Source organism: Schistocerca cancellata, chromosome 2, assembly GCF_023864275.1.
Source record: "Schistocerca cancellata isolate TAMUIC-IGC-003103 chromosome 2, iqSchCanc2.1, whole genome shotgun sequence".
Classification (NCBI taxonomy): Eukaryota; Metazoa; Arthropoda; class Insecta; order Orthoptera; family Acrididae; genus Schistocerca; species Schistocerca cancellata.
The window spans coordinates 1,038,331,100-1,038,475,278 of record NC_064627.1 but is presented as its reverse complement, the minus strand read 5'-3'; the positions used below and the strand labels follow the sequence as shown (position 1 = coordinate 1,038,475,278).

Genomic DNA, 144,179 nt, shown 5'->3' with positions numbered 1-144,179 from the left:
TCACTGCTCCATTTCACCAGCCACTGCCTACCTGACAAGTCTCAGGTTCAGGCTCATCGCCCTGCGGCCGGACGCGCCCAGGGCCATACTGTGCCGACTGTTCCGCTCGCCCTGGGAAGCAGTAAACAAGCAACTGGGACGTCACCGGCTTTTCCAGCGGTGACGCCCCCCCCCCCCCCCCCCTGCAACCGAACCTGCTGCGGCCACCGAACCTCAGCCACCGCCACTGGCAACGAACTTTCCGCAGGAAATGCAACCGCACTACACATACTGTTACTTCCACACACAGTTTGGTGAGGCAGCACAGAACTGCAGACCACCCTGCTACTTCCCAAACGCCAATCGCAGGTAGGTTCAGGTGCCACCTCCTGCGCACAACATGACAGGCACCCCCCAGTGTTCCATTCTGTCCGGGAACGACCAGATAATTGTAGACGACTTTACATTAAAGACATTTCGTCGGGACACCTTTTCCTAGTGGCCCTCATGATACTTCACTGCAAGCTGTGAATTCCACTAAACTACAATGCTCGAGTTCAACCTCACGTCGTCTCACTCTCCCCAAACTGCAAACTCGAGTGGACTTTTTTAGTGTGCGAAATTGACGAACCTATACTAGGCATTGACTTCTTGCGACACCACAAACTTTCACCGGACCTAGTGCAAAACACTGTGTTTCACCATCTGTCCAAGACTCACTTACCCTGTGCTCTGTTGGGCAACCCACCCCGTGACACATTGGTCCAGGCTGATCTCATCCATACATGCTTGTCTCTGTCGACTGTGTTACAAGAAACCACACACAGTGCCTTGTCGAGCTTGAACACATCGCCCGCCTACGCAAGGAAAACTTCGATCTCTCCCTCTGGCTCCATGAAACACAGCTCCAGCTCTCCGATGCAGCAAAGGGATTACAGACACTACAGCAAGGACAAAGCAAGGCCAGTAAGTGCGCTGAATCTGCTTGCAATCCCAGTAATCGAGACTCCGTGTGTTTACCTCCCGATACCCCTCGCAACTGTGCTGTCAAGACTGCCATAAAGTGTACTGACAGTTCCGCAGGGCCACACCCTCCTAACACGGCAGCGTTTGACACTCAGCCGGACACAAGTGTGCATGCGTGATGAGTGTCACGTGTTCCCAAACTGACAGCTCCTACCCTGCCCGTCATGGACAGCACCTCAAACAATTCAACTTCGCTCCTGTGCGCCACCATGTGACTGCCACTGACAACAGAAACAGTGCACTCGCACCAAGTGTTTCGCCCGCGACTGTGTTGCCACAGGCCGCGCCCTCAGACAATGGACTCACTAACACTTCACAAGCTCTACCGAGCTCACCCGACCACAGTGCCACTGCTTCGGGCCGGCGGCCCATCTTGTCACGTTGACTCCTGGGACCCTTCGCCACCTCGGTTCCTGTCGGATCCGCCGAGTGGCTCCAAACACCATGACCACGCCTCGCCTGCCCCGCCTGCCACACATTATAAACAAACCGCCTCCCATGCCGCCGGCAACATTTCTGTAGTCACCACTGGCACGATTTACAAGCTTTGCCTCACGCCAGGCCCCACAATCTCCAGTAAACCACGTCGACTTTGTCCCGAACGCCTCTCTGACCTTTTAAGCTCCGGCGTCACCGTACCCTCTACCAGCAGCTGGTCTACGCACATTCATATGACACCTAAGAAAGACGGGTCCTAGTGCATGTGTGGAGACTACCGTTAACTAAATGCACGACCAAATATGGACACCTACCCCATACCCAATATTGCCGTCTTTACCAGTTCCCTTGCAGGTGTGACCACGTTCTCTGTCATTGATTTCAAATGGGCCTACCACCAGATCCCCATGGTTCGTGAAGACATCGAGAAGACAGCAATCACCACCCTAACTGGGTTATTTCAGTTTCGATTCATGCCCTTCGGTCTGAAAAACGCAATCCAGACCTGGCAACGCTTCATCAACGAAGTGCTATTCGAACTAAAGTTCTGCTTTGCATAACTTGATGACATTCTTGTGTTCAGCTCCTCCATCGAGGACAACATTCGACATGTGCAAACTGTTATGAACACTCTCGTGGCAGCAGGCATCAAGACCAACCAGGACAAATTGCAGCTACATCAACCCGCTGTCACTTTTCTTGGTTTTTGGGTCTCTGTCGACGGCATTTCAATGCCCCCTGAGAGAGAACAAACAATATTAAACCTACTCAGACCTTCACTATTCAAAGAGCTCTGGCGCTTTCTGGTGACGGTTAATTATTATCGCCAACATCTACCTTGGGCTGTGTCCACTGATGGACGCCTTGGCAGGCACCAAGACTTCTGGATCTCAGCCCATTCCATGGACTGCTGCATCTTTCTGCAATGACTGCATCTTTCACTGCCCTCAAAAATCTTCTTGCTGAGGCCTGCACCATTGTGCATCCTCATCCCAATGCACAGCTTTTCATCACCACAGATGCGAGCAATACTGCCATCGGCGCTGTCCTTAGCCAGACAGTCGACGGACAAACTTCGCCTCTGCAATACTTCTCGCGAGCTCACCAATGCACAACGGAAATATTCCGCATCTGACAGAGAGTTGCTCGCAGTCTATGAAGCAATCAACCATTTTAAGACTGACGTTCAGGGATGCCCTTTCAATGTTTTAACGGACCACAAACCCCTGGCTGCGGCCATTACAAACCCACCAGCTGACCTGCCTCCTCGCTGCTTCAGATACATGGACTTCATAACTCAGTCCACCACCGGTGTCAGACACATAAAGGGTGCTGACAATATAGTTGCTGATTTCCTTTCACAAGTCGACGCCGTCCATTCGCTATTAGACCTCTCAGAACTGCCTAACCTCCAACCCGCCGATGAGGAAACACAAAACCTGATTTCAGACTCCACCTCTTCACTACACTTCGTCCGCACCACCTTCCCTGGCATTTCTGGTGAGATCTGGTGCGACGTCAGTACGGGCACGTTATGCCCCATCATCCCAACCACGCTCCATCGAGCTGTCTTCAAAGCATTGCATAATTTAGCCCACCCCGCTGTTTGTGCATCCGCCCGCCTCCTAGCGGAGCGCTTTGTGTGGAGAAATGTCAACAAGGACTGCCAGCAATGGGCACGCTCCTGCGTCACGTGCCAACGCTGCAAAGTACACATTCACACTTCACCCCCCCCCCCCCCCCCGGCACCTTTTCGATCCCTCCTGGGCGTTTCCAGTATATTCATGTTGACATTGTCGTCCCTCTTCCCCCCTCTAACGGTTTTCGTTATGTTCTCTCGTCTATCGACCAAACAACTCGTTAGGTCGAGGCTGTCCCCCTCCCCAATATTACGGCAGAAACTGTTGCTCGAGCTTTCGTCGAGACATGGGTATCGTGTTTCGGATGTCCAGCTATCATCACGACTGACCAGGGCAGACAATTTGAGTTGGCCCTGTTCAACGAGATTTGCGGCATCCAGCGTATCCATACCACAGCATATCACCCGCACACTAACAGGCCACTTGAGCACTGGCACCGCACTTTCAAGGCGGCTCTTCGATGCCACGACTCTCTATGGACGGAGGCCCTTCCCCTTGTGCTTCTTGGCATTCGTGCGATCTATAAGGAAGACCTCAAAGGCACAATAGCCGAGTTCGTATACAGCCAGAACATTGTTCTCCCTGGCGAACTCGTGAGCCCTTCTGCTTCTCCCCCTCAGTCTGACTTACCTTCCTTCGTGGACCACGTCAGACGCCACTTCATTAACCTCCACATCCCTCCGCCCGCCAGCCATTCCTGCCGTTAGGTTCATGTCCCGAAATCTCTGGACAATTGCGAGTACGTCATGCTCCGAGATGACACTGTCCGTGCTCCCCTCCAACCTCCATATACCGGACCGTACCGAGTTCTCCGGCGCTCAGCCAACACCTATGACATCCAGATGAAAGATTCAGCTGTCACAGTCTCTATCAACAGACTTAAGCCTGCTCATGTCGAGCAGTGACAGTTTTTTAAGTGACCAAAGCAAAAGTCTGAATAGTCTACATGCAGAGCATCTTTTCGGTACATAGCTGAAAGAATCATAAATCAGAAAATATAAAAGGAGCCTTTCATAGATTAAAAATCGTTATTAAAAGAACCAAAGGCACTTTCTGTTTCTCACTTACAATAAATAATTTATTGTTGTCCATATTGTGTCTATTGTACATAGTTATTGTCATACTTAATATAAAACAAGTTTCCACAGCTTGTTGGGACTAATTTTCGGGAAAGCAAGAACAATTACTTTTTCAAAAATGAAGACAGTAGTCCAACTAGCATAAATACAAACGAAATTTTACATATTTTGATGTTTAATTCAGTAAGAAAATTGACAAGTGTAACCACTGAAGACAAGCTCTAAACAAAGTCCACAACGAAATTGCGTAAGAAACTAAAATCTTTTTATAATTACTTTACCAGCCAGGCAAATCTAGACTCACGTTACATAATATAGGCTTATGATTTACGATGTATGTTTAAATGCTTACCGCAGCATTGCAGTACTGACACAGGTATCCCAAAACATCGTCTTCATCCTCGATGTTTGATAAAGACGAATCCCAATCGTAAAGATTAATTATGAAAGGCTCCATCACCGAGTCTCTGTCGATTTCCTTTTTAAAATCTTCTTCCTGGAGTGTTTCCGAATGTCTGACGCAGTTTGCCCATGCAGATACGCTTACGTTGTCCACTGCTTCATGTGTGGGTCTTTCCACGTCAGCAATTCGGAAGGTGCTGTTTCTTTCTGAGATATGGGCCTTAAATTGCGCCCATACCCGCTCAATAGGATTGTAATGGCAGTGATATGGTTGTAATCTGATTACTTGGTGACCATGCTGTCTTGCCAGTTCATTTATCTCGTAAGTGCTGTATTTAGGCTTGTATGCATTTACGAGCATGAGTAACTCTGGCCTGGTCTGTGACGCTGTGTGAGGAATTCCATTAGACGAGAACCATGAAATAATTTCATCCTTCCTGGTGTTTGAAGTAGAAGCCTTATTCACTTGTACAGAGTGGATGCTTCTATTATCCACGACTATAACAGAATTCTCTGCATGTACGGAAGTAGCTGTTGCACAAACCACCGCTTGAAGACAGCATAGGTCATTTCATAGTGATGGTCATCTGATTCCTTCGTCTTCGATGCTTTAAATATTAATTTACTCTCTGGTATGAAGCCTGTCTCTGCAGAACCTACGTGAAGCACAATAAGGCGCCTCTCTTTTCCCACAGGAAACTTCAGGCACCCAACATTGTCACTTGTCTTCCAGCACATTGGTCTTGAATTGTTCTGGTGAATGTATGTTTCATCGAGATAATAAATACGTGATTTTCCGGCTTGTTTATCTCGTGCATTTCACTAAAGAACACAGTTCTTGCTGCTACAATGTCACTTCTCTCTTTTTCAGTGCAAATTAATGAAAAGGAATGAAACAGCACCACATTATATTTCAAACCGATAAATAATTTTACAAATAAGGTCTGCTGGGACGCAAGTGCCCCACTAAATTTATTTCGAATATAAAATAATTCAGTCGCTGAGAAGTACATTCGACAGTGTAATTAGTACTAAAAATAATTATTACGTTAATAATAAGAAGAATTACTAACTTCAGACATCTCTGGAAAGTGAGAAATGATGAAAACTGTCGTATCCACAAATCAGTGGCGTTACAGCGGCCATATGTACGCGCCAATTAGGGGTGGGCAAGAAATCGCGTATCTGTTATAAATCAGAGTAATTGAGAAGGCACAGTTATCACAATAACAACTTTACAGAATCTAGATGCAATTTCGGTCACAACTACAGTCGCTTGTAGCCTTTAACATTCAACACCATGTGTCATCTGTTGTCTTAATTTCGTACTTCTTACTCTGAACCTTTTTTTTTCTTTTTTTTTTTACTGAATTTCTATTCCTTCCAAGAGACGAGGAGGGGCGGGGGGGGGGGGGGGGGGGCTGGCAGCAGCTTAATATGAGTAGAGTAGAGAATACACAATAAAAACTGGCGATAAAACGGTGGCTGGCTAAAACTGCAACAGGGCGAAAAGTTGTGGAAGTCAAAATTTGAAATAAAGGGTTGGTGATGCTGATTAAAACACACATTAATTGAACAGGCACAATTTAAAAAAAAAAACATGGAGTCAGTCTGGTTTCTGTTCGCAAGAGTTAAAAAACACACCTAGTGACAGGATGGGGTCTGTTCACAACACGTAAAAAAAAACGGGACGCACAACACTGAACATCACTGTAACACTGCACTATAAAGGAGACACGAAGGCTTATGGGGGGGGGGGGGGGGGGAGGACCCAGACAGGAGATGGGGGAAGAAGGTGGAGGAAGGGAAAAGCAAAAGGGGGGGGGGAGCCGACGGACGGATCTGAACCTCCAGTCCACCTGCGATTTCAGTGACAAATTGCAATTAGAAGTCGCAAGTAGCAACTAAAAAGCATAGTTAACATTCACTGCCACATGCCATCTGTTGGCCGAATTTCGTACTTCTTCCTCTGAAACTCTTTGTCTACCTGTGGTTTCAGTGACAAGTCGTCTCAGTGACAAGACGCAGCTAGAAGTAGCAAGTACCAGCTAAAAAGCGCAGCTAACATTGGATGCTGTATGCGATCTGTTGTCCTATGTCCGTACTTCGTTCTGAGAACCTTGCGTCTCACGATAGGGACATATTACATGCTTATGGTTGAAGAAATGAACCAAGAAGCTAATTTGCTCTGAGAAAAATTTGTGGTGCAGCCGAGTAATGTTAAGGCCAAATAGAGACTGTGCTAATAGCCAGACAATTAGCATAGCCTGGAACTTTCATTACACATTTAAACTCACTCTTCATCATAAAAACTAAAACTGCACGGTAATTTGAAAAACAGATAATGGATAAGTCTCCAACGAGTATTCTGACGGGTATTACAAACATAAACGAGTATTCTGACGGGTATTACAAACATACATCGTACATCTTTCCCATGAACCATAGACCTTGCCGTTGGTGGGGAGGCTTGCGTGCCTCAGCGATACAGATAGTCGTACCGTAGGTACAACCACAACGGAGGGGTATCTGTTGAGAGGCCAGACAAACGTGTGGTTCCTGAAGAGGGGCAGCAGCCTTTTCATAGTTGCAAGGGCAACAGTCTGGATGATTGACTGATCTGGCCTTGTAACAATAACCAAAACGGCCTTGCTGTGCTGGTACTGCGAACGGCTGAAAGCAAGGGGAAACTAAGGCCGTAATTTTTCCCGAGGGCATGCAGCTTTACTGTATGATTAAATGATGATGGCGTCCTCTTGGGTAAAATATTCCGGAGGTAAAATAGTCCCCCATTCGGATCTCCGGGCGGGGACTACTCAAGAGGATGTCGTTATCAGGAGAAAGAAAACTGGCGTTCTACGGATCGGAGCGTGGAATGTCAGATCCCTTAATCGGGCAAGTAGGTTAGAAAATTTAAAAAGGGAAATGGATAGGTTAAAGTTAGATATAGTGGGAATTAGTGAAGTTCGGTGGCAGGAGGAACAAGACTTCTGGTCAGGTGACTACAGGGTTATAAACACAAAGTCAAATAGGGGTAATGCAGGAGTAGGTTTCATAATGAATAGGAAAATAGGAATGCGGGTAAGCTACTACAAACAGCATAGTGAACGCATTATTGTGGCCAAGATAGATACGAAGCCCACACCTACTACAGTAGTACAAGTTTATATGCCAACTAGCTCTGCAGATGACGAAGAAATTGAAGAAATGTATGATGAAATAAAAGAAATTATTCAGATAGTGAAGGGAGACGAAAATTTAATAGTCATGGGTGACTGGAATTCGAGTGTAGGAAAAGGGAGAGAAGGACACGTAGTAGGTGAATATGGATTGGGGCTAAGAAATGAAAGAGGAAGCCGCCTGGTAGAATTTTGCACAGAGCACAACTTAATCATAGTTAACACTTGGTTTAAGAATCATGATAGAAGGCTGTATACATGGAAGAACCCTGGAGATACTAAAAGGTATCAGATAGATTATATAATGGTAAGACAGAGATTTAGGAACCAGGTTTTAAATTGTAAGACATTTCCAGGGGCAGATGTGGACTCTGACCACAATCTATTGGTCATGACCTGTAGATTAAAACTGAAGAAACTGCAAAAAGGTGGGAATTTAAGGAGATGGGACCTGGATAAACTGAAAGAACCAGAGGTTGTACAGAGTTTCAGGGAGAGCATAAGGGAACAATTGACAGGAATGGGGGAAAGAAATACAGTAGAAGAAGAATGGGTAGCTTTGAGGGATGAAGTAGTGAAGGCAGCAGAGGATCAAGTAGGTAAAAAGACGAGGGCTAGTAGAAATCCTTGGGTAACAGAAGAAATATTGAATTTAATTGATGAAAGGAGAAAATATAAAAATGCAGTAAATGAAGCAGGCAAACAGGAATACAAACGTCTCAAAAATGAGATCGACAGGAAGTGCAAAATGGCTAAGCAGGGATGGCTAGAGGACAAATGTAAGGATGTAGAGGCTTATCTCACTAGGGGTAAGATAGATACTGCCTACAGGAAAATTAAAGAGACCTTTGGAGATAAGAGAACCACTTGTATGAATATCAAGAGCTCAGATGGAAACCCAGTTCTAAGCAAAGAAGGGAAAGCAGAAAGGTGGAAGGAGTATATAGAGGGTCTATACAAGGGCGATGTACTTGAGCACAATATTATGGACATGGGAGAGGATGTAGATGAAGATGAAATGGGAGATACGATACTGCGTGAAGAGTTTGACAGAGCACTGAAAGACCTGAGCCGAAACAAGGCCCCCGGAGTAGACAACATTCCATTGGAACTACTGACGGCCTTGGGAGAGCCAGTCCTGACAAAACTCTACCATCTGGTGAGCAAGATGTATGAAACAGGCGAAATACCCTCAGACTACAAGAAGAATATAATAATTCCAATCCCAAAGAAAGCAGGTGTTGACAGATGTGAAAATTACCGAAATATCAGTTTAATAAGCCACAGCTGCAAAATACTAACACGTATTCTTTACAGACGAATGGAAAAACTAGTAGAAACCGACCTCGGGGAAGATCAGTTTGGATTCCGTAGAAATACTGGAACACGTGAGGCAATACTGACCTTACGACTTATCTTAGAAGAAAGATTAAGGAAAGGCAAACCTACGTTTCTAGCATTTGTAGACTTAGAGAAAGCTTTTGACAATGTTGACTGGAATACTCTCTTTCAAATTCTAAAGGTGGCAGGGGTAAAATACAGGGAGCGAAAGGCTATTTACAATTTGTACAGAAACCAGAAGGCAGTTATAAGAGTCGAGGGACATGAAAGGGAAGCAGTTGTTGGGAAGGGAGTAAGACAGGGTTGTAGCCTCTCCCCGATGTTATTCAATCTGTATATTGAGCAAGCAGTAAAGGAAACAAAAGAAAAATTCGGAGTAGGTATTAAAATCCATGGAGAAGAAATAAAAACTTTGAGATTCGCCGATGACATTGTAATTCTGTCAGAGACAGCAAAGGACTTGGAAGAGCAGTTGAATGGAATGGATAGTGTCTTGAAAGGAGGATATAAGATGAACATCAACAAAAGCAAAACGAGGATAATGGAATGTAGTCGAATTAAGTCGGGTGATGCTGAGGGAATTAGATTAGGAAATGAGACACTTAAAGTAGTAAAGGAGTTTTGCTATTTGGGGAGCAAAGTAACTGATGATGGTCGAAGTAGAGAGGATATAAAATGTAGACTGGCAATGGCAAGGAAAGCGTTTCTGAAGAAGAGAAATTTGTTAACATCGAGTATAGATTTAAGTGTCAGGAAGTCATTTCTGAAAGTATTTGTATGGAGTGTAGCCATGTATGGAAGTGAAACATGGACGGTAAACAGTTTGGACAAGAAGAGAATAGAAGCTTTTGAAATGTGGTGCTACAGAAGAATGCTGAAGATTAGATGGGTAGATCACATAACGAATGAGGAAGTATTGAGTAGGATTGGGGAGAGGAGAAGTTTGTGGCACAACTTGACCAGAAGAAAGGATCGGCTGATAGGACATGTTCTGAGGCATCAAGGGATCACCAATTTAGTATTGGAGGGCAGCGTGGAGGGTAAAAATCGTAGGGGGAGGCCAAGAGATGAATACACTAAGCAGATTCAGAAGGATGTAAGTTGCAGTAGGTACTGGGAGATGAAGAAGCTTGCACAGGATAGAGTAGCATGGAGAGCTGCATCAAACCAGTCTCAGGACTGAAGACCATAACAACAACAACAACATCGTACATAAACTACAAAAAATGCAGTCTGGTGTCTACTGTGTAACTTTTACCAAATGTTTAACAGCTGTATTTACAAATGGATTTTTTCCGACATTACAATACACAGTTAAACTTTTGTCTGTATTTTAAAGTCATGCATTAGAACTATTCCCAATTTCGACTCGTAGCTGTAAGATCAATGATTTCCACTGTTTCGACTTGCACATCATCAATCTTAAAACACCCAACCTTCCAACCTAACCTAGACCTTGGTTTACGCTACAGAGCAGTCTGTCATCACAACCAACATGCAAGGCGGGAGGGATACCTGTATCAGTATCACACTCTAGGAAGTCTTTATCATTAAATACATGGCAGAAAATTTTGGAGTATGGGATGAAAGGGGGATAATGGAATTTTCGATATTAACTCACAGTATAGTATACATTTATTTAACATCCCTTTCAAACCACACAATGACTTCAATGACACACTGTACCAATACTCACTTTGCACACATATGGCATCAATTATGGCTCTTTTACGCTGCGAATTCTTCAGTTTTGAATTTTCACGATTATCTCTTCTAGATGTGGATGGGTACGTACAGCAGCCAGTAATCGAAATGGGAACTGCGTCTGCAAAATCACGAGGATTATGTAATTTTATCATATTATTATTATTATTATTTTCTTTTCCTTCCTCCCTTGTTATTTTCTTTTTATTCGTATAAGATATATACATATTTCTTTTCCTTCCTCCCTTGTTATTTTCTTTTTATTCGTATAAGATATATACATATATTAAATAAGAATAATTTTGTACCACAGATAACATTGGCTTAGAAACAAAACAAGTAGAGATATGCTCTTCAAATTTTTAATTTCTTTATATTTATGTTTGTCTCCACAAGTGATAATGGGCGGACGTATTACGAGTTCCGCCGAGTTAATATTGTTAAAAAATCTTTTTTCTCTATAAGTGGTAGCGGGCGGTCGTATGAAGAGTTCCGCCGAGTTAATATTGTAAAAAAATCTTTTTTCTCCATAAGTGGTAGCGGGTGGACGTGTGAAGAGTTCCGCCACATTAACATTGTTCAAAAGTGTGTATTCTAACCGAACATTAAAGACGTGTTATTGAAGTTATTTGGGAGACGAAGTTTATTAAAAAAACCGTCTGTTCATCATTCCGCGACACGCCGAGAATCCTGCATCAAGGGGATCGAATCATACAAGAGGAATTTGCTTGAGCAGAGGAGGGGCGATCGTCATAACCAGCTGTGATAACGAGAAATACGAAAATGTAAATGGTGAATGTTGATCTTAAATGTATTGAATATTGAAGATCTGTTGATATTAGTGCCAGTTAAAGTTCACTCAGGATATGTGTACCTTCCATTTTTTTTCAATTATTCTTTCAAATGTTCCCTTTTAAATTATTTAAGCAGCAATTTTTAATCAGTTTCCGTTCCCCCCCCCCCCCCCCCCCCCCCCCGACACTATTCAATGGCGACCGTTCAAAGGACGGCGCCGAGCGAAATATGAACAGACCTTCCAATTGTTAAGATAAAAAAAATTTTGAGATAAAGATCCATTTAACGTTACAAGAAACTAATGAGGCCTTTGTTGCATTTGTTACATGTCCGTGAGACTGGAACTATTAACAACTTGAAGGAGCAAATTAGAAATAAATACTGCCCTCAAAGGAGACGCGCCGCGAATGCGGATTGGAGCGGTTAAGGTAGGAAGCTGCTAGGCTGTATGATTATATGGCCATGCTTGGCACCGTCTCCGTCGCAGTAAATAATCTCTTTCCCTTCCAATTAATATCCTTACGGAATGTATATTTCTATAGGAAAGACGAAAATTTGTGTGAAGTCAACATTAAAGTGCAAAATAATTCATTCAAATTCTGGAAGACTGTATCAGAGAACAATCAGGTTCTTAAATGAATACGCATATAAATCTGTTGTAATTGAAAAGTACCAATACAAACAATATTTCATGTTTAATTTTTTTCTTTTCATAATTTTGTTAAACACTGTTCGCAATGGAGCCAAAGGAAATGAGACTTGTCGAAAATTCCCTGCAAAATGCAGTCTGGCAAGATGTCGGGTATCCGAGCTTGGCAGTTGAAAGTAACGCGCCAACTCGTGAACTGGAAGATGCCTACCAAAACAACCAGGTTGGCATCCCACAATTAAAAAATGATGACACTGGTAGTATAACTAATCATGATGTCACTTTTACGACGCTCGATGAGACAATTTCTCACGTGTCACCGGGAAACTTTTTTTTTTTTTTTTTCAAATGGCGAAACTGCAACCGGGAACAACCAAAACAAGAAAAATTACCGACATGTCCCGCTATGTAAATACATTAATGGGGAAAGTAACATCCGTAGGCTATAAAAAGGAACAATTTGCAGGTGAGTTACAAAATCTTAGTGAAGCATTTTCTCAAATTTAGGAGACGCAATCCCAAGTGGATGCGTCGGTAAAAAATGTCACGAACGCAGACAGCGAGCTGCAAGACGTATGCAAAGATCTACATACAGAAATACACATGTTGAGTCGAAGAGTAGATCAGTCAAATTTAGAGTTAGAATTTGCCAAAAAACAGAGAGATCGCTACCCCACAATCGAACACAACCAGCCTGTCACTGATAGCGCGGCGTGTTTGTCAATATTACTTGCAGATGAGGGATTACTTAGCCATCGACAATTTCCGATATTTACTTCTGAAGGGAAAAGAACACACCCTGTGGCCTTTATCAGAGCATTTCGAAATATTTTACCTCGTACCTGGACTGAAGCCCAGAAAATTAGATTTGTTGTTGGATGTTCTGCTATGGGCTACAGATATGCCGGACCTCTGCCACTATTATGAACAGTTTGAGAGAGCATTTCTGTATAAGTATTGGTCTGAGGTCATACAAGAGAGGCTCAGACGTGAAGTATTCAACCCAGCTCCGTTCAGTAGCAAGTATGGAAGCTGAAGGGGCTATTTTGAAAAATATTTGAATAAGACCAGTTACTGGATGGACCAGTTATCTCAAGTAGACTTGCTGAAAATTTTAAAGAGCCGTCGTGCTGCCCACATTAGGGAAAGATTCATTACCAACCCGGAACACGACACCGAATACTTTCTATCTGTATTGGACTCAATAGATTTAATATACGAAGAGGGACCAGTACAACCTAAGTCTGTTACGACGCCGAAAGCGACGCAGAGATTTACGGACCAACAAGTAAACAACGGATTCGTAGTACAACACTGATGGCAAACTTACCCCACACAGACCTATGGTAATAGTAACGGTAATCACAACTACAATGGAGAAAGCCGTGCCGGCCGGAGTGGCCGAGTGGTTATAGGCGCTACAGTCTGGAGCCGCGCGACCACTACGGTCGCAGGTTCGAATCCTGCCTCGGGCATGGATGTGTGTGATGTCCTTAGGTTAGTTAGGTTTAAGTATTTCTAAGTTCTAGGGGACTGATGACCTCAGCAGTTAAGTCCCATAGTGCTCAGAGCCATTTGAACCATTTGGAGAAAGCCGTAAATACAAAGGTGGATATAAAAGAAACGGGCAAAAATTTAGCAAAAACAGTTACAATGGGCGAGTAGCGTATGGCCAGCCTGTACAATATGTGCATATACAAGCAACCGGCAATAATCAGTCGATCGCTTGGCAAAAGAAAAGCAATAGGAGACAACCAAATAACCCACAGACAGCGGAATTCGGCCAGCAAAGTAACACACACATATGCCGAATAACAAGCAGAGGCAAAGAGAATTTCAGTCGAGAGCCTCTCAGGACACTAATTGGCGTCACCACACAACAAATGGTCAACATAGTGGAAGTTAGCCTAACCTAGAGATCGAAGCCGCCGCGACGCCAGAACGTTATACACTTATCTATGAAGATTTAGTTTTAAGTTAGTATTAAGTGTTTTCTTCCAGGGAACGATGCACTGACACGTCCTAAAGTGAAGAAAGATAAATACTTGTCGAGTGTTAGGTACCATAAACATAATAAAGGGCAGCATCGCAAGTAAATATAATTGTATGTTTATGATAGGTATGAATGTGATAGTGTGAAAATATGTGTAGAAGAATACGGTTGCAGTACGTCGCATATCACGATGCTTAACTAAGGTGGAGCACTACGAAACAATCAAGGGGGCGAAACCTAACTACTGCGAGCGTCGCCTACTCATGAAAACGTCGAACACCTGATTTACATTGAACTATTTTTGCACGTTTCTTACTTATGCAAACATTATTTTACGCTCATTGTACGTGACATACAGTACTGATGATGCAACTCTGTGTACCTCGGCATATGAAATGGTTATCTTTTATACAATGAACATAACAAGTAAATATTGAGCTGCACTTTATAAACACTAAATAAGTATTCGATACGATTGGTATCATCAGGTTTGCGTTACGTTTATAAACAATAAACTATTTTGTTCTGGGGATCACAATTAAGTCTCGAAACAAGACGTAACTGAGCACATAAATGCCTTTCCGTGAAATTTCCTCAACCCTGTAATGTTTAGATCCTTCCTGAAGAATGCTAGAGAGGCGAGGCCATGCGTAGTTATTTAAGGGGTTCCGGAAAGGCTCAAAATCATGAAAAGTTCAATTTTTACTTTTTTGCGTTTTCTGAATCTGCAGACTATTACCTTTTAATAGATATATAATTTATTCAATTCCGAAGACTACAACTATTTTTAAATTTTTTTTGAAACGTGTTCTACATGGGCGTGACCCACTATGGCGCTGTGCGATATGTTAATTACTTTGGTGACGGTGATTCTAAAAGTTTCAAACATGTTGAAGGACTGAAGCCCTATGGTGATGATGTTGTAGTGCAGATATTTGAGTGTATTGAACACGTACAGAAGCGAATGGGAACAAGACTTCGGCGACTGAAAGCTTCGTACAAAAAACAAAAACTCAGTGATGGTAAAGGGTTGGATGGGAAGGGAAGGTTAACTGACAGTGTAATTGACAAAATACAGAACTATTATGGAATGGCTATTAGGCAAAATACACAAAGTGTCGACGAAATGAAGAAGGCTGTTTGGGCTTTTTTTTTCATACTTCTTCAAGCGATGAAAATCCCCAACATAGCTTGTGTCCCAAAGAAGAAGACAGTTGGTGTAAATATAACAAAGGATTGCTAACTGGTGAAGTGTACACTCATAAGCATAGTCTGCCTCATGCAATAATGGAGGTGATAAAACCTATTTTCAGAGACTTAGCAGCACCTGAACTGTTGAAAAAGTGTATTCACGGAAAAACTCAAAACCCCAATGAAAGTGTAAATAGTGTTATATGGTCGAGAATCCCCAAGACTGTATTTGTTGGAATAGAAACACTTCACTTTGGTGTGTATGATGCTGTTGTGACTTTCAATGATGGCAACATTGTAAGGTGCAAGGTATTTAGAAATATGGGAATGATGATAGGTTCTAACATGGTACGAGCGATGCTTGCTTTAGACAAGGAACGCCTTCGGGCTGCAGACAGGGCTGTAAAGAGTCTAGAAATACAAGCAAGAGTAAACAGGAGGAGGAACAAGAGGAAGCTGGAGGAGGAGTTTGCAGAGGATGAAGATAATCCATCCTATGGACCTGGAATGCACTAAAAAGTTAATCCAATCTTTGTCGCTCGATTCCCAAAACTTTTATTTTCTCATACTAATTACATGTTTTCTAAGGATCTTCCACACATATTTGTTTCAAACTTTCAGTAAATGTTACACAGTATCTTCTGCATAATTTAACACAACCTTTTTCCAAAAAACTGTATATTTTTGAATATATAAATAAAAAAATTGCAAAAACATGTGAATTTTCATTACAATTGAAAAAAAATCATCTTTAATAACTGAACTAAAATTTTGTAAAATCCCTGTGTTAAGTTGTAGCCCATATTCCAATAAATAATCTGTAAAAAGTTCAACTTCCTACCTCAAATACTTTGTGAGGAAAGATGTAATTTATAAGCGTTATTATAACATGGCAAGTATAGGGCGTTCCGGAGCCCCTTAAGCAGCGCGTAGAATCTGTTGTAGCGGCTATTATTTACTGCTTTAATTCTTTGAACTTGATAAATATGCTCCGACAAGAAGTCACAGTAAATTGAAATGAAATGTATGTCAGTTCATGCCATAAAGGAAAAAAGAATCTATTATTGTATGAATGTTATGTAAAGAATGTAAAACCAAACGGCCGTAAAAAATGTACTATGATATTTGCAATTGAACAATGCCACGAAATTATAATTTAACAATATGTACTAAACAAAATGCCAATCAGACTGTAATATATATAAGCCACGATAATGCCATGTCAGCAAATAAATAGGATCAGTTTATTTTTGTAGTTGTATTTTTATTTTTTTGTCCTCTGTATGGTATGTGGAAAGGACACTACAGAAATTTTGTGTAATGCAACGGTATGAAAAATTCTCAAAAACAATGCGCAAAAACATACGAAACCTGCCTGCAAAGTGTTAAGTGTGCGTGTGAAATATGAGGGTGTGCGCGTGATAAACTAAGAATGACAATGCTGCGTGTGACATGAATTTTCTGTGCTCGACAATGTCGTAAAAACATGAATTTTCTGTTCTCGACATCTTAGAAGCGGCAAGAAACTTACCTTGTCGGTCGATGTCGGATGTACAGCTGGTATCCCTACTGAATAAGTGCGAGGGACAGGGTGAAATACATTCCTCAGGTCGCTGATATGGAAACCAGTTGTCACCGCATCGAAGATTTCACAAAGTATCATGCCACTGAACACGAGCTTCACGAATTTGTGCAGCGAAGACTATGTGAACGCACGACACGGGCACTCTGACATTGTACACTCCTGGAAATTGAAATAAGAACACCGTGAATTCATTGTCCCAGGAAGGGGAAACTTTATTGACACATTCCTGGGGTCAGATAGATCACATGATCACACTGACAGAACCACAGGCACATAGACACAGGCAACAGAGCATGCACAATGTCGGCACTAGTACAGTGTATATCCACCTTTCGCAGCAATGCAGGCTGCTATTCTGCCATGGAGACGATCGTAGAGATGCTGGATGTAGTCCTGTGGAACGGCTTGCCATGCCATTTCCACCTGGCGCCAGCGTTCGTGCTGTACGTGCAGACCGCGTGAGACGACGCTTCATCCAGTCCCAAACATGCTCAATGGGGGACAGATCCGGAGATCTTGCTGGCCAGGGTAGTTGACTTACACCTTCTAGAGCACGTTGGGTGGCACGGGATACATGCGGAAGTGCATTGTCCTGTTGGAACAGCAAGTTCCCTTGCCGGTCTAGGAATGGTAGAACGATGGGTTCGATGACGGTTTGGATGTACCGTGCACTATTCAGTGTCCCCTCGACGATCACCAGTGGTGTACGGCCAGTGTAGGAGATCGCTCCCCACACCATGATGCCGGGTGTTGGCCCTGTGTGCCTCGGTTGTATGCAGTCCTGATTGTGGCGCTCACCTGCACGGCGCCAAACACGCATACGACCATCATTGGCACCAAAGCAGAAGCGACTCTCATCGCTGAAGACGACACGTCTCCATTCGTCCCTCCATTCACGCCTGTCGCGACACCACTGGAGGCGGGCTGCACGATGTTGGGGCGTGAGCGGAAGACGGCCTAACGGTGTGCGGGACCGTAGCCCAGCTTCATGGAGACGGTTGCGAATGGTCCTCGCCGATACCCCAGGAGCAACAGTGTCCCTAATTTGCTGGGAAGTGGCGGTGCGGTCCCCTACGGCACTGCGTAGGATCCTACGGTCTTGGCGTGCATCCGTGCGTCGCTGCGGTCCGGTCCCAGGTGGACGGGCACGTGCACCTTCCGCCGACCACTGGCGACAACATCGATGTACTGTGGAGACCTCACGCCCCACGTGTTGAGCAATTCGGCGGTACGTCCACCCGGCCTCCCGCATGCCCACTATACGCCCTCGCTCAAAGTCCGTCAACTGCACATACGGTTCACGTCCACGCTGTCGCGGCATGCTACCAGTGTTAAAGACTGCGATGGAGCTCCGTATGCCACGGCAAACTGGCTGACACTGACGGCGGCGGTGCACAAATGCTGCGCAGCTAGCGCCATTCGACGGCCAACACCGCGGTTCCTGGTGTGTCCGCTGTGCCGTGCGTGTGATCATTGCTTGTACAGCCCTCTCGCAGTGTCCGGAGCAAGTATGGTGGGTCTGACACACCGGTGTCAATGTGTTCTTTTTTCCATTTCCAGGAGTGTATTAACGCGTGAAGAGAGCAGGGACGGTTAACGGACGTCAAGCCGCGCGCACACGCTTTGCAAACTAAACTCTGGGCAGACACTGACTGACAATAATGGGACTATGCGCTTACAGCAAGCACTTTGTTATGAAGGAAAACTATATATTTGGTTAAGGGAGCTTACGTGCCTGTATAAATTGATAACCATACAGGATAACTCATATGGCCGAAATATAAAGGCTATGCCCATACCGGCCAGAGTTATCAACCTATAAAAAGAAAAAAAAAGCTCAGACTCTGTGCACCTTCGTATGACGTCAGTGCACAGCTGGGGGCAATTGTAGTGTATCATATTACACTACTGGCCATTAAAATTGCTACACCACGAAGATGACGTACTACAGACGCGAATTTTAACCGACAGGAAGAAGATACTGTGATATCCAAACGGTTAGCTTTTCAGAGCATTCACACAAGGTTGGCGCCGGTTGCGATACCTAAAACGTGCTGACATGAGGAAAGTTTCCAACCGATTTATCATACGCAAACAGAAGTTGACCGGCGTTGCCTGGTGAAACGTTGTTATGATGCCTCGTGTAAGAAGGAGAAATGCGCACCATCACGTTTCCGACTTTGATAAAGGTCGGATTGTAGCCCATCGCGATTGCGATTTATCGTATCGCGACATTGCTGTTCGCGTTGGTCGAGATCCAATGACTGTTAGCAGATTATGGAATCGGTGGGTTCAGGAGGGTAATATGGCACGTAGTGCTGGATCCCAACGGCCTCGTATCACTAGCAGTCGAGATGACAGGCATCTTATCCGCATGGCTGTAACGGATCGTGCAGCCACGTCTGGATCCCGGAGTCAACAGATGGGGACGTTTGCAAGACAACAACCATCTGCACGAACAGTTTGACGACGTTTGGAGCAGCATCGACTATCGGCTCGGAGACCATGGCTGCGGTTACCCTTGACGTTGCATCAAAGACAGGAGCGCCTGTGATTGTGTACTCAACAACGAACCTGGGTGCACGAATGGCAAAACGTAATTTTTCGGATGAATCCAAGTTCTGTTTACAGCATCATGATGATGGCATCCGTGTTTGGCGACATCGCGGTGAACGCACATTGGAAGCGTGTATTCGTCATCCCCATACTAGCGGATCACCCGGCGTGATGGTATGGGGTGCCATTGGTTACACGTTTCGGTCACCTCTTGTTCGCATTGACGGCACTTTGAACAGTGGACATTACATTTCAGATGTGTTACGACCTGTGGCTCTATCCTTCATTCGAATCCTGCGAAATCCTACATTTCAGCAGGATAATGCACGACCGCATGTTGCAGGTCCTGTACGGGCCATCCTGGATACAGAAAATGTTCGACTGCTGCCCTGGCCAGCGCATTCTCCAGATCTCTCACCAATTGAAAACGTCTGGTCAATGGTGGCCGAGCAACTGGCTCGTCACAATACGCCTATCACTACTCTTGATGAACTGTGGTATCGTGTTGAAGCTGCGTGGGCAGTTGTACCTGTACACGCCATCCAAGCTCTGTTTGACTCAATGCCCAGGCGTATCAAGGCCGTTGTTACGGCCAGGGCCAGAGGTGGTTGTTCTGGGTACTGAATTCTCAGGATATATGCACCCAAATTGCGTGAAAATGTAATCAGATGTCAGCTCTAGTATAATATATTTGTCCAATGAATACCCGTTTACCATCTGCATTTCTTCTTGGTGTAGCAATTTTAATGGCCAGTAGTGTATTATTATTATTATTATTATTATTATTATTATTCTTTTCTTTTCTGTCTTGTTCTTTATATATGCTCTTCAGTTTTTTAATTTCTTTATATTCATCTGTTCGTTTCCATAAGTGATAGCCGGCGGACGTATTACGAGTTCCGCCGAGTTAATATTTTCAAAAAATCGTTTTTCTCTATAAGTGGCAGCGGGCGGACGTATGAAGAGTTCCGCTACAGTAATATTGTTCAAAAATGTGTATTCTGACTGGAGATTAAAGACGTGTTATAAAAGTTATTTGGGGGACGAAGTTTATTAAAAAAACCATCTGTTGATTATTCCGCGACACGCCGAGAATCCTGCATCAAGGGGATCGAATCAAACAAGAGGAATTTGCTTGAGAAGAGGAGGGGTGTTCGTCACAACCAGCTCTATGCACAATGGCGATAACGAGAAGTACGAAAATGTAAATGGTGAATTTTGATCTTAAATGTATTGAATATTGAAGATCTGTTGATATTAGTGGCAGTTAAAGTTCACTCAGGTTATGTGTACCTTCCAAATTCTTTCAATTATTCTTTAAACATTCCCGTTTTAAATTATTTAAACAGTAATTTTTAATCAGTTTCCAATAGATATTACATTTTATTCCCCCCATCACTATCCAACTAACAAACATTTATATTGCTACTAATTACTAGCAATATAATTCACATCATACAACTGCTTATACTTTTAGAATGAGAGCACTTGAGTGGGGGGAGGTTTCAGACTTTGCGTAAATGATGCCCCTACATTCATTCACAAACTTAGAAACTAACCTAGTCGTGTCCTGACATCGGTGGGAGAGGGAAAAAGGGGTTGCTGGTCAGTCTGCGCTCCCGAGCGGTACAGAGCAGAAGGCAGAAGGACAATTCACAGTGAAGGCATTTGATTGTTTTCTTCTATCTGAGCCAACACTGGTACAGGCATTTACTATAAATGAAGGTGGTGAGACTCGGTAGGGATCTCGTTGTGGAAACTCTTGGACAAACAGGGTTTTGAAATAGTTGTTTATTCCAGACAAGACTAACTAATACGCTGGACGTTAGTTCTAGGGTTAGAAAGAGCACGAATAACCCTGTTACAACAGAAGCAAGTGCAGAATCCCAGGAGTGGATGCTAACCACTGTAGCAAACACTAGCAGAATCTTAAGGCAACAACTTAGTTGCAAAACAAAACATAATGAATGTGACACTGTTCACTGAGGCACTCCAAGAGAGAGAGACACAGAGAGCAGTCATACGAGAAGGTGGACCGAGGCTGGAGCCGACGGACGCAGATTCGGCGCCCTGATCGTCTGACTGAGAACTCTGCCAAAATGCGGAATCTAGGGGTTTTAAAGAGTCGCGTGGGGGCACTGTTTCTCCCACTTAAAGCCACCCAGCCAATCCTGCAGGTCTCTTGCAGGCGCCTGCCAATCACGGTTTAGTTAGGTCCCCTCTACTGCTCCTAAGGCAGTTGCACTAACTAAGTCCGTATTTGGTATCAACATTATTCAGCTGAAAGCTTAACGTAAGTGCTCTGCCAAATAAGGCTTTCAACATTATTGCTATACGTCATTTCGCCCCGCCCCTTGGGCTCCCCGGAGTAGGGACTGCTAGGTCACCAGTTTTTTTGGCGTTTTCGCTCTCTTTCTAACCCTTGTGAGCCTACTGACGTTGCTGTTCTCAGGGCTGGTATCAGGCTGGATTTATACACTAGTACGTGCCTGTTGGTTACAAAGTTCTACGGTGACAACCTACTACAGCGTCTAGACGACATATGAAGTTACATGTTAATTCCTTGAAGAGTAACTAACGCCCTGGGTCTGCGTCTGGGGGCGTTTGCATTTTCGCAAGGCTCTACCCTTACTGTTTACTTCATGTAACAATATTTCTCCTAGTTTTGTCTGCCCTCAGCATCGTTTCTGCTTCCGCGCCTTGGAACGCCTGTCCTCCTTTCTCACAGCTTCAAGATAATGGTACCGTAGCAAGGAATAATCAATATATTACATCTCCCCTCGTGGGAGAAATTTGTTGACAATCACTTGTCAACATATTTGTAAACTGGCTTCTGTTGTGCTTTAAACATCTTATGGCTAGAAATGATTTTAATTATACTCAATTTTTACAAAACACTTCAGTCTATGAACAGTCCTTTAGTGTCTTGTCACAACGTAAAACACTTTCACTGCACACATAGATCATCACTATAAAATGGTTCTCTTTTACATGAAAACATCGTTTTCACATTTTTTTTGTTACAGAATATTCACTTTACAAGTACCTCACACATACATATACATCCAAAATTTAATACATTTACTTACTTAATTGCTATTCTTGGTTAATTGTTTTTATTTACTCCAGAACATTTTTTCATCACAGTTACACACCAATACAGAAGATGTATGTTGCATTTAATATAAGCAATATCAAAATAGTATACATGTTTACATTATTCAGTTTATGTAGCACTCCGTCATCAGGCCACAAGTGGCCCATCGGGACCATCCGACCGCCGTGTCATCCTCAGCTGAGAATGCGGATAGGAGGGACGTGTGGTCAGCACACCGCTCTTCCGGTCGTTACGATGGTTTTCTTTGACCGGGGCCGCTACTATTCGGTCGAGTAGCTCCTCAATTGGCGTCACGAGGCTGAATGCACCCCGGAAAATGGCAACAGCGCATGGCGGCTGGATGGTCACCCATCTAAGTGCCGGCCACGCCCGACAGCGCTTAATTTGGGTGATCTGACGGGAACCGGTGTATCCACTGCGGCAAGGCCGTTGCCATTCAGTTTATGTAAAGTGACATGAATTAGAAAATTGGTTTCTTATGTACTAAGGAGGGTTTTCTGCAGTGTCTTGTTTTATCTTTGATTCCTAGTCGGAACTGGCGTCGGTAGAGGAATACTTTCTTGACTGCGTGCTGAAGTAGCAGAGTCCTCATTTCGCTCGTCGCTACTTCTCCGCTGTTTCGGAGGGGTCGTGTACTCCGGATGCGTGTCATTTCTGACCCTTCGCACGTATTTACTGTTGTTGTTCGCACACGTGTTCGGCCACAATATTCATCTCCAATGCCTTTCCACACGTATTTGAAACACTCTCGGAAACATTTGCAATAGCGGTACAGACAACATATAAACAAAATAGTCAGTATTACAACTCCTAGGTAAGACCAGAACGAATGATGATACCAAGAGATTTCCGAGAAACTGTGCTGTTCTTGGAACGCTATCCCTTCCTCTGTTTCGGCTAATTTATGTGATGTGTTCACATCGAGGTAATACACTCCTGGAAATGGAAAAAGGAACACATTGACACCGGTGTGTCAGACCCACCATACTTGCTCCGGACACTGCGAGAGGGCTGTACAAGCAATGATCACACGCACGGCACAGCGGACACACCAGGAACCGCGGTGTTGGCCGTCGAATGGCGCTAGCTGCGCAGCATTTGTGCACCGCCGCCGTCAGTGTCAGCCAGTTTGCCGTGGCATACGGAGCTCCATCGCAGTGTTTAACACTGGTAGCATGCCGCGACAGCGTGGACGTGAACCGTATGTGCAGTTGACGGACTTTGAGCGAGGGCGTATAGTGGGCATGCGGGAGGCCGGGTGGACGTACCGCCGAATTGCTCAACACGTGGGGCGTGAGGTCTCCACAGTACATCGATGTTGTCGCCAGTGGTCGGCGGAAGGTGCACGTGCCCGTCGACCTGGGACCGGACCGCAGCGACGCACGGATGCACGCCAAGACCGTAGGATCCTACGCAGTGCCGTAGGGGACCGCACCGCCACTTCCCAGCAAATTAGGGACACTGTTGCTCCTGGGGTATCGGCGAGGACCATTCGCAACCGTCTCCATGAAGCTGGGCTACGGTCCCGCTCACCGTTAGGCCGTCTTCCGCTCACGCCCCAACATCGTGCAGCCCACCTCCAGTGGTGTCGCGACAGGCGTGAATGGAGGGACGAATGGAGACGTGTCGTCTTCAGCGATGAGAGTCGCTTTTGCTTTGGTGCCAATGATGGTCGTATGCGTGTTTGGCGCCGTGCAGGTGAGCGCCACAATCAGGACTCCATACAACCGAGGCACACAGGGCCAACACCCGGCATCATGGTGTGGGGAGCGATCTCCTACACTGGCCGTACACCACTGGTGATCGTCGAGGGAACACTGAATAGTGCACGGTACATCCAAACCGTCATCGAACCCATCGTTCTACCATTCCTAGACCGGCAAGGGAACTTGCTGTTCCAACAGGACAATGCACGTCCGCATGTATCCCGTGCCACCCAACGTGCTCTAGAAGGTGTAAGTCAACTACCCTGGCCAGCAGGATCTCCGGACCTGTCCCCCATTGAGCATGTTTGGGACTGGATGAAGCGTCGTCTCACGCGGTCTGCACGTCCAACACGAACGCTGGTCCAACTGAGGCGCCAGGTGGAAATGGCATGGCAAGCCGTTCCACAGGACTACATCCAGCATCTCTACGATCGTCTCCATGGGAGAATAGCAGCCTGCATTGCTGCGAAAGGTGGATATACACTGTACTAGTGCCGACATTGTGCATGCTCTGTTGCCTGTGTCTATGTGCCTGTGGTTCTGACAGTGTGATCATGTGATGTATCTGACCCCAGGAATGTGTCAATAAAGTTTCCCCTTCCTGGGACAATGAATTCACGGTGTTCTTATTTCAATTTCCAGGAGTGTAGAATCTATCTCCTCTGGTTCAAAGATTATGTAAGCTAACCAGTATCGATTTTGTCTAGCCCTGGCTGGGTATATAGCGAATGTCCGAGGCAAGCAGGGGGGCGGACGGAACTGAGCGACCAGGAGGCGCAACTGTGGTGCGCTGCGGCTGGAGCACAGTGTGCGAGAGAGGCGAGTGACGGCTGACTGCCTTGGTGTTAACACCGGACGTTGATCTGCTCTCCGGCCCTCACGCGTTGGTTATGGGGCTCCGTTGGCATCTGCTGGAGTTTCAGTCCTACCGATAATCTTTCTAGTGAGCATCATTCCAACGACAACTGTGGTTATCGCAAAAATTAAAGAATTGCGCAGGCTCGTTCGTCGTATAAAAACTTTCTCAGTTCAGATTCAGATTATTATACTGGTGCTGCTCATTACTTGTCGGTAATTAATATGCGACTAAGCCGGGACATACTAATTGGCTGCGAAAGAGGCATTTTGGTTTTCGTATGTGTATATCAGTGAATGTTCTTTTCATTAGTTAAAGAGAGATGTGTAATTGTTAAGTTTTTTTTTCTTTACTCGTAATTGAGTTGCGGGGCTGTTTTCTTAATTGTATGGCCACTATTTTATTGTGTTTTATTTGCATGTTAAAGACTGCAACGTATGTATAAGGCCGTGGGTAGAAATGTTTCTAACAGCAGATTTATGTGTGTTCTAGAAAGCTTTCTTGTTCTGGTTTCAATGTTTATGTACCTTGGCCCGGAGGAGTACGCGGGTCGTGTGGGTCTGTTCGGAGAGCAAGAAGGGCATGTGTCCAGAGCAGGATTGTAAAATTCTAAATTGTATTTTCTTCCTGTAATTTAGCACTCTTATTGAGCTATAATTGTCTGAGTAGCTTATGCTTAAATGTGTGGTAATTAAGCTTGCAGAAATTTTGCTTTGTTCAAGGTTTGCTAAGATAATGTTGAACGTTCAATAATTTTATTAATTGGGTAAATATTTTTTCTTTTTTAAATGCAATTATGCTTGTGTCTTTTTAACGTTGAGCTTTTTAGTAAATTTTATTGAAGAGAAAGGTAAACTTTAGCCTGGTTGTGAGGCGAGTTTCCTTCTGAGTTCACTTCGAAAGCCTTTGCTTAAATTTTTGGTGTTACTGAAATGGTTTAAAAAGAATTTGATAGTGATCGTATTTATTTCAAAATTTGTTTGCTAATGGATAAAGAGTGTAATGGTTCAAATCAAATGGTTCAAATGGTCCTGAGCACTATGGGACTTAACATCTATGGTCATCAGCCCCCTAGAACGTAGAACTACTTAAACCTAACTAACTTAAGGACAGCACACAACACAGAATCATCACGAGGCAGAGAAAATCCCTGACCCCGCCGGGAATCGAACCCGGGAACCCGGGCGTGGGAAGCGAGAACGCTACCGCAAAAGTGTAATGAATGTAAATTGTACAGTATATTTTTTTGAGTACCAGGGAATGTGAACATGTGCTGAGAAACTACACTATAATAAAATTTATTATATGTGCAAACTTGGGCCTAGTCCTTCTTTAATCAAAAGTGAGAGTCTGTTCTAAAGATTTTAAGTCATCGCTACCTTATGATCAGCGATCTTGAGGTCATCTAAATGCTGTACTACATGCTTTAACGGCATGTCTAACTTCAGCTCCGATATGTTTCTTTGTTAATTATACAACAATCAAACTGCATCTTTAGAGCGGGCACTATATCCTCACTGGTCACATTAGCTCTTATGATTTGTTCAGACTGTATGAACACTTGTGTTCCGTATCCCTTGAACCTGGCATGAAAGGCCAGTTTTCCTGTACCTTTTACCAGTACATCTGTGGGCTTGTTATCGTTAAAAAAAACTGTCAACCCTTCCTCTTTCGGGGCAACCATTGTTCTTGACTCACACGTCTCATGATCGTACGTGGACATTAAAACAAACTTTTGTTTACAAATTTTTCGAACACGATCTATTTCCTTACACAGTAGTTTTTCGCTACTCAGTTTGACATAATTCCGCTTAGCTTCGTCAATTAACAAATAATCTTTGTCGGGTTGTGTGTACATGAATACATTCTGATTTCCATCAACTTCTGAAGGTAAAGGTTACACTTTGTGTAAATTTAACAACTCATTTTCCACTAATGGAGCATTTTGTACACAACCTAGTAAATTGCCTGACAAGAAAGCATCAACATCAATTATGCGTAGCAGCTGGCACCCACTCTGTTCTGTGAGCGCAACTGGGAACTTCTTATCTTTAATGTCGACCCGAATTAATTGTGAGTATTTAACTATTTGAAATGGATTAATTATATGAGGTTCCAGTATTCCTTTTTGTGCGTTTACGATTGCAGCAATTAACAACTCATATTCCCGTTCTAATTCCATAAATATTGATACCAACTGTATCAGTTGTCATTAATAGTAGTAAGAACAGGTAAGTGCTGTATTTTTTGATCTCTGCTATTAGTATATTCTTCCATGTATCTATGAAGTTACTCCTTATTCTTGACAATAATTTCCTCGTTACGTGCAAGGCTAGATACTGTGTGATTGAAACTTGTCAAATTGGCTTTGACTACGGTAACTTGCTCTTTTGTCAGCTTAAGCAACTGCCTCTGTTCGCTTTCAATTAAATCAATCTTTGATTTGAAAAACGAAGCATCCTATTCGTCTAGGGTCCCAAACAAAATTTTACTGACTTCTCCCACAAAATTCAAGACGCCTCTTTTTCTACGTGTCTCATGCCTTGTTAATTGCCCAATTAAACTTTGTGCAGTTCGTATATATTTCGGACATGCCATTCTAAAGCCTGTTCCACTGCTGTGCATTCCCGAACGGCAATTCCCAGACTGGTAAACTTCTGTTTACAATAACTTATAGTCCGCCCTCGTGGTCTCCCGGTAGAGTTCTCGCTTCCCGAGCACGGGGTCCCGGGTTCGATTCCCGGCGGGGTCAGGGATTTTTCCTGCCTCGAGATGACTGGGTGTTGTTGTGTCGTCATCATCATCATTCATCCCCATTACGGTCGGAGGAAGGCAACGGCAAACCACCTCCATTAGGACCTTGCCTAGTAAGGCGGTGCGGGTCTCCCGCATCGTTCCCCTACGCTCTGTAAAGAAGCATGGGACTTCATTTCCATTTTTTCCAATAACTTATAGATAAATGTGCAAATTTCTCTGTTTCATCAGCTTTAGCTTGGAGTTCTCCTAAATGAATATAACTTACGATTTTCTACGTGACACTGTAGATCTGTACCTTGCCATTGCTGTCATAATACAAGCCTGAGGACGAACGAAATTTTTTCACATTAAGATCTTGGTAGTGTCCGAGGGTGCACACGGCGGCGATACAGCTCACCAGATACAACACTCCCGTCAGTTTCCTTGTCTGTAATTTCAAGAAAATCCGGTTTTAGTGGAATTAATCTGTTGGCATGTACTGTTAAAAATTTGTTTCTTCTTAAACGGATAACTACATTCGGTCCCTTTGTTCTTACTACAGTGAAGGGACCACGCCACTGGGTGTCTGGCTTACGACTTCTACCTATTCTGACACTTTCATCGTACAACAGAACCTGATCACCTGTTTTGAAGTTCTTTGGGTTCTTCGTTCTATCATTGCATTCCTTATTTTTGTTTACACTGTTCGTTATGATCCCTTGCGCACTGGTGCATTTGCCTCATTTTCTCTTTTAATTCAAGAACATAATCATCGTAATTATACGTAACACCTGTGGGATCTCTTTGCAGTGTTCCAGGTATGTTGCATTCTCTACCGAAAAACAACTCATGTGGTGTACAATTACGTGTACTATGAGGTGTGGTATGGAACACGAAGACAGCGAATTGAAGCCAGTCGTCCCAGTCTGTTTGCTGTCTGTTGATATAGTGTCTTAGGAATTCTGTTATGGTGTGGTGTGACCTTTCCAATGCGACGTTCGACTGCGGATGGTAACAAGAAGTTTGTACTCTGTCAATCCTTAACATTTTGCACACTCTCTTTAGCGTGTCACTCAAGAAGTTGCTGCCATTATCACTGAGTATTACCGAAGGCATCCCAAACTTCAAAATTATTTTTTCCACGAGGACGCGAGCCACAGTGTCTGCGTCCTGTCTTTCTATGGGTTCGGCCACAATGAGCTTCGTTAGCGCGTCTTGAAATGTCAGTATATACCTGTTGTTTTTCTTGGTTACCGTTAATGGGCCGACAATGTCAATATCACACCGATCAAATACGCCTTGCGGCGTTCGTGTTATAACCAAAGGCATTTTTGTCTTATTCGTGTTATTTTGTTTTTCTGACAACTGGGGCATTTTCTAATATAGTCCTCAATGTCCATCTTCATAACGGGCCACGTTCGGTATTTTCGTATACGATCGTAGGTTCTCACGATCCCTTGATGGCCGCCTATGGGTACGTCATGGAATTCTCGCAAAATTTTCGCCTTTTCTGCGTCAGTTATTTCCTGTTGTTCATCTACCTGACCTACTGGTGTTTCCTCACTTTTGTTTATACCTTCCGCCGTAATTGGCTCCGCTGGTGCACGGCCTCCTTGAGAGTCCGGGACCTGCTCTATGGCTGCCTCTTCGGCCGTGCCCTGACCTAGGCTACTGTCGCCGTGCGGGCGGTTATCAGACGCCCTGAACTCTCTCTCTCTCGAGAGCGCGTCAGCAACCAGATTATTTTTCCCCTTTTTATACACAATTTCGTAATCGTATTCTTCTAATTTCAGTCTCATCTTCTTTAAACGTGAGGACGGATCGCTATCCGATGCACTGTAATGGCTTATAATCAGTACAGATGGTGAAGTTGCCACCAAACACATACGGTCTGAGATGTTCAAAGACCTTGTAAAAAAATAACTAGACTCACTGATGGCGCTGCAGTCGCGGGATAATTTGAACCTTCGGCTGGGCGCCATTATAGTGGTTGTAGTCTGATGTGTTGTGTAGTATTGTTGTTTATGAAGACCCTGATTCAACGTTGTATATTTGTTGGGGCGTACATACAGTATTTGTTACTCTTAATTCTACTGTCTGTACATTCCAATCAAAAGAAGTACAATGGTGAAGAGTTGTGCAGCGATTAATTGTACAAATAAATTCGAGAAAGGAACGAATATTACATTTCACAGGTATGTGAATATTTTAAGTTGTTTTGTATGTCCGTGCGCTTGCTTAATAAATGTTTTTGTAACACGGTATTAGCTGTGCATCTATTTGCAGGTTTCCTTTCTCAAAACCACAGCTGTTACAAAAATGGTTACACGCTGTCAGGAAGCAAGATTTCCGACCGACGGAATACCATTTTACATGTTCTGATCATTTTGAAGAAAGTTGGCTTATCGGTAGTGTTTTCATGGTCTAGGTTAGGTTGAAACTTGATAATTTGGTGGTGAGTTGCCAAAGCACTATGCCATATATAACGCACTTCTCGTCATAAAATCTAAAGCAAGGTAGAGTCAGAAAATATCTATTAATATAGTGGGCAAATCTTCGAGTATTTTGATGCATTTTGCATAAATCTATCGTAAATAAACTACGAAAAATGCTAGGGGTCCAGTACATAACTTTTAGCTACGGCAGATTCCATGTAGTACGTAAGATAAATTTATAAACAGTGACTAGTTGCTGCTTGTTCATAAATTAAAAAGTATATTGTGGTAACGTATTTAAATGAGGCATTATGTTTGCGACCTAACTCAGGGGAAGGCATTTGATAACCAAAAGCGATGTATAAACATTCGAACTCCGCGCCTCAGTTTACCACTCTAATGGCCGCCGCCCAGCTATTCAATATGTCCGCTCTCCACAGGCGACCACTCGTGCGGTTGTGGGGGCTTGGAGATGTTTGACGGCCCAAACCACGGCCAATAAATCCCGTTCAATTGTACTATAATTTCGCTCTGCATTGTTTAGGGTTCTGGATGCAAAGGCCACGGGGAGGTCTTTGTCTGTTTCTCCTTGTGGTAGAACAGACACTATCGCAAATGAACTCGCGTCAGTTGTAATGATAAACTTTTTTGAAAAATCTGGATACTGTAATAGCAAGGGGTTAAGTAGCTTCTCCTTCAGCATTCGAACGCATTTTCTTGCTCTGCGCCCCATTCATACTTAACACCCTTTTTTTAATAATTCATGGAGTGGTTTTGCCACTTTGCTGAAGTCACTCAAGAAACGCTGATAATACCCTATTAATCCAATAAAAGATTTCAATTCTTTTGTTGTTTGTGGCTGCGGAAACTTCGCCACTGCTTTCAACTTGTTGGGATCCAGTTTTAACCCATCTACAGTCAAAACATGCCCCAAATATGTGACTTCCTTCCTTAAGAATTCGCATTTATGAACCTGCAACTTCAAATTATGTTGTCTTAGTCTCTCGAAGGCTTCACCCAATCGGGAATTGTGCTCTTCCAAAGATGGACCAAAAACTACTACGTCATCTAAGTAAATAAACATCTTGTCACCCTGCAACCCAGTTAATACGGCATTCATCAATTTTTGGAAGGTGGAAGGTGTTGAACGAACTCCCATGGGCATCCTTTTATACATATAATGAGCATATGGCGCACTAAAAGCTGTAAGTTCTCTATCTTTTTCTTCTAATAACACCTGATAACATCCTCTTGCCAAATCAAGCGTTGAAAAATATTTCGCTTTGCCTAAGCCATCTAGAATTTCATCAATTCGCGGAAGTGGAAAGACTGTGTTGACACTAATGTCATTTAGCTTCCTGAAGTCGGCAGCTACTCGCCATTTCTTTTTACCTGATGCATCCATCATTTTTGTAATCATGATTAAAGGAAAGTTGAAAGGACTGGTGGAAGTAACGATTATATCGTCCTCTAACATTTGGTTTCTCTCTTGTTGCAACGCTTCTTTCTGCGCTTCTGGGATTCGGTATGCGCGCGAACAAATAATTCGCCCCTGTGCCTCAGGAATCAATTGTATCCTACGACGAAGTGTCTCTGTACATGTCAACTTGTCTCCAGGCAGATGAAAAATGCCATTATACGCAGAACACACCTCTATTATGGACTGTTTTTCTACATCATTTAAATGATCCAATCGTAAATTCTTCTGAAGTAAACTGATTCTAGACTTTTTCTTGCTCGAGACTTCTACGTTACGCATGGTCCGCTGCGGCCTAGTGCTGAACTGTGGAACTCCCTCCACTTTAATCCGAGGCATCTCAAGAGAAATCGCCTCGTCTCGTGTATTTAACACACTAATTGAACAAGAGTCCTTTCTTATTCTCACCAACGCTTCTGGGAGGTCCACTCCTTGCAGCATTTCTTGCTTTTCCACAATGCCTTCCTCTAGGCTAGCATCTGCAACATCTATCCTCAAAACCTCTCCTCTCGAGGAGCTAACTCTATTTTTGCCACCTGGCCTGTCCTAGGCTCGGTAGCGACTTTTTCTTGTCGGCGACATGTCTGTCTACCGGTATCCTCTGTGTACTGCATTCTCTCTCTGCAGTTTCATATTCCATCGGCAGCCCCTTAAGCCCCGGCTCTTGTGTACGTGGGCTTGGTGTCTCCACCCCCATACGCAGTTTAACAGATCTGCCCCTAATCCACAATGTTCCAATCACTACGCCATACTTCGTAAAGAAGTGTCTTCCAAATAAACCAGCATAGGGAATATGCAATTCGCCTCCCACCAGATGAAACATGTTCTCAGTACATTCTCTAGCCATGTGTCTTGGCCTATGACACGCAAAACACACAACTGATTTAGCATTCTTGCAGGGACCTCGATGTCCCAATAAATTGCAACATTCACATCTAACTGTTTTTGACGACTCTGATTCTCGACACGCTTGCGCCGCTTCGACTTTGCGAATCCGTTTCTCAAGTCGGCAGTCTCGCGCTAAATGGCCCAATTTCCCACAAGTGTTGCACCTGATATTACTCCTTCAATCCTTTGAGTTATGCCCTACACGACCACAGGTAAAACACTTGAGAGTAGCTTTCCCCATTTTGCCCTGCTGACTTCTGTCATTAAATCCTTTCTCCTTGGTGGACATAACTGCTGACTCTTCCGGCAAAGGGACCTCGACCGCTTCAGTCAGAGTAATGTTTTCGCCCTTTGCACGCACAATTGTCTGTATACGCTCATCATAGATCCCCTGAATGAATACTGCTCTGCTTGATTTTCCTACTATAGTTCAATTCTTTTATCTTGGCGGCTCGCGCATGGCCGCCCAGACGCGGGAGATTGTTGCATTGCCAGTTCCACGCGCCAAGAGAAGCAGCGCCATAGAATAGTATAATTCACAAACTTAGGTTTAGGGGGGAGCGCGCAGTTTATGAAGTAAAGCCACCACGGCCGCATTAACCCTTTCGCTGCTACAGAGACGTGCATTCGGCGCTGTGCGCGATTTTGTCATCACTGCACTGCTCGCCTCTGCAGACACATGGTGTTCCGACTGCTTTGACACACTTATCATTCGAGTTCACAAAAACTATTAGGCCCAAAAACTTGATTTTTACACATCTTCTTGACTGAAATCTTTCCCCCCATAAATGACTTAATTTTGTTTCGATGTTCAATGCAGTTATTGTGCAGCATTAAATGTAGTAAACCATTGCACGAAATTTTGAAGAGTTTGCAGAGGTAAAAGTCCACAGCGTATACTTCCCGTATGGTCGATTTTAGTTGCGACTAGAAATTTCAAAAAATTACATTCAAACGAATAAAATTCATGGAGTAAGACACTTCGATAATGTTTTTAAATAAATAAAGTGGTAAGCACTCTACGAGGTTTGAACTCAGAACGGTTTGCTTAGCAGGCAAACACCTTAACCATTACACTAACACAACTCTTGATTTAACAGAATTCCTGGAGGATTTTAAACAATCACGCAAAATATCGACAAACACCGTTAATACGACTATAAACTACTCACGTTTCGTCGAAGTACAACAGGAAATAAACAATGACCGCTGTTCTTTATTGCGAAAAAGCGATTAGTGAGAATGAATTTCCTTGCTATCGCCTGTATTAGGAGGCTTATTGCTTATTTGGTTTAATTAATTAATAGAATATGAAACAATTGGTATAAAGAACGCTTTTTCCAAACTTTCTTTTATAGAAAGTCTGCTATCAAGATATTGCTTTTGTTCAATTACTTTATTTATGACTGAACGTTTCTAAAACTGAAGACACTCGTCCGTGCTCTGTACTACAGTCGAGCTCTGGCAACATCGTTCTCTGACTGTTTTGTGGCGTCAGATGCGCAGAACGAACCTAAACTCGGCCGCTGTCGTAAATGACGCGCACTTTAACGCCACAGATCCTGCCAGTTCTGACGCTGGCATGGCACCGTGTACAGCTTCAAGAAATTGATGTTGAAGCGAATCTACTTTACTAGCCCAATCTGCAATTGATTCTCCCTTTGATTGCCTACTCGAAAACATAGAAGAGGCATAAAAATCTAACGTGCGTTTGGATGCGTAATTTTTTAACATAATGGCTCTTACTTCCGCCCATGTGGAAGATAGTTCGCGTACGAGCAATTTGATTCGTGCAGGACTGTGGATTCTTGTTTCGACAAATTTTAAAAGGATAGGATGATCTGCTTCACGTACTAGTTCAAAGGCTATGTCCACATTATTTATAAATTCATTTAATGTTGACATAGTGCCATCGAAGGCCTGAGGGATCGACTTTAACGAGTCGCTTATTGAAATACTGGCCGTAGCCAGTCCGCTTTCAGTATCGGCAGAGTTAAGGGTCGTCATGACTCACTGTCTTTGTGATGCGGCGTGCTGAGTAGAAGCGAGCTGACGCTGCGGTGTTCCGGTAGGTGCAGATGGGTGCCGACGTGCTGTCGTTGGAGCCGAGCCGCTATTGCCTGTCCGGCGCTGCGCTATCTCGGGCGGGGTGTGGTGTCGCGTAGCCCGCAGCCGCTGCCGCTACTGGAGACGACGTGCCCTTATCGCTAGGATTTCACCCGGAACAAGTCCCGCCCATTCACCCCCCCTCCACGCCTATCCATGGTGTAAGGCCCTCCCCTAAACAGCCGCCAGTTCCGCAAACTGGAAGCTACAACAAAGTTGTTATCATCACAGTCCAACACGTGTTATACAGCGATGAAATTCAGTAACAATAAGAAATTTAAGCTTTTCTGGACAGTAATGTAATATGAATCTGCATTATTAAAGAAATAAAAATATTTATAGAGAATTGAAAGCATCGCCAGCAATAGAAAACAAAAAATAACGTGATGTTATTTAAGGGCAATAAGGAGAAATTTTCATTAACTAATTCACTTATTATAATATGTTTATTTGAGGGAAAAAGCAGAGCAAACATACAATGCGAAAACAATGGTCTTGAATCTGTCATGTCGGTAGTAAAGCCACGGATGCATTCGAATAACTCTGTTGTCTAAACTCACCGTTATATAGAAATAAGTGAAGGTTGTTTTGTTTATGTAGGCCCTCATAGTAGCTCACGAAAATTAAATGTCATAAAGTAGAAATGCCTAGTGAAAGCAGTAAGATATTTGCATGTATGACGTATTTCGTTAGTATTTGGATGGGTTATGGGTGAATTTTAACTTGTAAATTCTTCCAATGCCATACCTGCGCATTATAAACGAGGTTACAAAGAATTGTGACTGTTTCTGTGTGATTAGTGACCTATATGCTGTTGCAAACGTCTCAGGAAAATAATGTGTCGTTATTCTTTGTCCTGTGTGTTTTTAACCAAAAGGTTTATTAATTTTGTAAATGTCATTCAAACCATTTTTTAAAAATAATAATGTGATGTTTATGTTTGTCACAGAGCAGTTATGGAGGAAATATATGCTGCGGTGTTGCAAGGCTGTAAAACGTCCTTCATGCTGTGCTAGTTCTTCTTTCATCCCTAAAAATTTTCAGCAAAACTATTCAGTGAATAGCACGCAAAATCAGCTTGGATCGATCTAGCAACAACAAAGTAATTTTGATGCCCTCTGGAAGTATTGTGAACATTGGTGCTTGTTTCACATATACTGTCTGAGTTCTGAAACGTAAGTGTCAAGTATACTGTGGTTCCTCTTTCTCCAAACAAATTACTCTTTGAGGGAAGGTTTATCCTGTTTTAGCTTTGGATGGTTTTCCTCACATAGAAGTATGTTTCTTCATAGGCTATTCATCTGGATACTGAGTTCTCGTATTTAAGAATTCAGTGCTACATTGTTTTCTGTTATGTTTGCTGTGGAAGTACCTGGCACAGCTGAGGCCAATTGTGCACGTTTCTTGTAATGTGTCTTTTAACTACCTGGGAAAATTTAAGACCTAGCAATATATTAACGTAACATTCACTCCAAGTGCAGCCGAACGCGGTAAGCCACGTGGGTCAACTGAAACGCTGCCCAGGCGCCGAACAAAGACCGGGAAAACCGGGGGTGAGTGGGCGGGACTTGTTCCGGGTGAAATCGTAGCGCTGATTCCTCTGGAGACGCCTGCTGACGCCTGAAAGGACGTGTCTCCGCGCTGCCTTGGCTCGGTGTCGTGGGTGCGATGCCTTGGCGGTCCTCCCAGGAACGCGACAAGGCCCCGTCTCGTTGGCGCTCCGCCCCCCCGCGACGTCCACGGTGTCGGTAACCGTGAAGACGGGGTGCCCTGGCCCCGTCTTCCGGCCTCCGCCTTCGACGTCCGGCCTCTTCTTCTTTCTTCTCGTTCCGTCTGCTCTCACTGCATCTAACAGAGTCTCAAAGCCGTCAGTACAGTCAAGACCTCAGGCTGAATAGCAACGAAGTGTCTCTGCCTATCTCAAAAATCAGTTCCACCCAAAACAACCCCACCCCTGGCACCAAAATATTGTTCCTATTTTTATTTTTTTTTCCTGTGTATAGTATGTGGAAAGGACGCTACAGAAATTTTGTGTAATGCAACGGTATGAAAAGCGCTCAAAAACAATGCGCAAAAACATACGAATCCTGCCTGCAAAGTGTTAAGTGTACGTGTGAGATATGTGGGTGTGCGCGTGATGAACTAAGAATGACAATACTTCGTGTGACATGAATTTCCTGTGCTCGACAGTGAAATAAACACACGAATTTTCTGTGCTCGACAACGTCGTAGAAGCGGCAACAAACTTACCTTGTCGGCGGATGTCGGATGTACAGCTGGTATCCCTACTGAATAAGTGCGAGGGACAGGGTGAAATACATTCTCCTGGTCGCTGATATGGAAACCAGTTGTCACCGCACCGAAGATTTCACAATGGATCACGCAACTGAACACGAGCTTCACGAATTTGTGCAGCGAAGACTATGTGAACGCGCGACACGGGCACTCTGACATTGTATTAACGCGTGAAGAGAGCAGGGACGGTTAACGGACGTCGAGCCGTGCGCACACGCTTTGCAAACTAAACTCTGGGCAGACACTGACTGACAATAATGGGACTACGCGCTTACAGCAAGCACTTTGTTATGAAGGAAAACCTATACATGATTGTGTTAAGGGAGCTGACATACCTGTATTAACTGGTAACCATACAGGATAACTCAAATGGCCGAAATATAAAGGCTATGCCCATACCGGACACAGTTATCAACACATAAAAAGAGAAATAAGCTCAGACACTGTGCACCTTCGTATGACGTCAGCGCACAGCGGGGGGGCACTTGTAATGTATCATATTACACAAGCTGGCCGTGGAGGCCGAGAGGTTCTAGGCGCTTCAGTCTGGAACCGCGCGACAGCTACTGTCTCAGGTTCGAATCATGCCTCGGTCATGGATGTTAGGTTTAAGTAGTTCTAAGTTCAAGGGGACTGATAACCTCAGATGTCAAGTCCCGTAGTGCTCAGACCCATTTGCACCCATATTACACTATTGGCCATTAAAATTGCTACACCACGAAGATGACGAGCTAGAGACGCGAAATTTAACCGACAGGAAGAAGATGCTGTGATACACCAATGATTATCTTTTTAGAGCATTCACACAAGCATTCACACAAGGTTGGCGCCGGTGGCGACACCTACAACGTGCTGACATGAGGAAAGTTTCCAACCGATTTCTCATACACAAACAACAGTTGACCGGCCTTGCCTGGTGAAACGTTGTTGTGATGCCTCGTGTAAGGAGGAGAAATGCGTACCATCACGTTTCCGACTTTGATAAAGGTCGGATTGTAGCCTATCGCGATTGCGGTTTATCGTATCGCGACATTGCTGCTCGCGTTGGTCGAGATCCAATGACTGTTAGCAGAATATGGAATCGGTGGGATCATGAGGATAATACGGAACGCAGTGCTGGGTCCCAACGGCCTCGTATCACTAGCAGTCGAGAGGACAGGTATCATGATGGTCGCATCCGTGTTTGGCGACATCGCGGTGAACGCACATTGGAAGCGTGTATCTGTCATCATCATACTGGCGTATCACCCGGCGTGATGGTATGGGGTGCCATTGGTTACACGTCTCGGTCACCTCTTGTTCGCATTGACGGTGCTTTGAACAGTGGACTTTAATTTCAGATGTGTTACGACCCGTGGCTCTACCCTTCATTCGATCCCTGCGAAACCCTAGATTTCAGCAGGATAATGCACGACCGCATGTTGCAGGTCCTGTACGGGACTTTCTGGATACAGAAAATGTTCGACTCCTTCCCTGGCCAGCACATTGTCCACATCTCTCACCAATTGAAAACGTCTGGTCAATGGTAGCCGAGCAACTGGCTCATCACAATACGCTAATCACTACTCTTGATGAACTGTGGTATCGTGTTGTAGCTACATGGGCAGCTGTACCTGTACACGCCATCAAAGCTCTGTTTGACTCAATGCCCAGGCGTTTCAAGGCCGTTATTACGGCCAGAGATGGTTGTTCTGGGTACTGATTTCTCAGGATATATGTCCCCCAAATTGCGTGAAAATGTAATCAGATGTCAGTTCTAGTATAATATATTTGTCCAATGAATACCCGTTTATCATCTGCATTTCTTCTTGGTGTAGCAATTTTAATGGGCAGTAGTGTATTATTATTATTATTTTCCTTTTTTTCTGCCTCGTTCTTTATATATACTCTTCAATTTTTTTAAAATTTCTTTATATTCATCTGTTCGTCTCCATAAGTGATAGCCGGCGGACGTATTACCAGTTCCGCTGAGTTAATATTGTCAAAAAATGATTTTTCTCTATAAGTGGTAGCGGGCGGACATATGAAGAGTTCCGCTACAGTAATATTGTTGAAAAATGTGTATTCTAACTGGAGATTAAAGACGTGTTATAAAAGTTATTTGGGGGACGAAGTTTATTAAAAAAAAAACCATCTGTTGATCATTCCGCGACACGCCGAGAATCCTGCATCAAGGGGATCGAATCAAACAAGAGGAATTTGCTTGAGCAGAGGAGGGGTGTTCGTCATAACCAGCTCTGTGGGCAATGGCGATAACGAGAAGTACGAAAATGTAATTGGTGAATTTTGATCTTAAATGTATTGAATATTGAAGGTTTGTTGATATTTGTGCCAGTTAAAGTTCACCCAGGTTATGTGTACCTCCCAATTTCTTCCAATTATTCTTTAAAAATTTCCGTTTTAAATTATTTAAACAGTACTTTTTAATCATTTTCCAATAGATATTACATTTTCAACTAATTCAACTAATAAACTTTTATATTGCTACTAATTACTAGCAATATAATTCACATCATACAACTGTTTATACTTTTGGAATGAAAGCACTTGAGTGGGGGGAGGTTTCACACTTTGCATAAACGATGCCCCTACATTCATTCACAAACTTAGAAACTAACCTTGTTTTGTCCTGACATAGGTGGGAGAGAGAAAAATGGGTTGCTGGTCAGTCTGCGTTCCCGAGCGGTACAGAGCAGAAGGCAGAAGGATAATGCAGTGCGAAGGCATTTTGATTGTTTTCTTCTATCTGAGCCAACACTCGTACCGGCATTTACTAGAAATACAGGTGGTGAGGCTCGGTAGGGGTCTCGTTGTGGAGACTCTTGGACAAACAGGGTTTTGAAATAGTTGTTTATTCCAGACGAGACTAACAAATACGCTGGAGGTTAGTTCTAGGGTTAGAAAAAGCACGAATAACACTGTTACAACAGAAGCAAGTGCAGAATCCCAGGAGTGGATGCTAACCACTGTAGCAAACACTAGCAGCATCTTAAGGCAACAACTTAGTTGCAAAACAAAGCATAATGAATGTGACACTGTTCACTGAGGCACTCCAAGAGAGAGAGACAGAGAGAGCAGACATACGAGAAGGTGGACCGAGGCTGGAGCCGACGGACGCAGATTCGGCGCCCTGATCGTCTGACTGAGAACTCTGCCAAAATGCGGAATCTAGGGGTTTTTAAGAGTCGCGTGGGGGCACTGTTTCTCCCACTTAAAGCCACCCAGCCAATCCCGTAGGTCTCTTGCAGGTGCCTGCCAATCATGGTTTAGTTATGTCCCCTCTACTGCTCCTAAGGCGGGGATGTTAATGCAGTTACACTAAGTCCGTATTTGGTATCAACATTGTTCAGCTGAAAGCTAAACGTAACTGCTTTGCCTAATAAGGCTTGGAACAATGTTATTACACGCCATTTAGCCCCGCCCCTCGGGCTCCCCGAGTAGGGACTGCTAGGTCAACAGTTTTTTTGGCGTTTTCGCTCTCTTTCTAACCCTTGTGAGCCTACTGACGTTGCTGTCCTCAGGGCTGGTATCAGGCTGGCTTTACACGCTAGTACGTGCCTGTTGGTTACAAAGTTCTACGGTGACAACCTACTACAGCGTCTAGACGACATATGAAGTTACATGTTAATTCCTTGAAGAGTAACTGTTGACCGTGTCTGGGGGCGTCTGCATTTTCGCAAGGCTCTCCCCTTACTGTTTACTTCATGTAACAATACAGGGTGATTCAAAAAGAATACCACAACTTTAAAAATGTGTATTTAATGAAAGAAACATAATATAACCTTCTGTTATACATCATTACAAAGAGTATTTAAAAAGGTTTTTTTTCACTCAAAAACAAGTTCAGAGATGTTCAATATGGCCCCCTCAAGACACTCGAGCAATATCAACCCGATACTCCAACTCGTTCCACACTCTCTGTAGCATATCAGGTGTAGCAGTTTGGATAGCTGCTGTTATTTCTCATTTCAAATCATCAATGGTGGCTGGGAGAGGTGGCCGAAACACCATATCCTTAACATACCCCCATAAGAAAAAATCGCAGGGGGGGTAAGATCAGGGCTTCTTGGAGGCCAGTGATGAAGTGCTCTGTCACGGGCTGCCTGGCGGCCGATCCATCGCCTCGGGTAGTTGACGTTCAGGTTTCATAACTAACCTTTTTCGTAGGACTCTCCATACAGTTGATTGTGGAATTTGCAGCTCTCTGCTAGCTCTGCGAGTCGATTTTCCTGGGCTGCGAACAAATGCTTGCTGGATGCGTGCTACATTTTCATCACTCGTTCTCGGCCGTCCAGAACTTTTCCCTTTGCACAAACACCCATTCTCTGTAAACTGTTTATACCAACGTTTAATACACCACCTATCAGGAGGTTTAACACCATACTTCGTTCGAAATGCACGCTGAACAACTGTCGTCGATTCACTTCTGCCGTACTCAATAACACAAAAAACTTTCTGTTGAGCGGTCGCCATCTTAGCATCAACTGATGCTGACGCCTAGTCAACAGCGCCTCAAGCGAACAAATGTACAACTAAATGAAACTTTATAGCTCCATTACTTCGCTGACAGATAGTGCTTAGCTCTGCCTTTTGTCGTTGCACAGTTTTAAATTCCTAAAGTTGTGGTATTCTTTTTGAATCACCCTGTATTTCTCCTAGTTTCGTCTGCCCTCAGCATCGTCTCTGCTTCCGCGCCTTGGAACGCCTGTCCTCCTTTCTCACAGCTTCAAGATAACAGTACAGTAGCAAGGAATAATCAATATATTACAAAATGAGATTTTCACTCTGCAGCGGAGTGTGCGCTGATATGAAACTTCCTGGCAGATTAAAACTGTGTGCCCGACTGAGACTCGAAATCGGGACCTTTGCCTTTCGCGGGCAAGGTAAGTAGGAGACGAGATACTGGCAGAAGTAAAGCTGTGGGTACCGGCCGTGAGTCGTGCTTCGGTAGCTCAGATGGTAGAGCACTTGCCCGCGAAAGGCAAAGGTTCCGAATTCGAGTCTCGGTCGGGCACACAGTTTTAATCTGCCAGGAAGTTTTAATATATTACAACCTTACTTTTGGTGAAGACGATGTAAAGACGCTGCGGCAACTTTTCCATTTCTGTTGTGACTGATACTTGGAATAATCGCTATATCGAGTGACTGATAATGTGGTTCAGATGCTTGTGAACGTAACAACGTGGTTAGAATCCGTATTCTAAACGTGAACTCCTACGGTACTGTGTGGTAGCTAGTGTTGTGACTCTCAACAACACACTATCAATTTTTTCACACTTGTTCCATTAATTTAAACTGAAGCCAAAGGGAGAATATAGGTAAAACATACTTAATACTGATTTTGTCTGTGGGCAAGCGTATCTTTCGTATATCATGTAACAATAGAGGAGCAGTCGTTGGAAATATTAATAATACCATTTCAGTTAACATTTTGTCAGTTGGGTTACTGAAACGTTGCATTAGGCCCTCACAAACAATCACTTATACACGCAAGAACATATATCTAGATTGCATTGATACAGTTCATTTCTCACTTACGAGTACTGACAGTGTAACATCTACAGTGATAAAGCGCAGAAATCACGTAAGTCGTGACAAATCGCAGTTAAGAATGGCAGTTACCGAAAAGTAGCATTCACAGAAATCACTGATATCGGAAAATCGCAGTTCAGACCATCTCTAGCGCCAATCAACAAAAGTAGTCACAGCCTGTGCAATGCAGTCCAGATTTTTTCTCAGGTTCAGTACAGTCGTCCCTTGATGGCAGAGCTGGATAACATGTATCCTGATACTCGAATTGGCGCTTAAGGTTAGTGGGATATATATGACCTATCGACGACAAACGGGTTAGGGGATAAATTGTGTTTAGGGATGTAACAGGGAGGGAAGGGTCGGGTGGATGTTAGAAGTGTGGGGGAGGATAGATTATTGGATTATGGTCATGGACTTCCTTCCTTCATAGGGCTGCAAAATGAAGAGTGACCAGATAATGCTCCATTCTATCTACCGCATTATGTCGCAAAAAGCAAGTACAGGGTATTTAAGAAAGTTATACCGACCCTTCCACAACTCGCCTTATGAATCACTGGCGACATCGTGTGCAGACATATCTGAAAGTGTTTATTTTCCTCAAAGTGCGTTAAGACTACATGGAACACCGACAGGAGTTACTAATACTACTGACGTTAGAAACGCACAAGGACAGAATCTACATAGATCTCTGCACCTTGTTCTAAAATGCTGGAGTGAAATTGATTCTTAGTCATAAGACAACTTCCCCCATCATGAGCGCTGCTTGCTTTTCAGTTTACATTCAGACTATACCTTCACAGCATTTCCTGTCCACTTCACTCACACGAGTAGACAAAATAACTTCATTGAGCACGAGTTTTTAAAGTGAAGTTCTTTTCACAGTGTAGAGTACTTATTTGGAGTTTTTAGGTAAGCTTTTACGTAAAATACATCCATATAATCAAAGGCTGAGAAGTAATTAACTTGTAAGTGTGATATTGTCAGAGATCTATGTAGTGTTGGTGGCAAAAGGACTGGATGGGTAAATGTGGCAGTTTGCTGCTGTCTGTAGCTGACAGCATACTGTTAAGCCACGTAAACTTACTGCAACCACTTCATGGTGAATTAATGAAGGCCTTGAAAGTTACCGCACTTCTGTCACCATTAAGTGTGTTACTAGTAGACGGTATAAATCTGTCCCATTCAGGAAATGCTGGTACTTGCAGAGTGGGCTGCAATAAGTAGAGCCACACATTCACAGTATGTCTTGGGAGACGGGTGTCAGTATCTCTGAATGAATAGGACAGACCAAGATTAAATCTAGAATCGTAATCTGCTGTAACTCATTGTTTGACTCATCCTGAAATATGTATAGTTCCATAACACCTAAGTGACCTACGTCTTTTACAGAGGGATCCAATTTAAGCCTCTGGACCACTACAAATTTTGGGAGAGCAGAGGCTGGGTACACATCTGACATCCTCAAGCTGCGGAAAGTATTCCAACCATTGATAGTGGACAAAATGAAATCGACATTTTAGAAAACATATTGTTACACTTGGTGTGCACTCTTCAGTGTGGTAGACATCTGACCTGACAGCTCAAGCTGTTTTGCTTTTTACATAATAGCTCATTTAAAAACTTTAAATAAATACTCACTTAATAAACTGCAAATGACTCGACTATATAAATATATGCTCAGTGAAGTTATTTTATCTACTAACGTGAGAGAATTGGACAGGAAAAGCTGGGAAGGCATATTTGTATGTAAACTGAAAAGTGAGCAGCACTCGTAGTGGGGGAAGTCGTCTTTCCAGGAAGAACTCTACAACTACAGTACATGATGATTAAGAATCAATTTCTACCTAGCGTTGTAGAACACTGTTCAGATATTTATGTAAATTCTGTCCATATGTGTTACTTACATTAAAAATTATTAGTAATTCATATCTGTATTCCATTAATGCACTTTTGGAAAATAAACAACCTCAGACATGTCTTCACGCTGTATTACCAGTGATTCACAAGGTGAGCTGCGAAAACGTCGGTGACACGCCCTGTAGCTGCTTTTGTTGTGATATAGTGCAGTAGACACAATGGGGAGTTGCCTGATCGCTCTTTATTTGGCAGAGACCAAGGAAGGAGGAAAGCGAAAGACCACAATTCAGCTACCTACCTTCCCTCACACTTCTAACGTCCACCCCTCACTTCTCACCCTGTTACGTCCCCAGAACACAAGTTATCATTTAAAACGTTTCTATAGTACTTAGATGTGGTACAAATGCTTAACATTTGTTCTTCACTCACGCAAACAGTGTCCTTGTACATTAATTTTATGCGATAAAAACACTGTGTTTAGTAATTTGCTGTTTTTCCATCCCCTAAAATGTGGAAACCATTAATCCTAGAGAAATAATGAATAACACCTTTTTTGTAGGAAATTTGATGTAGTTTAATTTTGTACTGGGAAATATATTCGCTACAGGCCTCGATTTTCGACATTGTCAAGAAAAATATAAAAACTTACTTTTAAAGGACCCCCATCACCACATTCACATTCCACCAGCAAGGATTTTTAGAACATTATTCATTACAACTCCCTACCACTGTACAAAAATTTGCAACTCGTGAATCTGCAAAGTCCTGTGCATGGTCAATTCCACTCCAAAATGGGTAGTGTGGGAGGCACTGGAGCGAAATTAAATCCTCTGATCATGGCTAAAATAGTTCCTTCGTTTATGTTCTTACCCTAGAGGTTCATTACAGTGCATGCCACTTTGTCGTCGGTCTTTGTGTCGATGCAAGGTGTACAAATTTATTTTAGTTTTGCCTTTGTACTGCTGAGATTAACTTTTTGAAGTTATATCACTCCACCCCCTCTCTAAAGGTAGAGTCACAAATTAAAAAAGATAACAACTACATAAACAGCGAGCATTAGTACCCATTTCATACCTCGTAAGTTACATTTTTTCTTTAGCGACTGCCAACCTTGCCTTCCATAAAATATTGTTGAATCCAGCTGATCTTATATGATGTTTGAAAACATAAAACTTGTACACAACCTCCCTGTCTTGAAAACGTTGCAGAAATACCATATTGCTCCATAAATGTGAATAATTTGCATTCCAATTCGCAAGGTAACGATTGTTGCATGCAGTTTTATCCTCATAGAGGAAAGTGATGTGAGGTCGAGGTATCTTGCAATGTCAAATCTGAGACGCCTACAGCCTACATGGATAGGATATTCAAGCTTCAGAAGACAGTAACTATTATAATTGCTAATATAAGCAAAAGCCAGTCCTGTAGGGACTACTTCGTCAAGTGTAATTTACTGACTGTGTACTCTTTGTATGTCCTTAAGATCAGGCACTCCACAACAAAACAGGACATCTCTGGCAGCTGACTACGCTCAAGCAGTCTGTGAATGTCAGTCTGTTTAACTCCCTCTAAGTGTGCAATTTTATCATGCTTGTACCACCTTAACTACTAAAACAAGTGTGCTTACTCGGAATCTGGTCATGTTATTGTACATCCTACATCTCATTCACAGTGTAGTACTACACTGATGACCTATGACAGCTGTGTTCACATTCAGTTTGGGACAGCTATGGTTATCTCACAACTACAATGCTATTGTTGCGCCCCAATTGTGTGGCAGATTTCAAGCATCTGGACAGCAATCCTCATGCTATGGTACTTCTGGTGATGGACAATACCCTTCACTCATACCAAGTTATCAGAAGTGATTGGAACACCCTTCACGACACTGCTTTGACAGTGAACAATGTAATCTATTAATTGTCTTAAGCCAGTGTGGAACCTGCAAGAATCTTTGCCAGACAATGTTACCTGCCAAGCTCCCCTTGCTATTCCACCCACAACCTGTGATTTACCCCCCAACCTTTGAGTTGTGCCTTGCTGTCCACGACTTTCTCCTGGAATGTCTTAACACATTGATGAACAATGACCACCTCATAGAGGGGCAGTATCCAGACCGCCAGACTATGTGCGGCTCTATTGCCAGTCACTTCAGGAAATGGTTAAAATACTGCATGGTGTTGATACCTGCCATTCTCACTTCCCACTTCTCCACTGATGGTATCCTCAGCATCACAGCTCCACACCTCCACCCTCCAGATCATGCATCTTCATCAGCGCCATCCAGTCTTGGTGAGCTCTCCGCCACTCCTCTCCCCTCTGGCACTATCACCCACATGCATACATGTCGAAAGGAACTTTGCACCATAATTCAGAATAACACAGGCACTACAATATCGTATTTATCCATCAACACCTGCCATGTGAGTTTCAAGTAAAAGTCTCAGCTGTACAGGAATATACATAATGGATGTACGAATACAAGTTGTAGACATGAGGTTGACAACTTATGGAAGTTTGGGTCTGGCCATGAGTCGTGTTCAGATAGCCTAATAGTAAGGCAACTGCTTGCGATAAGTGTGAAGTCCAGGTTCAAGTCCCAGTCTGGCACAAATTTTCGTTGTTGTCATTCCATTCTAAGCTCATGGTCGTCTATATTCGCAATTGTGAAAACATTTAATGTATTTCATAATGGCTGGAGTCGCCACAGTGCCTGTTCCTTTAGATATGTGTGCCTGACGAAAGGAACTTTGCAGCATAATTCAGATAACACAATTCAGATAACACAATTCAGATAATACAATATCGTATGCATCGCCCTTGATGATGGACTCTGATGATATGGAGGACCTCAAAACAAGAATGCACTCGCACAGAAGGGTGACTTATGGCTTCTTAATCTTCTTAGGCGGTGTAAGGACATGGTCTTCCTCTAGGAGGCAACCTGAATACATTTTTCGGAAGTTATCCTTGAACAGCTTGTTTATGGCGACATCTAACACCTATAATTTTGAAGTCATTCCTTCAGCTATTGCGACAAAGTCTGTCTTTTGTGCAGCAGGTTTATCTTTTCCTTCGGTAGCTTAAAGTACGTTAAAAGCGTCCAAAGTTAGCATGGATCTCTTAGCAAGCAGTGCCCCAGGTCTGTGATTCCAAATAGTAGACAGCCAGTCAACATTCAGTTTCTTTGCTATCCAGATCTTTTCTTGGCAACAAGTCACTAACCCCTTATGAAAGTTTTCCTTGAGTATAATTATTTTCGTCATACTGATATATTGGGGTAATTTTACCTCATCTATTGTGACAGCTAACATCACAGTTATTCCAGTTTTTTCATTCCCAGTTCCTTTTAATGGGATACATTTTCCCCCCTCTCCTATAAATTGTCGTTTTGCTCAGCATGTGAAAAAATGCTGGAGTTTCGTTAGTACTGCTAGTCTGGTAAAAGGTATGAGTGATACTTCCGCAACTGGATGACGTATTACTGGAAGTTAAGCAGTTTCTCCTAGAAATCTGCTCACATTGCCTGTTATAGTGTGGTCCTTGGTCAGAGAGCAAGACCGTTACTCCACAGAAACAAGACCTCCAGTTGGATTATTTTCGTGAGATAGGCACCCCACTTTCCTTATCTCCACAAAGGAAGCTTAGGAAGCTTAGCTTCAAGTTCTGGGTATTTGTCACATTTTTGTCCCCTGAATGATTGTCTCATTGAAACATTCTTCTTCTATTTTTCTTCTGGAGTAACCCAACATTACCCATTAGATTCGTTCAGTCCATACTTTCTTCCAGTCTCTCTGTTGGTTGTGGTTTTGGCATAACACACAGCTGTAAGTTTAAAGCTTGTGTCGCAACTGCAGTGAATTCCTCGGCTTGATGATACTTTTCGCTCTTAAAGGACATTCATATCGGCATAGATCAGGCTTTCTTACCAGTATCGAACTAAAAGTGAATTGTAATGTAACAGAACAAATTTGATAGACATACCAAATGTTTATGCCAATAAAATACCAGTGAAAGATTATGTTATTGTGTAACAAAATGTCTTGCCACTGGTTGTATTGTTACAAACAAGCATAATTTTGCTACAGCTTTGGTATATAAAAAGACAAGGTAGCGGATATAAGTCACACCATAAATATTCGAGCATGAAATCTGGCTAAAGAGTGTTGTTTATTTTTGGGACAAATACGTTAACAATAATCTTTAATTGTTCATAATAAATATATGCTCTGTTACATCGCCATTCTTGTACATTTACAACGATGATAAAATGCAAAAAATTTAATGTGTATATGTAACATGCAGCGTATTTGATGCTAATATTTAAATATTTATCAGCACCAACGCATTGACATTTCCAAAAATAGTATTACCAACAATGAAGTTCAGAAATCTTTGAATGAATATTATCATATTTTAATGAACAACTGTTTCAACTTCTCTTAAAAAGATTTCTGCGTGTTGCTTTATACAATCTGGCAACCTGCATGCATACAAGCCAAAGGAACATTGCACCATAATTCAGAATAACACAGGCACTGTAATATCATATTTATCTGCCAACACCTGGCAAGTAAAATGTCTTACCTTTACAGGAATATACAAAATGGATGCATGGGTTGTAGATGCAGGGTTGACGATGTGTGAAAGTTTGGGTCTGGCTGTGAGTCATGCATAGATAGCTAAATGGTAAGATGACTGCTCAGGATAAGCAGGAAATCTGGGTTTGAGCCCCCATTTGGTAGAAGTTCTCATTGTCATCATTCGAATTTACAACTGATGGTTGTCCATAATCGCAAATGTGAATACATTTATTGTACATCATGAAGGGGTTCCAGAGATGCTGCATATCGAATGCAATACATGATGTGAGTGAAAAAGGCGAAATAAGTTGCTGGTATGTTAGGTGCAATGTGAGTATAATGTGTTAGAATAAATGTTTTTGATACATACATGTAAGTACAAGCAAATTCCTGGTAATTTTTCTCCTCTCAATCAGTTTGTTGCTTATTTTTGCACAAATTATTTTCTTTTATTTCTTCCTTGAAATTTAGGTGTATAGTTTATATGTGGAGGCAACATATTACTGGGTTAATATGCTGTTATTATTATTATTATTATTATTATTATTATTGTAGTTGTTAATGGTGCACAGTAGTACAGCATGGTACACTGCACTTCTGTGTAGCTGTTTTAGAAATGTATGTCAAATGAAACTCAAGTGAAACGCTTTTTAGACAGTGAAATCTTTTGTCATGTTCTGTTCAAAAAAGGAATTGCCTCATTCTCCTACCTATGATAACAGGACTTTGACCTTGTGTGACTCCATTCTCAAACTCCACATTCCTATTAATTCTTACCTTCCCAACCTACTGAGGTAAATGCCATGCCTAGTGAAACCCCATCTTACAGTAGTCATAACTGGTGCCATAAAATGTAGCCCCAGTCAGCAGTAATTATTGCCTTTTCCACCTCCAAATTAACATGCAGTATAACACTGCCAGAATGAGATCAATCATAGCAGCAGAACAGCTCGAGCATGAGCACATTCATGACACCATTTAAGGAGGCTCTTTTTCTCAGGTTCATCTTTGGCTTGGCATTATGAATCATTATTTGCCTTTGTTCATTACCAACATAAAAGGTCACTTGTTTATAATTCCAGACAATTAGAGACACTGCATGAGTGTAGTACATTGAACATTTTCAGCATTGTTGAAATGTTTGTGAATTGAACTAAAGACAAACGTTTCAGGTTCTAATCTCTGCATGGCACACAATACTAAGGCCAATTTAGCCTGCCCATCACATCACTGCACTGTCACATCAGAGTGTATTTACACTGTCTGCCACATCATGTTACATCAATTCGCTTAGTCCACTAACAAAAGGTGAAAGTGAGGTTATGAGTTACCAGCAGAAATACAAAATGTTGGAGTACCTGAAGTGAGGAACTCGTAATAACACAGTTTATTAATTGTCAACTTCATTGCATGTGTAATTTTGTGTAATGCTAGCAAAAATTTGTACATGCATACACATGAAACAATATTTACAATCGAATAAACAGAACCTATTTACTTTACCCATGTTTTCTTATACAACTAATAACATCATAAACAACTGTACTTTTCTATTCATTAAGGCCAGTTCGCACTGGCCATCACTACACCATCTTGTCATGGTGCATTCACAGTTTCTGTCATGTCACATCACCACAAGTCAGTTCAAGTCGTGTGAACTGAACTTACATGGCTGTCCTCAACTTCTTTCAAATTATAATAAATATCGAAAAAAACAAGAAACGAATAGATGTAGAATAACAATGATACCAATCACGAAAAACACGATCTCCGGAGAGTTCGATGAAACGAAGTATTGAGGATGAGAGTATGGCTGCGTATTGGGGGGAAATAAGGTTGGGGGGTATATGATCTGTGGTGTCTAGCATGCATGCTCGGTTCGCTAGACAACATTCAAACAAATCGTTTTAGTACAAAAAGAAGTTAACAATACTCAACTTTGCAATTGCACAGATGTGTCGAAAGCAGAGGGCGACGTACGAAATAAGCAATCTTCTTCAGTATAGGCAATTCCTAGTCTGTGCTACATAGAAAGTACAGGCAAAGTAACTAGCGTTGACGCTTCTATAGAACTCGCTAATCTTGAAGCTGCTATTCAACTGGGCCATCATCATTCGGTCGTGGCACTTATGTCCTATTCATATATGGACCGCTGCTGTCGCATTGTCGTCCTGGAGGGAGGTCTGGTCAGCGTGTGATTGGCTGACTTCTTCTCACAGCCTTCACTTCTTTGTCGTTCTCGACTGGCGTGCCAGCGCTTGACTTTACGTCGTAACATAATCAACAATGGATGATGATGTCAGCTGTCAAAACTTCGTTCCTGAGAAATGCTGATGGCGCCATGACTTGACGTGATGTGAAGTGACAGCCAGTGTGTATGCCACCATTTTAAATACATTGTGGATTGCTTTAATGTGCTGTGACATGACGTGACGGCCATTGGAAATTGGCCTTTCTCACTTAAAATGTTGTTCAATGTAAACTGCTTCAGCAACTTATGTTATTATTTATATACAGTCTGGGTGTTACCTCTGTTCTGTTATTTTAGAACCTAAATAATTATTAGCTTTCAGATATCGAAAAAATATTCAAGTCGTCATTTAATATTTGCCACGTAAACAAAGCACAATATAAGGTAATATTAAGAAGACAAAATGCACAAAATCCACTACTATAACGTGAGTGAGCGTGGTGAAAATAGGTTAACTTCCAATGTTAGCAGACTAAATCACTGTCAAAACCTTTTTCCCCGAGAAACCTTGTGTTGGCAGTCCGCTGACGGCTACTGTCTGTGCTGAAATAAGCTGTTGCCAGTACACTGGGTGGCAAAGAGGTTGCAAGAAGATTGACAGAGGCTAAAAGCAGACTCGCAGGCAACGTTCCGACGACGTCCTCTCGATCGCCAGTACCTCGGTCGCCGCTGCGGACTGGAGGGCCCAGTCAACCCGAGTCTGTCATCCAGTGAGTCACCAAGTCGAGTCTCCAGTCACAGCCCCGACAGCACAATCACTATCAGAGCCTCTGTCTCAGGCAGCACACAGCGATCAGAGTAGTGTGCGTAGTGGGACGCGTACTTCATCTGCAGTGGGGCTAAAATTGGCTGTTAAGGAAGAGCTTGTACCACCACAACTAGCTTCAGTTAAGTATCTTTCTTATTCTGATGAATAAAAAACCCTGTTAATACATGTGTGCAGTTGTGTTATAGAAATAGGATATCGCCCACCAAACAACATCCTCTCCATGCTTCTCATGGTACAAGTCTACAGTGACAATGGGGCGACACAAAATTCTGTCGACGAGTGTAATTCAGAGGAGATTTTCAGTTTCAGAACCAAAAAATTGCTGCCCTACTAACGACAGTACAACAGCTTCTGGCTGCACAAGCCATGTCGGCTGCACAATAACAATCGATCGACCGACCAGCCCAAAAAGTGCTGCTGACCGGCATACCAACATTCCGGCAATTTAACGACACCGAAGAGGAATGGCTCGAATACCTGACACTGTTCCAAGCACATTATGAAGTTCATCTAGTTGAAGGTACTCTGAAGGTAAAATGCTTTCTTTCGATTGCCGGTTCCCCAGTGTTCAGGTTAAAACAGAAACTGTTACCAACTGTGTCTCTCGATAACTCAGTTATTGTGAAGTAATCGACGCATTAACTCAACATTATGACCGGCAAGTCCAAGTAGCTGCATCCAGATCTCAGTTCTTTCGCTTGCAGAAAAAGCCGTAACAGCTGTACCATCAGTAGTGCACAGAATGAACAGGCATGACTAGGAAGTGTAAATTTAAGTGTAGTTGTGGCAACTTTTACAGTGATTTGATAATTAGAGATGCAATAACATTCAAAGTCCCAGATAGTAGAATACTGAAACAGATCCTAAAGTACTCTGATCCATCACTTCCCTAGGTATTGCAAATATTAGAGCGATATGATTCGGATGCCATAGCAGCCGATAAGTTTGACCAGGCCCTGAATTGTCAGGTTGAGTCTCCCCTTGCTCACGACCACCACAAGCAGTGACAACAACGACCACAGACACAGCTGTGTGGACAGTCAAGTAGACAGGTAAACAGACCTGTGAACTTCGTGAATTCTTACCCTAGATGTTTTTCTCGCCATAAAAAACAGGAGTGCCCATCACATAACACAACGTTTTCCATGTGTAGAAAACAAGGCCATGTCCAGGCAGTTTGTAAGCAATGGCACGAAAACGCCAATTTTGCCTGCTCCCAGAAAAAACAAACTCGTGCACATGCAGTGAATGTTGAGTTTTCTATACCTATAAAGTAAGATTAAGCTTGTGCCTCCTTCTCGCTCTAGTGCTGTGCAACGATATTCCAACAAACTATATGTCTCCTTACGAACTGCTGGCTGTTGTGTGAACTTTCAATTAGACACAGGTGCCTCTGTAACTTCGCTTAATCGTGTCACGTACGAACAGTTAGGCTCACCATGGCTTTCTAAATCTAGCAAGCACCTCACTGCTTAAATAGTCAGGAAATTCCAGTGCTTGGATAGTGCAGTTTGCCTGCCACTTACAAATCTCGCACTAGGACAGTGAATTTTATTGTGCAAAAATCAAGAGACAGTGAGAACATTTTTGTTTTAGATGCCTTTGAATTGTTTGGCCTTAGCATCAGCGACAATGTACTGTCCGTCTCGACATTTGTACCAAAAGACAGTGTAGATAGGTTGCTTAAAGAATTTGCTGAACTATTTTCAGAAAAGCTAATAACTTCGTAGCGCACGTTACTTTGAGAGACAATGCACAGCCTTAGTTTGTTTGGACCTACCCTGTTCCAACTGGTTTAAGAGACAAAGTAGCCAGTGAATTGAAAGAATTACAAGATAATGGTGTAATTTTTCCCATTCAAGATAGTCAGTGGGCAAGTCCTCTCGTTTTGTTGCCTAAGCCTTCTGGTCGCATTCACATTTCTATTGACTTCAAGTCTACAGTCAACCAACAGACGATAGTTAACATTTATCCATTACCTCGCCCTGAGGAGCTCATGGACAGGCTTGGTGCAGGACGGTACTTTTCTAAGATAGATTTGCGTGATGCCTACTTGCAAATTCCGTTGGAAGAAGAATCACAGAACGTGTTAGTTGTAAATACACATTAGGACTATTCAAGTACATGCGTTTGCCTTTCGGCAGTGCTTCCGACCCGCTATTTTTCAAAGTTATTTGGAACAGCTGACGGCAAAAGTGCCATTTTGTTCAAACTACGATACTGTCGTCTCAGGCCGTGCACTAGAGAAACACATTGCCAGTTTGCATACTCTTTTTCGAGTGTTGTCAGAAGCAATACAGAAGTGCTGTCTCTAAATGTGTGACTTTTTTCAAACTGAACTACAGTACTTACGTCACGTGATAAACAGTCAGGGTGTGCACCCTCTTCAATCTCATTTGCTTGCAATCCGTGACCTGCCTGTTACTCGCAATATGTCTGAACTGCAGTCAGCACTAGGCAAGATGACACACTACATTCGGTTCATACCGAATGCCGCTCAGATCGTGGCTCTATTGCATCGCTTGCGTCGCGAAAATGTATGATTTATGTTGACTTAAACTGTCAACACGTCTTTCAGAAACTCAAAAATGCTATACTTAATGAGAGATGTTTAGTGCATTTTGACCCTGCCAGGCCAGTAGTTTTGCAAGTCGACACTTCTTTCTACGGAATCCGCGCTTTACTTTCGCCCAGAATTGGTGTACAAGACAGACATATTGCTTTTGCCTCAAAGCTGCTCACTCAAACTCAGTGCAACTATTTTCAAATTGAGAAAGAGGCCCTCGCTACTCTGTGACCAAATTCCATCACTATTTGTATGGTCACAAGTTCTATATAGTGACAGATCAGAAGCCTTTGCAGTCCTTGTTTCAACCGTCAAAGCCATTTCCTACACGCACTGCTCAAAAATTGCAATGCTGGGCTTTGTTGCTTTCACAGTATCAGTATGAAACTGTGTACAGACCTACAGCAAAGCATCGCAATGCAGACGCCCTGCGTCATCTGCCACATCTTCTTGCCAAATTGATGCGCAGGACTCTGAACTGTTGGAATCTTTTCCCTTATACTACAGAAAAATTGCACAGGCCACGGAAGCTGACCCAGATCTCAAGACTTTGTTGCATTACATTCGCATGTTTTGGCCACGTTCATTGAACAGTATCCAGAACTCAGTTGTCCGCCGATATTTTGCATGTCGCTATAACCTTTCAGTTCAACAGGGTGTGATTCTAGTTCAAAATGACAGTGAACAATCACGTGTTTATTCCCAGAGTGTTATAAAAAGGTTGCATGCGATTGATCCACCAAGGACATCGGAGAATTGTTCGCACTAAACAGTTAGTGCGCCCACACTGAACAGATGACGTCCCAGTGCGCGGAAAACCAATCCGATCCGCCACAGAGGTTCTCAGCTTGGCCTAAGACTCAATCGCCACAGCAACGAGTGCCCATAGACTTTACAGGACTAGGTGGCTCATAGCCGTAGACTCTTTTACCAAGTTCCCATTTGTGGTGCCTATGAACTCTACCACATCACGTAGCACCATTCAAGCGTTGACCTCAATATTTTTCGTCGAAAGTTTGCCAGCAGTACTTGTGTTGGGCAATGGACCTCAGTTTACTTCATGTGATTTTGAACAATTTTGTGAATGAAACGACATTCGTCTTCTCACAAGTTCTCCGTTTCACCCACAGTCCAATGGAGAAGCAGAATGCTTTCTTTTAAACAACATATGGCCAAGCTTCGCACCACCCACACATGCGGACAAGCACTGCAACTCTTTCTCGCCTTCTATCACTCGAACCCACGGGACAGACCATCAACGGCGGAACTTCTGCATGGCCACTACAATCTGACGCAGCTACACGCATCACAGCATCTGGCGTCGCCCATGTTCCATGAGTATCGATTTGTGCCGCACGATCTTCTTCTTTTCATGGTTTATGGCAACTGTGGGTGCTGGGAAAGAGGTGTAATCCAGGAACGCATAGGCTCTTCTATGTATTTGATTACATGTCCCGATGGTTTGCAGTGCCAGCATCAGAACCAAATTCGTGCTAGTCATTTGCCCCTGATTCTGATGCTTTTCTTCCCCCATATTCAAGGGCTCACAGGACGGGGCAGCCTTTGCAGCCGCCCACTGGTGCCACCAGGGCACCCCAGGAGGAGCGGATGGACTAAGCGCCCTCGACCCCCAATCCCCAGTCGCTGACTCGGTGGACCTGGACCCGCCCTCGCCGTCGCTGTTGCCGTCATTGCCCCAGAAAATGCCCTCATGCCTGGACATGTGCCATGGCAGCAGTTTTCCAGAGGATGTTCTTGTTGCCTCACAGCCAGATGGTGGGGTATGGTTGGGAGTACGTTGTCCTCCACAGCTACAGCTCCCAGCTCATCTCTACATCCAGCGTCCTGCCTCCCTCCCTGTTGTCATTCGCAGCCTCGCTACACTACAACTGTGTGGCATTTCGAGGCCGGAGGAATATATTGGAGTAAGCTGTCATCAGCACATCGGGTGGCAAAGAGATTGTGAGAAATTCGATAGAGGCCAAAAACAGACTTGGAGGCAATGCGCTGCCAACGCCCTCTCAACCACCAGTATTTAGATCGCCGCCACAGACAGGCGGGCCCAGTCAGTTTGAATCAGTCATCCAGTGAGTCAATGAGTCGAGTCTTTAGTCGTACCCCAGACAGTAGCAACTGCAATCAGAGTCTCTGTCTCAGGCAGCACATAGCGACCAGAGTAGTGTGCATAGTGGGACGAGTTCTTCACCAGCAGTGAGGCTGAAGTGGACTATTAAGGAACAGCTTGTACCACCACGACTAGCTGAAGTTAGGTAGCTTTCTTATTCTGATGAATAAAGAACCCTGTTAATACATGCGCGCCATTGTGTTATAGAAAGAGGTTACCAGCCACCAAACAACATCCTCTCCTTGCTTCCCATGGTACAAGCGTACAGTGGCAACGAGACGACAGAAAACTGTCAGTTCCGCCATTTGGGATGCACTGAGGAATGTTTTGACATGACGTGATGTGACAGCCAATGTGAATTGGCCTTTAATCTATCAGGAAGTCTCAAACCAGAACACACTTTAGTGCCGGAGGGAGGGGGGGGGGGGGGGAGAGGCGAATTCAACATGGAAACATGCCCTAAGTTGTGAATAAGCCACTTCTCCTCCACATCCTTTCTTCCAGGATTGCTAGTCTGACAGAACACACAGAGGAACTTATCTGAAGTTAGGAAAGTAGGGGAGAGGTGCTTGCCACAGTAAGGCTTTGAGGCGCTTTTGAGTCATTCCTGGATAGCTCAGTTGATAGAGCATTTGCCTGGATCCCAGTCTGCACACAGTTTTAATCTGCAAAGGCTGATATGGCCATCGATCGCTTCCGATTGACCCAGCTGGGCTAGAACGCAGAGTTTTGCTTTTTGCTTTGCTGCTGTAGAATGAAAATTTAGTCTGAAAAAAAAATAGTTTGAAATATTGCTTTTTTGTATCTTTTGTGAAAGTAGCGGTACACACAGAGACATAGTATACAAGGGGCATTCAAAAAGAAATGAGCTGGAAGCATAATTATAGAAACCAGTACTTGTATGTTAGAAGTATTGACCTGGCTGTTGAGACACTTGTCCCACTGTGACACAAGGCAGTGAATGGCTGTCTCATAAAATTCCCGGGGCTGTGATGGTAACCAGTTCTGCAAGTACAGCTGGACGTCGTCGCCCACACGAGTGCAGGAAAGGTTGTGTTGACGTTCTTCTTTAACCAAGATGGCCCCCACTGATCCACTTCCTGCAGCATGGGATAACAGTGAATGCCCAGCGTTACTTGCAAACCTTGACCACCCTTCGCTAAGCGATCAAATCAAAACGACCAGCCCCGGAAATTTTGTGAGACAGTCATTCACCGACTCGTGTCACAGGGGAATAAGTGTCTCAAAAGCCAGGGTCAATACTTCTAACATGCAGGTACTGATTTCTGTAATTATACCTCTGGCTCATTTCTTTTTGAACGCCCCTTGTACTTTCCTTCAACTTATAACTCAATATTTAAGACAACATCCAAACTGACCTCCTAAAGGTTGCCAAAGCTACGCCATTCCACGAAAAGGATCCCGAAAATTATGTAGTTAATTATGAGCCAGTAGCACAACTCAGCACATTTCTAGAAACATTTGAAAAATTGTCTTATACCAGATTGGAAAGTTTTATTAATGGATTCTGTTTACTATCAAAGCACCAGCATGACTTTAGAAAAAAAAAAAACCACAGCGGTGTACGAACATCTCAACATTACTTTAAAATCATCAGATAATAAAGAAATTGCTACTGATATTTCTTAAAATCTGTCTAAAGTTTTTGATATTGGCGACCACACGATACCCCTTAGAAAGGTACCTAATAAAAGAGGAAGAGGAACTGCAAACCAATGGTTAGAATCATATCTGTCTAACAGAGTACAAAAAGTTGAAATGAAATAAAAAAAAAGAATACTGATGTTCGTCAGTGTACTGTGCACTCCTCTGAAATTATGTCTGTTACATGTGGTGTGCTATGAGACTCAATACTGCTGCCATACTGTTTCTGCTACATATAGATGAAATAGATACGAAGCCAACTTCAGCCCATACTAACCAGTTTTTGATGACACAAATCTCTGGCACGCTCCTAAACAACCAAGAGCTATCCAATGAAAACTCTGTTAAGTTTCTTGGTATATGGCTTGAAGAAAATCTTAAATGCAACATACATATCAATTATATCTCTAATAAAGTGTAAACTGTGTGTTATTTTGTAATGGTACTCAGCAAATCAGTCAACAAATTATTCCTTATATAAGTATATTATACTTACTTTTACTCCAGATTACCATATGGAATCATATTTTGGGGTAACTCACTCATCTACAAAACGCAAAAAATGAATAATGCACGCAACGTTTTAAGAGACTTGGCATTATGACACTGCTATTTGTTTAGATTTATTGTGTTACATCATTCATTAAGATCTACCAACGAAACACAGACAGCTCATTAACATTAAATGAACCTGTTCATATCTATGAAACAAGGCAGCGGGCTGACTTGCACAAAATTCGGTCCAGAACAACTGGTCACCAGAAAGATGTCCTAGATGTAGAGATACAGACCAGTCCAGTTCAAGCCCCAACAATCAATCTTTCCTTCTCATTCCATTCCGTAAGTCTCTCCTGATTCGGGGTTCTGGGCGACTTTTCCGAACCCTCCCCATTTTCTAAACCTCACCAGCTCTTTTCCTTCGCTCTGTTGTCTTCCTCTTCAACCCTTCTGCCTGAAGAAGAAGCCAGTGGCCCCAAAAGCTTGTAAATGTAAATACCTTTATATGTGTGCTTTCATGCCAGCGCTTGGTGAGTAGATTTTTTATCTGTCCAATTGCATTACATTTTCAAAAATTAATTATTTTTCATTTATACAAATTCATAGGTCGATTTTTCTCTATCGATCACACAGGACCTAGTTCATTGTATTCTCTTGGTTCGAAATGCCGGTGCGCATTCTGCCAACATTACTCGCATAATTAACAGATATTTGCTGATAATTTAATACAGAGAAAAATATGTTATCTCTTTATCGGATTCGCTTGTTTTTGTTTTGTTGAGGAAAATAAACATACATTCACACTGTCGTAAATGTACAATCCTGTTAACATTTCCTGTGGATACTGTTTTGGTTTTCGTTTTAATAAAGGCTTTAAAGCATAGCATTTTTATGGGTTTCATTCTGACACTTTCATTCTTGCAATAGATGTAGGGCTAATTTATGCAGAGAATGTCCATCGTGCGCAGAGTCGCGTGCATCGTACAATATTTGTTTATGACGCCCAAACTTAAAGAGTTTATAAAAGGCGACAGGATTTGAATTTGTACATTGCTGTGTGTTACAGTTATAATAGAAAACTGCTTTACAGAATATATACCAGTTAGCACTCATTACCCTGTACCTGTTTATTGTTTGTGTTGGGGCTAGTATTTCGGTGGTTGAATATACTGTTTTGTGTTGGCAGCATATTACAATATTGCCAGTCAGCTTTTAAACAAGTTTCCCACTTGGGTTCTTGGCTTCTTGCATACCTGTTTGTTGACTAAGCAGCAAGTGGGTGGTGTTTGAATATCTCAGCGAAATGGCCAAGAAATCGCAAACGAACGTGCGTAAAGGGCCCGGAACTCTAGGCACAGCGTATCTTTTCGCATATAACGTTGTCCAGTTCTTGGGGCAAGTATATAATGTGAAACGTACTTTTCATAATCATGAATGAAAATGTTGTTTAAATGTTTATCTCGCGTTCCAGATGGTCGTATATTCTCTTCCTTACCATAAGACACCATTTGCAGCCCTCGAAAAGTGTTATATTGTGGGAAGTTGTTAAATTTCCTATATGCATCTTCCAGAATGCAGCTGCCCTAGAGGTAATAAAGTGATCTGTAAGAAGCAAATTTTCTATCAGCATTCTAATAAGAAAGCATATTTTCTTCATTTTAGTGGGTTGTTGAATCAGCAATACTTTCAGTGTGTAACACTGTGATATTAATGAGTGTGATGGTGTACAGGCACTTAGAACTTGTTTGTGTATTAGCCTTTTCCCTGATTATTGTTCTCTTAGTGTATGCTACATGGACTTTAGGGCCTGAACTTTATGGAAATGTTGCCATACAACTAGCATAAATATTAGTGTTAATTTTGAGAAAATGTGAAAATCAAAACTAATGGAAGCGGTTGCTGTTCCTAGTATTATGCAATTTACGTATTTCCCATGAAAATGTGTAAGGTTTTAGAGTTTTGTTTATGATGGTCTGTAAATCCCAACAAGGAAATACCCTGATGGATGAGCAATGAGGTTGTTTCCTAAACTCAGTGTCTACAAATTATTACCATGTCTTTTGTGCAGTTTAAACTTGTCTATTCACTTTCTTTAGGTACAGTCTGTAGTTGATGATGGGAATATGATGTGTAAATCAATAACTGTAGAATTATATAGGCCTATGTCTCAGTGCGACCCATTCAGTTTCAATTGAAAATATGATTCCAAATTTATTGAAATCTCAGTGCCGATTGAGATCTCTGCAGTTACTTTCTGCATAAAAGCAAGGCACATTCACATTGTCTGTTTTGTACTAATATACCCTTTAAGTTTTATAAGTGTTTCTTTTTTATATTCTCTTTGTCTTCTGCCGATATCACATATTCCTAATCTAATTCCTATAGCAGCAACAAATTTAAGTCAATTACATACAGTTACCTATATTTAAATTTTCTCAGTGTTAATCTAGTAACCTCTGTTCAAGGCACTACACATTCTGGTTAACTAATCTACATCTACATCTACATTTATACTCCGCAAGCCACCCAATGGTGTGTGGCGGAGGGCACTTTACGTGCCACTGTCATTACCTCCCTTTCCTGTTCCAGTCGCGTATGGTTCGCGGGAAGAACGACTGTCTGAAAGCCTCTGTGCGCGCTCTAATCTCTCTAATTTTACATTTGTGATCTCCTCGGGAGGTATAAGTAGGGGGGAGCAATATATTCGATACCTCATCCAGAAACGCACCCTCTCGAAACCTGGCGAGCAAGCTACACCGCGAAGCAGAGCGCCTCTCTTGCAGAGTCCGCCACTTGAGTTTGTTAAACATCTCCGTAACGCTATCACGGTTACCAAATAACCCTGTGACGAAACGCGCCGCTCTTCTTTGAATCTTCTCTATCTCCTCCGTCAACCCGATCTGGTACGGATCCCACACTGATGAGCAATACTCAAGTATAGGTCGAACGAGTGTTTTGTAAGCCACCTCCTTTGTTGATGGACTACATTTTCTAAGGACTCTCCCAATGAATCTCAACCTGGTACCCGCCTTACCAACAATTAATTTTATATGATCATTCCACTTCAAATCGTTCCGCACGCATACTCCCAGATATTTTACAGAAGTAACTGCTACCAGTGTTTGTTCTGCTATCATATAATCATACAATAGAGGATCCTTCTTTCTATGTATTCGCAATACATTACATTTGTCTATGTTAAGGGTCAGTTGCCACTCCCTGCACCAAGTGCCTATCCGCTGCAGATCTTCCTGCATTTCGCTACAATTTTCTAATGCTGCAACTTCTCTGTATACTACAGCATCATCCGCGAAAAGCCGCATGGAACTTCCGACACTATCTACTAGGTCATTTATATATATTGTGAAAAGCAATGGTCCCATAACACTCCCCTGTGGCACACCAGAGGTTACTTTAACATCTGTAGACGTCTCTCCGTTGATAACAACATGCTGCGTTCTGTTTGCTAAAAACTCTTCAATCCAGCCACACAGCTGGTCTGATATTCCGTAGGCTCTTACTTTGTTTATCAGGCGACAGTGCGGAACTGTATCGAACGCCTTCCGGAAGTCAAGAAAAATAGCATCTACCTGGGAGCCTGTATCTAATATTTTCTGGGTCTCATGAACAAATAAAGCGAGTTGGGTCTCACACGATCGCTGTTTCCGGAATCCATGTTGATTCCTACATAGTAGATTCTGAGTTTCCAAAAACGACATGATATTCGAGCAAAAAACATGTTCTAAAATTCTACAACAGATCGACGTCAGAGATATAGGTCTATAGTTTTGCGCATCTGCTCGACGACCCTTCTTGAAGACTGGGACTACCTGTGCTCTTTTCCAATCATTTGGAACCTTCCATTCCTCTAGAGACTTGCGGTACACGGCTGTTAGAAGGGGGGCAAGTTCTTTATTAGAAATCACTGACAAAATTACATCAACAGAACTTAAAACTGTAATGTCTTCTCCCTGAACTTTAACATCCTTTCTAAATGTCTCTTGGGGTTCCTTTACTGCTTGCTCAGTGTACAGATTGAATAACGTTGGTGGTAGGCTACAGCCCTGTCTGAGTACCATCTCAACTACTGCCTCCCTTTTGAGTCCTTTCAATCTTACAACTGATTTATGATTTCTGTATAAGTGGTATATAACCTTCTGTTTCCTGCACTTTATCTGTGTTACTTTCAGAATTTCAAAAGTTTGTTACCGTCAACATTGTCAGAATCTTAAAAATAAATAAATCTACAAATGCTATAAATATAGGTCTGCCATTCCTCAGTCTGTCTTGTAAAATAAGTTGTTTGGTGGAAATATTCTCTCTCATGTTGTTACATCTCTGTAACTGATCATGTCTTTGATATGCTTATTTCCATTCTTCTGTCAGTAATTCATGTTAGTATTTTGGACTACAGTGCATTAAGCATATCGTTAGGTAATATTCATGCCTGTTAGGTCCTGGCTTGTGTGGAATTGGGTTGAGTACATTTTTCATTAAGTTGCAGAGTGTTTTGTGTGTCTCTGTCACATTGATCCACCTCTCAAAAATGACCAGTGTGCATTTTTAAAGCATGACTAATATTATTTTATATTGAGAGCTTATTGTGTTTAAGTTTCTTTCCTGCCATTTTTCATCATTCTCCTCTCAGATTAGACTGGCTTTCCAGCTGAGGCCTTGATAATTCATACAAATACTTCTCCTAAGGCTTCTTTAATTTTCCTTTAAGTGGCATCTATCTTTCCAATGATCGTGCAGCTTTTTATTTCATCTCTAGCAGTTCCTGCTTTGGCAGTTAGCATTTTCTGTCAATCTAATTTTTAGATATGTCCAGCTTTAGTGCACTTGTGCCTACTAATGTTTCCAATAAGATTAAATGCATGTTGCCAGTACCATTCACAACTTGTTTACAGGTACAATTGTTTCTGAATTTGATACTAAAACAACTAGTAAATTTATGTGCAAAGGCTTCCATGACCAGTATTGTCAATTTGAATAAAATCGTTTTGGACATTAGATTGCATAACTGTAAATAATGGTTTTACTTTTAAAATGAAGCAGCCAAATTCCCAATAGAAGTTTATTGCAACCAAATGATAAGTTAAAATTAAATCACAAAACATTGTAAAAAAAATAATAAACAATAACAATATAAATTGTTTACAAAGAACAAACAACCAGCACAGTTTTTGTACCTAAAGTATTCTAAAGTTCACTGTTCAGTTACTCCTGAAATTTTGTAATTTCACCAAGTGAGGGGGCAGTTCAAATTTCCTTTGCTGATGCAGATTTAGCTTTCTTGTGCTTTTCTGTATATGCTGGAATGGTCCATTTGAAGATGAATGGCTCATTTCCTTTTCCAATCTAAACTTCTCTTTCTTCTCTAATAACTGCATTGTCTGTGGGGCATTAAACTGCAATCTTCCTTCCTTTTTTCTCAATAATTTTCTAAGTTCAAAGGTGTAAATAAAAAATAAATTCAATAAAATTTCTCTTTTGCTGCTATCATCATCATCATCTTCTTCCTTTCAAGGGTTAGACTGTTGTCTGTTTTCAATTCACAAAAAAATCTTTCCCATCTTTTTCTAGGTCTTGCAATACCTCTTTTCTCATTTGGCTTGTCGTTCAGGGTCTTTTGAGGAATTCTGGGGCTTAGTATTATTATGAGGTGGTGTTTCCAATTTTCATGGTATTGTTGAATTTTTTTCATTCATGACGAAAATATATTTAATTCTGTTCTAATATCTTTGTTTCTAATCACATCTCTTCTTGTGCAGCCCTTTGATAATATTGGAACCGCCATTACTTTATAGAATTTCATGATGGTTTCTTTTTGTACTTTATGGCCCAATATTCCACTAATGGTACCACAGGGTGCTTCGAATTTGTGTATTTTATTTTCTGTATCATGGTCCAAATCAAAACTTATAGCATATCCTAAATAAGAGATTTGAGTCACTTGTTCTAAAACTGAGTGATCCAAAACTGTTTTTGCTCTGACTAGATATTTTTCTTGGCTTGACATTATTTTTGTTTTGTTGCTACAATTTTAAAGTTATACTTCATGCAAATTTCATTCAGCTGGTATACTGATGTTTGGAGGTCATCTTCATTCTTTTGAATAATAACAATGTCATCAGCAAGCAATTCCGGATAGTCCTCATTCCTTACCTTAATTTCTTTGTTTACTTTACATTTCCATTTGGGACACCACCGTATCGAAAGCATGTTCATTGCTAGGCAGCAGGGTTCGCGTGCTTCGATGAAGTTGAGAGCTTTGCCAGCAATAGTGTAGCTACTAGCAGGGCAATCCTAGCTGGAGTGGTCTTGACTGAGGAGCCAGGCGGAGTGTCCCACATCGTAGGACAGGCAGGGGTCTAGAGGCACGTTGAAATTAGCTTCCCTAAGGGAGACAACTCCAACACAAAATCTGGCACGCCACGTTACCCAGAGATGGCAGCGGTGCTTGTAACGCACCCAGGGGATTATAAAATTACTGGCAAACTTATAAGCAGCCTTGAATACAGGACTGGATCAACTTTTGCCATGATTTGTTCTGTGGTTAGTATGTTGGTGATTGATTGAAGCCCAAAATGCAGACACAATTGTACACTGCCTGAGGAAAAAAGTGAAGCACCCAGAAGGGAAAATTCACACATTGAGAGTGTATTTGAGGTTCTTTAAGTGATTAAAATATCAAGTCACATTTACAAAGAATGTGGCAGTATGGGCCCAGTAATCAGAATGAAGGTGCACACTCTCTGGTCTGGATGGATGCTCTGATTCTGTTGGCAGGCTATTATAAAGCTGTTGAATCTTTTGCCGAGGCAAGCTGGCCCATGATATCCTGCATACTGGAACTAGGGCAGAGTTGATGTCAGAACTTGTCTCACATATGTTCTATTGGAGGGGGGGAGGGAGGTCAGAGTGGGGATTTTACTGCTTACAGGTGTCCCTTCATGCAGGCAGTTCACAGAGACATGTACCATGTGTTGAAAAATAGTACTATAGTGCTATCGCATGAGAGGTAAAACATGTGAGACGTTTCCTCAATCTCTACTAGCCATGACCTTGTAAGGTTACAGATACAGTTACTCCCTGAGTATTGATATCTGTACCTTACAATTAGCAGCTTTATGCAGTAGCACTATCGCCAGGGGGACCCAAAGGGATCAAGAAGCTTGGTTTGGCACCAGCTATCACGGGTAGTATGGAATGCAAGAGTAGTGGGGAGTCATGGTGGAATGTCAGGCTTGGTTGAACGATACGTGACTGAGTGCCGTAAGAAGTTTGATAAATCTGTTAAATGTTGCAGTGTACTAGAGACAATAAACATACCGGTTCTGTGAAGCTGTTGTCTCCTTTTGAATCCTTTTCATATCTATTGGAACAGAGTGTGAAGATTTTTAGTGGCAAGTGTGGTGATTTTGATAGGGCGTATATGGGTAGGCATATTTTTAGTCTTCAAGTGTATGCTCCTTTGGAGTAAGAGGCCCACTCTAAGCTGTACAGCATAAGCATTAATCTGATGACCATGGTTAAATTAACACAGCTGGTTTTGTAGAGAAACTTGGCTGTGATAGATACGAATAATGGAGTAGGCATCTTACAACCTGAGTTCATTCCCAGTGGCTCCCTGCACCGTGACACCAGGAGTAACACTGCTGTGTGTCATCTTCAACTTTTGTAGTTCTGTCTTCCTTAGTTGTGTGTAATATTACGGTATATTGATAATTTTCACTTATGGACCATCTGACAGCAACTGAGTGAAACACAATTTTAGTACCATATGCGTTTCGCCTTTATTTTCTGCAAGGCGTCATCAGTGGCCTGCAATATGTACATATGTTTGCTATTTAATTTACATTTTTGTCACTGTACCTATAGGTTATAAATAGTTCTGTTGGTTGGTATTTCCTATTAAGTAGTAATTTCTTAACTGTACTTACAGGTTGCGTGGACAATTTCTTACATATTACGCTCCTGTTGCATTTTTGGTGTTGTACTTCTTCTTATGAATGCAAATTTGCGGTTTTTTCCCCACATTCCACAGCACTATGAACTGAACGCTTGTTTCAATGCAATGTTTTGGTTTCTGTTGGGGACTGTCAAATGTTTATGTCAAAGATCAAATGTTATTGCCAAATTTTCGAGTGTAATTATTGAAGTATCTGTGATCTGTTCATGTATTATGCATTTGTGTGTGTGTGTGTGTGTGTGTGTGTGTGTGTGTGTGTGTGTGTGTGTGTGTGTTTTTGGTGTGATATAATTTTTTTTTAGTTTATATATTCCTGATTGTTGGAATTTGTCCCTCTTGGTAGCTAGCTGGCTTAGGTGTGATTGGAGGGTTTGTCCAGGCTTATATGCTATTTTGAAGCCCTGTCTCTTTAAGATGTTTGCAACTATGTGTGTTAGTTTGTGTGTGTATGTGTAGGTCATGGTGTACCATCTGGTTCTTTTCTGTGTGGGGTTGTCATTGTGTGTGTTTTTTGAGTGTGTTTGTAAGTTTTCAGCTTGTGAGTTCTCTTGTATTCTGGAAATGTTGTGTTTGTTTTGTATTTGTGTTTTTATTTTTTGATTGAGCCTGTGTGTCTCCAAAATGTTGAAAGAATGGTACCTCTCCTGAGGTATGTGCAGTACTCACCAACAATGTTCATCAGGGATAATGCAGTATCATGATTCATCACTTAACACGACGCGATGCCGTTGATCAGCAGTCCATGCTTCCTGGTTACAGCACCACTCCAGATGCAGTATTTTGTGTTGTTGTGTTAATGGTTGTGTGTGTGTGGGACAGTAATTCCCTAGTCTGGCTGCTGCTAGTCACCTCCGGCCAAGTGTGGGATGACACAGAATGTTGCTGGAAATCTGTTGTTTGTATTCAGGTGGTAGGCAAAGATGTGAAGGGCTATGATGAGCTTGGTGCACAGTATGGTGATCCTCTCTTGTGAGATGTCATCGACTGTAACACTGATGATTATCCCTGCCCTCATTTCCTATACAGTGCAACTCCAAGCCACTGTCACATCTGAATGACCTACAAATCTGGATATTGCGCAATTTGACCAGCCTGTCAAATGATGACAAGTAATGAGGCCTCTTTGAACTCAGTCAGGTGCTGATTGTTGTTGTTATGGTCTTCAGTTCTGAGACTGGTTTGATGCAGCTCTCCATGCTACCCTATCCTGAGCAAGCTTCTTCATCTCCCAGTACTTACTGCAACCTACATCCTTCTGAATCTGCTTAGTGTATTCATCTCTTGGTCTCCCTCTACGATTTTTACCCTCCACGCTGCCCTCCAATGCTAAATTGGTGACCCCTTGATGCCTCAGAACATGTCCTACCAACTGGTCCCTTCTTCTTGTCAAGTTGTGCCACAAACTCCTCTTCTCCCCAATTCTATTCAATACCTCCTCATTAGTTATGTGATCTACCCATCTAATCTTCAGCATTCTTCTGTAGCACCACATTTCGAAAGCTTCTATTCTCTTCTTGTCCAAACTATTTATTGTCCATGTTTCACTTCCATACATGGCTACAATCCATACAAATACTTTCAGAAAAGACTTACTGCCACTGAAATCTACACTCGATGTTAACAAATTTCTCTTCTTCAGAAACACTTTCCTTGCCACTGCCAATCTACATTTTATATCCTCTCTACTTCGACCATCATCAGTTATTTTGCTCTCCAACTAGCAAAAGTCATCTACTACTTTAAGTGTCTCATTTCCTAACCTAATTCCCTCAGCATCACCTGATGTAATTCGACTACATTCCATTATCCTCGTTTTGCTTTTATTGATGTTCATCTTATATCCTCCTTTCAAGACACTGTCCATTCCGTTCAACTGCTCTTCCAAGTCCTTTGCTGTATCTGACAGAATTACAATGTCATTGGCGAACCTCAAAGTTTTTATTTCTTCTCCATGGAATTTAACACCTACTCCAAATTTTTCTTTTGTTTCCTTTATTGCTTGCTCAATATACAGATTGAATAACATCAGGGAGACGCTACAACCCTGTCTCACTCCCTTCCCAACCACTGCTTCCCTTTCATGCCCCTTGACTCTCATAACTGCCATCTGGTTTCTGTACAAATTGTAAACAGCCTTTCGCTCCCTGTGCTGATAGTGCTCTATTATGTAAATATGCTCAATGTCCTCCACAGTGATCACTCAACAACTGAAGCTGTTTACGTGTCTCACCTTACCAGGCCTGGTAACAATACTCAACATGAGCAGCTCTAATGCACTTTGGTGTCTGTTCTTCCTGTCAAAGAGCATTTGAACTCTAATCAATGTAAATGTATATCTCTGTCAGTGGGGTGTACGTGTATGAAAGTACATTGGCATCTGATCATGTCTCCAGATTACTTCACAATTTTTGTCAGGCACTACGTTAATTTAGTGCCATGCAGGTATGCAGAATTTTAGGAAGAGATACTACAAAGACTTGTACTAAGCCAAACATAGGGCAGTTCACTCAGTGACAGGTGTGGTTTTTATCCCAAAACACTGTGTGCCAGTTACATACAATATCTTAGGTAAGCCTGGATACATTTCTATGTCAGGAAACATAGTACCTCAAATCAGTAAAGGTCAATGTTTCAACAGAGATTCGTGTGTAAGTGTCCACTTAAATAAGGTGCATGGTACTCCTATAAAATAAAAATTTGTCAACAAAACTAACTACACCATTATAATCATCTAAACATGAAAACTCTGTGAATAATAAGACCTAGAGGAACATAGATTGTGAAGTAAGTTTGATATTTATCAGATAATTACTTACTGAAAGTGAATTGCAGGAAGAATGAAAATTAGCTTTTATTTACTGTAGGGGACAGAGAGAAGAAGTGTATGCTCCACGTCATTACATTTCAGATAGTGAGAAAAGTTCTACTGAGCAGCCACTGGAAATGATAAATTTAGAACCTTCTCTGAATATGTTCACATAGTGTGCCACGAGAAAGGAACATTTACACCAGACCATGATAGATCTCCTACTTATTGCAAGTTGTCACCTCAACCAAATAGGCCATCCAAACTCTTAAGTTTAACCCTAAAATTCAGTGTTGTTTGTGTTTTTATCCAATTCTTGTGAATAAAGACTCAGAAATTCTCCTATTGGGAATAGCACAAGCTGTGTAATGGACATGTAGAACTAGGTCTTCCACTGCCATAGGGATAACAAGTGTTAGTGACACTGAAAGTTTGGGCTGGTCCTGCAGATAAGCTAGAAAAGCCCAGTTGCTTTAGATGACTGTTGATGATTAGCAGGAGATTTGATTAAGAATTGTTGTCTGCCTTAGATTTTTATTCATACCCGTGCATTCATAACATTACAGGTTTAGTGTTTCTAAATGGATTTCACTCATATCGTTTCAGCTCATTGCACTTCATTAAGTTCACCCTTGTTATCAATAAGCTTCCAGGTGGTACAGCAAGTTGTTTAAATTTTCTGCACAATATTTTGACAACTGACCTAGGTTTCATCTTAAAGTGCTGCGAGTTTTGCTGTTATGTGTATTTACTGCATGGACACCAATACAGCAGTGAACTGTTGTTGGACTCGTGCTGCTATTTACAGCCGAATGACTTATTATACCACCCCCCTCCCCCCCTCAGTCCCAGAGTTTACACTGATATTCTCGTGACAGGAATAATAAATCGTGTTGTGCTACCCGTACTTAATAAGTGCTCAATCACATGCTGAGAATAAACTTCAACACTTTTATTAATGCAAAATAACAGAAGGGAAAGAATCAGATGCTATAGGCGATGAGCTAATATAAGCAAGTAGAGAACAGTATAAATATATAGTAAATGAGTTAAACTTCAAGGTGTAAGTAATAATCATTAACACAGTGCTCCGAGCAGCGGACACACACTTGGCAGTTGAAGCCATTCATCTGTCTCCTCAGTCATGCAACCCGCATCACTGTTGCATCTCTGGACAGCGCGAATGGAGGTAATGTGTGCGACCATAGCAGTTGACATATGTAGCCCCTTTGGTGAAAGCAGAACATGGAGCGTCTTTTCTGAGCCAGGCCAGGAAGCGGATATGTTGTCCAGAGTGAGTGGTGCTTGTAGGTTCTGCAGCAACTTCTTGTGGCGGCAGGGCTGGAGGTCAGGGTCGTATGTGCCTGCTTTGCAGCACTTGACCACAACATAGGTGCCTTCTTGAAAATGTAAGCAGGCTTCACTCTGCTAAGAGACAGGTGGCCTGTTTTCCATTCACAACAACCATTGTGTGTGTGTGTGTGTGTGTGTGTGTGTGTGTGTGTGTGTGTACATGCATGACATGGTGGGTTCCAGCATAGTGTGTTTTTAGTCATGGCTTGATGCACTATGTACATAACGTGTGGAAAGCTGTCATGTTCGTTGTGCACAAAAGTTGGATAACCATGCCAGGAGGCCTTTGTAGGTTTAATGCGGCTTACATGTTCCTGTAACTTGCAAAGAAACTCTCGTTGATCATCCGTTTCTGACAGTAGGTTGGCATCAACTAAGTCCCGTAGCAGGTGCACCACATCAAGATGAATGTGGGTGAAATGTGAAGCAGCATCCGGGAACTCTTCGATTGGGGAATGAACCTGTAAGGTGATTTTGTAAAGTTAGCAACACTGGCAAGTTCTTGTCCAGTCATAGCAGTATCTGTCCCTGACCACAAGGATCACTTAGATACTAGCTTGAATGTTGACCGGACTCCAGGGTGACAAAGATTATGTAAGGCCTCGAACAGTGGCCAACAAAATGCAATGGAGATGAAAGGGTGTAATCTGTCACTTGACACCTCACAGTACAATTTCATGTTCTTGCCAGGCATGTTGTCTAGGTGTAGCTTATCTGTTGCCAGGGTCATTGTGCAATATGGTGAGCATTGCACAATGTGAGTGGAAATGAGAATTCAAACTTACCAGAGTAATCTCTACAAAATGTATTGTTATAACATCAAGTTGAACAAATATATTTCAAGGATGACACAATACATGTAAGTCACAGATCAAGTAAACAAAGTAAGACATGTGTACACGGTAACAGTCAAATCAGCACTGAGTCCAAGTCTAGCAGCCGCTGGCTGGCTGGCTGCTTAGGTGGCGCAGCTGCAACATGGCTGACACAGTGCCGCATGTAGAGGACACACGTAACTGCGCGGCGGCACATTGAAAGATCGGCGAGTCACAACATGTATTATGTTTGTCTTGATACTGTCCTTTTCCTTTAGGCATAGTACCTATATCTCACATACGGGTTTATACTATGAAAGCACTTCCTCTTTCCATTTTGGTAGGTATGCCCCTTTAAACAAATTCCTAATATACTGTGGTATAGGTCAGTCCCCTTCTTGGTGCCCCTGCCCGCACAGTATAGGTCAGCCTTTCTTGGGTCTGCCTACCTGCCCTTTTCCAACAAATGAATGCTGGGTGTGCCCTCCTTATCCTTCCTGAGTAGGCTTCATAGTCCATTGTCCTAGCATACATCTTTATGTACCCTAGAATTTGAATACCTCTTAGAAAAATGAATATCCTACTTCACTCCTTACACTCGCTGCTCAATACTTTCTTTAACCCTTTGGAGTCCTCCATTACTCTTCCAGCCCTATGTTCCCAATAGACACCACACTACTTCATATATATATATATATATATATATATATATATATATATATATATATATATACCTAAAAACAAAGATGATGTGACTTACCAAATGAAAGTGCTGGCAGGTCGACAGACAGACAAACGAACACAAACATACACACAAAATTCAAGCTTTCGCAACAAACTGTTGCCTCATCAGGAAAGAGGGAAGGAGAGGGAAAGACGAAAGGATGTGGGTTTTAAGGGAGAGGGAAAGGAGTCATTCCAGTCCCGGGAGTGGAAAGACTTACCTTAGGGGGAAAAAGGGACGGGTATACACTCGCACACACACACATATCCATCCACACATATACAGACACAAGCAGACATATTTAAAGACAAATATTTGTCTTTAAATATGTCTGCTTGTGTCTGTATATGTGTGGATGGATATGTGTGTGTGTGTGTGTGTGTGTGTGTGTGCGCGCGCGAGTGTATACCCGTCCCTTTTTCCCCCTAAGGTAAGTCTTTCCACTCCCGGGACTGGAATGACTCCTTTCCCTCTCCCTTAAAACCCACATCCTTTCGTCTTTCCCTCTCCTTCCCTCTTTCCTGATGAGGCAACAGTTTGTTGCGAAAGCTTGAATTTTGTGTGTATGTTTGTGTTCGTTTGTGTGTCTGTCGACCTGCCAGCACTTTCATTTGGTAAGTCACATCATCTTTGTTTTTAGGTATATTTTTCCTTCGTGGAATGTTTCCTTCTATTATAACCACATATATATATATATATATATATATATATATATATATATATATGATGTGACTTACGAAACGAAAGCACTGGCAGGTTGATAGACACACAAACATAAACACAAAATTCAAGCTTTGAAAGAGGGAAGGAGAGGGAAAGACGAAAGGATGTGGGTTTTAAGGGAGAGGTTAAGGAGTCATTCCAATCCCGGGAGCGGAAAGACTTACCTTAGGGGGAAAAAAGAACAGGTATACACTCGCACACACGCACATATCCATCCGCACAGGCACAAGCAGAAATTTGTAAAGGCAAAGAGTTTGGGCAGAGATGTCAGTCAAGGCGGAAGTACAGGGCAAAGATGTTGTTGAATGACAGGTGAGGTATGAGTGGCGGCAACTTGAAATTAGCGGAGGTTGAGGCCTGGCAGGTAACGAGAAGAGAGGATATACTGAAGGGCAAGTTCCCATCTCCGCAGTTCTGACAGGTTGGTGGTAGTGGGAAGTATCCAGATAACCCAGACGGTGTAACACTGTGCCAAGATGTGCTGACCCCGCACCGAGGCATGTTTAGCCACAGGGTGATCCTCATTACCAACAAACACTGTCTGCCAGTGTCCATTCATGCGAATGGACAGTTTGTTGCTGGTCATTCCCACATAGAAAGCTTCACAGTGTAGGCAGGTCAGTTGGTAAATCACGTGGGTGCTTTCACACGTGGCTCTGCCTTTGATCGTGTACACCTTCCGGGTTACAGGACTGGAGTAGGTGGTGGTGTGAGGGTGCATGGGACAGTTTTACACCGGGGGCGGTTACAAGGGTAGGAGCCAGAGGGTAGGCAAGAGTTCCCATCTCTGGCTGTAACCCTTCTTTCCATCAGTCCCTATACCAGTTCCAAACTGAACAATCCATTGCCCTCACCCACCTAATCCTTCACCTACACATCAACTCAGCCAATGAATACACCCATCAACTCCTATAATTAATAAAACTCCTCAATCTTTCCTCTCCCACATCTACACCGCCTGTTCAGACCATCCTCCTACAGGCCAACCGTAAATTAGAACAGGATGCCACCCTCCACCTCAAAAAACTATCCAATCTCCTGGTTTCCCACCTCCGGAAAGGCAACTCACTCACCCTTCACAACCTTTCCAGCAGACCTCAACCTCCTCTCATTGCACACAGACCCAGTCTCTCCCATCTACTCAATCTCCCACTTCCAGCTCCACTCCCCCCAAAACCTCAAAATTCCAATCAAAACAATCTGGAACCACAACACCATAATTCAGTAGTTAACCTTTCCTCCAAACCTCTCTCCCAATCCGAAACCTCTGTCCTATCCAAGGACCTCACCTCCAGCCCCACTCCCAGATTCAACCCAACAGCCCTTGTCAAAGATTTACTGTCCTACACTCGTAGTCTCTGCTGGAAATATCACTTTGCCATGAAGAAAAATGATCCTAATCCTACTCCTAATGATCCAACTCCCCAAGACACAATCCAAATTGAACCCTGCCTGGAACAGTTCCGTCCTCCGTCACAGCGGGACCCACCTCTTCTTCCTCAAAATCACCCTCTCCAAACCTTACAGGAATTTCTGACTTCTAGCCTTGGCTCTCAATCCTTCTTAAAAAACCTTAATCCTACTCCCAACATCACCACTGCTAAAGCCCAGGCTATCCGTGATCTGAAGGCTGACCGATCCATCGTCATTCTTCCGCCGGACAAGGATTCTATGACCGTGGTACTTGATTGTTGGGAGTATGTGGCTGAGGGACTGTGTCAGCTTTCAGACAACACTACATACAAAGTTTGCCAAGGTAATCCCATTCCTGATGTCCAGGTGGAGCTTCAAGGAGTCCTCAGAACCTTAGGCCCCCTACAAAACCTTTCACCTGACTCCATCAACCTCCTGACCCCACCGACACCCCGCACCCCTACCTTCTTCCTAAAATTCACAAACCCAATCCTCCTGGCCGCCCCATTGTAGCTGGTTACCAAACCCCACAGAACGTATCTCTGCCTACGTAGATCAACACCTTCAACCCATTACATGCAGATTACATGCAGTCTCCCATCCTTCATCAAAGACACCAACCACTTTCTCGAACGCCTGGAATCCTTACCCAGTCTGTTACCCCCGGAAACCATCCTTGTAACCATTGATGCCACTTCCTTATACACAAATATTCCGCACGTTCAGGGCCTCGCTGCGATGGAGCACTTCCTTTCACGCCGATCGCCTGCCACCCTACCTAAAACCTCTTTCCTCATTTCCTTAGCCAGCTTCATCCTGACCCACAACTTCTTCACTTTCGAAGGCCAGACATACCAACAATTAAAGGGAACAGCCATGGGTACCAGGATGGCCCCCTCGTACGCCAACCTATTTATGGGTCGCTTAGAGGAAGCCTTCTTGATCACCCAGGCCTGCCAACCCAAAGTTTGGTACTTATTTATTGATGACATCTTCATGATCTGGACTCACAGTGAAGAAGAACCCCAGGATATTCTCTCCAACCTCAACTCCTTTGGTTCCATCAGATTCACCTGGTCCTACTCCAAATCCTATGCCACTTTCCTTGACGTTGACCTCCATCTGTCCAATGGCCAGCTTCACACGTCCGTCCACATCAAACCCACCAACAAGCAACAGTACCTCCATTATGACAGCTGCCACCCATTCCACATCAAACGGTCCCTTCCCTACGGCCTAGGTCTATGTGGCAAATGAATCTGCTCCAGTCCTGAATCCCTGAACCATTACACCAACAACCTGAAAACAGCTTTCGCATCCTGCAACTACCCTCCCGACCTGGTACAGAAGCAAATAAGCAGAGCCACTTCCTCATCCCCTCAAACCCAGAACCTCCCACAGAAAAACCACAAAAGTGCCCCACTTGCGACAGGATACTTTCTGGGACTGGATCAGACTCTGAATGTGGCTCTCCAGCAGGGATACGACTTCCTCAAATCCTGCCCTGAAATGAGATCCATCCTTCATGAAATCCTCCCCACTCCACCAAGAGTGTCTTTCCGCCGTCCACCTAACCTTCGTAGCCTCTTAGTTCATCCCTATGAAAGTCCCAAACCCCCTTCCCTACCCTCTGGCTCCTACCCTTGTAACCACCCCTGGTGTAAAACCTATTCCATGCACCCTCCCACCACCACCTACTCCAGTCCTGTAACCTGGAAGGTGTACATGATCAAAGGCAGAGCCAAGTGTGAAAGAACCCACGTGATTTACCAACTGACCTGCCTACACTGTGAAGCTTTCTATGTGGGAATGACCAGCAACAAACTGTCCATTCGCATGAATGGACACAGGCAGACAGTGTTTGTTGGTAATGTGGATCACCCTGTGGCTAAACATGCCTCGGTGCACGGCCAGCACATCTTGGTACAGTGTTACGCCACCCGGGTTGTCTGGATACTTCCCACTAACACCAACCTGTCAGAACTGCGGAGATGGGAACTTGCCCTTCAGTATATCCTCTCTTCTTGTTACCCACCAGGCCTCAATCTCCACTAATTTCAAGTTGCCGCCGCTCATACCTCACCTGTCATTCAAGAACATCTTTGCCTCTGTACTTCCGCCTCGACTGACATCTCTGCCCAAACTTTTTGCCTTTACAAATGTCTGCTTGTGTCTGCGTATGTGCGGATGGATATGCGTGTGTGCGCGCGCGCGCGAGTGTATACCTGTCCTTTTTTCCCCCTAAGGTAAGTCTTTCCGCTCCTGGGATTGGAATGACTCCTTACCCTCTCCCTTAAAACCCACATCCTTTCGTCTTTCCCTCTCTTTCCCTCTTTCCTGATGAAGCAGTCGTTGGTTGGGAAAGCTTTAATTTTGTGTGTATGTTTGTGTTTGTTTGTGTGTCTATCAACCTGCCAGCGCTTTTGTTTGGTAAGTCACATCCTCTTTGTTTTTAGATATATTTATCCTACCTTTCCAGATGCCCTATGGATTCTGAACCAACAACCTCCTTCCTAGTCTCCATGACCAACTAATTCCTCACCCACAATTACTTCTCCTTTGAAGGCATTACCCACAAACAAATCCATGGTACGGCTATGGGGACCCACATGGGACCATCCTATGCTAACCTATTAATGGGCCATCTAGAGGAATCCTTCCTAAAAATCAAGAATCCTAAACCCCTCACCTGGTTCAGATTCATTGATGACATCTTTGCTATCTGGATTGAAGGTGAGGACACCTTATTCACATTCCTCCAGAACCTCAACAACTTCTCCCCCATTTGCTTCACCTGGTCCTACTCAACCCAATAAGCCACCTTCCTAGATGTTGACCTCCATCTCAGAGATGGCTACATTAGTACCTCCGTTCATATCAAACCTACTAACCACCAGCAATACCTCCACTTCGACAGCTGCCACCCATTCCATACCAAGAAGTCCCTTCCATACAGCCTAGCCACCAGTGGTCGTCGCATCTGCAGTGACGAGCAGTCCCTCTCTAAATATACTGAGGGTCTAACTGAAGCCTTAACTGACCATAATTATATTCACATCCTTGTATAAAAACAAATCTCTCGTGCCTTATTGTTCCAGTCTCCCACCACCTTCCAATATCCCACAGTCCGGCCACAGAGGAGCATTCCCCTCGTAACTCAGTACCATCCAGGACTGGAGCAACTGAATTACATTCTCTGCCAGGGTTTCAATTACCTCTTGTCATGCCCTGAAATGAGAAATGTCCTACTCACTATCCTTCCCACCCCTCCTACCGTGGTATTCCGCCGTCCACCGAACCTACACAATATACTCGTCCATCGTTACACAACCCCTGCACCCAATCCCTTACCTCATTGCTCATACCCCTTTAATAGACCTAGATGCTAGACCTATCCCATACATCCTCCTACCACCACCTACTCCAGTCCACTCACTAACATCACCTATGCCATCAAAGCCAGGGCTACCTGTGAAACCAGTCTTGTGATGTACAAGCTAAGCTGCAACCACTGTGCTGTATTCTATGTAGGCATGACAACCAACAAGCTGTATGTCTGCATGAATGGCCACTGACAAACTGTGGCCAAAATACAAGTGGACCACCCTGTTGCTGAACACACTGCCGAACATGATATCTCTCATCTCAATGACTGCTTCACAGCCTTTGCCATATGGATCCTTCCCACCAACTCCAATTTTACTGAATTGCGCAATACATCCTACGTTCCTGTAACCCTCCTGGCCTCAACCTTCGTTAGTCACTGTCCTCACCCATCCAGCCCCCTCCCTTTCCCATTCCAGCATTACACAGCCGTCATTTCACCACCACACCCAGTCTTTTAATTTCTTCTCTTTATTTCTCTCCTTTCCACTACTTACCCCCTCCCCCCTCCGTACGTTCTCTCCTGCCCTCCGTTTAAACTGCAACACTTCACTGACCGCCACTCCAACCATACTATCCCTTCCCTTCCCCACCCAGTCGCCACTGCTATCATGCACTGGTGCTGCTGTTCGAAGTGTGGTTTCAGGTCTCTGAGACAGCAGACTTGTGGGCAAGTTGTGTGTGTGTGTGTGTGTGTGTGTGTGTGTGTGTGTGTGTGTGAATCCTTTTGTTGTGCCTGTTGCGACTCAGCATCTCCGCTATATGGTGAGTAGCAACTTCCCTTCTCTGGTATTTTTACATTCCCTCCCATGTGCACAAACTAGTGTAATATCATCATCATTACCATAAATACTCTTAGCTCTTACATATATAAATATATCCCTGTACATACCTTTACGTGATGTGGAACCGTCACCTCACATAACCAGGTGCACTTACCTATCACTGTGTACACTTTTCTCCCTCTAACACACGGCGGTTCCCACATTATCTTAAACTGTACTCTTCCTGTTTATGTCTTTGTGTTTCATTGTGTATATGCGTATGGGTAGTCGTGTAGCCTGATTCTTTGGCCAGCTTATGGAAAACAAGTTGAAGGTTATAGAAAACCATGGAAATTGAGAAGACTTCAGCGATAGAAGTGTATGCATATGGACAGAGGGAAAGATAGACTGGTACTCAAAAGAGAAGTAAGAAAGCAAAAAGTAGAAATGATTACTAAGATCGAAACATAGAAAGATGATAGCCCCCAAAGGCAGGACACCCTTCCCCTCCCTCTTCCCCAGGATCCCCACTTCACCGGTACTTGAGTGAGAAGCTGGAGGAGGTATGATGTTGAACATCTCATGCAGAACGGACATTCTCACCTTCACCTTTGAAGTCTCAGAAGAAAGGTCTTAGCAGCTCCTATGTAATGGCAATGGTGACGTACCTCACTCTTGTGTGTGTGTGTGTGTGTGTGTGTGTGTGTGTGTGTGTGTGTGTGTCTGTAGTGTTAGTCATATTTGTACCTACTCTACCCACCCCTTTCAAAATTTATTTAAACCCTCTCCATTAATATCATATTTCACAAAAGGCATAAATTATTCCATAATAAGTAGAAAACTATGTATCATATCATCATAGGTAGAAATTTTGTATCATATCATCATAAATATATAGTTATATAATAGAGGGAAACATTCCACGTGGGAAAAATATATCTAAAAACAAAGATGATGAGACATACCAAACAAAAGTGCTGGCAGGTCGATAGACACACAAACATACACACAAAATTCAAGCTCTCGCAACAAATGGTTGCTTCATCGACAAAGAGGGAAGGAGAGGGAAAGACGAAAGGATGTGGGTTTTAAGGGAGAGGGTAAGGAGTCATTCCAATCCTGGGAGCGGAAAGACTTACCTTAGGGGGAAAAAAGGACAGGTATACACTTGCGCACACACACACATATCCATCCGCACATACACAGACACAAGCAGACATTTGTAAAGGCAAAGAGTTTGGGCAGAGATGTCAGTCGAGGCAGAAGTACAGAGGCAAAGATGTTCTTGAATGACAGGTGAGGTATGAGCGGCGGCAACTTGAAATTAGCGGAGATTGAGGCCTGGCGGGTAACGAGAAGAGAGGATATACAGAAGGGCAAGTTCCCATCTCCGGAGTTCTAACAGGTTGGTGTTAGTGAGAAGTATCCAGACAACCCGGATGGCGTAACACTGTACCAAGATGTGCTGGCCTTGCACCGAGGCATGTTTAGCCACAGGGTGATCCTCATTACCAACAAACACTGTCTGCCTGTGTCCATTCATGCGAATTGACAGTTTGTTGCTGGTCATTCCCACATAGAAAGCTTCACAGTGTAGGCAGGTCAGTTGGTAAATCACATGGGTGGTTTCACACGTGGCTCTATCTTTGATCGTGTACACCTTCCGGGTTACAGGACTGGAGTAGGTGGTGGTGGGAGGGTGCATGGGATAGGTTTTACACCAGGGGTGGTTACAAGGGTAGGAGCCAGAGGGTAGGGAAGGGGGTTTGGGAATTTCATAGGGATGAACTAAGAGGTTACGAAGGTTAGGTGGACGGCGGAAAGACACTCTTGGTGGAGTGGGGAGGATTTCATGAAGGATGGATCTCATTTCAGGGCAGGATTTGAGGAAGTCGTATCCCTGCTGGAGAGCCACATTCAGAGTCTGATCCAGTCCCAGAAAGTATCCTGTCGCAAGTGGGGCACTTTTGTGGTTTTTCTGTGGGAGGTTCTGGGTTTGAGGGGATGAGGAAGTGGCTCTGCTTATTTGCTTCTGTACCAGGTCGGGAGGGTAGTTGCGGGATGCAAAAGCTGTTGTCAGGTTGTTGGTGTAATGGCTCAGGGATTCCGGACTAGAGCAGATTCGTTTGCCACGAAGACCTAGGCTGTAGGGAAGGGACCGTTTGATGTGGAATGGGTGGCAGCTGTCATAATGGAGGTACTGTTGCTTGTTGGTGGGTTTGATGTGGATGGATGTGTGAAGCTGGCCATTGGACAGATGGAGGTCAACGTCAAGGAAAGTGGCATAGGATTTAGAGTAGGACCAGGTGAATCTGATGGAACCAAAGGAGTTGAAGTTGGAGAGGAAATTCTGGAGTTCTTCTTCACTGTGAGTCCAGATCATGAAGATGTCATCAATAAATCTGTTGGTACAGATTTGCAGGCCTGGGTAACCAAGAAGGCTTCCTCTAAGCGACCAATGAATAGGTTGGCGTACGAGGGGGCCATCCTGGCACCCATGGCTGTTCCCTTTAATTGTTGGTAGGTCTGGCCTTCAAAAGTGAAGAAGTGGGTCAGGATGAAGCTGGCTAAGGTAATGAGGAAAGAGGTTTTAGGTAGGGTGGCAGGTTATCGGCGTGAAAGGAAGTGCTCCATCGCAGCGAGGCCCTGGACGTGCGGAATATTTGTGTATAAGGAAGGTAGGGGTGTGGGGTGTAGGTGGGGTCAGGAGGTTGATGGAGTCAGGTGAAAGGTTTTGTAGGGGGCCTAAGGTTCTGAGGATTCCTTGAAGCTTCCTGGACATCAGGAATGGGATTACCTTGGCAAACTTTGTATGTAGTGTTGTCTGAAAGCTGACGCAGTCCCTCAGCCACATACTCCCGACGATCAAGTACCACTGTCGTGGAACCCTTGTCCGTCGGAAGAATGACGATGGAACGGTCAGCCTTCAGATCACGGATAGCTTGGGCTTTAGCAGTGGTGATGTTGGGAGTAGGATTAAGGATTTTTATGAAGGATTGAGAGGCAAGGCTGGAAGTCAGAAATTCCTGGAAGGTTTGGAGGGGGTGATTTTGAGGAAGAGGAGGTGGGTCCCGCTTTGACGGAGGACGGAACTGTTCCAGGCAGGGTTCAATTTGGATAGTGTCTTGATCCAACTCCCCAAGATACTATCCTTTGGCTGTGTGAAAAATAAGCCTGTGGCTGCCGCACATTTTCCAGCTATTGTGGAGAGCTGCACCAATGGTTGGCTGGCTGGCTGGCTGGCTGGCTGGCTGAAGTCCACTACTGATGCCAGTGGAGCTTTAAGCTTGGTGTGTGTCAGCAGTGCAGCTTCTTTTATATCACTTCAAAAGCCACATTCATCTCCTCAGTCCACTGCATGGGAGAACTGCTCTTAACCTTGTGCCAGCGAGTAGCGCATTCAGCAGTGCCTGTCGTTCTTCAGTGTGTGGTAAATGTTGGCTGTAAAAATTGAGCATTCCAAATTATCTATGTAGCTCTTTTATTATAGAGAGCTAAGGTAGCTGTGATATGGCTTCAGCCTTCTCAGTGAGGGGTAAAGAGCCTGCTGAAGGTATTCGATGACCAGGAATTCAACTTCAGGTTGTCCAAACACACATTCAGAAACTTCTCGCAGGTGCTGGTGATGTTGATCCTTGGAAGATACATAAAGTAACACATTGTCCAAATAGGCCAAACAAAAGGTCAGCCCCACAAGATAGTCGATGAACCGCTGCCAGCTTTGTACTGCATTATGTAGGCCGAAGGTCATAAACTTTCTCTCATAAAACCCAAACAGAGTAATAATTGTATTCTTCAGAATATCCTGTGTTGCCATGGGAATCTGGGTTTGTGCCTTCGTGCCGTCTATAATACTGAATGTAGTGACTCTGTGCAGCATGTGGTCATAATCTCTTAATAGTGGCACTGGGCAGCGATCGAGCTCTGTAATTTCCACATGGACATCAGGCTACTCCCTGTTTGGGTACTCAATGCAGTGTGGATGCCCATGGGCTGCTGGAAGGTTGGATGCTGCCTTTTCACATAATGTGGAATTCCGCTTTAGCAATGTTGACGTGACCTAGAGCCAATCTTCTCAGCTGGCAAGGCATAGGTAGTCTTTCCTTGAATTTTATTTGGTAGACTGTATCATGAAAAACTTGCTGTGGCACACCTAGAGATCTTGTTAAGATTGGGAACTCCCACAGTAGTGAGCAGTACTTCTCATTCACAACCTGTTTCACCTTGATGTCATCTGTTCTGGTATCAAGACGGTACCCAGTGGCCATAAGTCTGGAAATACTGTCCACTAGGCAGGCATTTGGCAGTAACTGGTAGTGGGTTAGGAAGTTAACACCTATAATTGCTTTGGCCACAACTTCTGCAGTAAAATCCCAAGTGAATTGATGACAGAGTCCCAAATTAAACTCTTCACCAGACATGCCATAGTTCATAATTGCTGAATTATTTGTGGCGAACAAGCAAAACGCAATAGGAGCTCTGCAACGGTGCAGTGACGATCTGGGGATACTACAGTGGGACCCTGTGTCTTAAATATGCTGGGCCTGTTACCCTGTCAATAATGAGTGGGTGCTGGGACACAGTTGGCAGTCGGTGACCCCTACAACCGGCCACAGTTTGCATTTGGGTAGGCACAGTGGGTAGTGGACTTTTTTGCCTGCTCTCCAGATCTTCTGTGGTACCAGAAAGTTAAGGGACTGGCATCTGATACAGATTGAGTCAAGGAACAGCTCCTAGATCGCTTGTGGCTACATTCTCTGTAGCGACTAGGACTTCTTTGTGACATCAGTGTGCCAGTCTATGTGCTCAGTGCATCAACTTTGGCAGACAGAGCATCTAATTTATGTGTAAGATGAGAAGGGTCATAGATGCTCCATTACCAGACATTGTCACAACCCGAACCTGTTGGTTCAGAGTGACGACTTCTTGGATGCGATCAGCCAGTTCTGCAGCAGTGTCCAGAGAAATCTCTGTCTGTGACGTGAAGGTTGCCTTGACCTGTGGAAGCAGACGACTACTCCATAGAGTGTGCATGTCAGGCATTGTTCCAAAGTTCACCTTGCTGCGGAGTTGATGCATGTACTGATACAATTTTCTGTTGCCTATTGCTTCCTGATTCAGCACATATCTGAATGGACTTCCTGTGACATTGCGACTCTTTGAATAAGTTCAGTCTTCCATCTTTCGTAGGCGTTCTCTGCTATTGGAGCTATGATTATATCCTGAACTTAATAAGCTAGGTTGATTGAATTGATTCACAATCAGTAGAAATTTAGTTGCATCCACTGTAATTGTGGCATAGTAAAAGCTGTTCTTAGCCTGCGCAAACTAGAGAATTGGATTATTCAGCCAAAAAAGTGGGAGGTGAAGTGCCAGTCACTATACTGCAGGCAGTTCCATCCTGTGATCAATATTTTTGCAAGCCCGTCTTCTCAGTCCAGATCACATTGGGGTCACCACCAATGGAAATATTAAATCGTATAGTGCAACCCATTCTTAAGAAGTGCTCAATCAAATGCTGAGAATAGTTTCAAACAGTTTTTATAACACAAAATAACAGGAGGGAAAGAATAAGTTACTACAGGCAATTTGTCAGTATACAGCAAGCACAGAAAAGAATAAACATAATGTAAATGAATTACAATTCCAAGCAGTAAGTAATAAGCATTAACTCAGCACTCCAACTGGTGAACACAAACTTGGTGGTTGATGCCATTCATTTGTCACTGCACAGTCACTCAGCTTGCTCTGCATCTCTGGATGGCATGAATGGAGCTAATGCGCATGACTGCAGCAGTCAACGTGTGTAGTGGTCACTACACCCTCATTGTTTTCCAGCTCTGATGGAAGTGATGGCTGACTAGATTGTAATCAAGTGGGTGCGAGACCCAAAATGTAATTTAAATTGAAACCTCCATTCCTCTTTGTTAGATTTTCTGACAGCTTTATTTTGATAGATTCCTTAATTTTGCTGTCCCAGAAATTTGATGTTTGCTCCATGAAACTAATCTCATTATATTTCATTTCATGATTGTCTTAGAGGCAGCAGTCGGTGACAGCCAGTTCGCTTGGTTGTTTTAATCCGGTGTGTCACTGAAGTTCCTTCCATCTCTTCTTGACTCTTGGTCGTTGGGTTAGTCATCAAAATATTGTGCAAAAACTGGAAAGAACAACTTGGCAGAACACCAGGAAGCTCATTATTAATCACATGCACTGAGGAAACTTGAGAGATTGCTTCATCCTTGTTGATTTCATTCCTTTCATTATGGTGAATTCAATTTAGTTTATATGTTTATAACACACTTAGTTTAATATAAAACTAAATTATGGCTAACTCGAAGAAAAATTGGAGAGATACTTGTTTAAACGTGTGGGATTAAAGTGATTTGTGTCAGAAGAAAAGATTTTCACTTACTTTGGAGAACTGAAAGTAATTGAGATCCAAAAGCTGTGTTACTTGCAAGATGAAATTTTAAGTTTGGAATTTTGTGGTGTTCTAATTTCAGGATGAGAAAGTTTAACTGTATGTTCTGATTTAGATATCTGTACTTTTCATTAATTGCCATATGAGGATGATGCTCCTTGATGCTGGTCATGGATGCTTGCATCACAATCCTTTTAAACATAGTTAGTGCTCTGTTTGTAATGAATGGATATTAGTGATATGTTGAACACTAGACTTCCTTCCTTATATATCTGGATGGGAAACAAATTCATAACCCAATAAATAAATTGATTCAGTCTGTATACACAAATAAGTATATCACATTCTGTTAACCTGCAGACAATAGTGCTGTATTCCATATACTTTTATTATCTACTACCTTATAAAGTTATCTTCTGTTGTAATATAGTCATTAAAGTTGTCAGAGTATTTATTGTTAAAGGCAGAGAGAGAGAGAGAGAGAGAGAGAGAGAGAGAGAGAGAGAAATGAAAACTTGACAATTTTCTCTCCAAGTTGAGATTCTCACATTTACACATCACTCTGTCTAATCTTTAGTGATGTTAGTGGAAAATAAAATATCAGATTCGAAAGAATTTTGATAGAAATGACTATGAAACAAGATTCAAAAATAAATTTCATAGAGATTTTTCCCTTTTACAAAATAGAATTGTTTATCATGGCCTAATTTGTAAACGACATGACAGGAAATCGGAATAAGTTCACTGTTTAATTTCTACTGAGATTTCATTCTTTTTGTATATTTCTTATCCATAAGAAACATTTTCACCAATAACAAAATTGATGTTCAGTAACCTTTGCCTTTCACTACCATTGTTCAATAATCACCACATTAGTTAATGATTGTCTGTGTATTAATACACTGAAACAGTTATAATTCATTCACAATATAATTTGCTTCCAATGATTGCCTTATTAGTTCGTTGTTCCATAGATCATATTCATGATAAAAGCTATGATATTGAATGTGTCAACAGAATAAACATAGGACAGACAATAATGAAAACACCTGGATGGAACATTACGTAAAATAAGGGAAAGGCAACCACTAACTTATCGCAGACTGATGTGTCAAGCACAGAAATACGTAACAGGAGAAAGCATTCACTCTAGCTTTTGAGCTCTTGCTCTTTTCTAACAAAATTACGTCCATTCTCGTGCACAACCACACACAGACACCCAAATGCACACCTCCATGATCACATAGAGACCCAAATGCACACTCCCATGGCCACACATTGGTCTGCTATAGGTGAATGATTGCCTTTCCCTTATTTTACCTATAGAATTTTCATCTATGTTTGAAAATAGTTGTGCTATCTCTCAGAAATTTTACTTCCATGACTAGATTGCCAGACATTTTTACAGCTGCCTATTTCAACCCATTTGTGCCAAAGTTAGGTTCAGTAAAAAGTAATGTAGATCACTTCCCTTCTGATGATGTACTTATGAATTTTTCCTATTATTCCCATACTCAGATAACTTGTTGATAAAAAATTTCATAAGCAGTTAAATACGGGGCGTGTTTTTTAAGTAAGTACCATTTTGAAATAAAAAAAAAAGATATGCTTAGATATCTCAATAATTTTATTTTTTACATGAAAGCCTGTACCTTAATTTAATTTTCTACATAATTTCCATCAACATTGAGGCACTTGTCATAACGTTGTACCAGTTTTTGAATACCCTCCTCATAGAAGTCTGCTGCCTGACTTGTTAACCACTGCATCACCACTGTTTTGACTTTGTCATCGTCTTGAAGATGTTGACTGCCCAGGTGTTTCATCAAGTGCAGGAACAGATGGTAGTCACTAGGTGCAAGATCGGGGCTGTATGGAGGATGATTTAGAGTTTCCCATTGAAAAGATGTGATGAGATCTTTGGTCTGATTCGCCACATGCAAACGGGCATTGTCTTGCAGCAAAACGATGCCCTTGCTCAACTTGCCACGTCTTTTGTTCTGAATTGCGCAATGTCTTACAGTAAGCTGCTGCATTGATTGTCTCATTACGAGGCAGAAATTCCACAAGCAATACTCCTTTTCTGTCCCAAAAAACTGTGCACATGATTTTCCGGGCAGAAATTGTTTGCTTAAACTTCACTTTTCTGGGTGAATCTGAATGCCGCCATTCCATGGATTGTTGCTTTGATTCTGGCGTGATGTAGGCCACCCTTGTTTCATCGCCCATAACAATTTGGCTTAAGAAATCATCACTGTCGTTGTGGTACCGCTCAAGGAAAGTCAATGCACTGTCTAAACGTTTTGTTTTGTGTACATTTGTCAACATTTTCGGTACCCAATGTGCGCACAATTTTCGGTAATTCAAGTGCTCGGTCACAATGCCATACAAAACGCCATGAGAAACATTAGGAAAGTCATCCCACAAGGAGGAAATCATAAAGCGTCTGTTTTCTCTCACCTTATTGCCCACTTCCTGCACCAAACTTTCATTAACGACCGAAGGACGCCCACTCTGTTGTTTATCACGCACATTTGTGCGACCATCTTTAAATGCTCTCACCCACTTTCTTACCATTCCATCAGTCATAATGTTTTCTCTGTAAACTGCACAGATCTCACGATGAATATCGATCGCTTTTAGGCCTTTATCACTAAGAAATCTTATAACAGCCAGTACTTCACAGTAGGCGGAACTCACAATTATCGGAGGCATCTTAAACAAGGAAGAATCAGACTGTAATGGTGTCGGTGCAGAGACAACAGATGTAGGTACCCAGTGTGCATCACAGAACGCCGATTGCAGTGCTTCGGCCGCGTTGTGGCAAAATGGTACTTTTTTAAAAAAACAGGCCTCGTATACTGTGAGGCTGTAGTTAATATCCCCACCTACTTGTGTAGATCTTAATAATATTCCCAATGACATATTTTAGATCTATGGCCATTTGATATGAAATGCTATTTGCTACATATTCAGTGCAGAAAAAATTAATGACCCATTTTTAGGGATCTACAAGGAAATTATTCCACAAATGTCAATAACTACTGGAATCTCTGTCTTCAGTATGTTGAGGCTGTTTCAGGAGCCCTTAAGGGTACAGGGTGCAACAAGCTGCAGATTGTGGTGCGCATTGGAAAGAATGCCACCTCTCATGTGGGCTCTGAGTTCACATTTGTTCACTCTAGCAATTGGCAAAGAAAGTTGAGAAGACCACTTTTTCTTACAGAATTTGCACAAAGCTCAAAATCTACAGAATTGTCCCTTGAACTTGGTACTGATCTGAGTCAAAGGCTTAAATGAGAGACTTCATAAGGACCTATGACAAGTTAGGTTGTGACTTTATAGACTTGTGCCATGGAATTGTGAATTTTGGTGTTTCCCTAAATGGGTCACAGGTGCACCACACATCAGAAACTGCTGCCCAAGTAGCTGACTGTGTGTGGGACAATGCAAAAGTTTGTTAGCGTTGGGTACTCTCCATCCATTCTAGATCATGACATCTGTAGGAGATCCCAGAGCACTAGTGTAAGACATAAATACATGCCCCTACAAACAGGACAGTTAAAAAATTAGAAATCAACTGTAGAAGCAGTCACAACAAATTTCCAGGGTTTGAAGCACCTGTAAAAAGCATTGTATCTTGCATAATAGTAGGTACAGAAAGCTGTTTAAAACCTGAAATTGACAGTAGTGAGATTTTTTAGGGTAAGTGCGTATTGAAAGAATATACTAATGGGAAATGGTGATCGTATATTTGTCGCAGTAGGAAAGAAACACAACTACATCAAGATAGAAATTAAATTTGCAAGTGAGTTTGTTTGGACAAGACTCGGTATTAGTGGTGGACAGAACCTTATAATTGGGTCTGTCTCTCGACTACCAGGCACACTGACAGATGTAACCAAATACTTTAAACCTCAGCTCTCTAATACACATGTTCTCTAATTGTACTGTCTTCAGTGGAGGGGACTTTAATCATCCAACAGTTGATGGGAATGATTATAGTTTATAAGTGGTGGTTGTGAGAAGATATACCCTCATTAATTTGGACTTCTTTAATCTGAAATTTGCAATAATTTTGATTGTTTTTTGTCACCAAGTTGGTGGCACCTTACTGTAGCAGATGTCATCCACAGCAAGCACATTTATTGTTAAAAGCTGAACACATCCATTTGCTTTACCCATAGCTGATAACAAGTAACATATGCATCATTGTTGGTCATAAGCATGCAATAAAGTGAATGCCTGCTGTGTTGAAGTCCACATCACAAGTGGTGCAAAATTTCACCTCCACGATTGCTTATAGTTGTTGTTGTTGCTGCTGTTATTGTTCTAGTTCTTGTATTCCTCTTTCCAAAGAGTTGTTTAATGCATCCCATTCGAGCCTCTTCATCTCTACACAGCTACAGCAACCTACAGCCATTTAAATCTGTTTAACGCAGTCTCTGTGTGGTTTTTTGCATCTCCCACACTATCCTATACATCTAAGAGATTCCATCTATAAAACTTCCCCTCACTCGGATTTCTTGTAGAGAATACCCACAAAAGAGAGAAGAAAAACTAAGAAATGATCAGAATTGGAACATGGGATGTACTAAATTTGCTGCAGAGAATGAAATTACAGAATTCCATATGGGATACAATAAAGAATGACCTGGATGAACCCAGAATGAACTCTCCCTGTTCAGTGTGCATTGATATGAAACTTCATGGCAGATTAAAACTTTGTGCCAGAGCAGGACTTGAACCCAGGACCTTTGCCTTTCACAGGCAAATTTTCTACCAACTGAGCTATCTAAGCATGACCCACGATCCTTCCTCAGAGCTTTAAGTCTGCCACTACTTCATCTCTACCTTCCACACTTCACAGGATGTTTCCCTGTGTAGCATGTGGGATTAGCACTCCTGGAAAAAAGGAATTGCATAGACATGGCTTAGCCACAGCCTGGGGAATTGTTTCCAGAATGAATTTTCACTCTGCAGTGGAGCGTATGCTGATAAGAAACTTCCTGGGAGATTAAAACTGTGTATCTCACTGGGACTTAATCTGACATGAGGTATTGGCAGATGTAAAACTGTGAGGGTGGGTCATGACTTGCTCTCAGGTAGCTCAGTTGGTTACGCACATGCTTGTGAAAGGCGAAGGACCCAGGTTAGAGTCCTGGCCCGTCATGCTATTTTAATCTGCCAGAAAGTGTCAACTTGGATGTACTTGGCATCTGCGAGGTGAGGTGGAGAGGAAATGGTAAAATAGAGGTGGTGAATGTAGGCTGTAACAAAAGGTGGAGCACATGGAGTGGGAGTGTTATTAGGACATAAATGTTTTAAAAAATGGATGAAACGGATAGAATATATAGAAAGAAGACATGATGATGATGATGATGATGATGATGATGATGATGATGATGATGATGATGCCACTACTGGGAGAATTAAAAAAAATTATTAATGTAATATTATGAAAAGGATAGATTGCTACTCACCATAGGAGGAGATGTTAAGTTGCAAACAGGCACAACAAAAAGACTGCTATACATGTGAGCTTTTGGCCAAAAGGCCTTCTTCTAATGTAGACCTCACGTACATATTCACACAAGCATAACTCTCACATGCTCTTGATACTATGAAAAGATGGAAAATCTATGGAATGAGAGAAGGTGGATGCATGTATTATTGTTGTGGAAGTTTGTCATGCTGTGGTGGGTGAAGGAAACATGCATATGTAGTAGGAAAGTGTGGACTAAGCACAGAGAATGGTAGAGGTGAAAGGGTAATTAAGTTCTGTAAAGAAAACTTGTTAGTTACTGGCAATGCCATTTCAGAACCACAAGAGGAGGTGATATACATGAGTTTCTAGTCTTATGGAAGAGAGGTAGAAACTGGGCTACACATTTATACAGAAAATATATAGGAACTGCCATAAGAATGCTGAAGCATAACAAGGAGCTGACATTGGCTGGGAGCCTATTGGCTGGGGAAATACAAGCAAAGTTGAAGAAAGTGTGAAAATAAAAAGCTAAATAAAAATTAAATATAGATTCTCTAAGGAAGGCAGGTAAGGAATTGGAAAAAAGATTTATAGAAAAACTAGGAAGAGATAATGAGGGAGAGAGCATAAATGAGAAAGGGATAAAAAAGAGGGTCAGTCTCATAATAGTTGCAAAACAAATTGTACGAAATAGAAAGTCTAAAAACATCAGGAAGGAAAGGGCAATGGAAGACATGCTGAAAAGATGGAAAAGTGGAGAAAATGGAAGAATATGGAGAATAGAGAAGGAAAAAGGACATATGGAAACTGTATAATGAATTAAGAAGAGAAACAGTACATGCCAGAGAAAAATGAATAAAAGGGAAATCCAAGGAAGTAGAGAAATAGGGAAAGTACAAAATGACGTACAGATTAACTAGTGAGATGGTTTTTGAAATTAGGAAAAGGAAGAATAATATGGAAATTGAAAGGATGGAACGATGACCAAAGATACACGAGAACGGATGGTGAGTGTATATACAGTGTCTATATAAGATGAATCAAATATCATGCAATGTAAAGAGTGTCAAAGGCAAATGTGCCAGATTATGATCACAGTATTTTGGACAGAGAAGTGCAAAAATAACAAGTCATGTGGAAGTGACGATTTGCCAGTGGACATGAAGAAGAGCTTGAGGGAGAGAGGGAGGAGAGAGATAACCCACCTTTGTAATGAAATATATGAAAAAGGAGAATGGTGGAAGGACTTTATCATAATAGTAATGATACCAACTGATAAAAAGAATAGTACTAAAAAGTGTGAAAAACATAGGCCTATCAGTTCAATTTCACATGCAGCCAAAATATTATTGAGGAGGGTGATCAGAGGGTTCTATGAAAAACCTACTGCCACATTGCAAAGCCACAGTTTGGATGTAGAAAGTATACATAAACAAAGATGTAATCAGACTACTAAGAAGTGTAGGACACAGATATCTTTAGAGGGGTAGCAAAAATTTTTATTGTATTTGTTGACTTAGAAAAGGCTTTCAACAGAATACAATAAAGCCAGTTGACAAGTATTTTGAGGAATAAAGGAGTTGATTGGAAGGAGAGGAAATTGGTACAAATATTAATTTGAGAACAGAAGATGTGAATAAAGATTGGAAGTGAAATGTCTAAGGAAAGTTTGATCAGAAGGGGAATGAGTCGAGGCTGCTGTCTTTCACTATTGCCCTTTAACATACATACAGAGGAAATTATTGAGAAATGCTCAGCTGAAAAAAGGAGTTTGTGTTGGGGAAAGAGCACATATATGATTTGTGGATGATGTCGTGGTACTAGCAAGAAATGAAAGAGGTGCAAACATTGTGTTAAAAGATCTAAATGGGTCCTGTGAAGAATATAATATGCAAATCAGTGAGAGAAAAACAGATTTTATAATAACTGACAGAGAAGGTAAAATGGCTAATGTTAAGACAAGACAAATTAAAATTAGCCAAGTGATTGCTTTCAAGTACCTAGGAAGCATAATAATGGGAGATCTGAGGTGCCACCAGAGGTCAAAGCTTGGATTGCAGTAGCTAAGGCAGCTTTCAGTAGAAAGAAAAACTTCTTTCATGAAAAACTAGATAAAGAGCCCAGGAATGGAGTTGCTAAGTGTTTTGTCTGGAGTGTGGCACTCTATACAGCTGAAACATGGACAAGGAGAAGATGAAAGGTGGTTGGAAGCATTTGAGATGTGGGTGTGGAGGATGGAAAGGAATAGTTGGGTACAGAGAGTGACTAATGGAAACTTGCTGGAAAGAATAGACAGGAAGACTGTTGGAAGTTACAAGAAAAAGAAAGAAGAATTGGCTTGGTCACATGCTGCAGCAAGACTGTGTGATGGTGGATGCATTGGATGATAGTGTGTGAGAGAAGAATGAAAGGTAGGAGAAGATACAAGATGGTGGATAGCATTTAAGGAAGTGGAGCTACAAGGAAATGTAGAGAGCAGCAGAAAACAGAAGGATGAGAAGAGCATTTGTTTGAAGACTTGCCTTTGAGTAGAATGCATAATAATAAACACTATCCTCTGGTACCAAATTGACAATTCCTTGTTGCCTCTGGATGTGTCCTGTCTACTGATCTCTTCTCCTATTCAAGTCATAAATTTATTGTCACCTAGTTTGATTCAGCACTTCCTCATTAGTTATTCAGTCTATCCATCTAATGTACAGCAGTTTTCTATAGTACCATATTTCAAAAGCTACTATTTTCCTATCAAATGAAATATTTCACTTCCATACAAGACTACACTCAAGATAAATACCTTCAGAAAATAATTTCTTCCTTGTATTTTTATATTTGATGTTGATAAATTTCTCTTTTTCAGGAATACATTGCTTGTTGTTGGCAATCAGCATATTATATCCTCTCTACTTTGGCAATCATCAGTTTTTGCTGCCAAATAGAAAACTCGTGTACTGCTTTTAGTGTCTCATTTCCTAATCCAGTTCTCTTGCCATTATTTGATATAATTTGACTACAGTCCATCACCATTGTTTGACTTAATGTTGATAGCCATCTTGTAGCCTCCTTTCAAGATACTATCCATTGCATTCATCTGCTCTCCATAGTCTCTGACAGAATTAAAATGTCATCAGTCGGCCACAGAGTTTTTATGTCTTCTTCCAGAACTTTAACTGCTGTTCCAAAGTTGTCTTTAATATTCTCTACTGTCTTCTAAATGTGCAGCTTGAATAACATCTGTGACAGACTACAACCATTTCTCACTCTCTTCTCAACTACTGCTTCCTATTCATGTTCTTTTACTCTTATAACTGCAATCTGATTTTTGTACAAGTTGTCGATAACCTTTATCATCCTGTATTTTATCCCTGCTACCTTTAGAAGAGCTGCATCAAACCAGTCTCAGGACTGAAGACCACAACAACACAAACTTTAGAATTTCAAAGAGTGTATTCCAGTCTCATTGTCAAAAACTTCCTCTGAGTCTACAAATGCTGTAAATATAAGTATACCTTTCGTCAACTTATCTTCTAAGATAAGTCATTGGGTCAGCATTACTTTGCATTTTCTTAAGTTCTGAGGTAATGTTGTCTATTTCAGGTGCCTTGTTCTGACTTAGGTCTTTCAGCACTCTGACAAATTAATTTTGCAGTGCCATATCCCCTCTCATCTTCATCCGTATCCTCTTTTTTCAATAATATTGTCATGTAATTCATTTCTCTTGTATAGCACTTCTGTATATTCCCTCCGCCTTTCAGTCTTAGCCTTCCCTTCTCTGCTTATTATTAGCTTGCCCTCTGAGCAGCCAATATTCAAACAGCTGCTTCTCTTTTCTCCTAAGGTTTCTATAATTTTCTTATAGGCAGCATCTGTCTGTCCACTAGCTTCTTATAAAAAGAGTCCACAGCCCCTATAAATTCTTCAAATGAGTCTCTTTCCACTTTTGTGTGTAACAGTTTCATTGTGCACAATAATACACTTACAGTCAAATGAAGAAAATATCATCATTTAAAGTATGTTTCACTAGTCAGACATGCTTCTGCAGTCTTTCATTTGTTGTCTAGTCATTCTTGCTTAGTGAATGTGCACTTTCTGTTAATCTCATTTTTAGATGTTTCTGTTATTCTCTTTTGCCTGCTTCATTTATTACACTTTATATTTTCTTCTGTTATCAATTAAATATATGGAATATTACACATGTACGACCTTCTTTCATGTTCTTTAAATCAACTTTAAGCAATAATTCATAAATTTGTAGGAATTCAGCCATAATATAACTTATGTGTAGCAACAGTATTAGCTGAAGGTGTTATTCTTGCTACACAGAAATAAAACAGCCACTGTCCCACTATCCATCAGATGGATGTACAGTAATCAAACTTTGTCTACTGCTAATGGTTATAAGCCATTCAGTCATTTTGAACTGAGTCAGAAAGACTTGACAGTAAAGCACTCTGTCCACATAATACACTCCTGGAAATGGAAAAAAGAACACATTGACACCGGTGTGTCAGACCCACCATACTTGCTCCGGACACTGCGAGAGGGCTGTACAAGCAATGATCACACGCACGGCACAGCGGACACACCAGGAACCGCAGTGTTGGCCGTCGAATGGCGCTAGCTGCGCAGCATTTGTGCACCGCCGCCGTCAGTGTCAGCCAGTTTGCCGTGGCATACGGAGCTCCATCGCAGTCTTTAACACTGGTAGCGTGCCGCGACAGCGTGGACGTGAACCGTATTTGCAGTTGACAGACTTTGAGCGAGGGCGTATAGTGGGCATGCGGGAGGCCGGGTGGACGTACCGCCGAATTGCTCAACACGTGGGGCGTGAGGTCTCCACAGTACATCGATGTTGTCGCCAGTGGTCGGCGGAAGGTGCACGTGCCCGTCGACTTGGGACCAGACCGCAGCGATGCACGGATGCATGCCAAGACCGTAGGACCCTACGCAGTGCCGTAGGGGACCGCACCGCCACTTCCCAGCAAATTAAGGACACTGTTGCTCCTGGGGTATCGGCGAGGACCATTCGCAACCGTCTCCATGAAGCTGGGCTACGGTCCCGCACACCGTTAGGCCGTCTTCCGCTCACGCCCCAACATCGTGCAGCCCGCCTCCAGTGGTGTCGCGACAGGCGTGAATGGAGGGACGAATGGAGATGTGTCGTCTTCAGCGATGAGAGTCACTTCTGCCTTGGTGCCAATGATGGTCGTATGCGTGTTTGGCGCCGTGCAGGTGAGCACCACAATCAGGACTGCATACGACCGAGGCACACAGGGCCAACACCCGGCATCATGGTGTGGGGAGCGATCTCCTACACTGGCCGTACACCACTGGTGATCGTCGAGGGGACACTGAATAGTGCACGGTACATCCAAACCGTCATCGAACCCATCGTTCTACCATTCCTAGACCGGCAAGGGAACTTGCTGTTCCAACAGGACAATGCACGTCCGCATGTATCCCGTGCCACCCAACGTGCTCTAGAAGGTGTAAGTCAACTACCCTGGCCAGCAAGATCTCCGGATCTGTCCCCCATTGAGCATGTTTGGGACTGGATGAAGCGTCGTCTCACGCGGTCTGCACGTCCAGCACGAACGCTGGTCCAACTGAGGCGCCAGGTGGAAATGGCATGGCAAGCCGTTCCACAGGACTACATCCAGCATCTCTACGATCGTCTCCATGGGAGAATAGCAGCCTGCATTGCTGCGAAAGGTGGATATACACTGTACTAGTGCCGACATTGTGCATGCTGTGTTGCCTGTGTCTATGTGCCTGTGGTTCTGTCAGTGTGATCATGTGATGTATCTGACCCCAGGAATGTGTCAATAAAGTTTCCCCTTCCTGGGACAATGAATTCACGGTGTTCTTATTTCAATTTCCAGGAGTGTATAATGGTAGGACAAGCCAAGTGTGTATGATTACTCCATGAATCATGGTGAGTTCCTTGTTAATTTGTACTACTTTCCTTCCACTATTCCCACTTTCTGTGAGAGTATGTGACTGAATCCTGCCATGAACCTTGGACCTTGCCTTGGTGGTGTGGCTTTCTTGCCTCACCAATTCGGACAGCCCCTCTCATCTTCATCCGTATCCTCTTTTTTCAATAATATTGTCATGTAATTCATTTCTCTTGTGTAGCACTTCTGTATATTCCCTCCGCCTTTCAGTCTTAGCCTTGCAACTTAGCCTTGCAACTACCACAGAGGGGTACTTGTGGTTCGTAAAGAGGGCCTTTTTAGTAGTTGCAGGGGCAACGGTCTGGGTGGTTGACTGATCTGATATTGTAACATCAGCCATTATGGCCTTGCTGTGATGGTACTGCAAATGGCTGAAGCAAGGGGAAACTATGTCCATTATTATTCCGAAGGGCATGCAGCTCCATTGTATGGTTAAATAATGTTGGCATCCTCTTGGGTAGAATATTACAGAGGTAAAATGGTCTTCCATTTGGATCTCCTGGTGGGGACTACTCAGGAAGATTTTGTCATCAGGAAAATCAAAGCTGACATTCTATGGGCTACATCTTGGAATCTTAGGACCCTGAATTGGGCAGGTAGCTTAGAAAATTTGAAAAGAGAACTTTGTTATAGTGGGGAATTGGTGACATTCACTAACTGGAGAAACAGAACTTCTGGTCAGATGAATATGGGGTTACAAATACAAAACATAATATGGATAATGCAGGAGTATATCTAATAATGAAGAAGAAAATAGGAATGTGAATAAGCTCCTATTAACAACATATTGAATGTGTCATCATAGCCAAGATATAGACGAAGCCAGCACCCACCACAGTTTTACAAGTTCATATGCCAGCTAACACGACTGATGATGAAGAGATTGAAAGAATGTGTGCTGAGATAAAATAAATTATTGAGCTAGTTAATGGGGAGAAAAATTCAACTGTGATGTGGAGCTGAGATTCAGTAGTAGTAAAAGGAAGAGAAGAAGAACTATAAGTGAATATGAATGAAGGGAAAGGAATGGAAGAAGGAGCCACCTGGTAAAGTTTTGCACAGAGCATAATTTAATCATCGCTAACACTTTGTTTAAGATTTGTGAAAGAAGGTTATGTATCTGGAAGAGACCTGGAGACACTGGAAGATTTTCAGGTAGATTATATAATGGTAAGGTAGAGATTTTGGATCAAAATTTTAAACTGTAAGTCATATCCAGGGGCAGATGTTGGTTATGAAGTTTTTATTAAAACTAAACAGATTGAAAAAAAAAAGGTAGGAAATTAGGAAGATGAAATCTTGATAAGTTGAAAGTCTGGAGGTTGTTGAGAGCTTTGGATAGAGCATTAGGCAATGATTGTCTAAAATGGGAGAGAAATACAGTAGAAGATGAATTGGCATCTTCGAGAAATAAAATAATGAAGGCAGAAACCCGTGGATGTTACTGGTGATACTGAACTTAATTGATGAAAGGAGAAAATAGAAAAAAGAAGCACGCAAAAGGGAATACAGACATCTAAAAAATTGCTAATCAGGAAATACAAGAAGTACAAATGCAAGGCTATAGAAGCACGTCTAACTATGGAAAAGATAGATACTGCATACAGGAAAATTAAAGAGGCATTTGGAAAATAGAGAAGCAGCTGTATGAATATCAAGAGCTCAGATGGAAAACCAGTACTAGGCAAAGAAGGGAAAGCTGAAAGTTGGAAGGAGTATGAAAATGGATTGTACAAGGGAAATGAACTTGAAGGCAATATTATAGAAAGTGAAGGGATGTAGATGAAGATGATATAGGAGATATGATACTCTGAGAAGAATTTGACAGAGAATTGAAATATCTAAGTCGAAACAAGGCCGCTGGAGTAGACATTCTGTCAGAACTACTGATATCTGCGGGAGAGCCAGCCATGACAAAACTATTCCATTTGATGTGCAAGATGTATGAGACAGGTGAAATTACCTGACTTCAAGAAGAATGTAATAATTTCAATTCCAAAGAAAGCAGGTGCTGACAGTTGTGATATTACTGAACTATCTGTTTAAGTCATGGTTGCAAAATACAACACAAATTATTTACAGAAGAATGGAAAAAGTGATAGAAGCCTACGTCAGGGAGGGTCAGTTTGGGTTCTGGAGAAGTATAGGATCATGCAAGGCAATATTGACCCCACAACTTGTCTTGGTAAATAGGTTAAGGAAAGGCAAACCTGTGTTAATAGTGTTGCAGACTTAGAGAAAGGTTTTGACGATTTTGAGTGGAATATACTATTTGAAATTCTGGAGGTTTGTTGTTGTTGTGGTCTTCAGCCCTGAGACTGGTTTGATGCAGCTCTCCATGCTACTCTATCCTGTGCAAGCTTCTTCATCTCCCAGTATCTACTGCAACCTACATCCTTCTGAATCTGCTTAGTGTATTAATCTCTTGGTTTCCCTCTACGATTTTTACCCCCCACACTGCCCTCCAATGCTAAATTTGTGATCCCTTGATGCCTCAAAACATGTCCTACCAACCGATCCCTTCTTCTAGTCAAGCTGTGCCACAAATTTCTCTTCTCCCCAATCCTATTCAATACCTCCTCATTAGTTACGTGATTTACCCACCTTATCTTCAGCATTCTTCTGTAGCACCACATTTCGAAAGCTTCTATTCTCTTCTTGTCCAAACTAGTTATCGTCCATGTTTCACTTCCATACATGGCTACACTCCATACAAATACTTTCAGAAACGACTTCCTGACACTTAAATCTATACTCGATGTTAACAAATTCCTCTTCTTGAGAAACGCTTTCCTTGCCATTGCCAGTCTACATTTTATATCCTCTCTACTTCGACCATCATCGGTTATTTTACTCCCTAAATAGCAAAACTCCTTTACTACTTTAAGTGTCTCATTTCCTAATCTAATTCCCTCAGCATCACCCGACTTAATTTGACTACATTCCATTATCCTCGTTTTGCTTTTGTTGATGTTCATCTTATATCCTTCTTTCAAGACACTGTCCATTCCGTTCAACTGCTCTTCCAAGTCCTTTGCTGTCTCTGACAGAATTACAATGTCATCGGCGAACCTCAAAGTTTTTATTTCTTCTCCATGGATTTTAATACCTACTCCGAATTTTTCTTTTGTTTCCTTTACTGCTTGTTCAATATACAGATTGAATAACATCGGGGAGAGGCTACAACCCTGTCTTACTCCTTTCCCAACCACTGCTTCCCTTTCATGCCCCTCGACTCTTATAACTGCCATCTGGTTTCTGTACAAACTGTAAATAGCCTTTCGCTCCCTGTATTTTACCCCTGCCACCTTCAGAATTTGAAAGAGAGTATTCCAGTTAACATTGTCAAAAGCTTTCTCTAAGTCTACAAATGCTAGAAATGTAGGTTTGCCTTTTCTTAATCTTTCTTCTAAGATAAGTCGTAAGGTCAGTATTGCCTCACGTGTTCCAACATTTCTACGGAATCCAAACTGATCTTCCCCGATGTTGGCTTCTACCAGTTTTTCCATTCGTCTGTAAAGAATTCGCGTTAGTATTTTGCAGCTGTGGCTTATTAAACTGATTGTTCGGTAATTTTCACATCTGTCAACACCTGCTTTCTTTGGGATTGGAATTATTATATTCTTCTTGAAGTCTGAGGGTATTTCGCCTGTCTCATACATCGTGCTCACCAGATGGTAGAGTTTTTTCATGACTGGCTCTCCCGAGGCCATCAGTAGTTCAAATGGAATGTTGTCTACTCCCGGGGCCTTGTTTCGACTCAGGTCTTTCAGTGCTCTGTCAAACTCTTCACGCAGTATCTTATCTCCCATTTCGTCTTCATCTACATCCTCTGCCATTTCCATAATATTGTCCTCAAGTACATCGCCCTTGTATAAACCCTCTATATACTCCTTCCACCTTTCTGCCTTCCCTTCTTTGCTTAGAACTGGGTTGCCATCTGAGCTCTTGATATTCATACAAGTGGTTCTCTTCTCTCCAAACGTCTCTTTAATTTTCCTGTAGGCAGTATCTATCTTACCCCTAGTGAGACAAGCCTCTACATCCTTACATTTGTCCTCTAGCCATCCCTGCTTAGCCATTTTGCACTTCCTGTCGATATCATTTTTGAGACGTTTGTATTCTTTTTTGCCTGCTTCATTTACTGCATTTTTATATTTTCTCCTTTCATCAATTAAATTCAATATTTCTTCTGTTACCCAAGGATTTCTATTAGCCCTCGTCTTTTTACCTACTTGATCCTCTGCTGCCTTCACTACTTCATCCCTCAGAGCTACCCATTCTTCTTCTACTGTATTTCTTTCCCCCATTCCTGTCAATTGTTCCCTTATGCTCTCCCTGAAACTCTCTACAACCTCTGGTTCTTTCAGTTTATCCAGGTCCCATCTCCTTAAATTCCCACCTTTTTGCAGTTTCTTCAGTTTCAATCTGCATTTCATAACCAATAGATTGTGGTCAGAATCCACATCTGCCCCAGGAAATGTCTTACAATTTAAAACCTGGTTCCTAAATCTCTGTCTTACCATTATATAATCTATCTGATACCTTTTAGTATCTCCAGGATTCTTCCAGGTATACAACCTTCTTTTATGATTCTTGAACCAAGTGTTTGCTATGACTAAGTTATGCTCTGTGCAAAATTCTACAAGGCGGCTTCCTCTTTCATTCCTTCCCCCCAATCCATATTCACCTACTATGTTTCCTTCTCTCCCTTTTCCTACTGAAGAATTCCAGTCACCCATGACTATTAAATTTTCGTCTCCCTTCACTACCTGAATAATTTCTTTTATCTCGTCATACATTTCATCTATTTCTTCATCATCTGCAGAGGTAGTTGGCATATAAACTTGTACTACTGTAGTAGGCATGGGCTTTGTGTCTATCTTGGCCACAATAATGCGTTCACTATGCTGTTTGTAGTAGCTAACCCGCACTCCTATTTTTTTATTCATTATTAAACCTACTCCTGCATTACCCCTATTTGATTTTGTATTTATAACCCTGTAATCACCTGACCAAAAGTCTTGTTCCTCCTGCCACCAAACTTCACTAATTCCCACTATATCTAACTTTAACCTATCCATTTCCCTTTTTAAATTTTCTAACCTACCTGCCCGATTAAGGGATCTGACATTCCACGCTCCGATCCGTAGAACGCCAGTTTTCTTTCTCCTGATAACGACGTCCTCCTCTGGAGGTAGCAGGGGTAAAATGCAGGAAGTAAAATGTTATTTACAACTTGTACAGAAACTAGATAGCAATTATGTGCCAAGGGGCATTGAAAGGGAAGCTGTGGTTGAGAAGTCAGAGAGACAAGATTGTAGCCCATCCTTGATGTTATTCAGTCTGTACATTGAGCAAGCAGTAAAGGAAATTGAAGAAAATTTGGAGAAAGAGTTATAGTTCAGAGAAAAGAAATCAAAACTTTGAGGTTTGCCAATGACTTTTATAATTTTGTCAGAGACAGCAAAGAACTTGGGAGAGCACTTGAAGGGAATGGAGAGTGTCTTGGAAGGAGGATATTAGATGAAGATTAACAAAAGCAAAACAAAGTTAATGAAATGTAATCAGATTAAATCAGGCAGAGCTGAGGATATTGGATTAGAAAATGAGACATTGAACTAGTAGATGAGTTTTGCTATTTGGACAGTAAGATAACTGATGATGACCAAAGTAGAGAGGATATTAAATCTAGACTGGCTGTAGCTAGAAAATTACTACTGAGGAAGAGAAATTTCTTAACACTGAATATAAATTTAACTGTTAGGAGATCTTTCTGAAGATACACATGTACAGTGTAGCCTTGTATGGAAGTGAAACATGGATGATAAGCAGTTCAGACAAGATGAAAATAGAAGCTGTTGAAATGTGGTACTACAGAAGAATGCTGAATGTGTATATCATGTAACTAATAAGGGGCCACTGAATAGAACTGGGGAGAAAAGAAATTTGTGGCGTTACTTGACTAAAAGAAGGGATGAGTTGTTAGGACACATTCTGAGGCATCAAGGATTTGCCAGTTTAGTAGTGGAGAGAAATGTGGGGGATACAAATTGTAGAGGGAGACCAATAGATGAATACAGTAAGCAGGCACAAATGGATGTAGATTGCAGCAGTTATTCAGAGTTGAAGAGGTTTGCACAGGATAAAGTATTGTGGTGAGTGACACCAAACTAGTCTTTGGACTGAAGACCACAGCAGCAGCAGCAGCAGCAGCAGCAACAACAACAACAAGTGACTGAAATGGGAGCCAGGTGAGGAATTTCTGAGAAGAAATCAAGAAGTTGTTGAGTAAAACTGCCAGAGAGGTTCACTAGGGCAGAGGTATAAGCTGTTACTTCATTATTTTGTTTTCATAATATCAATGCTTTCTTTGAATGTTTTATTAGTTTTGTTTCTGCTATTCCATGAAACTGTGATGCCATGGTTGGAATTACATGTAATATACATTTTTCAGATACTTCATGCAGCCTTGAAGCTTGTACCATCCAGTGTAGTGGTAACAACATTCCAAGTCTTTTCACGAGTATTTGCAGTTTGTGGTGTTCTTCTTGCAACTCCTACAGCACCACTTAGTATTGGTGTATCCCTTGCTATGTTGGCTTGGTCTATATCAGAAATAACTCGTTACCTATATTATGCACTGAACATTGCAGGATTTGTGCCATACGCTTTGATATGGTGCAGGTATGTATGAATATATGACTAAATCCTTATTTAATTTATTTGAATTAAAAGTTATTCACTTCCTGGTTCAGTGCAGTTGGTGAGAGGGTGGGGAGTGGGAGTAGCATTTGGCATTAATGCTGAAAAATTAAAATTTGCAACAAGAAGTAGACTCATTCTATAGGGATATGTATGTGGACAGTTATTTACAGAAAGGGGAAACAAAGACATGTTTTAGATAATTAAGATTAAAGTCTTGAGAACCAAAAACTTTTGTTTGAGCAAATTACACAAAGAATGCCAAGATGAGTTACATAATGAAGAAGTTTCAAAAGACAATGTAACCAACCAAAATTTCAAATATTGAGGAAAGATACAGTCCACTTCTAACCATTTAGAGGAAATGTTTATCAGTGGCTGGTGCAAAACCAAGGCATTGCAGGTTGGCATTTAAACTAGTGTTCATCTTCAGGGTCCACAGTTTGGGGGGTGGGGAGATGAGGGGTTTGTGGTATTTCATTACTTCTGTGGTATTTCACTACTTCTGTGGTATTTCATTACTTCTGTGGTAAGAGTTTAATTTTGGAGCAATCATTCTCTAATGATGGTTCCGAGATAAAAAGAAATATTATTTGAGAAGGGTTAAATGTAGCCAGTTATTGTACTAAACAGAAAGAACTGATGCAAATAAGGTATGGAGATGCTGTGGTGAGATATATGAAAAATGAGATTTAAGTCGTTATTTAAAGAAAGACATTTGGATACACAGGGTGAGTCACTAACTATTGCCACCAAGAATAACTCTGAAAGTATGATAGGTGCTGAAAAGCTCGTGGGACAAAAGTTGCATGGGACAACAGGGGTCACATAGTATGACGTTGGTTTTTTGTTGCTAGGTGGGGTCACGTCAGAGATATGAAGGTCAACTTTGTTTTTTTAAATGGGATGCTATAGTTTGGTATTATTTTCTGATAGCAGCTATCGAGACAGATCAAGTGATGTGTAACAGTAACTTCTTTGAAAGTCAATGAAGGTCACAAAGGTGGCGTGAACGTCTGTTTACAGAAGGTGTTCGAAGTGATGACCATTGGTATCAAAGCAGTGCTGCAATCTTCTTATCATGGATTGATTGGTATTCCTTATCACTTTGGCACATATTGAAGCACATGCTCTGACAATTCTCTTTCCCATATCTTCAGGTGTAGTTGGAATGTCTTTATAAACAATGTCTTTTACGAATCCCCCCAAGAAAAAATTCAGGGACATCAAGTCTGGCTAACAAGTCAGCCACTACACATCTCCTCTGCATCCAGTCCAACGATTTGGTAATTGTCTCTGCAACTCATTTCTAGCCATAAGCAAAAAATGTGCCGGACATCCATCGTGTTGATAACACATTCAGTTCCTTGTTCCTAAAGGTATTTCTTCCAATAAAAGACCTAATGTTTCTTGCAGGAATGTGGTGGTGTACTTCCTACCAGTGAGATTTCCTTCGATGAAATAGGGGCCTGAAATTCTGTCCTCCAGAATCCCTACCATACATTCATTGACCATGGTTTTTGGTGGGCTACTTGCCACAGCCAACATGGATTTTCAGTTGTCCAGTAATTCATGTTATGCAAATTAACATTTCCGTGGTTTGTGAATGTAGCCTTGTCAGTGAGCCCATCGACAGAATTCAATGCAATGCATACAATCTGTACCAGTTAATTCTTGGTGAAGAGTGATATGGTAAAGATGATATTAATGGTGATGCAGAACATGAACAACACTACTCTGGCTCATGCCAGATTCCCTTGCGATTTGATGCAAACTAACAAAAGGATCTCGAATCACAGTGGCAAGAATACCAATTTCTGTTTCCTTGTTCGTAACTTTCCTTTGCCAGATATGTTTCCGATGCATTAAAGATCCAGTTGTTCTCAATTTATCATACTCATATTTAAATTTATGACATGTAGAGTGAGTACGTTGAGTATGTCTTTCAGTGTATAAGTCTCTAGCTCTCACTGAATTTCGTTGGCATTGTCCGTAAATGAGAAGCACATTGACTTGTTCTTCGAAGGAATACATCATTCACATTTGCTTGATTCGACGATACTAATCTTACCATTCCTATTAGTGTTATATTGTGAAACCATTGAATGGTGTTTACATATCAATGGCACGTTAGATGTATATGCCATATTCGGTGAATATTTACTATTTGCACAATGTACGAGAGAGAATTGTCAGAGCATGTGCTTCAATAAGTGCCGAAGTGATAAGGAATACCACTCAGTCCCTACTAAGAAAGTTGCAGCACTGCATTGGTACCAATGGTCATCACTTCGAACACCTTCTGTAAATGAACATTCGTGCTACCTTTGTGACCTTCATTGACTTTCAAAGACCTTACTGTTACACATCGCTGGCTTCGTCTCAATAGCGCTCTCAGAAAATAGCTAGCCAATAATCATATTACATATTGAAGCCATCTACTAAAGCTGTAATGCTTTTCCATGCAATAAAAGCCCTGATTCAAATATCAGAATTTTAATAATGAACTGTTCATTGTTACTGGAGACTATGAAGAAAGCTGTTGCGATGTTGGTAGGTTTAGGTGAGCTGCAGCTATGGCATTGATTAGCAGGTGCCTTACAGTTTCAATCGTCTCAAAGTTGTGGAGCAATGAGAATTTTGTGTTTGCAGCAGCAGCATATTCAAGAAATGAAGATTTTGTTATGGCAACATAGAGATTTCTGAACCAGCACTTACTCAACTTGTGTAGATTCATGGAAGGAAGGCAGTTTTAGAAGTTTGTGCTGGCAGAAGAAGAAACTTTGCATCAAAAACTACATGGTCTAGAAGTCACTTCAGGATGCAGAGGCCACAAAATGTTGAAATTGTGTGACAGGCATTTGTTTAATGGTTACATACACTGTTTCAAATAAGTGCAAGTTGCTGTTAAAAATTCTAATTCACAATTGAGGAGGATTTTAAATTTAAACATGAGGTCCCATTCTTATAGGAACTTACTGAGTACAACTGGACTAAACAAAGTTCATCTGAAGATTTGCAGCAAACTTGTTCATTTACCTTAACTCTGATCTCAGGTGATGGATCACATTTTCATATGTCATGCTGTGTGAGAAAACACAACAGATACTGGGCAAGAGAAGTCCTTGAAGACATTATTAATTTCTTCTCCATTCTGAATACATTTCTGTTTTGTGTGCTGTAGTTTGTTTTGGTGTCATGGGCTATTGATTCTGAGGGAGGAATTTGATAACTGATTTGTATCCAAAAAATTGAAGGGGTATTTTGATACCGTAGAATTGTGTTGCTCACTGCATTACTGGAAAAATAATGAGATAAATTAGAAAAGAAATACTTTATAAAGAATGTTCTAAGTGCCATACTAGGAAACTGACTGGTTCTAGGTGCTAATAAGAAAGTTTTTACAAGTGGTTCTTACAAAGAAGAAAACAGCAACCAGCCACTGTTAATAATGCTGTTTATGTACCCAAATAGTGTTGTTACAAGTTTTGAACTAACAGAGTCCTCTTCAGACTACTGTTCACATTTATCTTACATTTGTTATTGTTTACATCAATTGTTGGCCTTTTTTTTAAGAACTAATGTAAACAACAACCAATGTAATATCAATTTTGAAGAGCTGTCTGAAGATGAACTTGGGAGTTCAAAAATGGTAACAGCACAATTTGTGTAGATAAGTAAAATTATTAACTGTGGCTGGCTGTTGTTTTCTTCTTTGCAAAAATCAACTTGTATTTGTACACAGCCACTGTCTCAAAAATGTCAGTTTTCTACAAAATAGCAGGAAGAAAGTTTTTGTTCAAAGTGCTCTTAATGCTAAGGCACAACATTTTATTTGTGATATAAAAATACAGAAATACAGCATTAAGTTTTTAAGTTGTAGAACTGTAGTCAACAAAAACCACTTCTCATATCTCTTTAAGTTTTGTAACTCCAGATAGAAGCACAGCTTGGCATAAAGTCCATGCATAATTTACTAACACATGTTTGAAAGGCTTTCACCATGATTTGGGATGTTGATAAAGTCTAGGAACATTCAACAGAACACCAAGAACGCAATAGCACTGAAAACACATTTTGTGAAAAAATGACACATAGAATATTTACTATTCCCTTCTATTTAGATTGCATTTAAACAGCAGAAGGTGATATTCAATAAGTTGATTTTAGTTGCTTTCTGAGAGCACATGAAGGCCAAGGGTCACAAAGATAGGTTGATGACAAATGAAGTACTGAAATGTGCTATATGTGAAGTAGTCAGGAAAACAATAGCGGAAATGATGATGAGGGTAATGTAGAATTTCAGTGTGAGTGATTGTGGGACACTTGAATGATGTTACATTTAGAATGAAGTAAATGTAAATGCAGGAAAAAATGTGGGAAATATTGTTCTTTCAAACTATGAAATGAAATTCCGATGCCTGGCAACTACTGCTCGGCAATTTAAACCTGAAATCTGGGAGATCATTATGTTGTACCTGGACGGCACAGTGGTCAGTGCATCTACCTAGTAAGCAGGAGCCCCAGGTTCAAATCCTGGTTTGGTGAAAATTTTCAACATTCTCCATTGATTTAAATCAGTGCCCACTGGTAACTAATGTCATTTGTTTCTGGATGTGTTTGTCTGGTTTTGAAATATATAGATTGTTCAATATGTCAAATAATGCTTTTGTGGTCTGGAATAATCAGATTTCAATCAGTTATATTCCCGAGCAGACAGCATGGCTCCAAACGGAAAAATATAAGGCTCAAATATCATATCCTAGTACTGACAAAATATTATGTACAACATTTTCACATTTTTCGAAATACATCTTTCAGTAGGTATGTATCATTATTGTTCCTTATTTGACTGATGAGAGAGGGGATGGAGAGAGTGAGAGTGAGAGTAAGAGTGAGAGTAAGAGTAAGAGTAAGAGTGAGAGTGACTTCATGTGTGCACAAACACATTTGTGTGTGTTTCTTCATAATTGTCCACTTATTTTCCAGGTATACTTTTTTCATGGTTTTATATCCAATTGGTATAACAGGAGAACTGCTGTGCATGTATGCTGCCCAAACATACATTTCAAAGACCAACATGTGGAGTATCAGTTTACCAAATCCATTTAATTTCACATTTAGTTACAGCTATTTTGTCATTATTATTATGCTGCTTTACATACCAAGTAAGTGAAAATCATGACTGATTTTAATTATGAATACTTTTCAAATAATATGTATTCTAGAAAATATATACTTGCCACCATTTTACGTTTCTTCTATCATCTGACTGGTGATAGGATGTTTTGATAGGATATTTATTTGTGTGGCTAGTAACCAGTGTGTACGTTTTGGGAGCCATACTTCATCAGAAAACTTTAATAATGACAGTGTGTTTTTAATAACTTTGATTAGTTTGTGCTGATCATAAATATTTCAAGAAGAATGAATCTTTTTTTTTGACAGTCTAATCATTGGATGATAGATGTCTTTTATTTTTTCCACACTGTGAACTTAGTTTATTTAGAACAAGTATTTTACAAATCCATTAAACAGCACATTTTCTAGCTCAGGGACTTTTTGTTCACTGGATAAATAAATAATATATTTTAGCAGCTGATGTCCTCACACTTTTCAACAAAACTATCTCATTTAAAATGATACATATCACACAGCAACAGATAGTACAATGACATCATTTCATGGTATCACTGGGAGTAGTAACATTTTGATGAAGAAATTGTCAGTTGAGTAGTGACTAAAAAGTAAATGAAGCAGAAAAATGCCTACTACTTCCTTGATGTTTCCCATCTACTGCTACTTATTGGTGTCTGTGTTTATTCTGTATGTAAATTTGCCCTATATTGTGTTACATCACGTAGCAGCACAGGTATAATGTTAATAAACTGCATTGAGTATTTCTCACATAAATTGGAGAAATGTGCCCATTCCATATCAGATGATCAGAATAACAAGCACTGCATGCCGCATAGTGTATTTGCACATTACAGGTGTTTCCTCTTGCATATTCAGATGAATAACAACATGATTCTTATATTTCCAAGATGTATGTTTAATAGTGATCTTCCAGGAATACTGTTGAGCTATTAGTTCCATTTTATGCACAGTAATTCAATGGTCAACCCAGTCATCTTCTTCAGGTGCTACAAGCTGTGTTGTTATTTGCAGTTGCTGCCTGCAATTGCATAACAACTCATCTCGGAGCACCTGAAGAAGATGTGTGGGTCGCTCATGTAAATAATGTGCATGAAATGGAACTAACAACTCAGCTGTAGACACAAAAGCAAAACACTGATTAATCACACATGGAAAACATTGCTGTGGCCAGACTGAATCATAACTGCACCTTATAGGAGAGGAAACAAGTGGTGGGGGATAAGGAGGCAGTATGGGGTGGCGAGGGAGGGGAAACCAGGGTGGAGTAGGGGAAGATGTAATGAGCTTGTGGTAGTATGCAGGGACATGGTGTGGATACGGTAGAGCTGCTAGGAGCAGTTGGGAGATTTGAGGAAGAGGGAAAGTAGCAGGAAAGGAGAGAAATAGAGAAGGGAGAAAGGACTAGGAGGTATGTTGGTGGAATGGAAAGCTGTGTTGTGCTGGAGTGGGAACAGGGAGGGGATAGGTAAGTGAAGGACCGGGGCTAGTGAAGGTTCAGGCTAAGGGGGTTATGAGAACATAGGAAGTTTTGCAGAGAAAGTTCCCATCTGTGCAATTCAGAAAAGCTGGTGATGATAGGAAGCATCCAGGTGGCACAGGCTGTGAAGCACATTGTGTTTGGCAGCATGTTCAGTGACCAATTGGTCCAGTTGTCTCTGTGCCACAGATTGTCAATTGCCACTCATGCAGACAGATAGCTTGTTAGTCTTCGTGCCCATGTAAAAAGCAGCACAGTGGTTGCAGCTTAGTTTTTAGATCACATGACTGCTTTCACTGGTAGCACTAGCTACTATCCACTTAGGGCACCAATCAAACCCGTGGTCCCATGCAGCAGGGCCCAAATGCAATCGCTGTGAGGTGGGCACTGGCAGGTGGCCAGGTGTTGGCTGGAACAGATGAAGCAGCATAAAGGGCTGGCAGCCATGAAGCACCTCCTTGAGAAGCTGTCAAGGGCTTCCTTGGGAAAAGATTGAGTGATATATTTTTTCATCTGGGTTTTGAATGTACAGACATCGCTCCATCTCTCCATTGGGCTGCGGATGAAAGGTAGGGGCTGTAACATGCTGGATGCCACTCTTTGTACAAAAATCTTCAAATGTTGAGACACAAACTGAGGGCTGTTGTCTGTCACATGCATACATGGCTGTCATCTTTGAGAGGGTCGTGGCCAGAGCCACCATGGACAGGCAGCGAACCATGTAAGGAAATTTTGAGAAAGCATCAACTACTTCAAGCTAAAATGAGTTAAGGAATGGACCTGCAAAATCAGCATCAATACGTCCCCGGGGGTGCAGGAGGGCAGGCCACAGAGAAAGAGGCATGTGGTACTGCGTGATGGGTGGCACACTGCAGGCAGGCTTCCACAGAGCACATGATTTCATTATCAACACCTGAGGGCCAACTCTGGCGGGCTAGCAATTTTGTACGAGAAACATCGCAATGGTCCATGTGGGAAAGCACATGATGCCCTGCCACAGTGCAGGTGGGATCCTAGCTCTGAGGGCTGACTCTTCAGTAGCCAATAGTAATCCACCATCGAGAACTGAAAGATGGGAGAGCGAAAGATTTGATGCTCTGCTCAGTGATTTATCCATCCAGGTGCTCCCCCTGCAGGTCCAGGGGTTAGAATAGGCCCAAGGTATTCCTGCCTGTCGTAAGAGGCGACTAAAAGAAGTCTCACACATTTCGGCCTTTGTGATGGTCCCCTGTAGGGTCTGACCTCCATTTTTCAAAATTTTCCCGAAGAGCGGGCCAATTGGGGAAGGGCACCTTACATAGTGCATCATGTCCATCATGCGCTGAGACCTATCACATCCTTCATTGATGTGGATCTGCACTTTTGCTCATTTTCCAACTGTTAGGTGAGGTCACCCTCCTGGGTGCATATTTTTCCATCAACTGTGCAGTATTGTTTTCTGCTCTGATGATGATAATGGACTTGTTTACTTGGTTGCACCTGATATTCAGCACGGTAGCCAGTCCGTTGTGGTGGGGCTGCCATGTACCCTGTTGGTTGTAGACCTCTGACCACACAGGGATCGCTCTGATGATGCCTGCTCTGTTAACTGTACACATACGCCAAGGAGTAGGTGCCTGTCACCCTGAGGGATCAGGACTCCTGGCAATGCCCATCCTGCCACGTGGCCTTTGCTGTGGCTTGGTGGCGCCTGTGGGGAGGGCTCCTGGTCAGAGTGGGTGGTATCAGGGTAGATGACCCGCGATGAAGCGTAGTACATTATCTCTTGGTGGTGGTCAAACACCAGAGGTCTCTAAGTGTTCACAGGCTCAATTCAGTGCACAGAAGTATGACCATAAATTGTTGCCCTCCCTGGCCACACCATGGGAGGAAAGTCAGGCTAAGGATGGCAGTGGCTCTTACTCGCTCCGGTACCTTGTATGTTTGAGAGCTGATGGGGTTTCTTTCATGACGATGAAGCCTCAGTTTTTTGTTGAGCATTTAGAGGACAAGTTTGGGGAGGTGGAGGGCTTGTCCAAAATGAGATCTGGGTCAGTCTTGATCAAAACAGCATCCTCTGCCCAGTCACGGGTGTTACCCACTTGCAACAAGCTGGAGGATGTTCCTGTAACCATCACACCCCATAAGAGCTTAAATATGGTTCAGAGTATCATATTTCACAGGGATCTTCTTTTGCAGTCCGATGATGAGCTGCGCGCCAATTTAGAACGGCAAAGTGTACGTTTATTTGGCATGTCCATTGGGGTCCAAGGGATAATCAGGTTGCCACCAGTGCATTCATCTTGGCATTCGAGGGTGATACATTACCCGAGAAGGTCTAGGTGACAGTCTGCTGCTGTGATGTAAAACCCTATATCCCTCCTCCAATGCGGTGCTTTAAGTGTTGAAAGTTTGGTCATATGTATTCCCGCTGTACTTCCAACGTCACATGTCGAGATTGCTGATGCCCATCACATCCCAATACTTCCTGTGGCCCACCTCCTTTCTGTTGCAACTGTGGAGAGCACCATTCACCTTGCTCGCCAGACTGCAGGATTTTCCAGAAAGAAAGGAACATCATAGAGTACAAGACCATGGACCGACTGACCTACACTGAGGCTAAGAGGAAATTTGAATGTCTACATCCTGTACGCATGACATCGTCTTACACCACCGCTACAACAGTTCTAGCCCCATCAGCTCCACCAACTCCAGTCACCTTTCAGAGCCAGAAGACTACACCTTCCCCCTTAATGGTGGGGGACACTTCCCTCTGTGTTGGTCCTGCACCACCTACGTCGGAGAAGCGTAAAACTTCTTCGGCTACTCTCGCTAGAAAGGGGTCCCTTGGATCACTCCCTTCTCAGGTTCCTGCTAGTAGGAAAGATGACACCTGCCAGTGGCTGAAGAGCCCAAAAGCAGCTGCTCACAGGGCTTCACACTCATCCTCATTCCTGGAGATTGAATCAGTGAAGTCCTCCCAGCCAGGGAAACCCAAGAAACAATGAATCAGTGAAGTCCTCCCAGCCAGGGAAACCCAAGAAACAATGAGAGAAATCCAAAAAGAAGGTCCCCAAGACCAAGGGAAGGTGGCACCGACACCATTGTTACCTCCAAGCTCTGCATCTGGGGATTAGGTGGAGATTCTGGCGTCTGCTGAGGACCTAGATCTCTCCAGACCCTCAGACAAAATGGATATAGACTGCTCAGGCAAAAAGTTGGTGGCAGCAGGTGACCTTGAGGTGCAAACTGCCTCACTGAATGTTCCATGCCTTCCCAGTCTCAAGATGACATCATCCTCCAGTGGAATTGTGGCAGTTTTTTCCACTGCCTGGCTGAGCTACAGCAACTGTTAAGCTTTACACCTGCTTTCTGCATTGCCCTCCAGGAAACCTGGTTCCCGGCAATGCGGACCCCTGTCCTCTGCGGCTATTAGGGATACTACAGGATCCGTAGCGACTGTAGTCGAGTGTCAGGTGGAGTTTGCGTTTATGTCCTAAACTCAGTCAGTAGTGAACCTGTGCCTCTTCAAACCCCTCTTGAAGCTGTGGCTGTCAGAATAAGGACAACACAGGAAATAACTGTCTACAATGTATATCTTCCTCCAAATGATGTAGTATCCCTGAATGTATTAACCGCACTGATTGAGCAACTCCCTAAACCTTTCCTTCTTTTGGGAGATTATAATTCTGATAACACCTGTGGGGTGGCATTGTGCTTACTGGCTGAGGCAGAGATGTCAAAAATTTACTGTCACAACTCGACCTTTGCCTCTTAAATACTGGGGCCGCCACACATTTCAGTGTGGCGCATGGCACATATTCGGCCACTGATCTCTCAGTTTGCTGCCCTGGACTTCTCCCATCTATCCACTGGAGAGCACATGATGACCTGTGTGGTAGTAACCACTTCCCCATCTTCCTGTCGCTGCCCCAGCATCAAGCCCATGGACGCCTATCCAGATGGGCTTTAAACAAGGTGGACTGGATAACTTTCACCTCTGCTGACACCGTTGAATCTCCCCCACACGGGAACATTGATGTGATGGTTGTGCAGGTGACTACAACAATCATTTCTGTGGCAGAAAACATGATCCCTCGCTATTTAGGGTGCCCCTGGTGAAAGACAGTCCCTTGGTGGTCGCCTGAAGTCGCTGAAGCAATTAAGGAGTGTCAGCGAGCTCTACAGTGGCATAAGCAGCACCCTTCCCTGGAGAACCTCATAGCCTTTAAACACCTCTGTGCTCGCATTTGCCAACTTATCAAATGATGGAAGCAGGAGTGTTGGGAGAGATATGTCTCGACCATTGGGTGCCATACATCACCTTTCCAAGTCTGGGCAAAGATCAAACGTGTTTTTAGGTACCAGACCCTAACAGGTGTTCCCGGTGTTGACATAAATGGTGTGTTATCTACCGACACAAACGTGATTGCTGAGCACTTTACTGAGCACTATGCTCGAGCCTCTGCATCGGAGAATTACCCCCCCAGCCTTTCGCACTTTCAAACATCGGCTGAAAGGGAAAGTCCTCTCGTTTACTACATGCCACAGTGAATCCTATAACACCCCACTTACAGAGTGGGAGCTCCTCAGTGCCCCAGCACATTGCCCCGACACAGCTCCTGGACCACATCGGATCCACAGTCAGATGATTAAACATCTCTCATCTGACTACAAGTGACATCTCCTCGTCATCTTCAGCCGGATCTGGTGCTATGGCGTCTTTCCATCGCAGTGGTGGGAGAGCACCATCATTCCAGTGCTCAAACCCACTAAAAGCCAACTTGATGTGGATAGCTATTGGCCCACCAGCCTCACCAACATTCTTTGTAAGCTGCTGTAACATATGGTGTGTCGGCGGTTGGGTTGGGTCCTGGAGTCACATGGCCTACTGGCTCCATGTCAGGGCAGCTTTTGCCAGGGTCACTCTGCCACTGATAATCTTGTGTCCCTAGAGTCTGCCATCCGATCAGCCTTTTCCAGACACCAACACCTGGTTGCCGATTTTATTTACAAAAAGCATATGACAACCTGGCGACATCATATCCTTGCCACATTATACGAGTGGCAAGTCCAAGGCCCACTCCTGATTTATAACCAGAATTCCCTGTCACTTCGTACTTTCCACATCCAAGTTGGTGCCTCCCATAGTTCCCCCCATATCCAGGAGAATGGGATCCCGCAGGGCTCTGTATTGAGTGTCTCTCTAGTATTAGTGGCCATTAATGGTCTAGCAGGAGCTTTAGGGCCGTCTGTCTCATCTTTTCTGTATGCAGATGACTTCTGCATTTCATTCTGCTCCAACAGTACTGGTATTGTTGAGCAGTGCCTACAGGGAACCATCCACAAGTGCAGTCATGGGCTCTAGCCTACGGTTTCCAGTTTTTGGCTGCAAAGTCATATTTTTTGCACTTCTGTCGGCATCATACCATTCACACAGAACCAGAACTTTACATTAATGACAATCCACTCACTGTAGTGGAGACATATCGATTCTTAGGACTGGTTTTTGACGCCTGATTGACTTGGCTTCCTCACCTTCGTCAGCTTAAGCGGAAGTGCTGGCAGCACCTAAATACCCTCCCACTGCCTGAGCCACACCAACTGGGGTGCAGATCACTTATGCTGCTGCAGCTCTACAGATCCCTTGTTCAATCCTGCCTTGACTATGGGAGTCTGGTTTATGGTTCAGCGATGCCCTCAGCATTGCGTTTACTCGATCGAGTGCACCACTGTGGTGTTCGCCTAGCGACAGGAGCTTTTAGGATGAGTGCAGTGACCGGCGTCATTGTGGAAGCCGAAGTGCCTTCATTGCAGAGTAGGCATGCACAGCTGCTGGCCAGTTATGTAGCACACATTCATAGTTCTGCACATCCAATTCACCGTCACCTTTTCCCACCCATGGCGGTTCATCTCCGCAATGGCGGCCCAGGTCAGGGCTTCCAATTGCAGTTCATGTCCGGTCCCTTCTTTCTGAACTGGAGTCCTTACCTTTACCACCTATACTTGAGGTCCATTCATGTACACTTCCATGGTGTACACCTAGGGTGCAGCTTCGTCTGGGTCGATCACATGGCCCTAAGGACTCAGTTAACCCCGCGGCTCTCCGCTGCCACTTCCTCTCGATTCTTGTCAAGTACCGAGGCTACAAAGTGGTTTACACTGATGGCTCGATGGCTGATGCTCATGTCGTCTTCGTGTATGTCCATGAAGGACATATCGAACAGCATTACTTACCTGATGGCTGCAGTGTTTTCATTACTGAATTGGTGGCTATATCTTGGGCTCTTGAGCGTTCATGCTCTGGGGAGGTGTTTCTTCTGTGTACTGACTCCTTGAGCAGCCTGCCAGCTCTTGACCAGTGGTGCCCTCATCATATTTTGATAGTGACCATCCAGGAGTCCATCTTTACCCTTGAATGGCCTGGTCGTTCAGTGGTGTTTGTCTGGACCCAAGGTCACATCAGAATCCCAGGCAATGAACTTGCTGACAGTCTGGCCAAACAGGCTACGCGAAACCGCTTATGGAGATCGGCTTCTCTGCAACTGACCTGCATTCAGTACTATGCCACAAGGTTTGTGGCTTTGGGAGACGAAATGGCATAACCTCAGCAAGCACAACAAACTGTATGCCATTAAGGAGGCTACGAATGTGTGGCAGTCCTCCATGCGGGCCTCTCGCAGGGTCTCTGTGGTTCTCTAGTGGCTCCACATTGGCCATGCTTGGGTGACACACGGGTACCTCCTGTGCAGTGATGACCCACCCCAGTGGTGGTGCAGTGCCCGGCTGACAGTGGCCCGTATCTTGGTGAGCTGTCCTTCTTTGGTTGCCCTACTATGGACTCTAATTTAGTTTTACGTTTTATACGCAACTGTTTGTTTTATCATTCTATATTAGTTTTAGCGCATGTCCTTTGTCCCCTTGTGTTCTCCACTCTCCCTTCTACCTGTTTCTTGCTTCTCTCTACAGTTTCCTTTTCCTGTTTTTGTCCATAGTTGTGTTGGTTGTCCTTCTGTCGTTCTTCTAGTTTTTCCTTTCTCTTGTTATTGTGCTCTACATTTCCTTCCTTTTCTTCTTTCCATTGTGTAATTATTTTACTGGGAACAAGGGACCGATGACCTCACAGTATGGTCCCTTCCCCCGCCCCTCTTTTAAACCAACCAACCGTGGTGGACAAATTGGACACTCTGATGGACTCGCCACAATAGCCACCGAAATCCGAGAACTGGTAATGGAAAAACCATCTGTGGTGTTTTGGGCTTTGACATAAAAATGGAAGCCCAACAGTTCATCCTGATCAAACGCTGGCTCGGGGCCAATTGGCATTTGAGAAAGAGCCTCTGCTTTAGCGTGTTGTGCTGTGAATTGGAAATGGATCTCTTAGTTATAACATGACAAAAACAGATCCCAATGTTGTAGGCAATGGGGTGCTTTGTCTGGTAAAGATGCTGAAGCACTGGAAAGGGAAACAGAGGTTTTGATGAGTAATCAAATGAAGCTTAAAACTGTATAGGAAAACAAGAAATATTTGGTGTGTGTACACAATGGCAAGGGCTTCTTTTTCCATCTGTAAGTAATGCTGTTGGGAATGATTCAGAGTTTTGAAATTGTACGCAGTAGGGTGTTCGGAACTGTCCACATATATGTGGGTGAGAATGTCCCCAAGTCTATGGTGGGAGGCATTCGTGACCAAAATAAGATGTTGCCTGGTTGGAAGGGAGCCAAGCAAGGTGCTGAGTGTAATTTTGACCTTAAAAGGGAAACCATACTCGCAGGTGGGAAACCAACAAAAGGGAACATCTTTATGTAAGAGAGTGTGAAGTGGCTGGGCCAGTATGGCTGCACCAGCAGGAAATTTGTGGTAGTAAACGGTCTTTCCAAGAAAGGCTTGCAACTCTTTGACACTGCTGGTAGGACATAGCAAACTGTAATGACAATGACATGCTGATGCACAGGTTTGAGGCCAGCACACAGGGCTTCAAAACTGAGACAGATGATGGACAGCTGAAAACATTGTGATTTGTCCAAGTTACATCCCAAAGCGGTGGCCTGTAGGTCTGCGAACAAGGCACGAAGGTATTGTTAATGTTCAGCTGTTGAGAAACCTGGGACCACAATACTATCCAGGTATTTAATACACCCAGACATGGAAGTCATGAACTGCTCCAAAAATCGTGGGAAAATGGCAGGGATGCTGAGTGGCAGCTGCTGGTACTGATGTAACTTGATGGGGTATTCATTACAAGGACACATTTGGAATCGTCATCTAGAGGCAATTGTAAGTAGCATTCTGACAAGTCTGTTACAGAAAAATATTGGCTCCTGGAAAGCCATGCTAAGAGCTCATCCGGACGGGTTAAGGGATAGGTGTCAGTAATAGATAAGAACTTGCAGACACTTTAAAATCACCACAGAGCTAACGTTTGCCATTAGATTTTTTGACAATTTCCAAAGGAGTAGACCATTCGATAGAGGAGACAGGAGTGATAACACCCAAAGACTTACGTTGATCTAGTTCTAATTTGACTTGCACCTGTAAAGTTACTGGGACTGAGTGGCCAAAAAAGGGGGGGGGGGGCACATTCTGTTGGTTTCATTGTAATGTGAGCTTTGAGTAGCACATCTAAACACTCCAAAAACAGGGAGGACTGTTCAAAGCAGAGCACATCCAGTTGTTGGTTTGGAACCTGATTCGATACCAGATGCACTTCATTGGAAATAGAGAACCCAAAAATTTTGAAGGTGGCTAACCTAAATAAGTTTCCAATGTTGGCATCATACACTACTAGAAAATGTCAAAGGCCAAACAGCTGCATTGTACACTACAAAAGTAGAAAACTGTCCCTGTATGGGTCTTTGTCATCAACCAACAAGATACAGGGGACGACAATATCAGTAATCCCAGATCCACATGAGTTTGAGAATTCAACAGTGACTGCTGGAAATGTGTCCCCTTGCATTTCTAATACCTTATCCATGAAACTTATTTCAGTGTAGAGTTGGTTTGGTGCACTTGGCACCAATGTTCACCTCCATATTCGTGTTTGGTGAAGGGAGGATGGGAGGCGCACTCAGACACAATACGTCCTTTTCTATTTTTATTTTTTATTTTATTTATTTATTTTTATTTTTTTCAATGGTTGTACGTCGCCCAAAGCTTTGGGCACGCGGTCCACTAATATTGAACAAAACATAAGAGCGTGATGGTAGAGGAGCATGCAGCTATTTTTGTGATACTATCCACTGCTGCTGCTTTGAATGGTGCGGCCCTATGCAGCATGGACATTACGGTTACACAGCTGCCCTTATGAGATAACTGACAGCGGCTGAGGGGGAGAGGAAGCAAAGGAGGCTACTTCACACCATGCTTCTTTGTCTGATTAGTTGTTGCTCTAAATACTTTAAAAGACTGAGCAATGTTCAGAAATCTGTGAGAGAGCATGTTCACGAACTTTCCTATCAGGGGACAAGCATATTATAGCATCACAAACTGTCGAATCAGCATATGAGTCCTGGTGGGCCTCAGTAACAGACTGGCAATGATAGCTGAGCCCATGAAGTTCTACTGCCGAAGCTCTGTATGACTGACGTGGCTGATTTGACAGTGGTGGAACTCAGTGTGAGCAGCAGTAACATGTGTATGTGTGCAATGATAATTAGAGAGCAACTGGCACAGTTCGTCAGAAGAGATACTGACAGGTTCATGAATAGGAGCTAGCTGCCACAAAAGGTGATAAACATGAAGAGAAATCCATGATAATAATAAAGTCCACACAAATTGGAGTCGGCAACTCAAAAAGCTTGAAAATGTTTTCTGAAGGCATTTTTAATGTGTCTCAATCTTCTGCAGAATCATCATAAGGGGGAGACAGTGAGAGTTGCATTGATGGCAGTGGAACCTGGTACTTCAGTGAGGCTACCAAATTGTTTATTGGCACGGAGAGAGCCTGATACTGGTTGGTTAAAACTTGCTGCTGTTCAACAAGAGATGAAGAATTTCTTCCAATAATATTGCACTTTTTGCCAAGTATGTTGTAACATTGTATGTATACAATATCAGAAGTAATACCAACCAAGTTTTATTCTGCTTCCACATGAAGAGAACCACAGTAACACCAAATTAAGAATAGAATAGTACAAAGTCTCATAACTATAGGACAAATCAATATACATTCTCATAAGTGAGCATTACAATAAGCAGGTAAACATAAATGAAATTATAATGAATCCAGACCTTTAGCTGCTTACAGGCTTTGATAAATATCAACAGGGACAGATGAAAAATGTGTGCCCCGACCGGGACTGGAACCTGGGATCTCCTGTCCGAGAGAACAGATACCATCTTCATATAGATAAAGCTTACCGGCCAATGATCTTCTTCAATGCGGATACACTCACATTGCCCAAACTCTTACGGGAATTGGTAGACTGACTGCTGTGGGTAATAAGTATGTTGGGCAGGGGCACTACAAATGCAGTGTGTGGACAGAAAGTTGGAAAGTGTGGGTCTCACGGGGAGTGTGCCCGAGATAAGTCTCTGCAGTCGCACTGTCATCTGTGTCCTTAGTGGCTCAGTTGGATAGAGCATCTGCCAAGGAAGCAGGAGATCCCAGGTTCAAGTCCTGGTCGGGGCACACATTTTTCAACTGTCCCCATTGATATTTATCAATGCCTGTAAGCAGCTAAAGGTCTGGATGCATTATAATTTCATTCTTTGAGAGCTGCAAGATCACCAGTGGTATCTGTACAGATAACAGCTTCATAAACATAAGTGAGGCTGAGGGCCCGGCGAGATGGGCTTTTATTGTGCATGTGGTACAGTGCTTGCTGTGCCATCTGTCCAGACTGTGAGCTACCTCTCTAGGCTGCCATGGAGGCACTTATATCACATACTGTTTTACCAAGCATGCTCACACTACAGGGTTACAACAGTATCCTCACCCACAGTCCAGCTGACAAAGATGTCATCAGTGAATCTGAACCAGTTGAGGAGATGGACAGTTAGGAAGGATTCCTCTGGATGGCCCATGAATAGGTTAGCATAGGTTGGTGTCATGGGGTGCACTTTGCTGTACCACAGTTTTCTTTGTAAGTGCTGTTTTCAAAGGAGAAGTAATTGCAGGTGAGGATATAGCTGATTGTGGCGACTAGGAAAAAGGTTTTAGGTTTGGAGTCAGTCAGGCATGGAGAAAGGTAGTATTCAGTAGCAGTGAGGCCATGGACATTGGGGATGGTAGTTTAAAGGTAGGTGGCATCAAAAATTATGAGCAGGCCACTGTGTGGTAAAGGAACAGGAACTGTGGAAATCTGCCAACCACTCTGTACTGAGAAGTCTCTTCCATACAGCCTAGTTAATTCATGGTTGTCATATCTACAGTGGCGAGCAGTCCCTCTCCAAATATACCAAAGATCTTACTGAGGCATTCATAGACAAAATCACACACCCAAACTTGCCCAGAAACAGATCTCTCGTACCTTGTCTCTCCAGTCACCTACCACTTCCCATAATCCCAAGGTTTCAACTACCTATTGTTGTGCCCTGAAATGAGGACTATCCTACTCACTATCCTTCCCACCCCTCCCACAATAATATTCCACCAGCCACCATACTATGCAATATCTTTGTCCATTCCTACTCCACTCTTGCCCCCAAACTCTTACCTCATTGCTCATATCCCTGCAATAGACCTAGATGCAATATCTGTCCTGCACATCCTCCCACTACCACCTACTCTAGGCTGGTCAGAGGCATCTCCTATTCCATCAAAGGCAAAGCTACCTGTAAAAGCAGTTGTGTGATCTCTAAACTAAGCTGCAACCAATGTGCTACTTTCTGCATGGGTATAATGACTAATAAGCTGTCTGTCCACATGAATGGCCACTGACAAACTATGACCAAGAGACAACTGGTCCACCCAGTCACTGAATATGATACCCAGCACCATGTGCTTCACTTCAACACTTGCTATCAACACCAGCTTTTATGAACTGCGCAGGTAAGATCTCTCCTTGCAATGTATCCTATGTTCCCGTAACCCCCTTGGCCTCAACCTTTGCTAGTCCCTGTCCTCGGCCTGCCTATCCCCTTCCTGCTCCCACTCCAGCACAACACAGGCTTCTATTCCATCACAACACATCCCCTAGTCCTTTTCCCCTTCTCTACTTCTCTCCTTTCCCACTATCCTCCCCCTCCCCCAAATCTTCCAACTACACCTAGCAGCCCTACCCTATCCCCACCACATTCCTGCATGCTACCACAAGCTGTATTACAGCTTCCTCCACCAAACGCTGCTTTCTCCCACCTTCACCACCCCATGCTGCCTACTTACCCCCACCACTGGTTTGCTGCTTCCATCAGGTGCAGATGTGAGTCAACCCATCCACAGCAGCCAGAGACAGTGTTGTGTGTGTGTGTGTGTGTGTGTGTGTGTGTGTGTGTGTGTGTGTGTGTGAGAGAGAGAGAGAGAGAAAAGCTAAATTGTACAGCTGTCTGCGACTCAGTGCCCCCTATATGGTGAGCAGCGATCTGTCCTTTTCAAACAGTTGTCATAAATTAAGTGCACAACTCAAAAGGTTTTGCATCACTTGGATATATGAAAATGTGTGTGGGCTTAAATTCAAGGAGAATAGGGAGTTGAAGATTTAGTTTTATGGAAAAACTGTAATTTTAATGTTAAATAAAAAGAAAGGCAATCAATTTGAAAGTGTACATCTTTTAAATCTAAACCTGCAGCTAGGTTACATTCCATACCTTGTTGCTCCATCTTATCCATTGTTAGCACATTTGGATTATAATTGACATGAGATGTTGCTGAACTAACCTACTCAGCCTTTGATAATGACGCTTGTGAGGTCCCCCAGTTCCTGCAGTGATGCACTGCAAGTCTCAACTTGTCTCAAGTACACTCACTCAGATTTGTGTCAGCATATACTGCAGATTTTTCATTTGGCTGATTTCTGCTTCCTGGAGGCAGGTGTTCATAATGTGGGTGATATAGTCTTGAGAATTATCATCTCGAAAGACAAATCCACGCCAAAATGTTGTCTAATGTGCTGGGCAACAAGCTGGAGGATCCTGTCACAATACAGCATAGCCCTCAAATTACCCCTGATAGTGTGAGAGGCATCAGAGGTACCAGCCCCATACTTCACTTATACAACTTGTAAGAGAATTTGCACCTAATGCAAGACAAATTGATTTATTTTTCTACCATCCATGCATATTTCAGCACTTAATGTGGTATTGCCAGTGTTTTCTTTATTTATCTCTGTCAGAATTTTGAAAAGGATAGATTGCTACTCACCACATAGAGGACACATTGAGTCACAGACAGACACAATGAAAAGACTGCTAAACTTTTAGCTTTTGGACAAAAAGTCATTCCTCAGAAGGAGAAAATGCCCATACTCACTCCAGTTACACCTGATGCACCCTTTCTTCACATACATCAACTCTACGATCTAAAGCCCACTATTATAATCTTTTTACTTATTTTTCTTGTTGATGTGTTGTGTTTTCTTGTTGATTTTGTGCATTTTCATCTTTCACTATCGGCACTGCCTCCTCAGATTTCACCCCCCCCCCCCTCCCCAATATCTGATCAGTTTCATCTTTTTATGCCCTTGTTTTTCCTCATGTTTTTATTTATTTTTTAATCCTTCATTATGGATTCATGTTCATTGCATCTGTACCACTACAGAAAAGTTTCCCTATTCCCAGCTAGAATACAGTCCCACATTCTGTTCCTGCATTGTTGCCTAGCTCACAGAATCCCCCCAAGTGGCCTGACAATCAAATTATCAGTTGCTGGCTGAAAAAAAAAAAAACACTCCTCCCACAATGACCTCTGTCAGTTCAAATTCAGTCAGTCTGTAGCCCTCACCACAGTAGTCCTGCAAAACCATATGAATGAGGCCCAAACCTCCTTGCAATACTTCTTCTCCATCCGTAAAATTCTTGTACTCTGCACTCTGAAATTCCTACATCCCACATTCCAGATTGAAACACTCATTCTCCAGGAACTAGAGCAGCATGCACAACAGCACCTGTAAAAACTGTCGAACCTGATGACTTTCCCAACTTGCATTACCAATATCCACCAAATCTACAAAAGCCTTCATCAAAACTCCCACTGCCCCCCCCCTTCCCCTAACCTCCCATAGCTGACAGATCCTGTATTACAGACCTAGTCCATTTACCACACCCTCAGGAACTCCCTCCCACCACCATACAGTGTCCAAACCTAAACAGACGCAAAACACTGTCATGAACCAATCCTGCAAAAGCCCCAGTCCTACAGATGTCAGTCCTTTCCAAAGGCCTTGCCCTTTGCCCCGATACCAAATTCAGACATGCTGGACTTAAAGACCTTCTCTCCTTCTCCCAGTCCGTACTGGGGTAACACATTTTTTCACCAACACAGCCAGTCAGTTTCAATCCAAAACCAATATTGAAACTTGCCTGACTCAGTTCATTCCTCCATCAAACTATGATCCATCCTCATTGCCCCCAAATCATCCCTTGTTAACTTTCCAGATTTTTTAAACATTGAACCTTGCCTTACTATCATTCCCAAAATCCCTGTACGTGGAAACCAACCTTACATCTGCACCTCCAGCCTAAAAACTGAACACGAGTTTCTTGTCCTACCTGCCAACAAAGGCCTCATCACTGTGGTTATGAACCATAGGGATTAGCTGGGGAAGGGTCTCTACCAGTGTGGGACACAGCCACCTACAAACTCTGCCACTGTGACCTCATTCCAGAAATCAATCAAGATCTCCAGTCCCTCCTAAAACCCTTAGGTCCATCTGAGAACCCCTCCCCTGAGTCTCTCTCTCTCTCTCTCTCTCTCTCTCTCTCTCTCTCTCTCTCTCTCTCTCTCTCACACACACACACACACACACACACACACACACACACTGCTTCCCACACTCCTACTTTCTGCATGGATCCTCAAATCCATAAACTCAAACTACCCAGGACACCCCATCGTGGCCACTTACTTAGAGAATCTCTGTTTCATGGCCCAGCACCTTCGCCTATTACCTCCCATATAAAATACACCAATCATTGAAACCTGAAATTGATAACAGTGAGATTTTTGGGGACATTTTGAGTGTATTTCGAAAGGATAGATGAATGAGAAATGGGGAATGGTGTATTTTTTGCAGTAGACAAGAAACTCAGATCCACCAAGACAGAAATTGAAGCAACATTTGAGATTGTTTGGGGCAAGATTCACTATCAGAGGTGCTCACCAGCTAATCTCTTGATGTAACAGAAAACTTCAGAGGTAACCTCAGTTCACTGGTACATAAATGTCGCAGTCATACTGTAATCATCGGAGGAGACTTTAATCATCCAACAATTAATTGTGAAAATTGCAATTTTGTTAGTGGTGGGCATTATAAGACATCCTGTTGAATATTACTAAATGCCTTATCTGAAAACAGCATAGAATAGATAGTAACCCCACTCATAATAAGAATATATTGTATCTAATGGCAACAAATAGACCTTACCTCTTTGGATTTCTACATTGAAACTGGTATCAGTGACCATGACTCGGTCGTGCCAACAATGATTATGAAAGTACAAAGGACAACTAAAAAAAGGAGAAAAATCTTTATATTCAGTAAAATTATTTAATTGGATAGATAAAGAATCTACTCACCAAGTGGTAGCAGAACACAAAAAAAGACTGTTGCGATTGGGAAGGGTTGAAGGGGAAGGAAGAAGGGTGAAGGAAAAGGACTGCAGAGGTCTAGGAAAAGGGGTAGATTTTGGGGAATTCACGCAGAGCCGCAGGTCAAGGGAGACTTACCATACGGGATGAGAAGGAAAGACTGATTGTTGGGGACTGCATCGGACATTATGTGAAAACCTGAGAGTTTAAAGGTGGACGACAGGGTAATACACAAGACAGAGATTACTACTGAAACATCATGCACAACTTAATAAGAGTGAGAAGCTAAGTGCATAGTACATAAAAGGTGGGAGGGGATGGTGAAAAATAGAAGGAAAGACAATGAAAGATGTAGAAAACTAAAACGGGGTGAAGCAAAGAGTAGTTACAGTGAAGAGAAGCTGAGATGGAAGAAATTAATGTAAATTAAGATCTGATGTGTGGTGAGAACCAAGGACATGTCATAGTGCTAGTTCCCACCTGCGGAGTTCTGAGAAACTGGTGTCTGGGGAAAGAATCCAGATGGCACGTGCGGTGAAACAGGCGCCAAGGTCACGAATGTCATATTGTAGAGCATGCTCTGCAACAGGATATTGCCAGTTGCCAGTATATACCCTCTGCCTGTACCCATTCATCCTAATTGATAATTTTGTGGTAGTCATGCAGATGTAGAAGGCTGAACAGTGTTTACATAATAGCTGGTATATGACATGTCTTTTCATAGGTGGCTCTCCCTCCGATAGTATGTGTTTTGCCAGTTACAGGGCTATTGTAGGTGGTGGTAGGAGGGTGCATAGGGAAAGTCTTGCAGTGGGGACAGTCACAGGGATTGAAGCCATAGGTTAGGGAGATGGGTGCAGAAGGGGCATAGGGTTTGACAAGAATATTGCAGAGATTGGGAGAGCAACAGAAAGCTATTCTAAGTCCGGTGGACAAAATCCTGTGACTCATCAGTAAAATTAAAAGTCTTTCTTCTCCCCAGCAGTATTTCACTGTCCCCCACCCTTACCCTACTATCCCTCCCCTCCTTCCCCCTCCCCACCCAGCCTTCTCCTTACCACTACCCAGTCACCACTCCCATCCACTCCCATCATGCCCTGGTGCTGCTGCTCACAATGTGGCTTCAGTTGCCAGAGACTGCAGTCTCTCTCTCTCTCTCTCTCTCTCTCTCTCTCTCACAAAGGGGCCTTGCTGGCCAAAAGCTTATTTGTGACAGTCTTTTTGTTGTGCCTGTTTGTCACTCAGCAAGAGATCTGCCCCACCTGAAAAGGTGAATGAACTGAGTATTAGTGTCAGTAGTGTTGAAAAACACTGAAATCGTTAAAATTGAACAAAGCTCCAGTGCCCAAAGGAATCTCTATCTGCTTCTGTACTGAGTTTGCAGCTGAGTTATCTCCTTTTCCAACTATAATCTATCATAGATACCTTGAACAAAAAACTGTGCCCATTTCTTAAAAAAAAGAGCACATGTCACACTTTTCTACGAGAAGGGTAGTAGAAGTGATTTACAAAACTACTATCCAGTATTGTTGACATTTATTTGTTGTAGAATCTTAGAACATATTCTGAGCTCAAACATAATGAGGTAGCTTGGACAAATTGACCTTCTCAATTCAAAACAGCATGGATTCTGAAAACATTGGTCATGTGAAACCCAACTCGCACCTTTCTCACAAGACAAACTGAAAGCTTTGGATCAAGGCAGTCAGGCAGATGCAGTATTTCTTGATTTCTGAAAAGTATTAGACTCAGTCCACACATAAGCTTATTGTCAAAAATACTATCATATGGGGTATCAAGTGAAATTTGTTACTGGATTGACGACTTTTGTGGTAGGGAGGACACAGCATGTTATCTTGGATGGAGAGTTATCATCAGATGTAGAAGTAACTGCAGGTGTGGTCCAGGGAAGTGTGTTGAGGCTCTTGTTGTTCAGTTGTATATTAACGACCTTGCAGGCAATACTAGTAGTAACTGACTTTTTGTAGCTGATGCAGTTATCTACGATGAAGTACTGCCTGAAAGAAGCTTCATAAATATTGAGTCAGAACTTGATAAGATTTCAAAGTGGTGCAAAGATTGGCAACTTGCTTTAAATGTTCAGAAATGTAAAATTGTGCACTTCACAAAATAAAAAAAAAAAAAAAAAAAACAACATAGTATCCTATTATCAGTCACTGTTGGAACCGAGCAGCTCATGCAAATACCTGGGTGAGATATGAAATGGAACAATCACACAGTCTCAGTTGTAGGTAAAGCGGGTGGTAGACATTGATTTATTGCTAGAATACTGGGGAAGTGCAGTCAGTCTACAAAGGAGATTGCTTATAAATCACTTGTGCGACTGGCTTTACAATATCACTCAAGTATGTGGGTGGACCTGTACCAGATAGGACTAAACAAAGGTGATGTTGAATGTATATACAGAAGGGCACCACAAATGGTCACAGGTATGTTTGATCCGTGGGAGAGTGTTACAGAGATACTGAAGGAACTGAACTGGCATACTCTCAAAACTGTCCTGAGAAAGTCTATTAACAAAGTTTCAAGAACCAGCTTCAAATGATGACATTATGAATTACTACAACCCCTTACAGGGCACTTGCATAGGATTTTTAAGGATAAGATTAAAACAATTATTGCTTGCGCAGAGACATTCTGTCAGTCAGTCTTCTCCTGCTCCATACTTGAATGGAATGGGAAGAAACCCTAATAACTTGTACAAAGTGGTGTACCCTCTGCTATGCACCTCGCCATGGTTTGCAGAGTATACATGTAGATGTAGACTCAGAACCACCCAAGACTGGAGCAACTGAATGACATTCTCCAGCAGGGAATGAAGAATGTCGATACCTACACTAACCCCGGTCACAGCCCCTAGCCTCATGGCTCATATCCCTGAAATGGACCTAAAAGTAGAACCGGTCCAATATGTCCTCCCACCACCACATACTCCAATCCTGTCAGCGGCATCTCTTACCCCATTCAATGCAAGGTTACCTGTGAAAGCAGCCATGTGATATACAAAAACTAAGCTGCACCCACTGTGCCACTTTCTATTTGGAGATAACAGCTAACAGGCTCTCTGTCTGTGTGAATGGTCACAACCAAACTGTGGTCAAGTGACAGCTGGACCATCCAGTTGCTGAACATGCTGCCAAGCATGATGTGTTTCACTTCAATGACTGCATCACAGCCTGTGCCATCAGGATCCTTCCTACCAACACCAGCTTTTCTGAACTGCGTAGGTGGGAACTTCATTCTCATAACCCCCCTGGCCTCAACTTTCACTAGTGCCTGTCCTTCACCCCCTTCCCTGCTCCTGCTCCAGCACTACAAACGCCTTCCTTTCCTCCTTGCACTTACTAGTCTTTCCCCTTCTCTATGTCTCTCCTATCCCCTTCCATAGCACAGCCTCCTGACACTGCACCAAGCATTTCTATTATGTCACTCCATAGCAGCACGTCATCTTTCCTGTTTGCTACTCTGATAATCCTCCCTCACCTGACACCATGCCTCCTTGTTAAACTCATTACCCACCCCAGATTGCTGTCCGCATCAGACGAATGAACAGAGCTCACAGTTGGGTCAGAGAGACCCTAAACAGTAGCCATGTCGAGGCGCGTGTGTGTGTGTGTGTGTGTGTGTGTGTGTGTGTGTGTGTGTGTGTGTGTGTGTGAGAGAGAGAGAGAGAGAGAGAGAGAGAGAGAGAGAGAGAGAGAGAGAGAGAGAGAGAGATTCTAATCTAAGATAGTACTCATACATAGCTAAGGGACTGCGTACCTGAAACATATGTTGATACCTAGCTGCTTCCACAATCTTTGATGATCATTGGATAAATCCTGCACTTGTCAGCAAAGAGAACCCAACACCATAGAACCTGGTTTCATTTCAGTTGTTCCCTTGCCTACATTTTTAACACATGATGCTGCTGCGTAGTTTCTTCTGTTGTTTGCAGTATATACTCGCGAAGTGAAATCGCTTTGTGTAGATGGTTGTATACTGTTTGGATAGACACATCCCTTCTAGTTGCCTCCAAAAAGACCACCTGCAGTTCTGTTGCATTCTCATCAGGTTACATAAGAGCCACAATTTGTAGGTAGTGGTTACTACCTGGTTGTTTCCGACTGCTGGTGACCACTAAGAGGCAGATTTTCAATGTTTTATGTCTCACAGTTGTGGTTGAATGTTGGAATGACATCACTGCAGTGTACACCAGTTCACTGACAACTTTTCATATTGGCAGTCCTTGCTGTTAAGTGACAATGCTCACACTTGAAACTTAGATGACTGTTGGATCCATGTTGACAGATTGAAGTGAGTCCTCATGGTGCATTGCGCCATTCATGATAGGAGACGTAGCGTGTCCAACGGAACTACGCTGAATACAGTTTTAGTTTTACCTCCTTTACACAGATAGCTGTATGTAGTGATTTTCTGTCACCCAAGGAATATTGAGAAATAATGTGTGTTGCTGACTAAAAAAGACCAACTATGAAGTCATGGAGATAAAAAACTTTATCAGTTTGTCACTGTTTGTGCAGCACAATTTTGACAAACTGGGTCTGTTGTGTTTGTGGAAAAGGGTTGTGGTATGAGAGAATGGAAATTGCTTCCAGCAGCAGCAGAAGATTATTTTTACTTTTTTTGTTTATATTAAGTTGTCTTGGTTTTAGAAATAAGTTTTTGTTGGCAAAAGGAAAAGTAAAGATGTGTGGTATAGTAAAATACTTTCCTCTACTTTGAATAAAAAGGTTATCACAGTTTTTGGTAAAGCATAAAGCCTTGAAATAACAGTATGTATTTACTAGAGAATTACAGCTTAGAAACTGCCCTACTGCAAAAAATTCTAATCTACTAATTATCATAACAATTTACTGTTAAAAGATTTAAAAAATAACTCACAAATATTATTGAAGAATTGAATTTTCAAAAGGAAATGAGTGTAGAAGTACACAAATGAATGTTGCCGTAGTACTAAAATAATATGGACATAAATGACACGAGGTTTCTCTTTATTGCTTTTCTTCTGCACAGCTCTGAGGAAAGGTTCCAAAAATATTGAATGAATGATATTTACATCTAATTTCATATGTATTGCACACTTAAGATAACAAGGTTGGCCCTATGCTCTCAAATTTTGAAAAGTTTTTCATTCAGTGCTTAAGTACATATGAATAGAGGGAAAAAATGTTCACATTGTCGATCTGGACAGACAAAAGTAAATGGCTTGTTGGAAAGAAGATTTCTTGGCAGATACGACTAAAAAAATGCTTATTTGCAAATAAACTGAGGAGCATTTTTTCAGAACTTGATTTATGCAAAAAAAAATTTAAATTGAGTTAGGTGTGATATTGGCTTAATGTTGACCTTTCACATCAAATCCTGAACCAAGTTTTTGCAAAAGTCGACTACTGCCGTGTATATAAACACTTCAAATAAAAAGTTTTTAGCAAAACATGATATATGCATTCTTACAGTTATAGCAACAGTCAAGAAATGCAAAATAATTACTCTCTCTTGTCTTGGCTCTGTTTCCGCAGCAAACAGTGGACAATGGTTGCATTAATTGATGTTACTCATTGTTGTAACAATATTTACTGGCGAGAATAGTGTTGCAACCAGATTTCATTGCCATTAGAACACCTGCAGCTTACTTTTACCCAAGTGTTCACTCAGTGCTCACATGTACACCTCCGAAGAAGTATTGCAGGTAGAGTGGATGATTCTGAAAATGACATACAGGTTAAAGAATGTTCTGATGCGAGAAAATCCCAATTCAAGAAAAGCTTACATCAACTTAAAATGCAAAGAAGAACGTAAAAATGAACTTATTATTAAATGCAATCATGGACTTGACATTTCGCCTTCTAAAGCTACAGAAATGAAAGAATACAAAGCTTCTGAACTCTGCTATGAAGATATTTTCCACTTTCATTGTCACATGACATCATTGAATAAAATGGATCAAGATAAGTTTCTGTTAAGATTTATTAATGTTTCTCCACCTCAGTGCAGAGTAGTGGACATCCAGAAAGCAAAAAGGAAAAAAAACAGTGACACTCAAGTATACCGTTAGAGAAAGGAGTAGTGAAGTAGTGCCTGTTGGTGCTGCCATATTCCAAGGAGTACCTGGATTGTCAAAGGATAGGTTATACTATCCAACAAACAGGTTCCATGAAGAAAGAATGTTGCCAACAGAAAGGACGGGGAGCTATAGAACAGGAAAGGATCATAAGGAGGTAACTATTGCCTTTAAGAATGATATGAAAAAATATATAAATGCAGAGACAGCCACCATGAAAGGGGGAAGTCTATGAGAGGTTATTTGCCTTCAGATCTCACAGTCAGATTAGATTAGACTAGATTAGATTAGATTAGATTAATACTAGTTCCATGGATCATGAATACGATATTTCGTAATGATATGGAACGAGTCAAGTTTTCCAATACATGACATAATTAAGTTAATTTAACAACATAATTAAGTTAATATAACAACTTTTTAAAATTTTTTTTCTTAATTTATATCTAAAAATTCCTCCATGGAGTAGAGGGAGTTGTCATTCAGAAATTCTTTTAATTTCTTCTTAAATACTTGTTGGTTATCTGTCAGACTTTTGGTACTATTTGGTAAGTGACCAAAGACTTGAGTGGCAGTATAATTCACCCCTTTCTGTGCCAAAGTTAGATTTAATCTTGAATAGTGAAGATCATCCTTTCTCCTCGTATTGTAGTTATGCACACTGCTATTACTTTTGAATTGGGTTTGGTTGTTAATAACAAATTTCATAAGAGAGTTTACAGGGTGTTACAAAAAGGTACGGCCAAACTTTCAGGAAACATTCCTCGCACACAAATAAAGAAAAGATGTTATGTGGACACGTGTCCGGAAATGCTTACTTTCCATGTTCGAGCTAATTTTAGTTTCGTCAGTATGTACTCCAACGTGATTAAATTGTAAATTTTCACAATCAACATGTGTGGGCTGACGAGAATCCGCATGCAGTTGTGCAATCACGTCATCAACACAGATTTTTTGTAAACGTTTGGGCAGGCATTGTTGGTGATGTCTTGATTGGGCCCCATGTTCTTCCACCTACGCTCAATGGAGCACGTTATCATGATTTCATACAGGATACTCTACCTGTGCGGCTAGAACATGTGCCTTTACAAGTACGACACAACATGTGGTTCATGCATGATGGAGCTCCTGCACATTTCAGTCAAAGTGTTCGTACGCTTCTCAACAACAGATTTGGTGACCGATGGATTGGTAGAGGTGGACCAATTCCATGGCCTCCACGCTCTCCTGACCTCAACCCTCTTGACTTTCATTTATGGGAGCATTTGAAAGCTCTTGTCTACGCAGCCCCGGTACCAAATGTAGAGACTCTTCATGCATGTATTGTGGACGGCTGTGATACAATACGTCATTCTCCAGGGCTGCATCAGCACATCAGGGATTCCATGCGACAGAGGGTGGATGCATGTATCCTCGCTAACGGAGGACATTTTGAACATTTCCTGTAACGAAGTGTTTGAAGTCACGCTGGTACATTCTGTTGCTGTGTGTTTCCATTCCATGATTAATGTGATTTGAAGAGAAGTAATAAAATGAGCTCCAACATGGAAAGTAAGCATTTCCGGACACATGTCCACATAACATATTTTCTTTCTTTGTGTGTGAGGAATGTTTCCTGAAAGTTTGGCCATACCTTTCTGTAACACCCTGTATATACTGAGAAGCTACTGTGAATATCCCTATATCCTTAAATAAATGTCTGCAGGATGATCTTGGGTGGACTCCAGCTATTATTCTGATTACACGCTTTTGTGCAATAAATACTTTATTCCGCAGTGATGAATTGCCCCAAAATATGATGCCATATGCAAGCAATGAGTGAAAATAGGCGTAGTAAGCTAATTTACTAAGATATTTATTACCAAAATCTGCAATGACCCTTATTGCATAAGTAGCTGAACTCAAACATTTCAGCAGATCATCAATGTGTTTCTTCCAATTAAATGTTCAAGAGGTTCTGAAAAAATTTGGACTGAAACAGTGTTCCTTTTCAAAATACAAGCATATATTTGACAAACATTTCAACCCACTATTCAGGACACCTCATTCCAATACTTGTTCCACTTGTTAGTTTGGTTTAATGAAAATAAAAGCTGAAACATGTCTGCAGAAGAAGAATTAACTACAAACTAGACACAGATTACATAAAATTCGTGCAAAACCGTTTTTTGATATAAAGAAGGAAGATGATGATAGTTTCATTAAGATATGCTTTGATGTGCAACAAAAGCAGTGTATTCCAAGACTATTAATCAGTGAGGTTTTCTGTGTTGTAGAAGTATGGTTACACAATCTGTGCATCATGATCTATACTAAGAAGCAAAAAAGTGAAAGCATTATTTTCTACACCTGGCTGGAGACAGAATCTTCAAAAGGATGCAGTGAAGTTGCTTTGGCTTTGCTGGACTTTCTTTCTGACTTAGATAAAAAATACCAGTTGATGGCACCAATACTATACATCTGTTCTGAGATTCTTGCAGCAGCCAAAGTAAAAACAGTTGTGTGATAGTGATGCTTACAGAAGTTTTGGAAAACGGCTCAAAATTCAATAATATTCATCTCTTCTTCCTTGTTCATGGCTTTAGCTACATGTCTACGGACAGTGTGTTTGGTAGAATTGAGAAGTGTTACAGAAAAAAAGAACGCATCTGGTCTTCTAAAGAATATTACAGTATTTTAGAAGAGCATGGTACCATCAAAGTTCTAAATACAGAATGGACTGTGTTAAAAATCTTAAAGATAGTGCACAGAGAGTACTAAAACCCAAACTGTTATTCTAAATGAACAGCCAGCATGTCATCTCATACAGGAAAACAAAGAAAATTGTTAATGTGTCACCAAGTGCTACATTCTTCGGAGATCCAGTACAAGTTGACATCCGGAAATGAAAAAAATCATGCATAAAACAGTACTACCATCCACCCTCCACCCTTTTACCAAAACAAAATATGGTAAGCAAAGAAAAGAAGAAAGATGTTTATGCCTTGCTAAAGTATTTTAAAATTCCAGAGGATGCAAAGGAGTTTTACAAAGATGTCCTACACAGGGAACGTATAAATGTAAGATGGAAAACTTGACAATAACAATGTGACTGTAACATGCAATACTTTTTGTGTAATTCATTTCATACTTTGTGTAATATTGACAAGCTAGCTGAAAATAGTTATCACTGCTGTTATTTTATTATGCCACTGTATTTCAATCATTATTGTTTCTATTTCATTACAACACTTTTAATAATGTCAGTGAGATGTAGTAGTTGTGTAAAAATTCAAATGCTCAAACATATCTATCTAGGTGAAAACAGAAAAACTCATTTTATGAAAAACTGTACCTGTTGTATTTACCGAGATTTGAAAAAATGCTCCTCAATTTTGAGTGTGACTCAGACCAGTCTGCATTACTGTTTATATCTACTAATAAACAGTTGTCAGAATTTTTGAAGACCACGTAATTATTATTGGGAGACTATTCTGAGGAAAAGTGCACCATTAACCTGGCTTTTACAATATTTCAGCATTGTATAAAGACTGGTAAACAGCTGTAAATGTATAGAATGATATGATTTTGAACTGAAGTAAATACACATTTTGTGACATATGACAGCAAGATAAACGAAAGTTAAATATTGGGCACGAAGTTCAATTAAAATGGGAATGCCTCAGCATGCAAAAGAGAATGAACACATATTGGGTTATGTATCAGATCGAAAAGTGCAGTTCATCTCTGAACAAGACTGCTTATGAAATGGTTGTGTTTTGCATAACAGAGTATTAATGTGGCATGGAAGATGTGAGAAGAATGTAAATAATTTGGGAGAAAAAGTAACAACTCATTGAATAATAGAAATATTGAGTCACAGATAGACACATAAGAGGCTGGAAATGTGGTTAGCTTAAGGACATATCTGTTTCAAGTTAGAATACAGAAAAAGAATTTGTCTGGAGGCTAACAAAGTTTTCAGAGTGGAATATTGCTCAGATTGTGAAATTGACATAAGATTAGACTAGCAGTGGATACCAAACACACACAAGTTGACAGCACAGATGATCATGTGTTTGTTTAACTTATCATTTCTTATAAATCAGTATTGGCAGACACTTGAGAAAAAAGCTGACACTATTGGGGGAGGGGATACTAAAATTAAATAAATGCTTTCCTATCCACATGCCATCCATAAATGGAAACACTTAATATATGATGCACTGAACATTTGCTGTATATTTCATAACAATTCTAGTTTGTATGTGTCTCTTCCTAACCAACTCTTGTTCTAGGCCAGATATACTGTTAAAATGAGACAATTCTAAGAACTGAGATGAATACCCCTCACAGCATACCGCATATTCGTTCTCATAACTTATTACATATTTGTTCAGGCCAAATCATCCTACACATGATTTGTGCAATTTGACAGTTGCAATTCCTTACATTGGTTGCTACATCATACACAGCATATTGTCCATAACTCAAGGTTATTCCCATGTCACCAAGACTACCTATTGTACATCTGAATCTTTATTTATTTTAACACTTTGTCTGTGAGGTTCCATAGGAATCACATTAGAAATTCAGAAGCACACACACTAAAAGCAACTTTTGGGTGGATTGCTACTTTACTTCTTACGGACTTTTTAATAGGATTAAAAATTGTAAAACTTACATGTTCATGTCATTTAGTTTATGACATTTTATAAGCACTGTAACATAAAATTTCATTTGCTTACAGTATTCCCACAATTGTTCCTGCATATGGTTTCTCAAAGAAGGAAGTTTTTAGGAAGTCCTTCCACCAAGAAGGAAAAATAAATAAAGGGAGAGGAAAGGGTGTTTGAATAAGACAATAATTGTGTTGAAGGCAATGATTTGTGAGAGAATCTTGTTTTATACATATTTTATATTGATGTTCTAAAAATAAAAACTGTTGTAAAACTATAATCTTTGTTTTTGTGGCCAAATTCTTCACACAGTACTTTTAAAGCACTCTTCAGTCTGAACATACTCTACCCCATAATCTCCACTTTAACAGCACTCTAAAGTTGTGGTTTTAGATATCGTTTGCCTACTTCATTTGTATAACAATGTAATATTTTCCATTTTTGAAATATTATAAGGAGACAGTGTAGACTCATTCATGGCATTTATGAGTTTAAATTTAATATATGGAAGTTCCAAGTTTTTCATTGCTGCCATGTCTGGAGAAACATTGATATTTTTCATGTATTTCCGTGCCAGATCACATTCTAGCATGCCCACGTGTATCCTTTTCTTCAGACATGTATAATATACACAATGACAAGAACAGATTGTAATGACCTTGCATAAAGACATGTTTGAGTATGTTATCAATGTATTATAGACTAACATTTAAAAAAACTGTAACACCAAGGAGGAGTCATGGGGCTGAACTGAACTTTATGCCATACATCAAGTTTGTAACAACACCCAAATGCTTAAGATGCCTGAGTCTCAGAATTTGGTGTGGTGTGAAGCCCCATATGCAACAGTTAGAGCCTTTAAACAACATGACATGGAACCAAATAGGACCTGTTCATGATCCTGGGGAACACGTGGGGTCCTGTCCACTTGTCTCATATAGGGTGCCTAAAGGATCTGCATTCTCAGAATGCTATACAACAATTCAAGCAAATCATGTTAATAGTTTTCATTATGAATAAGAAGATTGACAATACTTAACTTTGAACTTACAACGGTGTTGCAAGCGATGGGTGACATTCAAACAATCAAAGTCCTTTGCTGTATAAAAGGTCCATGGAAGCAATTGGTATGGATCACACATCACTGCTATTGTAGTGCTCTCCTAGTACTGTGCTAATATGTCCAGCTGAGGCTAGCAGGAGCAGCACTTATATTCTCTTTGGCTAGAGGGCGTTCCTGGCGTGGTGTGGTCCTAGTCAGCACACCTTTGGCCAACGTCGTCTCACCACCTTCTCTGCTCTTGCGTTCTTCATCTTCATTCCGGTGCTTGTGGTTATGCCAGAACAGAACATTATCCCCACACTTTAGTCTACAAAGCATCAACAGCGCTTACTGGAGGACCATGACATCCAAATTGCCAGCCAACTAATCCCTAAGCATCTTGGAATGGCAACATGCTAGGCACATTTACAGACTATGTAAACAATAGTTTCTGTGTCACTTGTGGTAGTACTTTGTCCTACTGAAATATGAATTGTGAAATTAATTAATGGAAGAACTGTACCTGGGGCCCTAGAAGCTCTTCTAGGTGATACCTGCTGTCCAGACTGCCTTCAGTATGTAGTTTCCAGCTAGCCAAGTGTGATGCTGAGTGGTGGGGCTCAGTGACAGACTGGTTGTTGAAAACACACATTCTTGCTTTTAATTACAACATTTCTCCATTTACGCTGAGAGGCAGTCACACCTCACTCTGGCATTGCAGGCTGGGTACAGTCAGCAAGTGGCAAATTCTTTATAATGCAGCTTCCAATTGCCTCTCTTAGCACCATTGAAGTGTATCGTGCTACGGTTAGCCACATACTGTGTGCCATTTGCACAAAGGAGTCACACAGTTTGACTGCAAACCCATGTTTTACATTGCACCATGCCACTTCCGCTGCAGAGGGACTTCCCTGCAGCGTTCACACATTACAAATACAAGTGCCATAAGCATGAACCAGCTTTTAATAAACATATTATATTATATAAACATATTCATATTATAATAATTTAAAACTTCAACGTATTCTTTTGTTTTTTCATCTATACATTACAAAAAAACTAATTTTCTCCCCATACATCAAGGAGTTTAAACAACAAAGAATACACACTTCATAATTTCAGATACTCAGTAAAATAAAATAAACCTGCTCCTAATTGATATAAGTGTTACAAGGTGACAGGGGTTGAGGCACTGGAGTTGTACTAAATCATTTAAGATGAATGTCACAATGGTTCCTTTGAAAAAGACGTAGTTGATATCCTTCCCTATCCTTGTGCTACCTAAGTTTGCATAGCCTATGATGACCTTATCATCAATGGGATGTTAAATCCCAATCTTCCTTCCTTGCTTTTTTGTTGTATCCTGTGATGACCAAACGAATCACACATGGGGGGGGGGGGGGGGGGCGGCGGCTCTTCACCACGTTGCAAGAAAATGCAGAATGCCAGAGTGTGGTCACCATGCTGGCGTCCAAGACATAGATGGTCATCACTATAGGACATTTTGTAGCGGGGCTCTTTCGAAAATGTTTCATTTTGCTGCCCAGCACACCATTGATTTAAATGCAGCAATTGCAGTATTTGGTGTTTGGGTTTTCTGTATAATGGAAGCCAATGCAGTGGTATTCACATGAGCAGTCCACCTTGCAGGAGACATCACCGTACCATCAATGTATACTGATTCAAACCAATTGCAGTTCTTAATTATTGAGATGGTGCTGTGGATGGAGCTGTATGATCTGTTACAGCCATATGGATGAGAGGATAGTGATCACATGCTACAGTTAAATACATATAACTGCTGTATCAGCATATTATGTATGCACAAAAATGTCACAGTATGACAAATCCATTTTCTGTAAATCAATTGTTATGTCCCTTTGAACTCAGTCAGATTTAATATTATACCCTTAGGTGTCAACAACACGTATTGGGACTTACTTTCACATTCCTACTTCTCTTGACTGCACTTAATTTCATAAAGTAGGTGCAATACTGCAAGAGATATTGCTTCTGGGTGAACATGCATGTAATCTATCAGCTATCTTAACTGAGTAAAGGTAGCACAGTGGTTAACAGAGCTGACTCACATTCAGAAGGATAGCAGTTCAATTCCCCATCCAGAATTAGGTTTTCCATGGCTTCCTTAAATTGACTAAGGGTAATAATGGGATTGTTGTCATGAGAAGGACAGGCCTATTTCCTTCATAATGTCCTTGTTGTCAATGGATTATTAAATCTCAATCTTCCCTCCTTCCCTGCAATTCTGCTTGTTGGTGGTACAATATTTTACACATCATCTAAAGTTGGATTCATTCAAACTGTTTTTTCTGGATATTACAGTTATCACAAACATTTGTGTACAAGGTACCCCAGGCTCCGAATGCAAGTAATTTTTGTTATGTAAACTGTACAAAGAGCCTGCCTGTAATGTCTGTCGCCTTTCAGCTGATGCGTCAACAGATAATCTCTCTCTCTCTCGCTCTCTCGCTCTCTCGCTCTCTCTCTCTCTCTCTCTCTCTCTCTCTCTCTCTCTCTCTCTCGCAGAGATAATGAATATTGGTGGCAACCAGGACCAAGCCATTGGCAACCGTCGCAAGGTTCTTTTAATACAGGCCAGCCAATAAACTATGTCCAAGCTATTCCGATGTCAAACAGTCAATATCCACTGTGGTGGGATACAAGCAGGCCACCTCCAACTCCAACAGAAAATTCACAAAATGTGAAAATAACAGAGGTACCTTCTGATACCAAACAAAATTCACAGAGGCCAACAAACTAATTGTGGTCCCTGTAGGCCTTCACGAGGCAACCGAGGGCAACAAGGAAGGCAATAGGTCGAAGAAGCACAATATAAACATGATTTGATATCAGGATGGAAATAAATTAGAAGATGAGCTATATCAAGAACTTGTCATTTCTAATAAGATAGAAAAGGAAATAATTCAAGCAATTGTCACCGGGAGTATAAATGGGATACCACCTACAATTCTGTTCGATACAGGTGCAAATGTATCCATGATGAATATGCAATTTTTCAAGAAGGTTTCGCAACTAGGAAAATTACCAATCTTACCCATCGCAAATTGCAAGGTTATTGGAGCATTGGGAAATAAGACACAAACCATAACCATATTATTTTCACATTTTGTGAATTTTCTGTTGGAGTTGGAGGTGGCCTGCTTGTATCCCACCACAGTGGATATTGACTGTTTGACATCGGAATAGCTTGGACATAGTTACCTTAGGAAATGATCGCTTGACATGCTTGTTCCTATTGATAGATAACTTATCCATACCAGTGCTACTTGGACTTGAGTTCCTTCGGGGAAAAGGAAGGTATAATTAATCTCGCCTGGGGGACGTGTGATCTTAATCACCAACAGCGACCAAAAACTTTGATGTTGAATAGGGAGTTCGGTGCAAACCTTCCATTAATGCAAAAGATACACCTTTCTGTCAGTAAACAGAAGATGTTAATGTTGAACCAAGAGCACCCGCAGATATGTAGTAAAAACCAAAATAACAATGTACCCAGCAATGCGAATGACATCGTGGCAACAATACAAGAAAAAATAAAGGAGACAACTTGCATTAATACTTCTGAGGCTAAGCAATTGACCAAATTATTGTCTGAATATCATGAAGTATTCATTGAACAACCTGGTATCATAAAAGATTATTAATATAAAATGAATGTATTCCCGCACAAGACCTATTGTAGAGCAGCTTACTCGGTTCCCTGTACTAAGAAGAATGAAATCATGAAAGCAATACGCAAAATGCTGGATTGGGGAGAATTATTTGTGCAAGAAGTAAAGAATCTCCTTGATAAACACATTTTAATAAAAGAAATCAGTATCTTCATAAAAGTTCACTTAAATATTATTGTATTAGATGTGATAAATTTTATTATTTTTTTTAATGTAGCGTACATATCAACGAAATGCATAAAATATTTTAAATGAGATTGAGTCATATAGTCCCATACATGCAAAGAGTGTTGGTCATGTGTGGGCTGTGAGATCATGGAAATGTACTGTTATCTCGATTGTTCAAGAATGATCTAATGATCACAACAATGTAGGAGATTCCTAAAGTTTTATACTGTATTATGTTTATGTAACTGGATAAAAATTTGATCTTGTTATTCAGTTATTGTAATGCGAAAATATGTGCAAATGTACCGGACCTCTTTTCATGAAAGGTATCGTGCGCATAGACTGTGTGTAAGTACTATGGACATGTACTCACAGCCCATGTAGGCCTTCACGGCCGGCGTCTTTATCAGTAAACACTTCCGGGCGTCGACTCACCTCGGAAGAAGTTCTCCGTAGTTGAGAACGAAACGTCAGGGAGAAGAAGTTCTACAGATTGACCACAGCAACTTAGCCCGGAAGTGTTTACTGATGTGTACTCACAGCAATCAGAAAGTTGATCTGTGTCTTACAAGAACTGCACAAAAGTCTAGTGGACACTGATTCATTTAGCGAAAAATGTGAACAGTGATAAACTGTGATCAAGAAACCTTAAGAACACTCATGTAGTGTCGAAGGTAACAGCAATGCTATGGACGTTAAGTTCTGTTGCCAATATTAGCAGTTAAAAGGAACTCGTGACCTCTAATAATTTGATTCGGAGCATCTTTGCGGGTAAAATATGTGACTGACTGTAGAGCCAGCCGCGCCGCACAAAAACAATGCAACGTTGGCTTCGCAGTGCTCGTGAGAGAGAAAGTGTAATCACATTCTCCGAGTATACACAAAGCATGCTACAGACACGTGTGTGATTAACAGTGCCATGATTGAAATTGCTTATTGTGATGAATTCCTAAATGAATCACTACATTGTGTTGAACAGTGTCAAGATACAGGACACACATACTTAAAAAAAACTAAATTAATTCCTTCTGTGTGTCCACTGCTAGAATTGATGCCCTTGACTGAAGAACTGCCGTAGAAAGTAGTTCAAATGATTGTCTGAGCAGCGTACTACTACATCCAGAACAATTTTTAAAGATCCTACTATCAATTGAACAAAAGCTAGATGTAATACATACCATGATTTACCCTGTTAACTCTTACAATTTATATGCTTACTGTAAGTTAACCACCACACACTTCCTAATGATTGAAGGTGAATTAACTGTTATTGTTTCTATTCCCATTGCTAGATCAAAGCATAATTTTGAAATGTATAAGATTTATACTTACCCTGTGAAATGGAGACAGGCAGGTATTCATGTAAAGTACGTACTGAATGATTATCTACTGATAAGGAAGGATCGGAGATATTTTGTGTCCCTAAATGAAAATAATTTGCATATGTGTAAATGTAGTCATAATTTAATTTGCCCTGAATCAGCAGTATTCTTAGACAGTAGAGTGTACAGCTGTGAGAAAGAATTGTTTACGAATCATCCCCCAACAGATGACTGAACGTATCTTTATCATCCATTTCTTAAACGATGTTCTGAAGGTATAATTTTCTCATTTAACTCCACCCTTGATGTCACATTTACATGTAAAAACTATGATACACCTGAGCTACCCTTTACACTAAAATTGAACAATAGTGGGTTAATCTTGAATGCCCCCCTTTGTGATTTATCATGTGAACTATTTGATATATCTAGTGTATTGCCAACTACATTTGCCATTAACTAGAATGTTATCTGTTTATTACAATGATTCATACATATTAACATATGGAAAGCATTCCTTATCAAGATTTTCTGAAGACAATAATTTGATTAAGCACATCCATGAAAATGTAATCTCTTCAAATAATGAGTTAAATTTCATTGAAGCAGCAAATAGAATTGAGTCCTTCGATCCCTACAGTAATGTTAATAAATACTTGATTGTCAGTATTGTGTTTTTATTACTTTTATTAATTTGTCTTTTGTCAGCAGCATTTGTCATGTATGAAATTGTCATCTTGAAGGCACGCTTCTCTGTACTGAATGTTACTGTGCCTGCAAATGAAATACATGTTGCAATGCCTTCTGATGCCACAAATGGCAAAATAGAGTCATAACGCCCATGAAGTCGTTTTGAGCCACCTATGGTTGCTCTTTTTCTCTGAGGAGAGTGATATAAGGGTCTACGGATTGCTCGCAGCCGTACTGTGTATTAACACGCACTCACCAGCCGACCTGTCTGGAATGCTGACGATTTGCTTGGTCAGTAGACTCACGTCCAGCCTCACAGCGACGGGGAGTATGCGACTGGCCACTGTCCGCAGGCAGTATTAACTAGCGCGGCCTCGGGTGCGAATATGTCTCTTTTCTTAGTTCACCATGGAGCCTTTTGATATGACCATAATTAGCCGGTGTTAGGATGTCAGATACAGTGATGATGGGTGCGCATAGCATGCATGTTTTATAATCCGCCTTTGTTAATAAAACTGTTTAAACTTACTTCTCATGGTCGTGTATTGCCATACCTCATGGACCCACCACTTACAAATCCTGTCAAAATATTTGTGTAATCATCATCCGGGGCAACAACTCAGACTAACCCCCTTATAGGCAGAAATA

The 144,179-nt window shown here is 42.1% G+C and overlaps 1 protein-coding gene across 1 annotated transcript; it reads left to right on the top strand.

Moving 5' to 3' along the window:
- Window positions 1-59,873: 59,873 nt before the first annotated feature.
- LOC126163016 (very-long-chain (3R)-3-hydroxyacyl-CoA dehydratase 2) lies at window positions 59,874-136,876 on the top strand. Its single transcript, XM_049919883.1, has 6 exons — window positions 59,874-60,121; window positions 60,207-60,415; window positions 60,492-60,609; window positions 103,301-103,530; window positions 108,538-108,716; window positions 136,668-136,876. Exons 2-6 carry the CDS (start codon window positions 60,324-60,326, stop codon window positions 136,745-136,747), a joined length of 699 nt encoding a protein of 232 aa, XP_049775840.1. The 5' UTR covers window positions 59,874-60,121; window positions 60,207-60,323; the 3' UTR covers window positions 136,748-136,876.
- Window positions 136,877-144,179: the final 7,303 nt, after the last annotated feature.

Bases quoted from the DNA above. Each gene is read 5' to 3' on its own strand.
- LOC126163016 (XM_049919883.1), top strand. From the start codon at position 60,324: ATGGCCAAGAAATCGCAAACGAACGTGCGTAAAGGGCCCGGAACTCTA. The intron at 60,610-103,300 runs GTAATAAAGTGA...TACATTTTTCAG, and splicing joins AGAATGCAGCTGCCCTAGAG to ATACTTCATGCAGCCTTGAA. The intron at 108,717-136,667 runs GTAAGTGAAAAT...ATTTGCTTACAG, and splicing joins TATGCTGCTTTACATACCAA to TATTCCCACAATTGTTCCTG.